Here is a 107,790-nt window from a genome sequence, read left to right on the forward strand (position 1 = left end):
GCAGAGGGATGGGGGTGTGGGGGTGCAGGGCAGAAGGCTGGTGTGTGTGGGGGTTCAGGGGTCAGGGCAGAGGGCTGGGATGTGTGGGAGGGTGTAGGGCAGAAGGCTGGGTGTGTGTGGGGGTTCAGGGGTCAGGGCAGAGGGCTGGGGTGTGTGGGGGGGGTGTAGGGCAGAAGGCTGGGTGTGTGTGGGGGCTCAGGGCAGAGGGCTGGAGGGTGTGGGGAGGTTCAGAGGTCAGTGCAGAGGGCTGGAGGTGTGGGGGGTACAGGGCAGAAGGCTGGGTGTGTGTGGGGGTTCAGGGGTCAGGGAAGAGGGCTGGGTCGCTCAGCTCGTGGGGTGCTCATAGCAGGGTGCTGGAAGGGATATGCCTTGTTCCACCCCCTTCCCCAAGGCCCCGTCCCGACCTCTTCTCTGCCTCCTCTATGGAGCTGTGCACACGTTGCCACTTATCCCCCTCCCACTCGCAAGGGCCATCAGCTGATCGGCGCAGGGAAGGAGAGCAGGAGGGGCAGGAAAGCACCACGCTGGGGGAAGAAGCGGGGGAGGGGGAAGCTTGGCTGCCGCAGGACCAAGCTTCTGCCTCCTGCCCCCACAGGGGAGAGCGGTGGGCCGGGGGGCTAAGTGGGGCTGGGGGCCGGGACCGCGGCAGGCGGCAGGCAGCAGCGTGCCACTCAAAATCGGCTTGCGTGCTGTGTTTGGCACGCGTGCCGTAGGTTGCCGACCCCTGGTCTATATGTACCCTTTCATGCAATGTAACATAATCCACAGGTGCACCTGGCCAGCTCTGTTGGCCATTCTTAGAGTGGGCTAGGTTATAACTTCTTCGGGGCATGGATGGAGCAATCCTGCCTGCCTGTTTTGCAGCAGTGCCAGATATGGAATTTCTTGCCTCCTCTCCCATTTTTGTGTCCCTATAGAGCAGTTAGGCACAATCTCACCCTTCCACAGAGAAAGGGGAGTTAGAGAAGGACAGTGAAGCTGGTAAAGGGATCATAGGGAATGACCTATAAGGAGAGGTCAAAAGAACAAATTACATGTAGCAAGGTAAAAACCTAAGGGACATATTCCCTCCTGCATTCTCCATGCATGAATTGGAGGAGAAAATATCCCTAGGAGAGGATATCGCCATCTAAACCTGTTTGAATGGAGCTGACATCAAGGAAGTGGAAGACATTTTTCATCTGGTAAAGGGGGGAGGAATAATGACTTATGCCAGACCTCAGGAAATGCCTTGTAACAATGACCCAAATCCTGGCACTGAGCATGTTTCTCCACTTAACTTCAATAGATGTTACAGGTTCTCAGCACCTTTCAAGACTAGGCCTAGAAAGTTCAATTAGGTTACCAAGTTAGGGCTATGGTCTCTAGTCTGTTACAAGCCCTTTGTTCTTCTCTGGCTGTTAGGGCCAACCCTGAGGCTATTCTAAATGACAGCATTTGTGAGACACAAAGGTAGTGAAAATCCATCTTTGCCCTCTGACCTCAGATACTGTGCAGGACAAAGCTCAACCAGGCCCATGAACCATTGGTCTTGCAGTGGCTGATGCTCCATCACTGGTGTATCTGGGATCAAGTCTCTTTCATACATCTTCTCCATCCCTATCCTATAGTTCATGTATAAAAACAAGAAAACTGAAGAATGCAGGATTTAGAGTTAGAAACTAAGAGTTAAAAAACCCCAGGAAATTGCTGTGTAATTTTTGTTCCTATTAACAGAGATGTTGGATACAGCATCACATGGGCTATAATGAGACATAGCAAGCAAATTCCAGGCTGGGGAAGGTTTTCTAAGGGTTTATTCTCAGTTACGACTACAGATTAAAAATAACTTTCTCAAGCAATAAATTGGGTGCGACAGAAACAGGACCAAAATCAGAGTGAAATCTAGTAATGAAATATTAATGCTACCACATTAAGCTGGGAAAATCATAAAAATTCATTTTGCACAGCTCTGTAGATCACATTACTAATGTCCTCAGCTGGCTACATTTTAATGTACAGTATTTTCTACCAGTGTCCTCTTCCTATATACATTTCTTACTAACAGAAAGGATGACCAAATTCCTAAGTCATGTAACTGCTTTCGAAAGGAGGGGGAAAGACCCAAACACATTGGCATACATGGTAATAGCTTTATAGAGTTAGGATGCATGTTGAGACAGCTACAAAAAGAACTGTCGAGCACCTAGCGCTTTGCTTTATTACTCCGCTAAACTGGCATTGTGCAGCTATGGTAGATGTATGGGGAAATTTTATTTCTAGGGCAACATTATTTTGCTTGAAACTGAAATGAGATAAAAAATAGAACTAAGGGTATGTTTGACTTTCAGTTAGTGCTTGATCTTTGCGAGCCAAAAGGACCTCCCTCAGATACTCTGTCAGCCTTCAGGCTTTATTTCAGGTACTGGCACCTGCAGTTTTCAGAAGTCAGGGCAATTTAAATGGTGTAGATTTTGCTGCTTTATATAACCCATTTGAATTCTGTGTGCTTAAAACCTGCCAGGTAAATTGCTAAATTCTGCATATTTCAGCCTTACAGATTTAGGCTATAGGTTTAATGCAGTACACAATTAAACTAAGAGGAGACAAAAAGGCCAAAAAATGTCTAGCCACTCGTGGTCATTAAAGATGCACTGGCACTCTCCGCAAGCAAAAGGGGTGACAGCCTCAGTGTCCAACTGAGATAACTACATTTTGCCTACCTGACTCCTCCTGCAGTTCCATACTGGTACAGTATTCATCACTTCCAGTTGTAAAACACGAGAGCGGCTGTGTGCACGGTTAGCAGCCGCCATGCTTCACCTAAAGGTGGCTGCATTTCCACTGACAGATGAAATGAGTCCTGCATATACTGGTGTTTGTACAGAAGCTTGGAAGAAGCTTTAGGATCCTCTAGGTAAAATGGGCGTCCTACCACCATGATAACTGGGCGTGCAAAGGACCAATCGAGTCTGGGGCGACTGGGCCTGGTGATAAAGGACTGCACTTGATCTGCAGGCAGGTGGTGAGGAGCTGCTGGGTGGGGGAGAAATCGTATAAATAAGAAACTGTCCCTCTAATAGCCCTGCACAAATCCTGCTCCTCTCTCCCCACCCTCCCCTCTGCTGGAGCCTGGGCAGTTATGGAGTCTCCAGCTTTTGCTGTGCAGGCGAAGGGGCTGAGCGGACACTCCATAGTTCCTCTGCACTTTGAGCATGGATGTGTGCTCTGGAGCAGGCCTAGGCACTCAGATCCAGCGCTCAGGGGGCAGTGTCTGTGCAACGTGTGTCCCCTGCTGCGACTCCACAACCTCCCCAGCATGGATTACGTTTGCTACTGGCAGGATTAGTCTGCAAAGGTGAACAGTGCAGGGGATCTTTGGGGGTGTTTGTGCAGGAATACAGCTTGGAATACAGGCAAAAGCAGGATTATTGCCCTTTTGGGGGAAAACTTGCAGAGAGCCAGAACTTGGCTCTTTGTTATTTTCTCGGGTGGGGGGTGCAGTATCTAAGTCACAATAGAGTTATAACGAGACAAATACTTAGGTAAGGGGGATCAGATCTGTAACGCAAGAAACACAAGACAAAAAGTACAGAAGCCCAAATCAGGAGTAAAAGGCCTGTTGACAAGAGGTCCATTCCAGGTGCATTCCACAGGAAGAGTGTGTCCTGAAACCTTGTGAAATAAATAAAACAAGTGTCTGAAGGACACACAAATGGAGCTTGCCTCCTCCCACCCGAAAGTGCCTGGCACTTTCAGAAAATGCTTGTTCAGTGTTTGCCTTTGAATAATGAAACAAAATCTAACGGTCAGCAAAGCTAAGCCATTAAGAATAAATCAGCTCCGTTTCCATCAAAAAAGAAGCCTAATGTTACACTTTACAGTACACCATTGCAGCCGTCTGTAGTTCCCACATCGATTTTCTTCTCCGCGGCACTGAACATACAAAATCAGCAGGCTTCTTTGTGCACTCAGCCACGTTAAAAAAAAAAAAAAAAGTCTCTGGGCTCTCAGTATGTATACGTGCAACTTCACCTGCATGACACCTGGCTGTGCCCAGCGCAGACACATGCGCAAGCAAACCAGGAAGGCTGCTGATTCTGCATGTTCGTTCTGGGGTAGGAAATACCAGCAGGGAGCAGTGACCTGTGTCCTTTCTGCAATGCACCACTGTGCAGAATCCCAACAGGAGTAGGTGTTTTGAGCCCAACACTTTTGAGACGGAGAGGACTGTACCGAGTTCTTTGAAATTAAAAGCAACCTCCCCTTTTTTTATATGCTGTTCTAGGAGAAACATTCATTTTCTGATCCACTGCAAAATGCTACCTTCGCTTTTCAGACAGCTACATTTTGTGTCTTCGCTAGAGGAAATATCTGTTTAAATTCTGCCGAGTGCATGTCAGCTTCTTCATTGTGCCTAATGTTTCATTGCATCTAATTCTGCAGTGACCCAATGGTGGCAATGATTCTGGTTGCATCTGAGATTTCTGATAGACATAATCCATTATGTTTGCATCTGCTGGAAAAGAGACTCCATTTTGTAAACCAGGCAGAGCGGTTTAACAGCAAAAGGCAATTCCTCCGCCGGTCCTTTAATTAGATACTCCAAAAAGTGAGAATGGCATTCATGACTGTGAGGTCCAACCATTAATAACTGAGCATGTAGCTGTATATTTAGATGCTTCTTTTTAAAAACAAACATAAACCAAAAAAAACCCAGCACCCTGAATTTAAGGTCAAAAACAAAAGGAAGCTTTTAAGCTCTTTAGTTCATTTCAACTCCCAAGTTCTGGAAAGACTTTGCAGTCCCCCTAACTAATACTTTGTGCTAGCCTTAGTGTACAATCAACAATGATGGATGAGACCAGTCCTCAGCCCCCGAATCAGACCGTTAACATGAACATGGCTGCTGGGTCCCTGAGGTGGCTACACTATTCAACATCTCTGTCTCAGAGGAAGGCTAGGGCGTATGTGAGGCATTCAGGACTCCCGCACTGAGGCCTGGCTGAGACCAGGTAGCTTCTGAAGCAGGCAGGGAGCCCTGCAGAGTATATGACAGGTCTGCAGACATTAGAACGGCGAAGAGCAGCCTTGTTCTTTCCTTGCTGATTTGCTGCTTTGAATAGCAGTGGGGAGGAAGCCCGCCATAGTTGCTGGCTCAGAGCCCAACCACTGTGACTATCTAACAGAGCTGCAGACCCCAGTGTCCCGCGAAAAGCCACAAATGCCAATGGAAGATGATGAAGTAAGAATTCAAAGGTTAGTCTATTTTTTCCCTTAGGCTCTAAAGGAGGGAATTACTATCTTCTGAGATGGATAACATCATTAATCAGACCCGGAGAGGTTTTTTTTCCCTTGTACAATGCCAAATCATCTGGACTTTTATCTTTACAGCACTGCAGAGGAGACAAAAACAGGCCAGCTATTGTATGGGAGGAGAAATTATCAGAGGGGAAAATTTTTGAAGCATAAACAAAATTCCTGCAAAAGGTTGCTCCTGCCATGCCATGATTATAAATGAGATTATCAGCCCCAAAGAACATTATTTTTTGTAGCCTTAGCAGAATGATGTGTCTGTTCTAACACTAGACATAAAAGGAAGGGGTCTTTAAAAATTTCAGATATTTTAATGAATGCCCATAGTATTCAAATATTACGCCTTGAGACACATATGAAAAGTCTTATATTTATTAAATTTCCCAGATCTGATATAATTAGAATTCTTAACATTCGTGATCTCTCCAGCACCAGTTTCCAAAATTAATGGTCTGAGTAATTTCTTACAGCACACTAACTCGGCTTCAAAATACATGCACTGCAGCAGTAAACATCAGCCTCTTGCAAAGGCAGGTTGGACCACTCGAAGATAACCTTCCAAGTGAAATCACTGAGCAGTCTTCAGGTAATTACACACAAAAAATGACATTAAAAGAACATTATTAAGGTTGCAAATTCACATAATAAAAAGTTAAGAAATACCACTATTAAGGCTGCCCTTGCAACCTTAATTTGGGCCTCTGGTGCAGATCCATTATGATACAGTCTTTAATTACATGATCACATACTGTTTATTTCCCTCCCCCGTCTGGGGTTCCAGAGCATGGGCTCCAGCTGACCCCAAACCTCTACAGCACAATTAAAACGCTCCATGGCCCAAGCCCCGCAAGCCCAAGTCAGCTGACACAGGCCAGCTGCGGGTGTTTAATTGCAGGGTACACATACCCTTTGAGTCTATTTTCTAAGGCGCTTTCTCTAATCCTTTAATTTTTCTCATGGCTCTTCCCTGAACCTTCTCCAACTTATCAACATCCTTCTTGAATTGTCAGATCCGGAACTGGACACTGTATTCCAGCAGCGGTCACACCAGTGCCAAATGCAGAGGTAAAATAACTTCTGTGCTCCTACTTGAGATTCCCCTGATTATGCATCCCAGGATCACATTAGCTCTTTTGGCCACAGCATCACACTGGGAGCCCATGGTCAGTTAATTATGTGCCACAACCCCCAAATCTTATTTAGAGTCACTGCTTCCCGGGATAGAGTCACCCATCCTGTACGTATAACTTCCATTCTTTGTTCCTAGATGCATATTTACTTTTAGCCATATTAAAACACATATTGTTTGCTTGCACCCAGTTTGCCAAGTGAGCCAGATCACTTGGAATCAGTGACTTGTCCTCTTCATTATTTACCCACTCCCCCCATGTTTGTGTCATTTGCAAACTTTATCAGTGATTATTTTGTTTTCTTCCAGGTCATTGATAAAAATGTTAAGCAGCCTGGGGCCAAGAATCTATCCCTTTGGGAACCCACTGGAAACATACCTGCTCAGTGAAGATTCCCTGTTTACAGTTGCATTTTGAGACCTATCAGCTAGCCAGTTTTTAATTCATTTAATGTCTGTCATGTGAATGTTATATCATTCTAGTTTTTTAATCGAAATATTGTGCAGTACCAAATCAAACACATTACGAAAGTCTAAGTATGTGACATCAACACAATTACCTTTAACAACCAAATTTGGAATCTCATCAAAAAAAGATATCACGTTAGTTTGACAAGATCTATTTTCCATAAACCCATGCTGATTGGCATTAATTACATTACCCTCCTTTAATTCTTTATTAATTGAGTCATATATCAGCTGCTTCATTATCTTGCCTGGGATCGATGTCAGGCTGACAGGCTTATAATTACCCAGCGTCCTCCCATTTACCCTTTTTAAAAATTGGTAAACATTAGCTTTCTTCCAGTCTTCTGGCACTTCCCCAGTGCTCCAAAATCTATTGAAAATCAACATTAATGGTCCAGCAAGCTCCTCAACCAGCTCTTTTAAAACTCTTGGATGCAAGTTATTTAGCTCTGCTGATTTAAAGATGTCCAACTTTAAAAGAGTCTGTTGAACACTTCTGCCATTTCTGCATTATTATTGATAATGTTACCATTTCCATCTAGTAATGGACTAATATCATTTTCAGGATTCTGTTTGTTCCAAATAGATTTTAAAAATTCCTTTTTGTCCTCAACTCTGCTGGCCATAGAGTTCGCCTTTCGTCCTTTGGCTTCCCTTATCAATTTTCTACAATTACTAACTTCCGATTTATAGTCATTACTATCAACTTTCTGTTTCTTCCATTTGTTATAAATATCTTTTTATTTTTTACAGTTGCCTTCACTTCCCCTCTAAACCAGGTAATTTTTTTAACCAGCACAGCCTTCTTCCTTGATTGGGGGATTGTTGCTTTTGGGACATCTAACAACATGTTCTTAAATTATTCCCAATTATTATGCATATTTTTCTGATTAAATTCTTCCTCCCATCTCATTTGGCTCATAATTGTTTTCAGCTTTTTGGAATTGGCCCTACTAAATCACCAAGCATATATATTACTGTGATGCACTTTATTCTGGTTGCACATTATAAATGTGATGAAGTCATGATTACTTGAACCTGAACTACCATAATTTTTAGTTATGTGATCAGTTCCTCTATCTGTTAAGACAAGATCTAATAAAGAATTCTCCCATGGTGGTGCAACACTTTTTGAGTTAGGAAATTGTCATCTATTATGTTGATAAATTCCAAGGATATTTTAGTATGGGCAGTATGAGTCCTCCAGTATATGTCACTAAGTCCCGCCATGATCACGCAGCTTTTCCCCCCCTACACATTGCAGATAGGTGTGTACAGAGGTAGTCATGCTGTTCCCTAGTGTGATTTGGCAGTCTGTAGCAGACACCAACTAATACCCCATCTTGTGCTTTGACTGTTAGGACATTGATCCATAAGCATTCAAGATCATTTTTCTCCCAGTTATCAGTGACTCAGAAACAGGTAGGAGTGTCAACCCCTCCCCTTTTGCCCACTCAATCCTTCCTAAATAGGTTAAAACCATTGATTTTTAGCAGTCCAATTCTGTGAATCATCCTACCAGGTTTCAGTCATACTAATTAGATTGAATTTATACTTGTAAGGGATCTCACTAAATTGGGTGGCTGAACAACAAAATGGCAGATGAAATTCTAGTGATGAAAAATGCAAAGTAATGCACACTGAAAAAAATAATCCCAACTCTATATACAAAATGATGGGGTCTAAGTTAGCTGTTACCACTCAAGAAAAAGATTTTGGTGTCCCTTCTGGCTAGTTCGCTGAAAACACCCACTCAACATGCAGCAGCAGTCAAAAAAGCTAACAGTGTTAGAACCAATTAGGAAAGGGATAGATAATAAAACAGAAAATATCATAATGCCACTATATAAGCCCCTGGTATGCCCACATGTTGACTACTGCATGTAGTTCTGGTCATCCCATGTCAAAAAAGCTATATTAAGGTTGGAAAAAGTACAGAGTTGAGCAACAAAAATGATTAGGGGTATCGGCTTCCATATGAGGAGAGATTAAACAGACTGAGACCGTTCAGCTTGGAAAAGAGATGAGTAAGGGGAGATACGATAAAGGTGTATAAAATCAAGAATGTTGTGGAGGAAAAGTGTTATTTACCTCCTCACATAACACAAGAACAAGGGATCACCCAATGAAACTAATAGGCATCAGGTTTAAACAAACTTAAAGAAGTACTTCTTCATAAAACACAGTCAATCTGTGGAACTCTTTGCCAGAGGATGTTGTGAAGGCCAAAAAATAATTAGATAAGTTCCTGGAGGATAGGTCCATCAATGGCTTTTAGCAAAGATAGTCTACCGCCATGCTCTGGGTATCCCTGAACCTCTGACTGCCAGAAGCACGGACTGGACAACACTGGGTGGATTACTCAATAATTGCCCTGTTCTGTTCATTCCCTCTGAAGCATCTGGCACTGTCCACTGTCAGAAGACAGTATTACTGGGCTAGATGGAGGATTGATTTCACCTAGAGTGGCCATTCTTATGTTACATTATGTTCCTTTCCTTGAGGGACAGAAAAGATCACAGAGAAGATGTCTTGGTCATTCTTCTTCTTCAGCATATTTCCGAGTTCTCTGAAGTCAGCTACTATCTGAGAGATATCCCGCAACGCAGTGTCATTTGTGCTGATATGAACTATCATCAATGGATCCTTGCCAGGTGACTTCAAAAGCTTATCTGAGCAGGGTTGTGTAGTAAAGGAGGTTGCTGTCTGTAGAACCTCTGCCTTATTTGCTGCAGAAGTTGGAAAGTGTGTTCCTATTGTGGAACTAGGGGGATGGTGGGCCTTTTCAAGGCATGTAGTGAAAGAGGCAAGGGACTGCAGAAAGTGAAAGGATGGTGTTATGGTTAAGACAGTTGAATGGTGTCACAGAGTGATGCTGTGGAAGTTATTAAACCAGACTTTTTACAGGGGGGCATTAGTTGTGTGTTCCTCATTTTACAGGTGCCCTGTAATGATACCCTGGGTCTGATTTCCAGAAATGCTGAGGACTCACATCTGTAACTAAAGTGAGGGGGAGCCATATGATGAACACACAAAGTGCTGTATAATGCTAAATACTCTGAAAAGTCAGGTCCCAGGCATGTCTAATTGGGCACCAATGGGTTTCACAGGGATTTGTTACAGCAGAAGAATAGTGAGACTCAGGAATCTTGGGTTCTGTTCCAGGCTCTGGAGGGGTGTGTACTCTAGTGGTGACAGACCCTTCTGCCCCACGCTTGACCCTTTCTGCCTCATCCATTCCAATATGTCTCTGTCCCAATCATGTGTCTTCCTCCCCTAGCCAGTCCCAGAATCCACTGTTCAGGCTTCCCATCCCAGCCTGTCTCTTTGCACAGCAGTCATTGTCCTTCCCTGCAGGCTCCCTGTCTGAGTCCCAGGCTCCCCTGCCCCACCTGCCGATTCTCTCTCCCCCCAGTCTGTATCCTTGCTCAATGAATCCCAGCCTCCCCTCCACCCCAGCTTGGCTCTCAGTCCCATTGCCCTTGGCCAACTAGTCCTAGTCTTCTCCCACGTTCCCAGCCTCCAACTGCTGTCAGTCACAGTTTCCCTCCCTCCTCTCCAGTTGCAGTTTCCCAGCTCCTTGTCCCCTCTGTATTGGAGTTAGGTGGCTTCCTTCTCCGTGCTGCCTGAGTGCCACTATAGGGGGTCATTGAGAGCACATAGGCTCTTTCCTTTCATTTTTGGTGCCTGCCCAGAGTAGGTGGGAGGTGCAGGGATGGTCCAGCTTAGTCCACGTATCCCTGGGCTGGAGCATGCTCAGTCACTGTGGGGATGCTCACATGAAGTCCAGTGACAATTAGAAGTTCTGTGAAGGTAGAGCATGCCCATTGAGGATGGACTCAAGATATTTTAGAGGCTAAAATCTAAGAAGTCACTACCGAGCATGTGCAAACTAAGATTTTCAAAGCCTCATAACTTGGCTACATTGGACAAATTTTCACAGGCACAGCGAACAGCCCGGACAAATTCCAAGGCCCTGCTCCAAAGCATATGGACATGGGAGCTTCTCAAAGAAAAGGAAGCCAGCATTTTTTTAATACAGGCAAAACAAGGTATTTTCCCCTTGTTCTCAGAAATGACTGAAATGTTTTGGCAGACTCTTTCCAGGAACAATCAAGCTGAGGCAGCCACCCACCCTGGAAAATTTCAGCCCAAATGGTTAAAATTTGCCAACGTTAGAAGCAACTGAAAATAGAGTCTTATAATGGGAAGTGTTGGGCAACCTTAATAATAAATAGTGTTAGAGGTGGGGCTGTTAATAAACCTTCCCTTACAATGTTTGGGAGGACTGTTCAGGATGACCACACCCACTTAGGGACAGTCTCATGCAGTGAGCGGGGAGGGGTTAAAATAAATAAACAAAAGGAACAATAACGGGTTTTGTCAACTAAAAACCGTCTAAGAAGCCTGGCATGAGCAACACTTCTCCTGCCTCTGGTGTCACCCTGACTTCAGCTTCTGTTTGCCCACAGAATAGGTACAAACACTGCAGGCTTACACACACTGTCCTGCCAATACCTCCCACCTGGAGGGACTACTCTAAGCTATGCATTCCTTAGTTTACTTGCTGAGACTGCTAACGGGATTGGCCCTGACTCAGCAATCTATCCCTGTTGAGCAAAGCACTAAAGCACATGCTTGAGAGCTTTACTCAACAGGGATGGACGTAAGCATGTGCTGGAGTAGGAGCAGGAGATTTTCAAAGGCACAAATGAGGTAAAAGAGACTCCAGAAACCTGGATAAATGTAAATAGGGGAGCAAAGGTCCAATCAGCTCCCATCTCTCCTGGGCTGGCCAATAGAAGGCAGAGAACCTCTGGAGGAGGAGGGGCCAGTCCCTGCACCCCTGGGCATGTGCTCCCCTCCTATTCTGAGTCTGCCTTCCAATCAAGTTTCCCTGCTGTTGAAATGGACACTTTCCATTAGATGCCCCTTAGTGACTATCTGTGAGCATCACTGAAGCTCTCCCCACCTGCAGTATTAGGTGCTGACATGGGATAATCTTAGAGAGGGCCAGAAGGAACTAGACTGAATCCTCCCTTCATTTTCTTTTACAGAAATGCTCTCCATCTAAATTCATTTTTGAGTCCCAGATAACTGATGCACCCAACAATAACTGATTTGCTTTGAGCCACTATCAGATTGCAGTCAGATTTATTTATTCCGACATTTTATTTTCTTTGGGAAAAATTGCAGAATACTCCCACTCTCTGTTTGCACTTCAGTAGTCCACAGATGGTCACCACTTTCCTTTTAGAAACATCCCATGGGGACAAATTCACTCTCCCAAGTGCAGGGATAACCATCCAGCTCTGTAGTCACTGCAGTTTCATTAAGTTTTATATTTAACTTTCTCCAAACACCTGGGACCAGAAGAAGTAGATTAGCGTCACAGAACTGGAACACTACATTGAATTACCTTGTTGGTTTATCTGGTCCTAACAGCAAGAGAAATCCCGGTGCGATAGTTAAGGGTCTGTCAGCTTTTCCATTATAAACCCCTTATTCTCAAGTGCTTATAATTTAGCTGTAAAAATTTGTTCCACTGCCCAAAACTCAGTTTATAACATAGCACAGAACTATATTTCATATTTTGATATTGAAAACAGAGAGAATTTGGTCATTTAAAACTATATAAATACAAAAGTAGTTAAAGATTTCCCAGCTGTAGACACTGAACCACCAGTTTTTGGTGTTTTGGTTTTTTTTAAACTCGTAGCTGATAAGATCTCATTACTTTTGGCATTTAATAGGTACCATAGTGTAATTTGAAAATCCAACTCTGCCAGCACATGGTATTTTCTAATATACATAAATATGACCGCTTCTAATGCAGCCTTGCAAATTGTTGTGAAAACGTACCAGGCAAGGCACAAAATCTGTTTGCCTGCCTTTTAATATGATTCTTGCTGATAACAAAAACAACTAAGGAAATTTTACTCACTCATTCAAAACAAAAACCCCAGCTCTGCCCAGGTGATTGTACAAGAAGCAATTTGCAAGGCTTTCATAATGGATTCCTCCTTTATGGTCCATTAGTCAAATACTAAAAGATAAATTAGCCTGGTCCCATGGGAGTATTGGAGGATCTGGTCTGTTGTGAATAGAGCAAGAAGGGTGAATGTGATGTGTATGGTAAGGAGGGAATATCACTAGGCAGAGCCACGTATTGAGCAACTCTCCACCTGCTAGTGATTATCAGGCAATGGTTAAAACTCAGTGTACCAGGCATGTGCCTCTCAGGGACAAAGGGCTCCCATGAGGAAGGAAGTACCAAACAATTCTCCAAATAAGAGTCAGCTAACCAATTCACTCATAAATCTAACCTAAGCTAGATTGAAGACAGCAAGAGGCACAAGTTGTGAATGCGGGGACAAGCCGAGGTGGTTGAGAAGGAACTGAGGGCCCGATACAACCTCATTGTGGGACACAAGGTTGTCTAGGACGCCTGTGTGGGCTGAATGGACACTGCTAATGAAAATCTCCACTCGAAGGCATGTGGGGCATGCGTGCACCTGAAGTGGAGCACCCATTGGGACACTACTCAAAGAACCACCCTTGTTATTCCAGACCTATACCTCCTGACAGAACTCCATCAGCGCATCTCAGTCCAGACCGGCACCTGTCATAGCAATCCCGCTCGGAGACTCCACACACAGCTTAGCTCTGCCAGGGCAGCACCCGTTGTCATTCCAGCCAAGGTCCAGGGAACCGGCAAAGATGGTCCAAGACATACTCAGGTTGGGGGAAGGAGAAGATGACTGGAGCTGCTGACTGTTGAGACAGACCGAAGAAGGCAGGGCTGAGTAGCTGGGAGAGAAGATGACAGTAGTCCAAGCAAGGGGGAATTCCTGGGGTTTGGCAAAGGGGACAGAGAGGAAGGGGCCATTTGAGAAATGCTTGGATGGGAGAAGCAACAAGATTTGGCAAGAGGCTGGATGAGGGGAAAGGTGGGAAGGGAACTGACACACCCTGGCACCCCCTTATTCACCACTGTCATATAATTAGGGTATGTTTTGCACAAAGTATGCCTTGTGAGGTATCATTCTAAAAGTATCTCGTTGGATTGTATGTGCTATCATCATATGTATGTGTTACTGAAACATGTTGTGAAGTTGAAAACACCCACAAGCAGCCTTTCAGGTACAACGGTAAAAAGGCCAATGTTAATGGCTTATTGAGGACAAGGACGACCCCAGAAACTGTGTACAAGAGAAACCTCTCAGAGAGAGCACAACACAATGGGAACTGTTTGACCCAGGCCACAGCAAAAGAGCTTTCCAGCCAGTGGGAAGAAGATATAAAAGGGGGAAATGACATCATGATGGTACCTCATTCTCCTTACAACACACCTGGAAACATCTGAGGAAGAAAGACTGAACTGGGGGAAGTGATGATCCCAGGTTAAAAGGATTTCTAGCCTGTGTATGAAAACCTGGGAAACCCAAGCTGCAACACAAAGGCCGCTTGTGCCTTAAGAATCTGTCAACCTGTTTATCACTCAGGGTTAGAATTTGCTAATTCATATCCTACCTATCTCGTATGTTACGCTCAGTTTGTGGTTTTGTTTATTTAGTAGGTAATCTGCTTTGATCTGTTTGCTATCACTTATAATCATTTAAAATCTACCCTTTTGTCATTAATAAACTTATTTTATGTTTTAATCCAAACCAGTGTGCATTTGACTGAGGTGTCTGGGAAAATCTCAGCTTGGTTTCTACAAGTGCGTATGGTCCTCTTCACATAGAGGGTATATTAAACCCATATACTGGCCAGATTTGACCAGGGCAGGACGGTACTGCTCTGGGGTCCCAGACTGGGAGTTAGAGAACCTGCATATAACTGCAGCTGGGTGTGTCCTTATCTGTGTGAATGCTGATGAAAGTGCAGGCTTGGAGGGCTGTGTAGCTTGTCACAGCAGTACAGTGTGAGAGGGGGCCCAGGCTGGTGGTTCAGGAGGCTCAGTGGTACCCCAGTTCCAGGTGGCACCCCAGGGGGAACCCATCACAGGAACATTCAGAGAGAACCCCTCCCGCATTGAGAGTCTGAGTGGCAGGGAGGGTAGCAGCCGTGAGGGAGAGGGGAGAAGTTCAGTGTTTCCTGTGTTTAGTTTATAGAAACAGAAGAAGAACTCATCGGTCAACCAGGCCCCAAGCCAGTTACCTGACAGGAAAGGGAAGGGGGTGAGAAATTATCCTGTTCCTCACAGCTCTTTGCACAAAGGGAAAGGAGCACCAGTTAGAACAAGCCTCCTTCAGGGACAGCATTACTGATTGAACCAGACACTCTCATGACCCTCCTTTTCTTAACAGGTTGCAAGACAGTGTGATGTGGACTTTAAAGGGCAGAAGGGGTGACAGCACCCACTGGAGCTAGATCTTTTAGTCCTTATTGGCACTATGCCTACTATTGGGTTGGTTTCCCCCCCCCCCCACTGAACTCCTCTGTATTTCTTGGCATGAAAACAAAATATTGGGCCCAATCCCCTGCAGCTACACATCACCATGGCAGTGTTGCCTCCAGTGGATTTATAGCAATTTACACCAGCTGAGTGTCTGGGCCCAATGACTTTGAGGCACTTAAAAATACAAAAAAGGGAAAAACAACAACAAAAAAGCAGCCTCTAAGCAAGCAGCCTCTAAGCACGAAGCACCTGCAGCTCTTTTACACACAGCCTACGGGTGTGCTCCCTTAGGAAGGATTACTGCAGGACTTCATGAACTCCAAAGGTATTTTTCTTGCAGACTCAGAATGGATGCAGGAGGTGAGTGCAGCTGCACTGAATGAGAGACCCCTTGTGTGAAGAGGAAGAGGCTGCGGAACTAATTAACCATGACCTTCCATGCCATGAGCTTTCTGAAGCTAAGTGCCGTCTCAACCAAAAAACGTTTCCCTTGAAAACTCTGTTCTCTAAACAAATTGTTCCTTGTACATTCAGGGAAAGGCTTCTTCTGGCACCTCTGACTTCAGAGAACATGCCGCCTGTTGGTTCACGCTGCCTACTAATCCCACAGCCCATCGCTTCTCTCTTGTGCCGCAATGACATACTAGAGTAATGTTGAGAAATGCAAATTCGTACTGCACAGGTAAGATACTCAAGGGTCTGCCCAGCTTCTGCAAGTCGGTCCACTGTCTGCTCCTCGCCTTCCGGCTACCTTCATTCAGATCAGCCAAGCCCTCTGGTTTCTCCCCATTCCTGTCCCGGCAATACTGCTGGACTTGGGCATGTGTTCACAGGAGACTGGATCGCTCTAGCCTTCAGCTGCTTGGCATCTATAGCTGTCTTCGCTTGAAATAGGATCCAATTGGATGTGGGACTTACTTTCTCAGAGGCTGCAGAGCTTTTCTTGGGGGATGAGGTCACCTTGGCCAGCCAAACCTTTCGGAGGCATGATTTCATAGGTAACCAACCAATTCCCTCTGGTACTGTCAGACTTGGCTTCCCCTTACCCCGGTACTATTCCATCACCATGGTAGGACTCAATTCTCACTTTCCTTGCAATGATGCTGGCAAGAGAAAAAGCCCAGAGGTATGAAAGAGCCCGTGGCCCAACTGCTAGAGTTTCATCTGTATTCCATACGCCCTCTTTTGGCAGGCTTCCCACCAACTGCTCAGGCCTACTCAGTAATGGCTGGAAGCAGGTGACTCAGCAACTTCAACATCAGATCTTGTCCAATCAGCTAATGCCTGCAAACCTGCCTGGTGCAGCGGTGATAGCTTGTTACCCACACACATCATAATAGCATTGATGCTTGGGCTCAGGAGCGAGGCCTTCTTAGGTCTATAGTAGTTTTTTTTGTTTGTTTTTTAATTCCTATTTTTGTCTTCGATGGTCAGAATTTAATAGGCTTGCAGGCATTCATTCGATTCCATTCGTTCTATGAATTCACAGACAAGCAGTAATACTGATGCTGCATTTCTCAAATGCGAACATAATTTGCCAGAGTAAGGTGTGTAACAGGGGCTTTAACATGTAAGTTACACAAAAAGAGTATGCTCTGAAGAAACCTTTTCAGGTACATGAAAGGATAGAGATACGTTAAAGAGAATGTGGCTCCTTAAAAAAAGGGTGTGGGGAGTAGACCCTATGATGATGATGGATGCACATACACAATTCCAGCTAGTAATGGCCTTGACGATAATATTACATACATAGGTTTTGTGATCAGTCACATTACACCTAGGTGTATATAGGTTTTGAATCAGTGCACATCATCAGAATGAAATAGTAACCATTGAGAATGCTGGTACATTTTCCTGAGGCTCCATTTCTATGATTTTTAAAGGCTTTTACATTTCAGTGACACTTCACTGACGTAGTTACAATTTTCAGAATGCTGCAAATTGCAACTTGTAGGAGAGGCATGCATCTTGTGTGTGTTTACGGGGATCAGATTAGGGGTTCATTTCGTGGGAACTAGGAGTGCCAAGCACATTATAGGATCAGGTGTGTAGGGTAGTTGTTTTCTGAGAGATTCAAACCTCTCATGTGCACCGAGACATTTTACTGGCATATATCCGAAAGGACAAGAGAACAGCTCTCAGGACAATGAGATATATTGACAAAAATTGAGTCAGGATATGCACCTAAGTTCAAGAGATCAGAATAGGCCCTTCAATACCACATCTAGTTCCTTTACACATACAATTATGAGCTCAGCTTAAAAAAAATCAGTATCTAGAACAATGAAGCCTCCAGTGTAAAAGAAGTAAGAATAAAAAGAGAACTAAGCTGCATTAGTGTCAAAATGGCAAAGAGAGTTTTGTCCATGGATAGAATTTCTAATCAAGGCAACAGTAGCTGCTGTTTATTTTTCACTTCTGTGCAGAACAGTGTTTGTTAATAAAATAATCCCCAAACAATTGCCCTATTTGACAAATTCTCAAAATTGTTGTTAAAGTTAACAACAAAAAAGTGTTTCATGTGATTGCACTAAAAACCTCAGAACACCTGGTCCAAAGCACTGGAGCCTTCAAAGTACTAAAATTAATGATTTTGTTCTGTTCAAATGGAAGAAATATGAAACATATCAGACAATCTGCATTGTGAGATGCAAGTGTTATTGCAAATGCACCACAATAAAAAAACTGCTAAAACTGGCTCACAGATGGACAAAGTTGTTATTGTTTTCATGATCTTTTACAATGTGTTTGCAGGTTTCCACAGCCTTGTTTAAATTCAAGCAAGGACCTTTTTGCACCAAGTTTGCAGGATTTCATTTGTGAGTTGCACATTTAATCCTCCATGGCAGATGGTGATGAGTGGGAGTACCGCTGTATATTTGCAACAGATTCCTTATCATGCAAAATTAATTAAGTGCTTCTTGTGCTGCCTTCAAAATCAGAATTGTATTGTTTGTAAAAAGCTAATTCTTGCATATAGTTTTGTTAGAACCTATGCAATTTAAACGAAATATAAAGATGGTGACATGAGTACTACTTTAATGCAAATAGATAGTAGTAACTAAATTCAGTCCTTTCACACTGTAAAGCGAATGATCCTGTACATTTAAAATTCACTTGAAAATTTAAAAAAGTCATACTTTGGACTTCAGTGTTAGTTTCCCCAGATGCTGCTATGAACAAGGATAGTAAAGCAGTTAATCAGTGTCATTCAGACTTGTCGCTTTTTTCTTTAGCAGATTTCTTTTATCGAGAACTCATTTTTTTTTAAATTCACTTTTGTTTGGGGGTAGGGGAATTTTACCTTTGATTCTTACTAATTCAATCAGTCTTGTGCCCATGTGAATGCTCCTGGAAATTCTCCCTACATACTAATGACCACTTACAACTGATATTTCTTCCACACACCCTGTACTTGTTTCATTGGAGAAGAACAAACTTGGAACAATTATGTGCACTTCGAACAAGTTGCAAATCTTTAAGCCACCTCCTCCAATTCCCAAGGTGGGGGAAAACATATTCTCTGTAGAAATGTTAACATGAAGGTCTCTTGGCATGACAACAGAACACGTACATGATGTGGTAAAGCGTTTACTGTGACAAATATCAATTGCACAATATTTTGAAAAAATGACCAAACAAGCAAAATGACTCTATGTAGCTAGTCTTGTGCGAGCATAATGTTCTGTAAGCCAAATTTAAGTCAGTCAAGCACACTACGTGACCTAGCTGGAGACAGAGCACTTGAACTCTACAGGCAGAGATACGCACAGTGAAGTGGGTTATCCTCAATTTTCAGGAAGACTCATGATGATTTATCTAACCTGGCCCTCAAAAATATGATGACAGGCATCTTTTTAGCGAACTCCTCACTATGCTATCTAGGTGCCAAATAGAAGAATTAAAAATCTGTGTTGTCGATCCAGGTACAAGCTATCTTCTGTGCTCCTCCTCCAATGAAGATGGTGTTTCACTGGTTTTCATGGGGGTGGGGAGGAAAGGGGAAGGCAGGTGGCTGGTTTGTTTACTGCTGCCTTTGTTGGGGAGGAAGCTTTTGCAAAGAGGTGTATCTTGCATTGTGTTCTGAAGGAGGCAAGATATGAAACCCATCCAATGGCAGAGAATTTCGGTTGATGGCCATACATCAAGAACACCATATTCCCATCTCTGGAGAGATTTATAATAGCTGTCATTGTCCTTGTTGACTTTGGTATGACGCACAGGCAGAGATGCCCCCTCAGGTAGTCAGGCCCAATTCACGAAAGGTCTTGAGGATGAGCACTAGACCTTCACTGGGTATGGTATTGAACAGGATGTCAGGGCAATGCATGGAGGACCAAAAGGGATATGTTGCATCGGTCTCTTCTGCTCAAGAGAGGGGACGCTGGGTTGATCAGGCAGTGAGTAAAGGGTAATCAGAAATGAAATTTTGGATGTTTGGGCCATCTCTTCCACATAATGCACTCAATACAAAGGGAGCGCTGCACTCAGTCTGCGCCCAGTGTGAAGAGCGGAGAGGACTGTCCAGTTGTTAAAGCGCAGGACTGGAGTCAAGGGTCCTAAATTCTATCCCTGTTTCTACCACTGATCACTGTGTGATCTTGGAGAAGTCTAACCTATCTGTGCCTCATTGTTCTCATCTCCAATGTGAGATGAATACCTAGCTAGCTTCACAGAAATGTTAGGAAGCTTAGTCAGTCAGCTGTAAAATGCTTTGAGAGCCTCAGGTTAAAGGTACTACAGAGGGGTGCAAAGCATTATTTTTAAAACAGAAGGGTGGAGCTTTGTCCAATATGGCACATGAATCCAATTTTACTGGGGAGAGCTAGTGCGAAGCACGGATTAATTTATTTTAAGCTAGTGCCACCCCTTAGCTCTAAACTCAAAGTGCCTTGCCATACACATTTGGGAAAACAAAAACAAAACACCTTTCGCTGCATTTCTCCATGGGTAAGTAGCAGTAGATCAGTCAAGATGCGTAATAACACGCCAGTATTTTGAGATGAGAATGGGGTTCTTAGAATGAATGGTGAGTTTGGTTTTGCAAGTGATTCCCACCTTCTTTTGGGGGGAGGGATAGCTCAGTGGTTTGAGCATTGGCCTGCTAAACCCAGGGTTGTGAGTTCAATCCTTGAGGGGGCCACTTAGGGATCTAGGGCAAAATCAGTACTTGGTCCTGCTAGTGAAGGCAGGGGGCTGGACTCAATGACCTTTCAAGGTCCCTTCCAGTTCTAGGAGATGGGATATCTCCATTTATTTATTTATTTATTATTTTTTCCGGACAATATCTACCAGCATCCAATATGAGCAGTATTTCTTTTCTTTTCTTTTTTAAAGAAAGCTTTTAGTTGCTACCAAGAAGGAAGAGCTAATTCACAGTCTATAATATTTAAAGGGGGAAAACAGAGTGAAACAGACTAAGAGTGAAATCCTGGCCCCATTGAAGTCGATGGCAAAACTCCCATTGACTTCGATAGAGCTAGGATTTCATCTTAAAGCTGACGGTATAATATAAACACACAAAGCAGAGAGCACATAAGGTTTGGGAGCAGGGGGGAGGAGAGGTCATGAAAAGCACTAGTTACGATGCTACAAAAGTACTTTATTACTAACACTATTACCTGTGCATTTTTTTAAACTGAAATTTCAATTTTAGTTCAAATGGAAAAGGTCTGTACCCCTGTAGTATTAAAAATTCTTCCTAACTTTTTAAGAACTTCAGTTTCAAAATAAAATGGCAGCATTATAAAATGCTGTAGGAACGTGTTACTTTGGATTATATATTAGGATACGTGACATCCTAGAGTATTTAAACTTTTTTGATGCTGTGAAGCTGTTAGAGGTTTTTTAGCAACTAACCTTTAAACAGAGCAAAACAATAACGTTTACATTCTACTATATAATGCTCAGGTTAATTTAAGGATGAATCATGCAGGCTGTATATTTAAAAACAAACTCATTCCATGGCCTGAAATTAATTATTCTAACCAACATAGTAATTCAATCATAAAAACATGAGTTTATTAGTAGTGAAGCAGCTGAAGAACTGCATAGTCCACCGGTTGATACATTTTTTTCTATACTCGGTTATGAAATGCAGTGTTGCAATTTTACAAGGTACATATTTTCAATTAGCAAGAGAATGTTACAGAACACAAACATGGAGTGAATATTTGTATTTAATGGAATTTAAACCAATAAGTCAACTGAAAGAGAGATCACCTCTGGCTATAAAATGTGGTGAAAAAAAATCAAATTTTGAATGAATGTGGCAATATATAAATTTTAGAGCCATACAGCAGATATGTATCCTTCATACTGTATGACATTCATTGCATATCCATGTCAAAAAGAAAAGTCTAACTGATGGCTTAAAATTTGTATAATAATTAAAGCATTTAATATTTTTGCTTAATTTTGATATTGACTGAGTTAATACTTTCATTGTGTAAAAACATTGTGTACATTAAAAAAAAAATCACACAAACCAATTTAAAAAATATTTAAGTACAATTACTCTGCTGCAGTTAATGTTAGTGAAACCAACTCCATTTGGCTACGCTAAGGTTTTGGAAGAAAAACATATGAACAATGAATATGCTTCAACTGTTTTGTTTAGTACCTTAGGATCTCCCTTAAAGAACTTTCTACTGCAATTAGACTATAATATCTCCCTGCTTTATTGTGTGGCTGTGGTTACTAAAACATCTGAACACATTTAAAAATCTGGAAAATCCATAGCCATTCTACACACTTTCATTTATTGTCCGGACAATTAAAGTACAAATAATTCAAACACAACAAGGTTATTAAAAAAACATTTACAATACTTTCCCTCAGAAATGATCTAAACTAGCAAGGTTAACATGAAGTCATTCATTATAACTAAAGTATACAACTGCCTGGTTCTAAGAAAGTTTTTTTCCTTTAAATTATTATTCAGCTAGTAAAACACATTGTAGAGAAAAGATTCTGACATGCCTTCCCCACTAATGCTTAGCAAATGCATCAAAACTTTCCCAGCGAACTGCGCTCATTCATAGCAGATGATGTATAAAGGTTTCCCTGAACATTGAATGAGTGTTCTTTAGAACTAAAATATTTAAAAAATAAAAAAAACTAATAAAATTATGATGCTTTTGTTTTATCTGTCTACTACAAAAGTTTGCCTCTTCAGTGTGGAAAAAAAAACAATACTTAATCTACGTGCAGTTAGTGGGTATAGCATGGAAAAAATGCACAAAATAAGCACAAGTTATAAATAACCATAACGTTTTATTACCATTAAGACTAAACTTGTATTGAAAAGATTTTATATAACAAGACAAGAAAAGCAATAGCAAATTTAACTATCAACTAGATTATGCATAGCGAGTAACTGTTTCTAGTACTCAGGGAAGAGCATGACCCTTTTTTGTTTTAAATATATAACCGTACAAAGCACAAACATACTAAAATGATCAGTGCACTGGACATGGGAGAGCACCCCCTCAGTCATTTTGTTCCCTTAGCTCTGTTTTCCCCAATCTGAATTACATTAAAATAAAGACCCAGTTGTTTTCTTTTCTACTGTGCAGTAAGAAAAAATATTCACAACAAACATGACAATATATCAAACAATATTTCTACACAAGTTACCTTGATACCTCTGTCACTTAAGTATCATAAGAAAACATTTTAAGACATATACAAACAAAACTAGCAAAGTGTTACAACTTATAATAAATTAACAAAAAGAAAAAATAACTTTATATATATATATTTATATTATATATACACATACACACACAACAAAATGACACAATAATATGCTTCTTCCCATAGTTTAAGTAAACAAATAAGTAGACTAGCCAAACTAGCTATATTTGATTTTGGCCATATGCATCACATCGGCAATTAAATAAATAAGTGTTTCAAGCAACATAAACAGTGTTCCAAATGTGCCAACACAGCCCAATTTATATCAGCATGGGCTATAAAGTGAATTTGAAAATTCTTAACAAATTTTAAGCAAATTATTTTTTCTAAACACATTACATTTAACTATGATACTAAGATATGTAAATAATTCTGTAGCACCTACTGCTCAAACCAAGGAAGTTTTTGATCAAAACAATTATTTTTTTTTAAACTTTTGTTCTGCTGATATCCCATACTGATGACTTAAAGAAAAACTGTCTTGCAACTCATCTCCTTGCTTTTGGGTTTTGACTGTGGGTAACTGTGTGCCTGGGAAGAACACTCTCCCGTACTGTATTTAATATTTTTATTACATGCTATGAAAAGATACGAAGATCATCTGTTTGTAGCCCATCCTTCAAAAAACAATCTACTAATCCAGTTTAAAACACACGTCTTGATCTCTAAAAAGTTACCAGTGCAGTATGAACATGACAAAGTTGTCAATTTCCCCTAAATTAGCCAGTCAAAATATTTTTTCTCAAATCCAGATTCTCTTGTAAAAATTCTTTATATTTTATAAAAATAGATTTTTCTTGAAACCCATTTTCAGCAAAGAGACCACCTCTTTGGCAACATTGTTAATGTTATTTAAATTGTTCTGTCATCAGGTATCCCCCTTTTACCCCATTCCCTAACAGAAGACTGTTTAGTTCACATGATATAAAAGAAAAAAGGAAAAATAAAAAAGGTTGCAAAAGTATGTGTTTTTTTGTTGGTTTTTTTTTTGCAATTTTTATTGTTCCTCTTTAATTTATAGGGGGGGTTTACCAATCTGATTGGATCAAAATTTGAAAAAAAAAAAAAAGAAAAATATTTTTTTTTTCTTTCTTTTAATCCCATTAGTTTGTAAAAATTGTTTTTGTTTTTTATTTTTTTTCAAATGAGCGAATGGTCGTCTTAAAAAGAGCCACCTTCAAGAAAGGTAGTAAAACTAACTGGCTGGGTAAAAATCCCTGCACATTGTTATCGATGTATATTATATTCAACAACGACAGCTATGAAAGAACATTCAATGCATCAAAGGTTTTTTTTGTTTTTGTTTTTTTTTCTAAGCATTATAAAATCCTTTCCTGTTCATCACAGGATATCCAATGTTTTAATACTTAGGCAACACTGGCTTATAAAGTCCATGGTTGAATATAAGCCTTGCAGAGTTTTCGTTTGTTCGTATATATATTTATATATATATATATATGTTTTAGTAAGTAAGGATATGAAATTCAGGATTTGTGGGTTTTGTTGGTTTTAAAGGAAACTTGCAATACTCTGTCTCCTAAACGGTATCCATTAAGGCTGGCAATTGCCATGGCAGCTTCGTCATAGTTGGTCATAGTGACAAAGCCAAATCCCTTGCACTTGTTGGTGTTGAAATCGCGGATCACCTTGACGTTATTAACTGCTCCGAAGGGGCCAAAGAGCTGCCACAGCACACTTTCATCTGAGTCGGGAGACAAATTGTAGACAAAGATACACCATCCAGTCCCAGTGTGGCCAGGAATATTCATTCCAACAAGGCTCGTCATCCCATCAATTGTGATCGGGGAAAACCTACCAAATAAAAAGAGGGGGCTATTCTAGACATAGCGCTTAGCACAAATTACACGGAACTGAGACTTAAAATAAAGCTCATTACGGTTTCATGATCCAGTCCTTGGGATGTAAACTATATGTCCATCTTTGCTCTCAGTTACACAGGTGCCACTAACACCTACTGAAATGAATGGTAGCTGGGAACAATGTAACAGACGAGAACTGGGCACAATGACGTTTCCCTTCCACAATAAGTTCTAGTTTGCTGTGTCTGAGGTCTAATAAAGGGAATTCTTAAGGAACATCTAAATAAGCATGGGCCAAATCTTGCAGTGCTAATTAGGAATTTCACTGAATGAGTAAGAAATGCAGCATTTGGCCTGACATTTCTATCAATAAAACAACTCAGCTAAAGGACTGTGCACAGAACTGCAAAGTTACCAACGATTTAACACGTTACATCCCCTACCAGACCCTCATGGAAAAATGGATCTCTTAGGGCTTGGTTTTAACATTGTCAAATTTCAGCAATATCTCTGTATTGAGCCTTTTTATATATCCTAAAAGCATTTGAGAGATTTTTAGATAGAAAACAAGAAGTTTTGTCTGTTTCTAGTATACAGACTTTTATTCAAATATATTTTTTAAAAATTAATTGTTGGTAACGTTATCTTAAAAATGTCTGTGCATATCAATGAGCATATGTGTAGTAATTGTAAAGTAGGAAAACCAGTGCATGAAGACAACTTGCTTGGTTAAATCACCTCCTTTAGCAGTTGATAAAACACCATCATTTTTGAGGCCATTATCAATGGGTTACATTTAAAGTAACTGTTACATGTAAGAAAAGTCTTGCTAAAAATCGTATTTCCACACTGAATTTTAAAGCAGGCATCCTCAATGAATTTTAATTCCTATACTGAATAATTCTTACCTTTGTTTTGCAATGCAGATGTGCAGACTGCAAGCTCTCTATTAGAAAACTTGTAATAATATTTATAATATTTTTAGTTACATTTAGTGAATAGAACTCCTTAACATTACTCTACTGCAAGTGGAAGTGAACAGACAATACAAGGAATTTTAGTGTGTTGATTGCTTATCTTCTATGTGGAATTACACTTAAAGTCTTGACTGCCCTTTGACGTACATCCAGAACACTTCTGGATATTGCACCTAAATAGAGAAATATCACTCAATTTTTTCTACAGCCTGCAAACACTTATGCAAATCAGCAACTTTATTCACACACATAACAGCTTGGAGGACTGGGCCCTCTGACTCATATGCAGGCTTGCAAAAGTGTTCAGGGTTGCAGTAACTCTACTCTTATTGAAGTCACTGCAAACAATTCCTACTGAATTCCACTTTAGAAAAATCCCACCCAGAATATCTGTAATGCTTTTTTTTTCATTTTTGTATACTTAAACTAATTATCATACTGGCACAGCACCGTTTTGCTAGTGTAGACTTCTTTGTGCATTTCCTCAGCTGGTGCAAACAGACAGCTAAAGCTGTGCGAATAACTGATTTTTAAGTTTGCGAATAGTTGAGTCTGGATTGAACTAAACCTTCAGTTCAAACCAAAACAAAATATTTAGTTTCTGATTTTTACATTTTTAATTTTTTTGTATTCTAAAATTAAAATAAATTTCTAAATGAAAAGTTGTTTTGAATCAAAAAATCAAAATGTTTTGCTTCAAAAATGTCTAAATGAATCATTCTGATTTTTTGGGGAAACCTTTTAGGGCTTTAAAAAAAAAAAAACACAACACTGAAGCAATTCAGCAAAATCAATACACCTCTACCCCGATATAACGCTGTCCTCAGGAGCCAAAAAATCTTACCGCGTTATAGGTGAAACCGCGTTATATCGAACTTGCTTTGATCCACCGGAGTGCGCAGCCCCGCCCCCCCCGGAGCGCTGCTTTACCGCGTTATATCCGAATTCGTGTTATATCGGGTCGCGTTATATCGGGGTAGAGGTGTACAAATATGCCAAATGTTTCTGTCAAAACAAATCCACCGTTTTCAATGAAAAAAAACATTTTGTCTGAAAAACGTTATCCAGCTCTAGACAAAGCTGGAGCTATGTCTTTTTATACCAGCTGAGAACCTGGCCCATTAGATAGTAAGTTCTCTTCTCTACAAGGAATACATTTCAACAAATTGAGGGTACAGCTAATTACTGAACAAATTCCTTTCAGCCAGCAGAACAGGCTTCTTTGAGTACAAATCAGAAAATGGGGTCTTGAAGTTTGCAAACTTTAACAGCCTACATAAAGGCCAGCAAATACTATTTATGCTGTTATACTTTATACGGAGTGTGTTTGTGTAAGAATATTTGACTGTGTACTTCCATACAAATCATGTTAACAGACTGATTATATGGTGCACACACAGTTGTGCAGTACAACAGTATGCTAGTTTTTTGGATCTAAGGTTGCCAAATGCACAAGAAATACGATTATATAATTAAAGACTTGCGATGCACATGCACCATGAGTCAAAGTTTCATATTCAACCTTAACATTATCATTTTTTCCAGATGTTTGAGAATTCAACTGTGCAAACTTAATCTTCCCTTAATATAATTTTTAATAGAATTTTCTATGTTTATTTTTAAACTAAAATAGAGCTATTTAGCTATACATCACCAGAATGCCTTCTAGCACTTTCAGAGGTTCACAAGAGAGAGCCTCTCTCCTCCAAACCTCAGGAGCTGTGCAGCTTTTACCTGCTCATGAAACCTTAACTACAGCAACTGCTTCATCTCTCACTATAATATAGGCTGATGTGGTATAAAAGTTTACTGACATGAGTTTGGGATGGCGTATTATTCACTAGTGGCAAAGCTGTGAATTATAGAAGTCAACCCCAATGAATCTTTCATTCCATGCCAAATCATCCTGTATTTTGTATAGGATACACATTTTATAGCAAAATTTATCTGGGGATGTTTTAGAGACGGTTTCAGAAGTTTTTATTTATACATCCAAATAACACAGAGTTTTCTAGGAGGGTAAGTACAATTCTTCAGGACTTGCAGGAAGAAGAAAATAACTAACAATTTTAAGAAACTTCAATAAACACTGAAAAAAAAGCTGTTGTGATGTTTAATGCCTGATGTCTCATGATCTATCAGTGCCAGAAACAAAAGCCTTAGAACAGCGGAAAGGAGATACCTGGCTCTCTAACGATATTAGTCTGCTTTTCCTTGCCTTGATGAGTCACATGAAATCAGAAATTAAACCTTCCGCAGTCTAGGACAGAACATGGTTTGTCCTGTACCACAGGTCAGTGTAATTCTGGGTAGGAAATTAAATATTTGGGAGAAAAAAAAATTCTCAAACAGTTATTTGTAAGTGGCAGCTGTTTGAAGCTGCTAAGAGTTTTGGAACGTTACTAGCAGGACTGAAAGATGGATTAGTGGGCAGACTGCAGGTGAGGCAGTGAAAGGGGCATAATGAATTGCAGAACCATGCAGCAAATTTTGATTCACGTGCTGATCATGGGACACATGATTTGGGTTTTTTGGATAGATGTAAAACATGTAATTTGAAAGTTACTTTGGCGTACAAGTAATCTTATGGTGTACATGGCATTACGTTGCTCAATTGCCATTACTGTAGTAGTTAAGACTTACTCTACTGTCCACTTCTGAACAGTTTAAAGATATACTTACCATGCCATGTTTGGGATGAGCTTTATAAAAGAGCACCTAGTTTTCATGAATGTGCACGGCTGACCATTCCTGTAGACTAAGGTGCTTCCTCAGCTCATAGTGCAGGGCTATAGGTGCACAGCTCTGCATAATGTCAGGAATGAGACTATGCCCCTATAGTTCTGAAAGGTTCCCCAGTGTCGATGTGTGTCGTTAACAAAGAGGAAACACTAACATATATCAACTTCTTTTTTCCGATTGAACATGGAACACACTCATTATGGAACATGAATGTTTCAAAATCAACTGAGCTTTAATTCCAATCTGAACACACAAACCTGTGTAAATTAAAACAAACACACAAAGAAACAAACCACAAGCACTAAGAAATATTGGCAACAATTGTTAAACCTGTAACAAAAGAAACTTAGGGCTGATTAAGGTGCATACAGTTACACTTTTAAAGATAACTTTGTGGTAGGACACAGCTAGAGGAAAGGATGAGGCTATTTAATTCTATTTTCCTCTGACAATTTTCACAGTATCAGATCAGAGATTAGCAAAAACTTCAGTTTAATAGTTTTGATTCAGGAAAACATGCCATTTAGCAGCACTATTGGTGTTAGAATACTTATAGCTGTTGCACCTAAACCATCTGAGAAGCCCACCTGTAAATAAAAGAAAAGGTGAAAAAAACCCACACACAACTTTTGAGTGTGGCCTTAAAGTAACAAAACCAACTGAAGTCCAAACTTAAAAAAAGAATTTGACATGCTGGTGGAAGAAAAGAAGGAATTAAAAAAAAAATAAAGTTAGTGATTTAAAAAATAAATTGTAGCACCAATCTGTGCCAACATGGACATCTGGCAATCTGTGGAATTCTAATTACCTCTTTACGCCATAGGCCATATTAAGCAAATTGTCCAGCCTGAAAAGAGAAGGAGGGTCTTTGGGTTAATGTCTCACAGATGGCAAGATCGCTCAATGGAACTATTATTAATAATGTTCCATTTTCAAAGAAGAAATGTTCAACAAGTTTCTCACACATCTAAGGAGTTTAGGAAACAGGAACTCTCTTGAGTTTCAAACTGCATTCAGATTTCAATCACAATATTTAATGCCATTTTAACATGCTTTGAGATTTCAGAAAGGTGAACTCTCACTAAATAGCTATATCTCAAGATTTGACTGGGTGTTAAAAATTCCCCTTTGATTTTTCATTTGTAGATTATATTAGTATGAAATCATAACAAGTACAATACTTCAACAGTTCACCTTTCATTGCAATAAAACTTGTGAATAAAATGTTACAATCCAAAATTAGAGGAATAGAAACATACTGGTTATAAGCAACTCTTGCTTCCCAGTTTCACAAAACTGTTTAGATTTTTTCTTTTGTTTAGAAACATATTTAGTAATAACGATCTCCAAAAGCTGCCAATGTAAATTACCATTGAATTTGGGAAATTAAATTTAATCTACTTTATGTTTAATACACAATATGAAAAATCCTTTATCTACATAAGGAGTCAGTGGTAGCCTCAGTGGCTTTTATACCCTTACCAAAGATGTTTTAAATATACACTTGTTTTCATATAAACCAGGCAGGTGACTGACCTTTTCTGTGTTCTTCTTTAATTCATTTCAGATTTTAAAATTTGCAAATTTCACAGTAAAATAAATTTAATAGCTAATATTTATCTTAACCACGCAAGTAAGTCCAAGCATTCCTATTTAATATTTTTTAAAGAAAGACCTTTTGCTAAAAATGCTAGGTTGCCTAAATATTATACATAATCAAAATAACACAGAGAGAACCCAGTACTGCTAATACTGTGTTACATATGAGATACAAGCAGTACTTTCAAAATGTAAATCATAAAACATCACACAGCATCTCAGCACTCATATCAAAGACTACACAAGGTCTCTTTATACCTTGAGCAGACATCTGAAGCTAATAATGTCATAAAACTACTGCTGAATAGAATAAACACGCAACTTTTTGCCAGCCACCAGCCCTACACTCAATGTTAAATTGAAAGTTGCATGAAAACCACAATAATACTGCAGAAAAAGTTGATAACAAAACAAAAACAAAAAAAAAAAAACAGAAAAGTCACTTTCCATTTCAGTATCAATATAACCTTTTATTCTGTCATCCTTTACCTAAGGCCTCATGAGATCTGATTGTATAGTTGAGATGTTTTAGTCAATATGGAATGACTATGGCTGTGAGCAGATTTTCCTGTTCACTCACTTGGAAATAATGTTTTATTTTACAAAGAAATTGAAGTCAATCTACAATTCCAAAATACATTTTTAACACAACCCCTACCCCAAGTCATCATAGCTGGTAGAGCTCCAGTTCTTTTGCAGATCGATAGTTACCTGAATCTCTGAGCCTGGTGGTGTAGTGGTCCAGGGTAGCGTCTGTTGGGAGACTGGTACAGCTGCGAAAGGAGTGCCTGGCTTGTCTTCTGGCTGGGGTTATTGGCGAACTTCACAGTAATTGGTTCTGTAGCACCACTAGGTTTCTGGCCATTTAGTCCCTTTATGGCTTCTTCTGCTTCTATTCTCTTATCGAAACGGATAAATCCCACACCTCGAGAGACACCTGGGAATAAAGAAAAGACCTTGTTAAATAAAGGTTAAAAAAAAGTAAGAACAGCTTCAGGAGTCTTTCACATATCTAAGGAAACAAAACAACATGTTCATTTTGATCTGAGTTCAGAACACACTACTTTGTGATATAAAAATTATTTTCCCCATCAAGGGGAAAAAACCCTGCTCTCTTAAGATCATTTACTGAACCTTCCCTCCTACGTTATATTGTGATAATTGTAGCAGATGACAGACATACAAGTAGTAAATTGCTTGATACATTCCCCTTAAATATGGATTACCAGTAATTTTTAAAAGATTCTGCATTTAAAAAACACCCAGTGCATTTACTTCCCCTTAAAGTTACATATATAAAGAACTGTGTATGTACAGTAACATCTATCTCTATACGATTACATTTTACATCCAAAGTCATGGCTTCTTACTGTACATCTGTACAGTTTGCTGCTTCACTATAACCATTCTGCTTCAAAAGCATTTAAGTTTGCCATTTTCTGAAAATACTTAAAGTTTTAAAAAAGTTTTTTTAACCTGTGACTTGATCAACCAGAATTCGTGAGGTGATGATGCGCCCATATTGTGAAAATAACTGTTCTAGTTCTTTCTGGGTCATCGTTTTTGGAAGGCCGCTAACATACAAGTTAGCATCTCTGATTGATGCTGAACTTGGACGGGCGTATGACACCTAGGGGATTAAAAATAAAGAATTAATACACTTTCCATGAATGCATTTACCTCATACATTTAAATCAACAGATTATTTATTGTCTTTACAATCCATAGCATTGGTTTAAATAACCCTGCAATTCAGATTTTAGCTGTTCTTTTACAAGCAACAAGGACTAGGAAAATGTGAGGGAAAACAAAAGGAAAGCAGGAGATAACTTGAACAAATGTAAGGATAAGGCCTCTCTAAGTGAAAGCACAAAATAGCTACTGTACAGCGGTAGATTAACGCACAACTTCCCACGCACAGCTTTGTAAATTTACCCCATAGTCTGTGGATGCACAGATAATTTACTGTATTCAACACATAACAATCTTTGAATATACCAAGCTTTCTGAGGTTCCAGTGTGTTTTGTTTCAAGCACTTGAAACAGATCAGGTTAGTTGCAAAGAGATCTTTTACGCTATATCCCTTTGTATTTTCATTCTAAGCTGGCAACATCTTCCCTTGCTGAATTATAATGTACTAGTGTATCAGGCTAAATCAACATCTACGTCAGGAACCATAAATACAGTGTATCTGCCATTTTATTTCAAAAAGTCCCTTGCAATGTAAGCCTGAAACCAGACTGTAAAAATACTATGCCCAAATAAGCAAAAATCCAGTTGATGCATTACGTATGTATTGTGAAAAAATTATTACACCAGATTTCTGTTAAGGGCTTAACGTTTTTCTACCAAAACGCAAACACAACCCAAATAGAATTTCAAATGGGTTTACATCTGTACCACACTCATAAGCAAAACTTAACACTTACTGTATTCAGAATTCTTTTTTTATTTTAAAAGAAAAACACACTCTTAAAAACAATCTACATCTTAGATTAATAAAAGCACTCCCTGATAAAGGTGTTTCTTGCATGGCTAGTATGAAATAAAGATTGTGAAGAGATTTATTTTACAGCACATTTGAAACACTGTTCGCTCTAACTTTCTGAACAATTTGAATTTCATCTAATGCAATGTATTTAAATCTACACATCTATAAATTCCCACTGTCTACACATACGGTATACGCAGGTAGGCAGGGGAGGGAAGGTCCAGTCACGAATATGATGCATTAAGCAAGCCTGTCTCCCTCTCCCCAACACAATGATAGATGTCTTTATGTGCTCCACACCTAAAAATAGATGTTGACTCAACACAGAAAAGTACGTGAATGACTAATATTTGCTTCCACAGCCTTTTGCATGTAACAGGAGACAAACTCTCTACTGATTTTACATTGTAAAGTTTTTGGTGACTTTTTTTTTTTTAAATAACTCACGTGTTTGTACATAACTTTTGTTAAAACTCATGTTAAACAATAAGACTAAAGGGAAATGGATGAAAAGTAAGGAAAATGCTGAAAAAGAGTGTAGCTAAAACATTTACACCCAAGATGGCAGGCACAGACAATGCTATACCATGGCACTGGCACAAGTAACCAGTCTCACAGTTTTCCAATATCAATGGATGAGTATCAAAGCAGTAAAGAACATTGTAGGTGGGATTTCAGTAAGTGCCCCCATGACTTCAGAGCTTGAGTCCCATGGACTTTCAATGGGTCAAGTGCTCCTAAGTCACTTACAGGCCTTGTAAAACCCCACCCTGGGTGTTTAGTGTGGCGCTGAGAGTACAGTCCATGTAGCTCAGCGCTCCTTCATGTAATTCCTACATGATGCCTGATGGTTTGGTGGAGAGGTCCAAGGGTTTCATAGACTGGCCTTTCATCTGTGGAGAACACAGTTAAAATCTTGTCTTAGATCATACATGAGTTTGGTGGTTTCTTATTCTCAGTTTATGTATAATCACAAAACCGCCACGTATTTTGGAGCAAGTTATGGGATAACTGGCAGGCACTGCTTAAGGCGGATCCAGAATTAAAATAGCTGGGGTGGGGGGGTCACATGCTAACTCTGGAGTACACTTGCAGGGCAACATCTGGGAGATTTCACAGCACTTGTTCACTCTACGCCAGGCTTCAGATGCTATGATTAACCTCTGTTTTCAAGAGAAATAAACTACGTCTTGGCGTAAAATCCTGGCTCCACTGAAGTCATAGAGAGTTTTGCCACTGACTTCAATGGGGCCAGGATTTCACCCTGAATTTTCAGAAAGAATCTACTACCTCAAAATAATTTTCTATAAACAGCCTATCTTAATAAGGGCACACAGTCAAGGTTCACACCTCTAGAATTCAACCTACTTTAGGGGGAAAAAAACACTTTAAACCTACCCTTTGGAAAAATCTATCTGCTCCTAAAAACTGAGAACTGCAAGACACACAAAATTCTTTGGCAAACTGCCAAATCCAGGTCCTGGGTTTCTTCACATTAGCACATTCAGCAACCCAGTGCCTTATTCTACCCTGAGCAGAAAAGGTATATGGATAGAGGAAAATACCACTTTTGGGGGCACTGAAAGACTGGGATTCTTGTATATTTTAATACTCTGCTCTGTTCTTGTGAGCCATGCAGACAGGCAAAGTGGGTGGAGAGAGAGAGAGAGAGATTGTGCAAAGTTCACTCTCACACAAACACATCCACCCACACCGCATGTAAACCACATCATTAACTGAGATCTAATTTTAGTTCCACCTGCCTTAAAACAGTCAGGTTGCAGGGGATTCTGGGCAAGGAGCTGCCAAAGGTTAGTCAGCGATCCTCAATCTCCAAGACATAGGGTTCGGAGTGTGAGATGGACACAAGGCTAGTGAAGGCTATTTCTTCTCCTCAGTCTTTTCCCGACTTCCCTCCCAGGTCAATCAAGTACAAATCCATTGGTTAGACAGACCCATCCTCTTAAGTTATTGTTCAATTAGTAGTGTGCACCCACATGTTTTTATAAGGGGTTACAGGAAAAAATCCCAACACTTCACCATGCTGCGAAGGGGTCAGAACAGTTATTATGGAGATGTGCCAAAACAGGCTCCCGTTTTGTTACTGAAAATTGTAGAACACTCCGAAAATGTGTCGCACGAATTCTTTATGTTTACACTTATCTCCCATTAGGAACCTTAGTTTGCTTTTACCAGCATGAGGGATCTGAAATACAAAAGACTAGTTAAAAAAGAAAAAAAAATCCTTACAACTGCAAGTTCATATTAATGATTGCGAACAGGACAACTGCAAGAGAAAGGTTGGTCCTGGCACTTTATAGCTTGGAAGTGGAGGGCTGTTCCACTCCATCAGATCATTTTCAAGCTGCTTGGGTCAAATTGCCAAGGGAGACAATGTGATATTGTTGGGTTTGTTTTATGGCTCACCAGTTTCCAATGTTAATTTGCATACATATATACACAAAATAATTATGGAGAAAATATTTTTGCTAGACTACTACCAATCCTACAAGAAATAAAATGAAACTTGTTCAAAGGACTGTCTCTTCATTAGACAACCTTTCGTTCTTAAGAGACTGCCCTAAACCCTCTCTAAGAATTATAGGACAGATGCTAGCTCCATCCCCTTTGTGCTGCTCAGTGCTTTGTGACTCTATTTGTCAAATGACACCACTGTACTCGGTGCTGGATCAATATACTTCTCTACTCAAGCCACTCAGGAATGGAGTAATTTGCTGCAGCCTCCCTTTGGCAAGTGTGCAGTACAAACATCATGCCTCAGAGTTATGTGTGTTCCAGAATTTCATGTCCTCCATGGATGAAATTACGTAATATTTTCAGTCCACTGGCCCAGAAAAATCTTCAGGTTCAACAGGAAGACAAATTCCTCCTATTTCCTCATAGCCCTCAAGAACATAAACTGATACAGTCTAGTCTTCCTATTACACAGACCCTAACAAAAGCAGTAAAGGAGGTGTGAACTTGTCCCATTCCTCTCAACAAGGCCAGAACTCTGACGCTTAAGAGCAACAATTTAAATGCTGACAACCATTTCGCTGCTGATACGCTCAGCTAATGTGTTTATCCAGTTATTGGACATACTCAAAATATGATAGACTTATTTGTTCATCTGAAATAAGACTAGACAGTTTAAGTTAACAAAATTACAGAATAGCCTCAGACTTCTTTTCCCCATTTGGTCCTTTAGAGGAACTTGTTCCTCTTGCACTGCAATGATGTTCCTTGTCATAACACAGTGGTTTGGAGTACATCAGCTCATCTCTATCTGGCTGCAAAAGCTGCTTTATGTGACATAAGGTGCTCACTTCTTGTCAAGAAATTAGTGCACTGACTCTTGCACTGCTCCCAGTCAATGTCAGCTTGGAGCTCATGAGACTAGTGTTGAGCATTTAACCTGTGAATGTTGCATGCACAAATGCCCTAAGACCACGGGAACAACTCTTATAGCACTATTATTCAAATAGCTGAGACATAGCTACAATCTTTGTAAGTTAAGGTACAAGCAATGTTTGCTGTGCTGCCAGTGCAGCCCTGGGATTTTGTAGACTGTCTGTGAAATGTGGTCGAGTGACAAAGACAGTTCACTCTATAATGACCTTATTAACAATTCTGAAAGAGTCTACTTGTCCCTTAGATGGACCTAGGGAGGAAGGATGGTCTTCTGTTCAAATCATTAGACTGGGATTCCAAAAATCTGGGTTCAATTTTTGGCTCTGCCACAGATTTTCTGTGTGGCCCTGGGAAAGTCACTTAACCTTTTTTGTCCCTCCGCTCTCCAGCATTTACTTCCCCTTGCCCAACCACTGTCTTATGTATTAGATTGTAAGCACTCTGATCGTAATTGTCCTTTATTAGGCATATGTCCAGCACAACAGGGTCTGATTGAGGTCTCAACCTGCTACTGCAATACTACACCATGCCCACTCTCCCTAAAAATCCCGCTGATTTATATTCATTACTATCCACTTCCCCGTATTTCCATTCGTTACAATATTTTTTTTATAGCTGCCTTCACTTCTCCTCTAAATCACATTTTTTTTTTAACCATTATGGCCTTCTTGTTGATTATGGGATTTTGGGCATCTCCTAAGGTGTTCTTAAATGATTGCCAATTATCATTCAATATAATTTCTTCATCCCAGCTGATTTGGCTCATAATTGTTTTTCACTTTGTGAAATTGGCCCTATTAAAGTACCAACTATAAATACTGTTGTTCTGGACTTTATTCTGGTTGAATATTATAAATGTGATGAAGTCAGGATCACTTGAACCTAAGCTAACATTAGTTTTAGTTCTGTGATCAGTTCCTCTTTATCTACCTTTAAAGAATTTCCCCATGTTGGCCACAACACTTTTTGAGTTAGGAAATTGTCATATATAATGTTTAGAAATTCCAAGAAACAGAACCCTTGCCTCCACATTTCCAATTGCATGCTCTAACTCCTGCAAAAATCCAGATTTGTGAAAATACCCTGCAGAAAAAAACCCTACTGATTTGGCCAAATTCCTTGCATATTTGTGTCATTCCTGTCTAAGAGCCAGAGCATCATCATCCCATAAGACTACTCTTTTTTCCTTGGGGTCGTGAGTTGTTTTACACTTGGCATTTCAATGCAGCTTTATTGAGATTAATTATGATTATAGATAAGAAAGAAGGGTCTGTCCCATTTCTTCAGGGAGGCTATCCATAGATAATGACCAGGCAGCACTCTGGGAAACATCAAGAGTAGTGCTAAGAGAAATAATTGCTCATGATGCGTCGAATGGAAAGGACTCCTTGGCAAAAGTGAAGCAGTTAGAAAGTAAGAGATCTCAATTAGAGCAGATGCACAAAACTGAGAGATAAAGACTCTCTGGTGCACGCTGAATGCAGCAAAGCCAAATTAGAATCTTCACGAACGTAAGCACTGAAAAGGTCCCCTTCGTTATAGCGACAGTGCTATTATGGGCAGAAGGGTGAAAGAGAATGTTAATGAGCATCACGAAGTCCAGAAGGTTAGACAGACAGAGCCGCCTCTTAAAGACCAAAAAACCAGGAAGCAAGTTAGTAAGTTTTCTGAGCTCTGCGGTACCGTTAAAGCTTTTTGTCTGAGATTTTATCACCATGGCTTTACAATCACAGCAGAAAGTCTCTCTGTTATGACTAATACTCATCTGCTACACAGTGGAAAAAAATACACTTAATTTTAAAAGGAACAGGCGGGGAAAAGCTATCTGCCAAGTTTGCAACCCATAATCTGTATTTTCATAAAGAGAAAGCAACAAATGCCCATTTGTTCCCTTCCCCCTCCCAATACTTATAAAGCTTTCCTGGGGCTGGGGAGGAAGAAGCAGGGTGCCTGAGTGCAGCTAAACGTACTCGACAGATCGGTTAAATGCACCTTAGGTGCGGTCACCCTATTTCAGAATGAAACGCCATTATTCCAAGAGAGCATCAATTGGTATGTTCAGCCACCCCTTTCCAAGGGAGCACCCTGCTGCAATTATCCATGCTTTTGTCACCTGGAGGTTAGATTACTGCCATGTGCTCTACATGGGGATTATATACTGAGACCATGTGGAAACTGGAGCTAGTGCAAAATGGAAGCACCCACTTATTTAGCAAAGCATCATGCGGAAGGCACACATCGTCAGCACTCTGTAATTAGCATCACCAAGCTGCCAATACATTTCTGGCTGGAGTTCGCTATGTTGGTTTTAACCCACCAAGCTCTAAATGGTTTGGGACCTGGTAACATACTGCTGCAGCTATGACCAGAAGCCCACCCTCAATCTGAAGGGGATTGGGTGCTGCTGGCAGAGCATTTGTGGCTTTGGAAATCCTTGGTCTGCCTGAGGCGTCATTTGTTAACATTTGGGCATGCTTCACAGCCAATTTTTTCTTTTCAGCATGACTGGGTGTGAGGGGGACTGGGGACTATTATTTGCTTGCCTTGCAGTAAGGTACAGGCAGGTCTGAGTGTGCAAATGATTTTAAAATCTGGCATGGTGAAAAAAACTAAAACAAATACATTAACATTTTAAAGTAATGCTGCCACATTCTGCTGTAGAGAAACACAACAGTAAAGTAGCTAATCAATCTTTCTGGTCTTAGCCAACATTTTATCCGATGTGTTTTAAATTATCATCATCACCAACACCCCCAGTCCCGGGGACCTACACAAAACAGAGTTTAGCAACAGCAAACATTTCTAACTAACACTAGAAAGTATTAAATATCAGCACTTATATATTGCACTATTAACTTCATTTTCAAAAAGCGTGACATTGTAGTAACTTGAGATGCACAGAAAGCCTTTGATCACACTGAATGGTCTTGGGTGTTGAATCTGTCTCTAAGCACAGAAGTTTAAAACACTGGATTATACTAGCAGGAATCAGGAATTTAAGCCAGGTTGGTTCTTTATGCTAGCCCAAATTTTGCCTGATAAGATGCTATTTGTCAGGACCTCCCCCTGTACCTCTTCTGTTTGTTCTCATGAGATAGCACACTGCTTACTTCTGCCAGGGAGGGAGGAAATCTATTTCTCTCAAGGTAGGGCAAGGGAAAGTGAATAGGACTGTGCTTTCGGCAGACAATACTATTCTTTTGATTTCAAACCTCCCTTCAAAGTTCTATATCCCCTCCTTGTTCTAACGCCCTTAAACATAATGCTCAGATCTTCTGAATCATTTGAGAACATTATGAAACACTTCCTCCACATCCTCTTAAATTTTATTCAGTGCTCAGGAGCAGAGTTTAAGCAATCTGTAGGTTATGCAGAGTACATCTTGCTTCCTTTCTGATATTTCATTCAACTTCTAGCCAATCTTCAGCATTAGCAGTGACCTTTACAAGTAGGCTGCCATAGCACTTTCTTGGATGGACATAATTAATCTTTTTAAAATGGATACCAGCTCCAGCAGATGGATTTGTTTCAAACATGAGACATATCTTCATTCACCCAAAAGTGTTTTGTGGAACTACATAAAAGTTTTCACTGCAACTATAAATAGTGTCCCCTCCCTCACAAAAAGATGACAATAATATACAATAGCTTTGTTGAAATATGCAATATGATTAGCGGAATATGATTACCGCTCATATAATCATCTACACCTAAATACACGAATATACACGCACATCCATTATCTGGACTCTTCCCCCGGAATAGATATTCTGCTAAACAATCTCCTCTCAGCTCTAATTATAAAGGACATTGAACAAAACACTTAAATATGAATATTTTAGCTCTTATTGATAAAAGGGATTATTTATTATAATACCAAGAGATTAAAGACAAAAATCGAATTCTTCAATTAATATATTCTGTACGTTTGACAGCAGATTGTGCATAGTCAGTTTTGTTGATTCCCCTGCAGTCAAAAACTTCTCTTGTTTACATGGGTCTCTCATAAGTGAGAGAAGAACATTAAAAATAAACAAAATTCTACTGTAAATCCATAAACATGAGAAGACTGGGATGTAGAGACAGGTGTAGTACCTGAACTAATTTTAATTCTTTTTTTAAAGGACTAAATTTCAATTTGTTAGTACTTTATTAAACACAAGATTTAAAGCCAAAAATTTGAAAAACAAATTAAAAGAAAAACAACACCCCTATTCCCCATCCCAGAGCCTGAGGTCCACCTGGAATTCTGTGCAGATGGCTGAATCTGGAACTTTTCTTGTGTGCACAATATTTTTGCACATGGACTTCTACCTTTGCTTTTAAAAATGTGTCCCGGTTCAGGGTCAGATTGCTTCCCAGCCTTACACAGCTATGCAGGGGCAAGAGAATGGGTGAAAACATTATTCAGCCACATATTCCCAGACAGCCTCCCCAGACCTTGGTTCTGGGTGTAGGAGCACAGGAGGCTGCACAAGGACAAAATCTGTGTTCAGTAAAGAGGAAGAGATAATAAAGGAAGCTTCTTCCCCGGGGACGTATCCAGCTACATACCACACCTTACATTGCCACTGACCAAAGGCTCAATCTGGCCCTAAATAGGTCAGATTACATGATAATGACCCCCTCTTGGCCTTAAAAAAATACAATCAAATCTATGACGTAATCCGAGAAAGTAATCAATACTTTTGTTTTAAATTTTATGCTACAATTTAATTGAATCAAATTCGTTTTCCAGTCTGCAAAACAACTGCGTATTAAAAATGTAATTTTTAAGTACCGATTGCATTATTAAAGATCTGCAAATGGCACTGACAGCATTAGGTAGGTGCGCTTATATTTTTGTGCATTAATCCAATACATAAATAAAAAGAATGAATATAATAAAACCAAACAAAAGTGATCCTGTCTTAAGCAGTGGCACAATGTGAAATGGGGAGTGCGATGGGAGGGACAAAGTAAAGTGGTCTAAAACTTTATTGAATATGATTTGCTGCTGCTTTGCAAGAGTATTTGGACTCTAAGATGGAATTCAGAGGTAGTTTCCTCCAATATATTTAACTGGCATGGGAGTTGGAGAGGATACTAAAAATATATTCTTCACACCTCAACAACTTCAACTTTGTAAAGCCTCCAAACTGCGCTACACTTGGCAGAAAGGGCCTATTTTAAGAGAATTAATAAATACAGTAATAGGATAGGTTTACCGTGGCTTTAAAAGGGTTTGTGGGGATGGGGCAGGAAGTTTAATAAAAGGCCATTTTGCTACTTCAAACACTTTTTGGGTGCATTTTATTTGCAATAGATGCAATTCCAAGCTGTATTCAAACTGCCCAAAAAGTATGCATACCTTATTGTGTGTTATTGTTTATATGATGTTGTTACAGTCAACAAAGCCTGGAGATTCAAAAGTAAGGCTCCTTCAGATTAATTTGGGTGACTTTGTTAATACCTATTTAAAATGTGTATTTTGAAGACTGTGTATGTTCTACTAATCCTTGTAAAACGTATACAACTCCTATGCATATAAAACAGACTTGTTTCCTTGTTTACTATTAAATTTTAAATGCCTTCAAAATTCCAACAGAATTTCACTTGTGAAATCAAAGTAATCAATAACGTGTTTATAAGCATAAAATAAACCAGGGGTCAGCAACCTTTCAGAAGTGGTGTGCCGAGTCTTCATTTATTCACTCTATTTTACGGTTTCGCATGCCAGTAATACATTTTAACGTTTTTAGAAGGTCTGTTTCTATAAGTCTATAATATATAACGAAACTATTGTTGTATGTAAAGTGAATAAGGTTTTTAAAATGTTTAAGAAGCTTCATTTAAAATTAAATTAAAATGCAGAGTCCCCTGGACCGGTGGCCAGGACCCGGGTAGTGTGAGTGCCACTGAAAATCAGCTCGCGTGCCGCCTTCGGCACGCGTGCCATAGGTTGCCTACCCCTGAAATAAACCAAAAACCAGTAAACTGTTTCCATACAATTTAAAAAAAACTTATATTAAAAAAACACTTCCAGAAATGTGCGGTGTACCAAGTTCCTCCCTAAACCAAAACTTTTACTGCAGAAGTTATAACTCCTTTAAAGGACACATGAATAAAATAATTGTGAATTTAAACTATTTAAGAAAAGTTACAAAAGCATAATAACTTAAGTAGTTTCATGAAACACAGAAAGATTTAAAATGTTCTTTTGCAGTTGACATTCCCCAGCAGCACAGGAAACTCAAATACAACAGCACAGTTCTTCCTCAGGAGAACCAGAAAGTGAAAGCGATTAAAAATAGAAATGGAATTAAAAAAAAAAGAGTTCAGTCAGATTGGACAAAGTGTCTAATATGCAAGTAGTAAATGCACAGCATTAAAAGTAGGAAGTGAACTAGATGTTTATTTGAGTTTTAAATCTAAGGCATTTAGAAAACAGGTAAGAACCTGTTTTTTAAAACTATGATATTTATCTGGTCAGTGTCCCTTTAAGATAAATGTGGAGAGTAACCTGCAGCTCAACTTTATAAGTGGAATGAATAAATTGCTGAGTCTCAGCATTAAATTTCAATCTGCCGCAGTTGATAAGAATAGTTTATTTTATTGCTTTACTTTACACATTTGGATAAATTAAATAAATACAAACCTTAACTGCATAAAAACCTGTTGCAAGGATTTTGGTACATGGTATAAATACATGCATGTGTGACGGTCTTGCTCCTGCAAGATGAATTTTGGAAAGAATATTTTATATATAATCTCAATGATTAGTCTCTTGTTCTCTTAAAGCTCAACACTTTTGCTACTGATTGATTAACTGAGCAGATCCAGAGGCTATTTGTCTGAAATCAGAGATGCAGTAAGAAATTCTACAGTGCAGAAATTTGCTTGGACCACTGAGGAAACCAGGGAGAAACTAATGGCATGTTTGCATAACAAACTGGGTGGCTTCTACTTGATCTCTAGTCCCTTTGGGGGAAAGTGAATCAAACAAAGAACAGTGAAACTGGAAGAATAACCCTTGAAAGAGAGTACTGTGGTCTTTGAAAATGGCACCTAACTGGGAAGAAGTGTATCTTGATTAGAGGATGCCTTTTATGAACTGAATGTTTGATAATCACATGCCAAATTAATTGTAATTAACACGTGTGTTGTGGTCATTTATGAATGATACAACTGTATATTTCACCTTTGTTCTATGGGTAATGTTCTCTCAATGGCTGTTTTATCCTAACTTCAAATCCCATTACAACGCTATAGAATACTCGACGAGGGTTCTCCCCCCCCCAATAAATAAAAATAGTAGCAGTTTGAAAGAAAAAAGATTCCATCTGCCATACATCCTTTGTTTTAAGGAACAGCTAGTTAGCTGTGCCCTTTACATTGTCAGATTAAAATACTGATGAGATTTCCAAAAACTGTCTTAACTACTTACTGCTCTTCCTAAATTTAGCAAAAGGCTCTTTGTATTCTCTTACCTTTATGGTTTTGGTCTGGAGTCTGAGTCCATTTAAAGTGTTAATGGCTTTCTCTGCATCCTTTGGATCAATATAGTTAACAAATCCATACCCTAAACTCTGCCCTGTTGAAACATAAGAAACAAAACAAAACAAAAAAGGACTCAGTATCTTTTCAGCACATGAATGACTTCCAAATGTGGAATCAAAATTCTCTTCTACTGTTTGTTTTCACCACACTTCCACCTAGACTCTCTACATACAGCAGGGTGTCAATTTTTCACCATTCAACTCTGTGGAAGCTAACAGAAAATTTTTAATTAGCCACTATAATGTACATACCTAAAAGAAAAAAGCAAGCTAAAAAAAAAATGCTTTTCTACAAGTTATCTGAAAAGCATGTAACGTGTTGATATCAATGGAATTAGATAAACACAATTAATAGCTTTGTGTTGAGTTTGTAACAAACTAGAGGATCAGCTGTACAAGCAACATGGTTCCCATTTAAAATGAAATAAAAATAAATGCTCCTCATGCCATTGTTTATAGAGTCTGTCTGGTTTTCATAATGTGAAAGTTCAGAAGCCTCATATTTTACCAGACCCCTCCAAAACACATTGCTCAGTTGGTTGTAAAATCAACTTAAACTTTCTATATTGTCTTATTGACTTGTGAGTGGCAATGCAGAACTGAAAAGAAAGGACAGACTATCCCATGCCAGGATAAGCTCTTACATTATGTTTTCTTTAGTATGTTGGTGATGCCGGCAAAGACAATACGGTACAACTGCTGCTGCATCCGGATGGCAGGAGCCCATTTTAGCAGCCAAATCATTTCAACAGCTTCTGTTTTACTGGTAATGTCTGTGTTTATGTTTGTAGTAGAAGGAGGAGACCTGGTTTAACAACTCAGTTTAGTAACATGGAGCTAGTGATGTACTATTATTAACGCTATACATATACACACACAGCAAGGACAACTAGGTGTCTGCAATGGAGTAGGATAAGGATAACATAACCAAAAGCTACACCAAAAAATATTAGACCTTTCTCCCAATGATTTTACAATATGAATGTTAACGGAACACGAAAGACAACAGCAACACACAGGCAGATTTTGCACTCAGGCTTTCAAATTCCTCTGTCTTATGTGCCATATTTAAATTATTTTGGGTATCTGGAAAATGCAATCATTTGTTGTATTTTTTTTTAAACCTCAGACACTTACTGGGCATGCAGAAGTGAGTACAGATAACCAGGCTTAAAAAAAAAAATTCTCAGGAGGCAGGCACTTTCTTGGATCTCACCCATTGTTACACACTTTTTAAATGAATTTTGAAAATGCTAGGTCCAAATCCTACCTGCACATGGGGTCAATGTGCAGAGGAATCATCCTGATTCTGCTCAAGAGGGGTAAGAGGAAGAAAGGTTGTGAAAAGCCCACACAGGGAGAGAGATAACAGGCTGTGAAAACTGTACTCCATAGAGGCTCTAACTGCAATAATGCAGAAGTAACTACCCAGCTCCTTCTCACACTCCTGCATGGGGGAAGCAGAGGTCACAAAGCATCCTGCACATGAGGAGCTATGCCCTAGTCTGGTGGAGGGATTCCATCTCTGCTACATAAAACCTTGTTACTTTGTCTTTGTGCAGAGAGAGAGAGAGAGAGAGAGAGTGCATTTGGCCTACTGAATTTGGGAAAAAACAACATCACCTAGAAATGTTGTGTTGCATAATCCATATATAATAGGAGTGTCTCACTCTTCTAAAAATCAGATCAAGGTGCTCAATTTTTAAGGTTTAAACGCATATTGCAGAACTCCTTTAAAAACCCACAGAAATGCTTTATTTCACTGCTACGACCACATGCAGCGTTACAGACAGGAAAGTGCTATTTTAAATTACATACATCAAGGGAGCACTTCCATTCACTAGGTCTAGAAGTACAAGCATAAAACACACCCATTCTTCCTGAATGGCTAAATTCATCTCAACAAATATATTCCAACCCCAGTTCGCTGGCATTAACAAAAAGTTAAACTGAGCAAAGAACCAGGAGCATAAATAGCGTAACAAATACTTCTGATGTCAGCCCTCCCCACTCTTTTCTGTCTACCTAAGGCAGCAGTTCTCCAAAGTGGGTCATGACCCCATTTTAATGGGGTCGCCAGGGTCAGCATTAGACCCAGGGCTGAAGCCCAAGCTCTCCCTCTGCCCACCCCCAGGCCGCAGCTCCCTCTTCCCCCACCCAGGGCGGCGGAGCTCAGGCTGCGGCCACTCATGTAGTAACTTTGTTGTCAGAAGAGGGTTGTGGTGCAATGAAGTTTGAGAATCCCTGACCTAAGGTATTTATATGGACCCCATTGCAGCTGTAGGTGGGCCCCTCCCAATCTTGAATATGTTTACCCTCAATACCTCTGGCAAGTGCGGTATGCACTGTGGGGCAGGGACAGTCTTTGCGTTGTGTGTTTGTATAGTGCCTAGCTCCATAGGGTCCTGTTCCAGGACTGGGGCTCGTAAGTGCTATCACAATACAAATAAATACAATAATAATAATAATAATAATAAATAACTCACTCTTATACAGCACTTTTCATTAGTAGAGCTCAATAAAATAATTAGTATTTCACACATGGGGAACTGTCTGATGCAGAGAGAGAATAAGGCCCAGATTTTCAAAGGTATTAAGGTGTTGCTCTGCTCAGCACTGTGAGGCCTAAGTGACTTAGATGGCTAAGTCCCATTCTGAAAAGAGACAAGCTTTTAGACCCAGATTCTCAAAGGGTATTTAGGCACCTAAGTCTAATTCAAGTCAATGGGATATAGGCTCCTAGGTGCTTAAGTCACTTTTGAAAATGGAACTTAGCTGTCTAAGTCACTTAAGTGTTGCAACATACCTCATATAACATATCTAGATATCAATAGATACCTTTAAGAATCTGGCCCTGAATTACTTGCCCAGAGTCACACAGGGCATAAGAACGGCCAGACCGAATCAGACCAAAGGTCCATCTGGCCCAGAATCTTGTCTTCTGACAGTGGCTAAAGCCAGGTGCTTCAGAGGGAATAAAGAGAACAGATCATCATAAAGTGGACCATCTCATTGCCCATTCCCAGCTTCTGGCAAACAGAGGCTAGGGACATTTCAAAGAATGGTTTTGTATCCCTGCCCATCCTGGCTAATAGCCATTAATGGACCTATCCTCCATTAACTTACCTAATTCTTTTTTGAACCCTATTATTGTCTTGGCATTCACACCATCCTCTGGCAAAGAATTCCACAGGTTCACTGTGTGTGGTGTGAAAAAATACTTCCTTTTGTTTTAACTTCATTTGGTGACCCCTAGTTCTTGTATTATGAGAAAGAGTAAATAACTCTTCCTTATTTACTTTCTCCACACCAGTCATGATTTTATAGGTCTCGATCGTAGCCCCTCTTAGTCATCTCTTTTCCAAGATGAAAAATCCCAGTCTTATTAATCTCTCCTCATACGGAAGCTGTTCCATACGCCTAATCATTTTTGTTGCCTTTTTCTGTACCTTTTCCAATTCCAAGATATCTTTTTAGAGTTGGGGTGACCAGCTCTGCATGCAGTATTCAAGATGTGGGTGTACCATGGATTTATATAGAGGCAATATGATATTTTCTGCCTTATTATCTATCCCTTTCCTAATGATTCCCAACCCGAAGAGTTCTGTGTGGCTCAAAAGCTCGTCTCTCTCACCAACAGAAGTTGGATCAATAAAAACATATTCGCTCACCCACCTTGTTTCTCTCATTTCTCAAAGACATTTGCATAAATACCTTTTTAAGGAAGAGAATATAGATAAAAGTAACCTAAAAGGAACTTTGGGGAGGGGAGAGAGTGACATGAGACAGCTGATACAAGAGGAGAACAACACTGACCTGGAGACAAAGCTTCTCATGTCCCCCCATTCCTTTCTCTGGAGTTCCTTAGTTACATCATTAAGGTTACTTTGCACTGGCCATCTGCCATCCTCCACACAAGAAGATATCTACATGGATGTTTCCTCTAAAGTGGAAGGAGGCAATTCACATGAGCAAAGTTACTCCTTTGCATGTTTGCATAATCTGGTTCAAAGAACAAAATTCCTCAAAAGAAGTGATTGATAATGCATGTATAAAAGCTATTCATAAACTTCTATTCCTAAGCTACCGATTGTGTTTTTATCACATGTATGCTAATTCCTACATCAGCGATGTTATATTGTATAAAATTTCTTGTGGAAAGAAAAATCTAAATTGACCTATTCAACATTCTAAACACTTAATTTCAGGGAGTCCAAAAAAGGAAAAATACTGCTTTACTATGATATGAACCATTAAAGCTCAACCCACAAGAATCTTGATGCAGTTGGTTCAATTACTAAATTTTTGTTGCTGCATTCTGTCATATGATTTAGCAGTCTATACTTTATATCAATGATGCTGAAGGAAAAAAAATTCTACCTCAGTCAACAGAATGCCGGCCAACAGAGCCAAAAGGAAAAATCCACAGAAAAATAATTTTGTGAAAACCTATGCTTGGTTAGCATATGAGATGGCTAGCAGACACTGTAAATTTTTAGTGTACTAAAACATTCACAGCCAAGAAACAAAAAAAATGGAACAAATCATGCTAAATATAAATTATTTTCAAACTATTCTCAATAGCAATAAATCTCATGACAATAAAAACAGACTCTAGATTCATGTGCACTGCAAATGGATACTGGAGGAGGGGAAGAGGATTTGTTCTAAACCATGGCCAAGAAATATGAGCTTTCATTTATTTGATCGTATCTTTTTATTGCATGTTCTGAAAAAGGAAACCATTTCTTAGGCCCTGATCCGGCAACATATAGCATGCAGTTGGGCGTCTCAATGGGGTTCTGCATAGGCACAGCAGTCCATTCACACGTCACATCACAGCACCAGGTTAAATTGTGAGTCTCGTTTTCTGTACTTGGGAATCCACTAGTTCATTAGACACCACGATTAGGTGGGGCTAACATGTTATATTTCTAGATCTTCGCACTGCTACTATTCCAGCTTGTTGTTCTCTCTCCCCAGCCCTACCTCCCCTCCCAGTTTCTAGTGCAGCCACTCCCCAAAGCAAAACAAAAAAGACAACATCATCCTCTGAGCCAAGCTGAGCTTTTTCAGGTTGGCGTCCCACACATTGGATGCTCTTTTGAAACCCACATGTGAAGAAATCAGACTCTCTTTGGTCTTGAGACCCATCAACGTGTGAGCAGCATTAAGCCAAAACCAAAAATTTAGGGGCCCCTCCTGCCTTTTTTTTTTTTTTTTTTAAATAAAGGGAATTTCATCACATTCACAAACAGTGCTAGGTTGTCTGCACTGGACGCTGGAACCCTCTAGTTATTCACAAGACCAGGTATAATATGGATACCAGTAATGCCAGGTTCCCTACACCACATCTTCCCTGTACCTCACCCAATCTAGAGGTGAGACACTAACTGAAATCTTTGGCTGCTCTCCCGAAATCGTCAATGTGAATGCCAGCTGGTGTCCATTACTTCAATGCTCTTCTTGCAATGCAATATCTCCCCTTCAGTAACTGGACCACAACTACTAACCCATTTTACATCAGTCATCAGATGGTAACCACATTCAGTCACATGTCACCTGGGGATTTAAAGAGACCCCTACAGATGAAATGTTGTACATCACACATTGCTCGGTTCCTTAAATCCAATCATTGCCCCCGCATCTGTACTTAATCCTGTGATATTTAGTGAAGGATTTCTTGCCAAATTGAAGTTCAACTTGCTTCCCTATTAGGCCAGCTGAGATGATGCCAATTAACCAGCCTCCACTGGTCACTGTTACATTTTCAAACAAACAACTTCATGCTTTCTCCCGAGCTACCCCTTATGCTTTGGAGGAACTCCCCATAAACATCTGCAAAGCTCATTAGCCTCCTTCAAACACTCCTATGCCAGGATACCTACAAAAAACTTGACAGCGGTTAGGTTTCTGGTATTCTGATAAAACTGTGTCATGCTGACCAATGTTGTCTCATGGTTTCATTCTACTACCCTATCTGTCTCCATTTGTTGTCTTTTGCCTTATATTTAAAGTGCAAACTTTTTGGGGTAGGGACCCATCTTTTTGTTTTGGGTTTGTACAGCACCCAGCACAATGGGGTTCTGGTCCATGGTTAAGGCCCTTAGATATTATTGCAATTAGACAATCTGAACAAGAACAATGGATCTTTCCATTTTACAAGCTTTCCAAACACAGGTGCAAATCATTAATACAGTCCACAGCAGTATCTTTCAAACTCAGGTCTGCTCTCCCAATGGAAGCAGCAAACTCACCCAGGAAATGCAGAGGCAAGTTTGGGGGGGGGGGGGGGGGGGAAAGTATTCCTCTCCTCCATACCATTTTTGATTAATAGTTTTCACTTACAAATCAGCAAAGGCATTGTCTACAGACTGTTCTGCTTTTTACCATATCCTAATGAAAGCCAGCAAGCAAACAAGAAAAATTATCAAATGGCTTCTTGACATGTTTAAAAGAAGCTTGCAAAATGCCATATTTCTTTTTCTTAACAAAAATTAAAGAGTAGCTGGGGGAGTCTCCCCCTTTAAAACACTAGCAATACAAGAGACCTAATTATATTTAGGGTTCCCATCCTGGATGTCCAGTGCTTGAGAAACCCAACATATTTCTAGAGGATTTTAAACACATTCCTGTTTTTTCTAATTATTCTTTTAAAAAGATCAGCTTACTTTAGGGGGATGTGGAAAGAAGAGGGAGGCACAGGGAAAAATTAGGAATGGCAAAAATGATCTTATCTCATTAGAAAACGTATTTTGAGGGAGACGACGCAGCATTCACAGAAGGTTACATGGATACTACAGAGATGGACACATTCAAAATGCACAGAGACAGATGTGCTGCCAAGTTCTTCATTTCAGTTGCCATGACAGTTCCCCAAAAGAGAAACTGACTGCAATCACCTAAAAAGGGGAGGGAAGCCGTGGAGAGGCGATTCAGACCAAGGGAAAGTAAGAACTAAGCATAGGTCTTAATTTAGGCAACCACCAAGAAGAAGCAAATTTGAAGAGTAGAGGCCCTCCAAATGTAAGTTTAATGAATGGAACTTCTTTTAAGTTTCAACTAGTCAATAGTGGGGCTTCTAACAAGCTCTGGCCTAGGCCTCATCCCAGATTTTTCACAAGGAAATCCTGCATACCGAACTTTTTCACTCTAAAGTCTCATGCATCCCCCTTGGCCCCCCAAAAAAGGCTAGGGGGGGGACGACAATCTACCCTGAGGAAGATAGCACTGAGTTCTGCAGGGTTCTGGTCCTGATGGTCAATTAAGTAGCATCAGCCTTTACTTTGGTATCAGCTGATGGAAGAACACCTCAGTAGGCATTTCATCGTGTGCAAGATCTTACATTAAACCATCCCTCACCAAACTTTCGTACAAGTATTTACTTATGGTTTATTGATTAGATGGCCTCCATGAGCAGTTATACCTACAGAAAGAGGAGGAAGCCTTTTGACTCTCTGATAATCTTAAGTGTCCCCTTCCTGCCAGACACTGTCTACAAAGAGCTGACCATATTCTTATTAGGAATAATCTTTGGAAGTGAGAACACTTCCTGTTCAGTCCACTTGTCCTCTGTATTCTTGCTCCTAAAGTGTGCCCATTTTCATAGTAACTTGATACGTCATCTGTCTTTACATCCCTTTCACAGAAGGGCAGAGGAAGCTGCTGTCATCCAAGGAATCTGTACTGAAAGAAGGGTATGGTAACACAATACACAATGCTATCAAGATCAGAAAATTAAGGTAAGCCCCTCACTGCCATAAGCCAATATAATCGGAGTGTGAAGGTCACTACTTGTCTTGTACCAGGTGTAGCTTTCTAACACAGTGTCTAATTACCCTACAGGCTATTTAAAATAGACGTGAACTGCTTCAGAGTAAACAGAACTTTGTTTAGGGAAGCTGCTGCTTGTCCAAGAATGGAGAGAAAGCCTGTTTCTACTACAGTCTAGCTGTCACATCTGCTAGAAATTTAGCAAGCATTTTCAGGGTCATTCTCAAAAGGGGGAGAGAGATAAACTGTGAATGGTTTGGTCCTTGACAAAGAAACAAAGGTATTTTTGATGGGCGCAGAATGGTATCTCCTGAAAGAATACAGGTCATAGGAAATAGTCCAGTACTACTGATGCAATAACTATGCTCCACTTTGAAAGTGACTTATAAGTGTTCACGTATCTCAGATGTTACAGAAGGCAGGCTGGGCCCAAGCAGAGTAAATCCCAGCCAACCTTCTCTGAAATAGAGAACTCTTATGGTTTATAGAGAGACAATGCCAGAGCCACCTCTTAATATGCAGGTTCTTACAAGATGCAGTAGTGCTCTAAACCACGGGAACAGCCAGTTGTTGCTAAATAAGTTGCAAGGACCCTTCCAGTGTCCAAAGAAATGCTGAACCCTCTCTCCTGCAGGCTGTGGTACAGCTACAATTTGAGAGCGCTGCTTATTGCTGCTTAAAATGGAGATGCCAGTAACAAAAATCTTAAGCTAGAAAGGGGGGGGGGGGTCTTATAGGTCAGGGATACCTGGGATTCCCAAGTAAAACAAGGATGCTGTTCCCCACTCTCCCCTCCCCCAAAAGTCACTAATTGTCTGGGAACATAATAAAATCAGGAAAACCAAACTTAAGAGGAAACTCATAAGTTTCATGGTTTAAGACTGCATCTAGCTGGAAGCTTCAGTAAGGCACCAATGTTTGAAACACAAACACACTGACATAAAATACTGCTCAAAGGATGGTATCCCTCAGAAAATTCTTCCCTAAAGGCATTGAAGTCCTGCAATCAGAATGGCAAAGGTTGCACTCTCCCGTAGGAAATCTCACAGAAAGTGAATTTCTAGACTACCTAAACTCTAGTAATGCCAGAGGGAATCCGATAAAAGCTCATCTGTGCAGGAGAAGCAGCTGGGTGGGGGAGACTGGTTCAAAATTGTGAAACGAACTCTCACAGGAACTAAGGACTATCACAAACCTCAAGACCTCGCCTTCCAAGTGCAAGGTACGCTCCTTCTCTAATATCATGCACAAATTGCTGTGTGTTTAAAAACAAAACCCTACCAAACAAAAGACACTACACGTCCCAACTGTCCCCCCACAGTACATATTTTATTCCAATTGTTTAATGCACTGCTGAAAAGTGCTCAGATAGTATGACGATGAGGGAGGTACAAGAAGCTGTACAAAAATAGATAGAAAAAGAAAGACAGACCAGACAGTAAAAAGACTTGTTCAAAAACTCAAAAGATATCCTATAATCCTACGTGAAACAAATGTTTAAGACTCACCAGGTCAAAACCACCTCATGAGTTTTAGAGCCTCTAGTCTGCAGGGAATAACTAGGCCTCGAATATGGTGGCCCTAGACGAAGAGCTAAAAGAGAAAGACCATCCATTCAGAGCTGCACTAGGCTATAAAACCCGGCTTTCACAAACTACAGCAGGGAGATTACAATAACATTTGCTTTGTCCGCCTTCATATTTTTGACACAATGTTTTAATGTATGATAATAGCTTTTAGCGGCTTGAATGGCAGAGATGTTGGGCCCTGGAAGCGCCCAGTGAATTCAAATGGAAGTTGATTATGCTCCGTGCCTCTGAAACTCAGGCCATAGCTTTATACTGCACAAGGCTTTTCATCCTGAAGTATCAAAGAACACCTATGAAATGAAGCAAACTAACATACAAAATGGGCCTGACATTCAAAAACACTCACTGCTGACCAGTTTTGGAAATCTCACCCAGTACGTATAGGGAGCATACAACTGAAACAGGGGCACCGGAATGGGGGTGGGTGGAGAGTAGCAAGGGGGGGCGGGGTCTCGGGGGGAAGATGTTGTGTGGGAGCAGGGCCTCAGGGAGAAGGGGCAGCGCTGGAGGCGGGGTCACAGTTCGGGCACCGGTGGCCCCCCCACTTTTAGGGACTTTCTGCAGCTCCTGAACTGAAAAACAAACAACTTCGAGAATGAAGTGCACAGTGACCAAGACACAGCACAACCATTCAAAAGAGGAAATGAAGACCAGGGTGTCCAAATGGAAGTGCAAGGGAAGATTACTCCAGTTGGACTTTGACCAGGACACCAATTACAACATCCCTACTTTTGCAGAAAGCGTCCCATGATCTTTTAATGACCTCAAGTATTTGGGATTTCTATTTTACATCTCATCTGAAGTAAGTATGGCGCTGTAAGAACGGAGGTGACTGTGTGTGATCACTGCACCAGTTAAGACTTGGAATATTCTGAATGCAGAGCTCAGAGAAGAGACATGTCGGTTGGAAGCAGTTGCAGCCATGTTGGTTGGAGACTGAATCTATCTATTTCTAGGATACGTATAGGCTCCCACTATCTTAGTGCTGCACAATTTTTGGTGCATTAATCCTCAGAAACACGCCTGTGAGATAGAGAAGTACTATAATCCCCATTTCACAGATGGAGAACTGAGCCCTGGTCTACCCTGGGAGGTGGTGGTGGGGAATCGATCTAAGTTACGCAACTTCAGCTACGTGAATAACGTAGCTGAAGTCGACGTACTTAGATCGACTTACCATGGTGTCTTCACCACGGTGGGTCGACTGCTGTCGGTCCCCCGTCGACTCTGCTTGCGCCTTTCGCGGCGCTGGAGTACAGGAGTCGACGGGAGAGGGCTCGGGTGTTGATTTATCACGTCTAGACTAGACATGATAAATCGAGCCCCGCTGGATCAATCACTGCCCGCTGATCCAGCAGGTAGTGTAGACATGCCCCAAAGACAAAGAGATTCTGTGACTTGCCCGAAGTCTGGGAACTGAACTCACATCTTTCAAGTGTCAGGCCAACACCCAAACCATTGGACCAACGCTCCTCTGCTTGAGAATGAAGTTGGGTTAATTCAGTTAAGCTATTTTGGTTTTCAATTTTTCACTGACAAGTTGACGTTTTCAATAGGGAAAAAAACATCTTTTTCTGACTAGTTGTAATCTGAGGTCGGTGTGTTTGATTTACACTACTGCCTCCTTACATCTCACTGGCAGGTAAAAGGACTTTAAAAGTGGGTGTAAAATTTCCCTTTTACCCTGCCACAGCAGTATAAATGAGCATCTAGCCCAGTGTAGTTAAATTAAAAGACACAACTGACAGATTGAATTTTGGAAGTCTTAACCTTTAAATTCCTTCTCATAACAATGCCCCCGAATCTGGAGACAGAACTACTGTACTGTGAAAGAAATTAACACAAACAAAAACAGGATACACCCAATTTAAGATTTGTGCTCCCCACAGTGATTTAAAAAGTTTTATTTTGGTGATTTTTTTCTCTCTCTCTCCCCCCCCGCCCCACACACACAGTGAGTCCCAATGATCTGAGTCAATAATTAAAATCTATGATACATTAAAAAACCCTCATATGAGGTGGTTATATATGGGCTACAAAAGGACTATACTTATGAGAGAATTTGGAGTCCATTTCTTGAGCAAATATATGGATTCCCCCCTCCCTGTGCACTTTGTATTTAGTTCTCTCTACCTCCCCTCACTTTCTTTTCCTCCCTATCTCCCTGTAAGAAGTATGGAGTCCTGTGGACTGGTGGATTTTGTGTTCTGGAAAGAACAGTTTTTCCAAGAACAGAATTGAGCTACAGCTGTCCACAAAAATCCAATGACCTGGAGTAATGCACAATTGGGACAGAAATCCCCATGAGTTATTACTTCTGTCCACAGCAGTGAATCCGACACAGAAGAAAAGCCAAAGACAAAGAGTCACAAATTAGTAATGTAGGTAGAAATAAAATAAGATTCAGCATGGAAAGATGAAAACTAATACATTGGGGAAAAATACTCATTCTCTCTCTCTCTCTCTCTCTCTCACACACACACACACACACACACACACACACGAGGAGATAAAATGGGAAGCAATGATGCTAAGAGAGACCTATAATGTGGGCAAAGCACAAATCAAATTATACGTGTTTGCAACATGAAGTAGCTGCCCTCCTACTCTCCACCTCAAAGGGGGCTGCATAAACAAATGCATCACATCCTAGAGGAAGGAGGTGACAGCTCCCTCTCTCTACAGCTTTGGCCCAGCTAGACTTAGAATAGTGCACTAATTTTGGGACATGAGAAAAATACTGATAAACTGGAGGCAGATTTCAGAAAACAGCAATGGATCTGACCGGGGACTTGAGAATGGCTTATGAGGCAAGACAAAAAGCTAAATATTTAAGTATTAAAATACGCTGTAGCTGTGCTAAGCGATGACTAAAAGGAGGCATAACAGCCTGCAAATATTTGAAGTGTGTAAAACCAAGGAGGGAGAGGAATCATTAGTGAGATATCTGTAGCTGTAACTGCAGGAAACGGGATGAAATTAAGAAAGGCAAAAAAAATAATAGGCTAAATTTCAAGAGAAAAACTTCCAGACAGCAATAACTGTTAGGCTATGGAACAGTCTCCCAAGGGAAGTGGTGCAAGCTTCATCACGGGGGACACTGCCTCCTCCGGATTCCTAAAACTCAACACTGAATGTGGAATTCATCAAACAACTTTAGCTTGTTAAGGTGAAACGCAACTGAATCCTCAATTGTGAACACATCACTGTACCAATCAAGATGGAATGAAAACTGGAGGCAGCACACAGAAGCAGATTTGATTCTGAACTTTCATCAGCCATATCTTGCTCAAGTAACTAATAAGATTAATGTATATAATTTACAGATGCATGGACTGCACTGTTCATAGGGTAAATTTTTTCAAAGTCTTCTACAACAAGAAGGGACTTAGAGCACTTGGGAGCCCAAATCCCATTTGCTAATGGGACTTAGGGCTTGTCTACGTGGTGGGGTAATGCTTACTATGGGGGTGTGATTTCTAAAGAGCACTAACAGGTTCCTCATTAATTGGTCTGCGTGGACTCTGCAGGTGCACACTGCATATTCCCTACTGCGCTTTTAATACAGTGCTGTTGAAACAGTACTACATTAAAGCGCACTAGGGAACCTTTAGTGTGCATCAGCAGGGTCTACATGGGCCGATCAATGCACAACGTGTTTATGCTCTTCAGAAATCACTCCCCCCACAATGGTAAGCATTATCACCATGTTGATAAGACTTTAGACTCCTAAGTCACGTCAGGCTTTCTTGACAATTTTATCCAGAGTCAACGTTTACAAAAACCCAACTACTCTAGTGATTAAATTATATGTGCACTATTTTATTCAAGAGAAAAGGCGGCATAGGGGTAACTAAACCAGGTGAGTGATACAAGTTCAATCATTGCAGATGTCCCTAATGACTGATCAAGGAATTGTATTGGCAGGGCTCAGCAGAAACATTGTCTTGATAAAACATTCTGCCTGGTCTACAGAAGAGGTATTTTTGCTGGAAGGCCAGGAATGCATTCTGTCATGCAAGGAGAACAGGTAAGAAGAAGAATCACCAGAAGAGAGGTAGCCAACTCAGAGCAGGAGGTATTTTATGTTGTCGTGGTGGCAGTGACACTTGCATTCAGAAGCACATAAAAGTATTGGAAAAAGAAGAAAATACTCTTTTACAAAGACAGGATTGGCATACAGTATATAACAAAATATTCTAGTAACCATGTCTAAAATCTGCTTGGCTGCTAATTAAAAAACCTAGTGCTTCTGTCATTAAATTATTGCATTCAGCTACATTTATGCAATGCTCCCTGTACCCAAACATCCTGCGTCAAACAACAACGGAAACGAGAAAAAGAAAAACAATCCAACACTGAGAAATTTCAGAGTAATTCTGAGCAATGACTCAGAATACCTATTCTGTTTCACAAACAGCCCACTAATTAAACTCTCTTATGAGCTCTATTAACCAGTTTTTCCAATGAACAGAGGAAAAATAATTTATTACAGACCGGAATACAAAATTTAATATTAACAACACGATCTGTATCTGCAGTATTTTAATCTGATCAACCTAAACATAAATACAAGCTGTAAACTGACATCTAAGAAGGTTCATGTGTAGTAGCTAGATTTATGTAGATTACTTTACACAGCATCTGGCAAGACACTGAAAGGTGATGCCGACTTTATCATATGTGCATATTCCAAAATAAGTTTATCTATAAAATCTCACCATCCATAAAAGGGTAGACTACAATGAGCCTTAATTTACAAATACAGTGTCCTGTCTAAGCTTTAAAAACAGCAGTACTTTTACAATCTTCATGAACTGTGAAAGAAAAGGGACTACTGTGGTGCTTCAGGTATTTATAATACTCTTTAATACACGGGTTCTCAGGACAAATTTTTTGGTGGCCTCAGAGTGCGGCCACCAACTCTTGCTGGTGGCTCCTCTCACACTTTTTCCTAAAAGACTTAATTCGCTTTAGGAAAAACAAATAAATACGCACATATGCCTGTTTAAATCATTGTAATTTATTTATTGGTAGCTGATAAGTCTGTTGTGAAAAGTGATATTAATAAGCATACAAATATGCTTTTCACAGCAGACTTACTCAGCCCTGTCAAGCATGGGGACATATTAAGCTGTGGATGGGGGGGAGGGAGGGAAAGAGAGGGTCGGGGGAGGCAGCGGGGGCTAGGGACAATGGGGTAGGAGGGGGGCTGGAGCCCGAAGCCCTGTGGCCAGAGCCTGCCGCCCCGCTGTCCTGTCACCTCAGGGCTGCTGAAGCCCAAAGCCTGAACTCCACCACCCCCGGGAAGGTGGGGAACTCACCAGCTGCCTGGTCCTCCAACATTGTGCCCGCCCCAGGTGTCTCCAAAGGGGGAGCAGGCCCAAACCACTGCTGGTGGTCCCAGCAACCAACACCAAGGCGGCGCATCCAGGAGTAACAGGAAGGGGCCGCTACTTTGCCTGCCCTCCCCCCCCAATAACAGCCCAGGAGGCCGTGGCTGCATGTGGCCATGGTGGCCGCGTTTGAGAAACACTGCAACATACTGTGTAATGGAAGAAGAAGGAAACATGCTAAAGCAGGGAAACGTTGCCAGCTCATTGTCCACATGTACTAAAACTAACTAGGTCTATCACTGAAATTTATGGATAATTTCAGTGGAAAGTCAACCACTTCTCATTAATTCTACCTCTGTCTAACATGCAGGATTCAAAGTGATACTTTCAGCAAGTTTATTAAAAACCTCTTCAAAGAAGAAACTCTACTTAAGAACAGCAGCAACAACAAAATTCCCATCTCATTCTCCTTAGACTCAGAATGACAGATTTGTTACCTTCAACTGTGCTCATTTGCTACAGGTTCCACATTTGGGTATTCAATTGAAGACACCCAATGGCCAGCACTGTTCCCTTTCACAAGGTTAACTTAAAAAAAGTTATCCTGTTTAATTTGTGTTTTATTTTCCTACTTTGGGCCCCAATTCAGCAAGGTACTTACACAGCATTATGATTCCAATCGACGAGGAAGCAAAAAGGCAAACGATCTGTGAGTCAAGCCCTATATAGAAAGCTTCCAGTCTGCCCAATTCCTTTTAGAAAGAGAGGATGCAGGAATAGAAAGAAGTTTAAAAAGGTAGAAATATGGGGAAAAGCGACACAAGGATAAACAGAAGTGAGGAGGCAGGTGCATGTAGAATTGGAGAAGAAAGGGCTATGAATAAAAGAATTACCAGGGAATAATTTTCCCTTGGCCTATGTCCCTCTTCTTCCATTGTGGCCATAGGGACAGTGAGGATAGCCAAAAGATGCAACAAATAGTACCCTGAGGAGGAGGGCTTGCTTTGCTTACAACCCCAGGATATCGTCAGCTCCAGCTGATGGCACTTTATACATGTGTGGAGACAACAGAGACACTTTCTATGCCTGGGAAGTAGGTGCATCAGCCCTCTCAACCTAGGAAACTGTGACCCCTCCAGTAGAGTGACAACTGACCAGCTGGGGTTCTGGCGCTTGGTTTGCTTGTAGGAGAGTAGAATGCAGCCCTTCAGCCATCCGTTTTCGTGGCAGCCTCAAAACAGACAAACTGGCAAACTTTTCCAAACTCTTGTGACCACACACGTTTGAATGCCTGTAATAATGAGAGCACTCAATTCTATCTCCCCATCTGGTGGATGTTTCATGGCTGAAACAGCCACCTGAGGAGACAGTAGTTTGAAAGGAACTTCCAGGGGGTCAAATGGGAGACGCAGGAGCATTAACAAAAAATAAATAAATCAGTGACTGATCCCAGTAAAGGTGAAGTCTTTTTCAGTACTTGTTCAGACCAGGATGCACTTGTGAAGGAGCAGGGATACCCATGTCTGACTAAGAAGATGGTCTGAAACGTGAGTACGATAATGCGCTCTCTCTCTCTGATCCTGTGACGATAAAGTCTCCTGGGCTGAAATGGATCCCAAGAGACTGGCATCTGTGGCTAGAGAAACCGGGAAATGATGGGGAAGTAAAGAGACACCCACTGTGATGGGGCTAAGTGGGAGCACTAGGTAATCGGGGGGGGACAGGCTGTTAGTGAGAGAGAAAGATCCACACAGGTAACATATATGGTGGTATCTGGGCAAAAGGGAGGCACATTGGGGCTTAAGGTGGAGAGAGGTTCAGAGAATCAGATCCACAATGGCTGCGAAGTAGCCTAAAAGATCAATCATCTCTGTCTGGCGCGAAGGAGGGAGCCAGGACTTGAGACAGAATCCAATAGAGACTGAAGCCTGTTCTGAGAGGAGGGCTGCGGCTATTCGGGAATCCAAGCTTATTTAAAGGTGCAGAAGAGTCTGAGAGAGAAGTGGATTGGACTTGTCCTGAATGATTATGAAACCATGGGATGCCAGGTATCGCAGTACCCTATTCCGTGATCATTCTACCACGGGAGCACAGAGCACCTGAATCAGGATGTCACTGAGATAGGGATGCAGGTGCTTCCATCAGAGCAACCAAGATCTTCAGGTGGTGATCACAGAGGGTGAAGCAGAGAAAGCGCCAGTGCACTGGGTGGTTGGAATCATAGAAGGTAGGCATGACAAAATTCAAATGAGCAAAGGAAGTGAAGAAAATGGACCCAGGTGGTTAGAGATGTGCAGGTTCAGGAGATGGAGGTAAGAGACGGGGCAGAAGTTCCTCCTCTTCACAGGCTCGTACACAAGGAAATAACAGGATTAAAATCTAACCCTTCTTTATCTAGACAGAGAGAGAGGGCAAATGCTCCCCTTGTCCAGAAAGTCCAGAGTTTCACAGGTCGGGGCTTAGGCTTCTGACATTTCCCAGCACCAAAGGGTTGGAAGAAAGCATTTAGACCTGGGAAGATGTCAATGCAGTGACAGTGGAACTGTCTCTTGCGTAGGCATCCTGAGAGGAACCTTGTCAAAGTGCTGAAGCCAGTCTCTCTTTGTAGGAGAAGATGGAAATTGGGCTGGCTTGATCTGGTCAGGCTCAAACAGAGTAATGCTGTCATTCTTGAAGAGGAGAAAATTTGAGGGATGGGGGCATCAGGGAGCCCATTCTGAAGAGACAGGCTATTTTCAGGCGCTGGGGCTGCCAAGAAATCTGTGGGGCACAGAGAGGAGAACTGGGGATATATATACTACCACAGGCAACAGATCCCAGCTCCCTGACGGTCTCTCAAGCTGGTAACTCCCAGAGGCCCAGACAGAAGAAAGTCTGGTAGTGCTTCCCATGACTGTAGAGAAAGTGTGTCAGCGCTTCAGGGAGATGTGTGGAGGAGAGGCGGCTGTGGTGTTGGCAGGAAGGAAAATTGCGTGGGAAGTGGGAGCATTTCAGTATCAGCCATGCTGATTTTGCGCCGCTGGTTGTGCAAGCTGCTTGAGATAAGCACCAGGGACAGAGGCAGGGGTGCAGTTAAGCTGAGCCAGTTGCTGGGATGGATGGAGGATAGGAGGTCTCTAGCATGGCAGACAGTGCCCCCACTGCAGCAAGGGGAGGATGAATGCTGGGCAATGTAGCCTTGGAGCCTCCAAAGGTGGCAGATTTCTTGGTGCGCTGTCTATTGCTGCCCCTCCCGCATGAACCCAAGTCTCATTTGGAAGCAGGGGACTCAAGAGAGAGACTGGAGCTCCACTGCTTTTCTGGGAATCTTTTCTGTCCCTTTCCCTCTCTCTGGCCTTATCTTTCTATCCTCAGCTCTGGGCCTAGAAGGGAAGAAAAGAAGAAGGGTTAGGGAGAGGAAAAAATTAGGCATGGAAGGCCATGCAAAGGAAAAAAACACAGGAAAGAAGATGGCAGACTGGGGTCATGATAGATTCTTTGCCTTCTTGTTTCCGGATAGGTGGAGCCACATAATTCTGCATGTCCTATTTGTAGGATGAAAAAGCCGGCCATAAGACACAGATTTATTTCATTCAGTAGATACAACGGAAAACCCCTTAAAAGTAACATTAGACCTGGGAAGCATGATTTCAGAGGCACAGGTCTGTACTTAGTTGTTGACCTACACTATTATTGCCAGTCTTTACTAATTAGAGATGATGGGCAGGTGGGGTTATTTACTCAAAACAAACAGTTATTACATAAAGAATAAGGTACACAACCATTATAGGTATTTAAAACACTTCAAAACAATCTCAGTTTGAACCTGGCAAAGTTAATTAGGAAGGTCTTTCACAGCACAAGTGTCAGGCTTTCCTATTTCCCCCCCCCCCACTTGCCCCACATCTCTTTTCAAATTTAAAGCCATGGCTTTTTTCCTACAGTCAACAAATCAAAATTCTTTTGTTCGCCTGTGTAGAATATGCATAAGACTACTGCAGTGAGGCGATAAAGAAAATGACGGATGCAAATGTGACCGTTTTTCCTCTGCATTCAGAAGAGACATCAAGCCATACCAAATACGTTTTAGAAATTCAGCACTATGATGCTGATTGCTATTTTCCCCCCTCAAAGCTAATGAATACACTTCAGATACTTAACACAAATGTTTATTTAGATAATCAATATTTGGAGATTTTCTTGGATAGGCAGCAGTGAGACTAGGTTTATCTATGCTCAAGGACAGAATGCACTTGGGGAAATACAGATATAAAAGGGAAATAAATAGGGCACCAAATTAAGAACAACATATCTGAAAAATAAGGTTGCTAGTATCATTCAGTATCACATATTCAGAGGTTTAAAAAATAAGGCTGTTTTTAGATATAATGGATAATCCAAATTGTATCTCCACTATTAATATGTTAAATATTTTTTGTCACATTTTAATATTTTGACATACTACTACAGCATTTCTGACTCAGGCATTACTCCCAGAACCAAGATGTTTTAGAACAAAAATCAGAGCATATTCTGTACTCCATTTGATCCACTGTAATAATTTTCCTTGTTCAGTCCTAACAAATAATATTTTATACTTCAAACCTAGCCTTTTGTCCATCTGGGCACATCTGAGTTTTAGCTGAAGTGTGCCTGCACTCTTTTTCATCACTGTTTCATTCACTGCATTTCGACTACAGACACAAAAACATAAAACTAACATTTAGAGAAATAGCCATAGCGACAAGACTAACCTACCAGTCACCTCATCAAAATTGAGCTAATTCACTTAATTCAGGATTTGTTTCCGGATAAACGGACTCTGGCAGAGTAGTCACTCTCCTGTCCACAATAATGATGTTCTTCTATTTCAACAAATATTAATCAACCCAGAGTCCTGTGTTTTCAACAAAGCCACATACAGAAAAATTAAATGTTACATTTTTCAACAGAATTGTAATCTGGCCTATTTGGGAGGAACTAAATCTGACCTTTAAAAAACAAAAACAAAAAACCCAACCAAACCATCATTCTAGGATTGTTAGCTAATTATGTAATCTCTTCCCTGGTGGTGACACAAAGTTTCTTCTCTTCTGAAAGACCACTAGGTTTTAGAGATATTGTAATTTATACTGAGGCGCATTGGAACATAGCCATTGCCATATTGAATCAGATTAGTGGTCTGTCCAATCCAGTATCCTGTCTCTAAATAGTGGCCAGAATTGGGCGGCTCCAGGCACCAGCGCAGCAAGCACGTGCCTGGGGCAGCAAGCCGCGGGGGGCGGCCTGCCGGTTGCCATAAGGGCGGCAGTCAGGCAGCCTTTGGCAGCGTTTCTGCGGGAGGTCCGCCGGTCCTGCGGCTTCGGCGGTGGGTACGCCGAAGGCGTGGGACCAGCGGACCTCCAGCAGGCATGCCGCCGAATCCACGTTACCGGTGGACCTCCCGCAGGTGCGCTGCCGAAAGCCGCCTGACTGCCGTGCTTGGGGTGGCAAAATACATAGAGCCGCCCCTGGCCAGAATCAGATGCTTCCGAAAAAGGTGGGAAAAAAACCAAACCCAAACCCATAATGGATGAAAATGGAATAACCTTAATGGAGTTTCCTTCGTAAATCCTGTCAGTAGCTGGCTTATGCCATGAAGCACGAGAGTTTATATCCTTTCTAAACAATTTTTAAAATCTCATCTAACGTAATCCCTACGTAACATAATCCCGCTTACCTAATGTACTTAAAATAGGTCATATACTGCTGGAACTGGTAATCTCAAAAGGGAAGACATTTTTTTAAATGTAACCACTGTTTTAGCGATACAAAGTCTGGAAAAATAGTTTATATGCAAATTAGGGTTTCAGTTGTTTCAGATCAGATAAATGTAACTGATTGTGAAGCACAGTACTGAATTATCTGCATTTAGCTCATGTATCTTTTTTCTTCCAGGATTAAACATTTGAGACAGTCTTTTTTCCAAGTGTTCTAGAGAAAATTTAAATAAAGGGCCCAAGACTACAAGCTCTGTGCTTGCATAACTTTTAGTCAATGTTACTCCTGGGAGAATTCTGTGCCAAAAAATTAAAAATTCTGCATATTTTGTCAAAGTAACACAAAATATGCTGGTTTCAATTATTTTGGTAAGTTTTTTCAAAATACCTCTCAGCAAGTATGTCTAACGGTACAGGCAACAAAAGAGATTCCCCCAGGAGTAAAATTAAAGAAACCCTTATGACAACCCAGTTCCTTTTCTGTTATGCTTTTATCAGGCACCTCAGTCTGGGTGTGTCACAAATACCAGCTGGGCACATCTTGGGGGAAAAGTCTGCCTCTCCGGTCTTTTAGTCAATTCTTGTGTTTTCACACCGCACCCCATAGGGTTACCATATTTCAAGTTCCCAAATAGAGGACACTGCTGGGGGAAGGGAAAGTATAAGTATTTTTTTGGGGGGGGGGGCGTGTACTAGAGGGGTATGTTTGCACTGGGAGGAGGTATTTGGGGGATGCTTGAGGGGGCTCCCATGGCTCAAACACCTGCAACCCCTGCCCTGCAGAGCCCCGACGCAGGCTTCTCTCTGCGAAGCTTTGTTACTGTAACACCGGGCAGAGACCACCAGTATCTGCTGATAGTGTGTGTGTGGGGGGGGGGGGAGAGGGGTTTGGTGGTCACAATTTAAAGGTTCATCTGCCCCCAGAAAAGTTCATGTCATGCCCTCCACTGCCCCAAGTCTTCCCTCCCGGAAAGCAATGGCCCCTCCTTGCAGCTCACAGCTGTTGCTCCTGCCTCTCCCCACAGGGCATAGCTCACCAGCTCCAGTAGCTGCTGCACACAGAGGAGATCTGGCCACACCATGTAACCGAGCAGGGCTGGCAAACCCGGGAACTGCAGGTGCACTTCGAGCTGGGGAGTCAGGCTCTGCAGCATCCGTTCTGCAGGAAAAAAATGTAATTCTGCGCAGAACATTAATTCTACGCAAATTCTGTATTGTGCAGTAGCGCAGAATTCTTCCAGGAGTAAAGTATTCCACCGGCAGCTCCTGGAATCAGACCCCAAATAAACAGGGGCAGGAGGAAACACACCAGATTCAGATATCAATAATTGTACAATCTCTTTCCCCGTGAATAAAGAGAAATATCTTTCGCCACGATAAAGAAGCATATTTTTACCTTTCTATATAAATATGTCTAAATAACTTAACTGAGTGTTTTTGCCACAAAAATCAAGGCTTCAGTATAAAAATACTGAATTTTCCATTAATAAAACAAAAAGTTCCCATTACCTCTTTCTAGCAATATTATTCTAAGTACAGGATTCACCATGGTATCGTTTTCTATCTGCATGCACTCTATTACCTAAAAGATCTTTCCTGTCATAACTTTAAATACCATTTTTGGTACTGCTTTATAGGCTTTACATTTTGGGGTGTGATGTTTTGTTACCTTCTTCAGAAAGTTCCCTGTTCTCCAGATGCATATTGTGACCACTTGCCGACCTACTCTACCATTCACCAAACCCTCCAAGTAAGTTACTTAAAGTTTGAACATCCCCAACTACAGGTGGGCAGGGTGAAACTAGAAGAAGAATGTTTACTAGGAAATGACCTAGTGGAGTCTCCTTATTATCACCTGCTTGTTATAGCTCAGAAACTTCTCCCCTGCAGAAGAATCACCATTATGTAACACTTCTATATCTAGTTTTCCTCCTTTCTACTTCCCAGACTCTCTGTTGCAATTTAACGCCAGCTAAAGGCTTCTGCTCGTGTGGCATCAGGACTCCTGATGAAGACCCCAGCTAGGGCTTTCAGAAGTGTTGAGTGATTCTGGGTGCTCAACCTGAAAAACTCTGAAGGGGCCCAAATTTCGGAAAGTGTCAAACAGCCCATCTATTAAAAAACAGGCCTTATTAAGACATCACCAGTTGAACACCAAAAAATTGAAGCATCCAAAACTACTAGTCAATAAATAAAATCTAAACCCGCCACTTCAACCACACACTATGTTCCTCTTGTGTTTGCTGGTGAGTCACTAGCAAAACAGATGGCCAGGAAAAAGCAATAGTCACACCTGCTTGTCTATGGAGTGATCACCTCAATAGCGCCAGCCTCCTCTTCCCCTTGCCTTAAAAGCTTTTTAATGCATGCTTTGTTATCAGGTTACTCACTGTTTTAGTGTAGGGGTTCTCAAACTGGGGGCCAGGACCCTTCAGGGGATTGCGAGGTTATTACATGGGGGGGTCGTGAGCTGTCAGCCTCCACCCCAAACCCCGCTTTGCATCCAGCATTTATAATGGTATTAAATATATTAAAAAGTGTTTTTAATTTATAAGGGGGGGGGTCACACTCAGAGGCTTGCTATGTGAAAGGGGTCACCAGTACAAAAGTGTGAGAACTACTGTTTTAGTGCCTATGGGAAAAGACCTGGAAGGCAGCAGCATTGCTTGCAACAAAGCTTACTCCTGCACCCTACAATGACACAGTACACACAATGCACAATTGGAAATTGCTTCCAATTTCCTCATGTAGATAAACTTTGGGGCAATTTGATCAGAGCCTTTTGCTTCTTTCCTCCCCTCCGTGTTGTGGAAGGCGAGACAAGGAGAGGGGAGATTTTAAGGCCCATAATTTCTAGCTAGAATAGTAGAAGATACACCCAATAACCAGACTCTAACCATATGCAGATTAGAGCCTACTTCAGTGCTTTCACTCAATGGCTGGCACATTCTTTCTTTTCACTTGAACCATCAAGAGGTTAGTGGTTGAGACTCTTCCTGAACTGAAATCTTACAGCAACACTAGACAGATCCCAGTCTCTACCTCTGGTGCATATTAATAATCTGACATCAAATGACATGTGGCAACCTTTATACTTCGTTCACAGAGTTGGGTACAAATTTTAAAAATTGGCAGCGGAGTGGGGTGGGGATGAACTTCCCGTACTGGAATATTCCTGATTGGACATCTGATTTCAAGATATAAACCAGGACTATTAAAACTCTGTCATATGCTGCATGTTTTACACACAGCAATCCTGTGACACACATTTACTCCGTAATATGTCTGGATCATTATGAGATTTTACCAAAACAAAACCTACACCTTGAAAATCACTTTTGATATTTCTCTACAGATTAACAACAAATAAATCTATAAACACCAGAAATATAGTTTATCAAAAAAAGAAAAGAAAAAAAAAGAAAGAAACTGCCTTGGCCCAAAATTTAGCTTCAGATTTGGCATTGCAGGGGAAAGCCTATTGTACATGTATAGAAGATTCTAAACAGGTGTTTGGGTTTTTTCCCCCCTTAAATAACAAGCATTATGTGAGTCACCAGTAATAACCAATTTGGGTTGCCTCAGATTTTTCTTAGGGATGCTACATTGTTTGAAGAAAGGTCCAGTCTATGTTAGTATCTGGACCCATACTGGTTAACGCTGACCCTTCAAAATCCCCTTTCAAATTCAGGGCCTGCTCCTGTTCCATTTAAGTCAATGAGAGCTTTGCCACTGACTTCATTTGGAGACAGATCAAATAAAAATATGAACCTACAATTTGATGCAATTTAGCCTAATTTTTAAGCACTGAGTTCCAAAGTCATTTAAAGCAGTACCTTTCCCCTGAAAGGCCATCTCCTTTCATATACTTGTCTCTCTCTTTTCCCTTCTTTCTTTATCCTCCCGCACCCTAAGGTGCATGCATATGGCATCCACGAGTTTCCATAGTTTATTTTGGTCTGATGCTCGTTTGGTACAGGCTTCTGAGTGTCATGTTGATAGATTTAGCTTCTTTCTCTATTGTGCTACATAACATTTCTGTAGGTCACCCTCATTTTCTCTTTCCAGTTGGTGTTCATTTTCTCTTTCATGGAAGTCACATTGATGGCATCCTTCTACTGTGTCCTAAATATGTTTATCATTGTCTTTTTTCTGTGTTTGATGGTTTAAACTGGTGTGCTCCACTTAGTTTTTCTGATGTTGCAATAAACTGTTTCCAACAGACTGAAAATCTTCTGCTGACATTCAAAGTGGAATGAGTTGATTTTTATCAATTGCTGTTGTGTATTTCCATGAGTCTGCTCTACAAAGCAGGACAGTCACGATGCCTGCGTTAAATGTTCGTACTTTTGTATCAGTGCAGATCATGCTATTTTTCCAAATCTTTTCAAGTTTATGAAAGTTGTTTGCTGCTTTTGATATTTGTTGCTTACCATCTAGTATGGTGTCACTATCATAGCACATCTTGGTCCCTAGATGAGTACAATGACTTACTTCTTCCAGTGTTTCTCCATCTACCCCGATGGTTGCTTTTGGAACGTTGATAGCCATATAGTTCGTCCTTCCCCTCTTGATGAACAAACTAATTTGTTTTGCTATGTCTGTCGAAAGCTGGGTCTTTTCTTCCATTAAGCAATGTGTTGAACTGAGCAGAATAATGTCATCAGCAAAAACAAGGTAATCCAATTTCCCGTTATCATATGTCCATAAAATTCCTTTGTTGCCTTCTGTGGTTATTTTCCTCATGATGCAGTCAATGACCAGTGCAAACAACAGTGGAGACATAATACACCCTTGCTTTACCCCAGTTGTCACTGCAAATCATTGGCTGATGTTATCTCTGACCGCACATTCAGCATCATAGAAGTCTTTGAGGATTCTAGTTATTTTTGTTGGTATTCCATAATATACCCTTATTTTCCATAGACTGTCTCATGTACACTAGCCTTCTGGAAAGCTATACCATTTATTAAAAGAGTTGTTTGCCACTCTGCACACTGTTCTATTTATAACAGCAACAGTATTGGCTACACAATCTGAATGGTCTAAAATCTGCTTGTGTTCCCCTCTAAGTTGGCAATCTATTTCATATATTGCTGTTCCAAAATGTTTGTGCTATTTAGTTTCCTCACTTAAGTCCCTTCTTTTTCATTTTTGGAGAGCAGCTGATTAAACCTGAACAACTGGATTGTTGGACGAAATATGCTGTAGCTATGAAATGGTTCAGCAGGGACCAGTTTCACTGTTAATTTAAAATGCTAGAATTAATTAGGTAGTGCAAATGAAGAATTTAATAAGCACACTTTATAACCACAAGTTCTGCTTTTATTAAAACTCCCTGCCAAATGATGGCAAATATCTTTGGTCTTTCTGTTTTTCCTTGTCTCGTTTCCTTACATTCTCTGCAACTAAAATACATTTTTCAGTTGAACTTCTCCCCCATAATTAAAATGTATGCCTGAGTTTTATCTCCACTTTCAAATCATTAGCATCTTTTTAAAAAGCTACTGTATATCCTGCCTGTTCAGAAAAGCACCAAACAAAACTGAAGTTCACAATTTTGGTTTTGAATACCAAATTAAAGGCTGTCTTGGAACTTGTCATTCCTGTTCAATTGAGTTCAGCATACTACCAAATTAGCATTTTTTCCCAGTAATAAAGGCGTATGCTTGTTTAAACATGTGTCTTTCCTAAGCAAGTGGTAACATCATGAATTAGTTTTCTTAAAAATCTTACAACTGATCCAGAAGACCTGTATGAAGACTGTGAACAGATTACGATTATTATTGTTGTTCATATACAGTAAATTTAATCCCTATTAAAATAATGGCGTAACAGTCTTGAATATAAATTCTCTCAAGGGGATCTTGTATGTTTAACAGACTTTGTTTAGCTCTGAACTCCTTGTAAAAATATTTTGGGAGTCTAAATATTATCTTATTAAAGTCTGTGCATTTCCTTAACAAGGTGGGGAACACTAGATTTTTTGCCCAGTTAAATGGTCACCCTCCTATTTGAGATTTTTCTAATATGATTTTGCCAGTCTAACAATTTTAGATCACATTTGAAATATGCCCTTTTATTCTTCTGAATGCACTTGTTTAAAAATCCCTTAACCGCAACTTTAATTCAAATTTTGCTTTTACTTTATAATCGACGTTTTATTTTATCAGCAAGGAGAAAGCGATTTATTGTACGGTATATGAAAGAGGTCCATATTCTTCACAGAAACTGTGCCAGTTTTTGTTAAAATGACTCACTTATCAGTCCCTACTTTCTATAGTACACCTTGTATATATTTTTATGTTATTCATTCGCTGACAAAACAAAGAACTATCCACCACAAAAGATGGATTTTCTGAACAAAAATATGCAAAAATCCACAAGCAGATTGAACATAAACTGTTTCAGAGCTTTGCTTAAGTCCACAAGCATGTCAAGAGAATTTACTGTGTACTGTAGTTAATTTTATTCTGCAGTATATCTTCAAAAAATTATGCTGCCTGATGTTAATAATAAAATAAAGCAGATAATCATTGAAAAGGCAGACATTCTGACAAGCTCTCACTCCTACAAAGAACACTCACAGAACAAACTTGAAAGATATTTCAGCCTTGACTTTTATTCACTCGCATTTCACTACTCAATACATGGGCCAAGGGTTGATCAAACTTGTTAACTGGGTCTGTAGTATGAGTCTGGTCTTGTCTTTTTATTTGTTTATGCTCATCTTGATGAAAATGACAACTGTGTGTGTTGGTGAGCCTCTTGGGGGGGGACACGCTTCTTATCTAGCGCTGTGTACCATGACCAGAGGCCAACACCCATAGTTTAAACATAGTTTGAGGAGTCTTATTTTTGCATTTATTTAACATTCTAATCCCTGGTACTCCCCAGGCTTCAAGGTTAAGGGGCCTGGAAAAAATGTGACTGAAGTAGGTGGAGGGAAAGAGTGGACTGGTCTTCCAGTCTTCTAGCTGGACACAGGGAGAGAAGACCAGTAGCTAAAACTGCATGTCAGGTCCCCCACCATTCTATTTGCTCTGAGGACTTTCTGATGTAGGGGAACCAGGTTTTGATGTGGTGGCAGTTGTTTCCATTGCATGGTGAATTCAAGATGAAGGGAAAATAAAAACTCAGAAGAAACCATCATGGTTTTCTATCAGCATAATCAAAGTGAACAAGGTAATTCTGAAAATAATTGAGTCTCAAAGAACCAAGTCCATTCCCCAAACTTCAAATCACTGGGACTCTGGAATGGAGAGAAATTATCTGGTGTAAAGATTTGAAAGGTGCCTAAGTTATCTGAGATCCTAAGTTCCATTTTCACACTTAGAAGCCTACTGAATTCCATGAGGCTTTGGCACCTAAGTGCATAAATCAGTCTGGAGAATGGGACGGAGGCAGTAAATCACTTAGGCGCTTTTGAAAATTTTACTCCAATCTAATTTTTGGAAAACTGGTTGCCCACAAATCCTTTCACAAAGAATGATCCAATTTGTATTGAAAGAAAATTTCTAGGGGGACAACCACCCAGAAACATATCCAAAGCTAGTACACGCACGCTCTTACAGCATCTACTATTGAGACAGAATCCTTGAGGCAGCATGAAACCAAGAGGAAACAGTACACACAGGAAAGAAAGTAAAGACTAAGACAACATCCAGGGTTCTCATCCCACCAAAGAAATAACAGATGGCATTTTTCTATCCATCTAAACTCAGGATTACATTTAGGGAAAAACCTCACTAATTTTGAGATGTGTAGAAAGCTAAAAATATGCTGGTAGCTACTGAAAAATAGGATTTTTCATGATCAAAATCCAGACTGGAAGCACGAGTCTCTAGTGGCACTTGATTTAAAAGTTATACTTGTTTGTCTACTCACATCTAACACACTTGAAGTTACTTGTAATTTTAGTTCCTTAGATGAGAAAGAAAAAACACAATAGTTTTGTAACTAATTGACAGCTGTGCTAGCAAATATCCAGGGAAATATATTCTAGTAGTGTTAGGTTGCTGTACCTTGCACGCAGCTCTGCTCTTAAGAAAAACACTTGGAATATTCCACAATCTAAATAAAGCCCAAGCAAAGGCAACTCACTGCCCTTTTTTTAATCCTCTTCCTCGCACTCATGAAGCTGTCTCCCAATCAGGACGTACTGAGGTAGATACATAATGACCAATGTGCAAGAGAGAGCTCTGATTAACTATATTTTTGAGAATGCAATTTGCTCCAGGGCTACTGCCATTTATTATGTGCCGCAGTGTTAAATTTGAGCTTTGTTATACAGCAAAAAGGAAATAAAAGGAATCATTTCACATTTAAAAGCACTAAGTGGATCGCACTAACACTGTTAGGGCAAAGGCTATGTGAGTGCTAGAGCAAAACTATTTGTCTATATCCTCATTCTCAAGATAATTCTCTCTTCTCAAAATGAATACTCTGGTTTTACATCCCACTTTCTACCCACAGCCCTCTATGTGTATGTTCTAGGGGGGAAAAAACCCATCTCTTTTGGGAACCCTTCCTTTTCCAAGACTGTCAAACCCTTTGCTATAGTTAAGGAAATGTGGTAAGAGCATCTGTAGTTTCTTAGGGGCAGATCCTGCGCTGGTTTACTTAGAACATGTATAGGTGTGGAGCTAGCTCATGCCTGGCTGCAGTACGCAACACAGCAGAAATGGAGTTCAGAAACTTGCAAATGGCTGAATATCACTCACACAGATCCTTGCATAACCAATACCCTGCTATGAGCAGGGCATGAGGGAACAGGATGTTCCAGTATAGTACAGAGTCTGGCAGGGACTGCAATCTCCACATATGTATGCTACATCATGAACTATGATACTGGTGATGCACCAAACAGCAGCAGAAACATCAGCCTCTCCCCCTTTAGAGTGGGAGTAATAAGGCCACATAGCCTTCACAAGCAGCCATAAAAGCTGATGTTCATCCCACTGCTTTTTTTAATATAGGATGTGTTCCACTGTATGACTATGGCTGCAATTCTGCAGCAAAGATGGAGAACAGAGCAGGTATTTCCTTACCTGTTCATGCCTCCCCTATGGGTGGACATGCACATTTCTTTTCTCTCTGATACAGATCTAGACTATAATGAGGGGTTTATTTCTGAAACTTCTGCAGATAATCCTATCAACAGATTTTACTCCATGAGAAAAAGGGCTATGACAGGGTAAGAGTATCGGAGAACAAAGCTATAAACAAGACCCAATAATCAAAAAACACAGCACAAGATTTAGACTACCCTTTTTAAAGTTAGGGAAAAATAAATAAAGATGAAGGAGGACTGGGGAAGTAAATGGCATCAAATGAGCTGTGAACCTGTACAAAAGGCGCCTCCCAATTATGTTTTATAAATACATTATGAATTTTTCAGAAATCCTAGTTATTCTTTTTCTAGCTCTTTATGTGGCTTGGAACACAATTGGCTTCTCCTGCAATTTGTATATATACACAGTAGAGACCACTGAAGATTTACCACCTGCAGGAAGTTTACTGGGGTATTGGCAATATTTCCCATCTGGGAATATGCAGTAAAGGTAATTATTGTGGCGTCCACTGTATGCACTTAGGCACAACTCAACAGATCTATGACTATTTTAAAGACACCAAAGTTGTGTTGCCCAAAGGATTACGTAAAGTAGAAGTGCGTATCTAAGCCAACATCAAAAATATTTAAGAGCATACCTGTAATTTTGTCTCTCACAAGTTTGCAGGATTCTATTTCACCAATGCTCCCAAAGAGACTCCTGAATTCCTCCTGTGTCATATTCTGGGGTAAATAGTTGACTATGAGGTTCGTTTTGCTGTCATCTGTGGCAGCCCCTGTCTGCATGGGGGAAGGACAGTTTCTACTGTTGCTGGAGGGTCCATTGGTCGTATTGGATGTAGGGCCATTCGACACCTGAGGCTCCATGGTGCTAATTATCTAAATAAAAATAAATAAAAAAAACTGCCTGAAGTTTCACATACAATTGCTATTTTTAAAGATACTTACACATCAATGAGTAGGCAGCTTTCATGGCCAATTCAGACACTTTAACAAACAAACAAAAAAAAAAAACAAAACAAAACAAAAAAAAAGACATGGGCTTGATTCCTCTGTTATTGTTGTAAAGTAGGTCATGCTAGTCTTTGGCTGTGAGCATATACTAAGAAGCAGTGGAAAAAAACCTCCCTTTTTTGGTTAATGCAAAGCTAATTTCTGTTTTCATCACACAACCATTTTCATAAATGTATATTTAAGCATGAATTTAATTATAATTTAAGGTAATAATCATGATTAAAATTACAGTTCAATTAAAGCAGAAGAGGTAAATATAGAGGTCTATACTGAAAAAGTAAAATATATTGCCTATTTAATAACTGTATCACAAAGTGCAATGACATCAAATTAAGTGGGAGCATTTAATCTGCAAATAGTTGTTGTTTGGATCACCTTCGAGTAATAACCCTGCGATCACACAAGACACACTTTTTATTGGCTCCAATGATTACTTGTATTCTCCGGTAATATTTTTCATTAGTGGACTAACTCCTCTTTACAGCATCAGGCCCTGAACTTGCAAACTTCATGGATGTGAGTACTCTAGTGTTTGCTGTAATGGCAAAGGGCCTTTTGGATTCTACCAGAGCCATTACTTTCAAATGGCTCACAGGGTAGGAATACAGATAAAAATCAAAACACCTCTCCATCTTGAAATTTAAGGCCACAAAAACAGATTCAAATGGTCTTTTTTTAGTTACAAAGTAAGAGTCCAGTCTTGCAAACACTGATGCATCTGAGCTGCCAGCGGGACTAAACACACAACTGAAGTGTATGTATACATTTGCAGGATCAAGGTCTAATAATGCAAGAGCTTTTCATCTGGAAGCTCCATTAACTTCAGTATAATTGTACCAGTGCAATCCCGGGTATTGATGAGGAAAGCCAAGATTTGCACTGGTGGACACTACCTTAATCGGGATAAAATCTATCAGTGCAAACTGTGCCTTTCTCTGTGTACTCAAGGGGTTGCACTGGTGCAGCTAAGCAGATGGCAGTAATCGTGGAAAATCTCCAGTGTAGGCAAGGTCTCTGTTTCTGAAGGCATCAGATATTCAGTGATATAAAGTACTATCAAGCAGGAGAGACTCCCACTAACACAGGGCAAGGAAATGTAAAGATAAAGGAAAAATCCAAGAGAGACTTAGAGTAATGAGATACCATACAGTTTGAACCCTGTGTCGATCTGATCCTATAATTACAATAATTACCTAAGACTTAATTTTGGTTTCTTTCTTTAAAGTCAGGAAAGTACATATTGTGACAAGATAGATTTAATAATTCCCTACAAAACTTTGGAGGGGAAAAAAAAAGTATTCTAAACTAGACTGATACCAGGCGAATTAATGTTTTCTACTTGATTTAAATTAAGGAAGCACTAGAAATAACCAAACCAAAATGATTGTGAATTTATGTGTTTCAGTATTGCTTCCGATATCTCACCTATGAAATATCCCCTTTGTTTATAATTGGACATAAACAGTTTTGAATGGCTATTTTTAAAGTATTTGGCACAACAAGTAACAGCAACTTTGTTTAACAGTTTTCAACGAATGAAGACCTTTCACCATGGCTAACAAAAAAGCACGGCAAAAATATGAAATAGAACTATTTGGAAAGTAAAATCAGAGCACGTAGGTAGGTGATGGCTTCATAACAATGGCAACTTCTTAAAAACATCAACAGATTTCAGTCAGAACCGCCACTGCCAAATCAAGTGACCGGAAACTGCCTAAATCTTTAGCTAACCACACTGAACATTCCCCCATCCCTTGTTCTGGACATTTACCAACAATCAAGTATGTTCCCTACTTCAATCTAGATGATATCTATTTCAGATGCATATTCACCTATACATGCTATTAAAGGATTTAGAGTAAAGAGACTATGCTGTACTCTGTTCCATTTCTGTACCTCTCTAACCTTAAATCCAATACTTATTCCAGTCCCAGTAAGCTTTGCTGGTAGTCTACTGTAGAAGTGGTTATCTCTCGCTCTGGTGAACAAATGTATTCTGGGAGTTACAGCTCAATTGAGCATAATTCTTTCATCTATGTTGTATGAACATAACTGCATCAAATTGATTTAAAAAACACAATCTTGGTTCGTACTTTCTACTGAGGTCCTGAGCTCTGCAGCATCAGGTCCAATGTTAGCATTTTAACTCAGTTTTAAACATCCACAAATATTAGTGAAGTAGTCATCCTCTTCTGATAAAATATGTCTATTTTACATACCCGTTTTAGTGAACGGCTATCATTTCTGCATTTTCACTGGTTAATTTCTACACTGTGCATTCTAATAGGGGTTATAATAGATCTGTGCTGTTACAAAAGTTTATACCAACCACAAAATTCAAAACCCAATATTTTACCCAATGAATAATTTAGAGACTGGAAATTCTGAGTAGGTATGGTTAACTAAAGCACTTTATGGATATATAAACCACTGCAATGGATTTAATTAAAAAAATAGGCTGAAATGTCAGATAAATTGTTTTAAGGCTTGATCCTGCACTACTGAAGTTAAAGGGAATCCTACCATTGATCTGAATGAGAACAGGATCATGCTCTCAGAGCAGTGCATTGAGAAGTAAAGGCTGACATTCTATTATTAGTAACAGAAGCAGGAGGCATGCTAGTTACCCTTGTTTAACATGTACCCCTTGATCTTTGATTTTAAAATCCATAAAGGATGATAAAATTCAATGCTAGCTATTCTAGTGGTTACAAATAATGCAAAGTGTTATATCCTTTAAAATTTTATCTTCAACACCAAGCAAAATGTATAGCTCACCTTTAAGATTTTTAAAATTACAATATACGACGTTTTCCTCACTGCTAGTATCTCAGCATTCATTACTGTGGCATCTTAGGGCTGGATTCCCTTCTCACTTACTCTGGTTCAACTCCATTAACCTTCAAAGAAATGTCTCCTCATTTTCACCAATGTAAAGGAAAATCAGGCCCAAGATTTGCTTTCTACTGAATTACTGTGTGAGTTTCTAAAAGTAACTTCATCTTCTTATTCTCTACATGAGAGAACAAGAAGAAAAAAAACCTGATGGGAACTCAAAATATATTACCAGAAACATTCATAACAAACATCTGAGGCACTGATTTTTCATTAAATAATTTAAGACTTTCCTTCGTGTAGAAGAGATTTCTGAGGATTTATGTATAAAAGCAGTTATGTATCAGAGAAAGCACTCCAAGTTCTTATCAGCATGAAGGGATAATGTTTACTTAGGCTATATTCTCTGACAAACCACTTTTAAAAATTTAAATTATTTATGACAACAAAAATAACAGTCCTAATACTCCTTTTCAGACATACCCCCACTTAGCACTTCTAAACTCAGACGTTCTGTAGGTTAGTTCTGTGTAGTACAGCTTACTATCTCTTCAATATCAAAATGTTGTTGGAACCTATTGTGTATTACTTAATAAATACATTATTTATTTAAAAAAATGCTCGTCATCAACCCACTTCTTTCCTCTCCCTACACTAACTTATTATTGATGAATCCTGGTTGGGTTTTTGTTTTGTTTTGTTTTTTTCAACTGTGAAATGACCCTATATCCTTGGTCTCTAAATTATTCAACAAGGGCACTTTGTGTTGTAGTCTTCTGGTATAGAAACAATACTAGAGATATAGAATTATAATAATTCTATATGTGCATAATATCCTAGAAAAAAGGAGTTATATTATAGATACTGTATACATTTATAATTTAGAAACCAACATTAATTTGATTATCTATGTAAGCACAAGCAAAAGTTAATTTGATTTATACTAATCTTCCATGGGATCAAAACAGAATTTCAAGTTTGATCGTTATTTTATGTCTATCAATCTATTTCAAATAAAGGCAAGTCTTGTCCTCAATTCAGGATGTGTTTCATCAGACCCCCCAGTTTCTAAAAGTATTTCTTGGTGTACTACTTTTCTCAGTATGGTGATATATCAGCAAAGTACAGGGTATTTTAATTTGACAGGTTGCACAAAGAAATACTTTGTTGCTTGGGAAGACTGCATAAGCTTTGCCAGTGTTTTGCAAAGCACAGCTAATCACAAAGCGCGGTATAAAAATCCCAAAGAACGTCAACAACAAAAAAATCGACCAGAGCAGATCCTACATTCTAAAAAATATTTAAGAAATATTCTTATGAATCTTCATATAAATATTTCTAATGAATACAGTGGATTTAATCTTCCTGCTAAAATATTAGTTTCACCAATAATGCAAAGAATACCTGCATGTATAATGTAAATAAAACTATTATAATGCTTAAACAAGCTACTGGTAACTGACATTAATCTTTAGTTGTTAGTACAGTAAATATGTTACATCCATCTACCATTACAAAGAACAGTTAATGAATCATTTAGAAAACTACCCACAAACCAATTAGGACAGCCTTATCTTCCTATTGCATGCATAAACAATAGCCAATGGCTCAATAAATGTAAATATACATTTTACATTTACAAAATTTGTTCTCAAAAAGAGTCCATGTGTTGAACTGAGAAGAGTGTTGAAAACACTGAAAACTCTTTATAATAAACAAAACATTTCCTTAAAAAGTCACTCTGATCTGAATTACGTGTGTGTACACACTTTTTATAGGTAATAACCTGGGAATCTGCTATACACAGCAAATGATACAATAATAATTAGAGTTTCCAAAACTAAATATTGGTTTATAAAAGCCAAAGGGCAGTGTTTTGCAAAGATTCCACAAACGGACTTTTCCTAAGAAAGCAAAATCTGAGAAAAATTCTAAGAACTATGGAAATTACAGAGTTCATATGAACAGATTATTTCTAGCACTCAGAAGTCAAAAATATTATAAATTGTTCACAGCACCTAAATGCCAGGAAAAATGATCATGGTAAATTATACCTCATGAAGAATTCATGAGGTCTAATTTTATATTATTTCTAAGTGTTCATTAATGAACAAACTCAGAACACTCACCCATAAAAGAGAATTTAGATAAATAATGCAAAACTCTTAGATAAAATAAGAGAGCGCTTTAATTAGCATTGCAAGTTGTTTGCTTTACATGTGAAAACAAATGGTGCTACGGTGGAGGTCCCATAGCCATATTTAAATAAAATGTTAGTAGACATTTACAAGGAAAACTGTTTGACACGGGATTACATCAATGTGAGCTAAGCACCTTTTTGTTCACTCCAGTGGGTCTATATGGGGCAATTAGAGTGCAACACTCTACAGCACTCTGCAATTCACAACCCCATAGTCCAGACTGCGGCGCCATGTACACAAGTCCTTAGTGAAAAACAATTTTTTTTTAATAATTCCCAGTATACCAACAGTGTTGACAGCAAGGATTTTTGCACTGTACAAACCATGATCCTTCAAGAAGCTTTCCCCAAGTGCAAGGGACCCAACGGGGTTTAGCTGATTTCAGGACTGGAGTCTTATGCCCCAAACCAACAAACACATACATGCTTAACTTTACACATGAGTATTCCCACTGAAGCCAAACGGGCTACTCACAAGTGTAAAGTTAAGCATACATAATAAGTATGTGCAGGATCGGGGCCAAAGGCACTTACACACATGCTTAACTACACTGCTGTAAGTAGCTCCGTGGATTTCAATGGGACTATTCATGGTAGTAAAAGCAAGCAGGTATATTAAGTGTTTGCAGGAATGAATCCTTAGATTATAAACTCTTCTGGGCCAGGACTGTGCCTGCCTATATCTTTATACAGCACATGGCACAAAATCCTTTGGGCACAACCACGATAATAAACAGTAATTAAAACTATTTGTTTTTTCTAAAGAACAGACTGGCAAAAGTCAGAATTAAGGGCCAAATGCTCCCCCTTGGATGTACATGCACACTTCCCTCACAGCTAATCTTAAGAGAAGCAAGGAAAACGTCTTTGTGGATCTTGAACATACACATTTTCCTCTCCGTAACACAACTGTCAAATTTCACCGTCAATTACCTTTTTACTAAAGCTTATGTACTACACAGCTAGACTTGTTATTATTTACTTAATAAATACATCATGAACATGAAATAAAAGAGGAAAACTAAGCTACAGAGCAATTCTGCCTCAAGGGATCTCCAGTATCCCAGAAATGAATAATTATCTAATCTTCTGTATTTTGACATACCCTCCCCCCTCACAATTTTTACATGCTTTATCTTCCCCCTCTTCCTGTAAAAGATATATTTAATATTTACACACTCATGTATAGGAAAGGATTAGCCAGGAAAATAAAATGCATTAAATTGGAAGTTCTTGTTACCGCCATTTTATTTCACATGACAAAACCTTAGTTTCATTATAAAATTTTGTTTTCAGAGTACAGTGCAGTAGTTTTAAAACAGTGTTCGAATATTTTCAGTGAGTTCACGATTACTGGGTGCCATAATTTTACTGCGCACGAAAATCACGCTAACTGACAAAAAGTCAAATTCATTAATTTTAAAAGGAAAAGCTTCATTTTAATAAAATAGTTTTCTTCTTTCTAAATGGCTAAACTTGTTTAGGACAAAAATGTTTGTAACATTAAAATGATACACAGAGGTGTCGAGGGGTTTTTTGTTTATTTTTACATTCCCATCATCTGTGATGCACCTACCAGTGCAAAGAAAATAAAAATTATTAGTAATACTATTTATATTACAGTAGTACCTGAGGATCTGAGATCAGAGTGTTCTCATACCAGGCACTGTACAAACAGAGAGAGACTATCCTGCCCTGAACATACTATTAGTAGTGTGGGAGTGAAATAAAAAGTATATTATCTTCCCCCCGCCCCATTTTGCAGAAGGGGAAACCAAAGCAGAAAGGAATTATTAAATGACCTGTCCAAGGTCATAGAGAGAGTCTGTGTCAGAGGTAGGATTTGAATCCAGATCTCCCTAGTTCCAGTCCAGTGTCTTAATCACAAGAGCATCTTTCCTCCAAGCTCTTTTCCAACAATGGAACCAATGGGCCAAAAAAAGAAAAAAAAAAAAAAACCCCCCCCCCAACAATGGGCCAAATCTGGCTCTTTATCTTCAACATTTGTTCCTACTATACATTTCATTGCGTCTCGTTCCCAAAGGATACTGGCCTCTACAGATACTCTGCCTGTTTGAATAGGATGGAAAGTCTAAGACTCTCATAACTACCTTGTCATTAGTCAACATATTGCACAACAGATAAACTAGTCAAAGAAGCCATTCTCAAAGGATAGGATACATGTCCTTCCACTATGTAGAAGAGACTAAATAGGTACATCACACATTCCATATGGCTTCTACCTCTCTCCACAGAGATTTTGGGGATGGCCAAGAAGTACAAGACCCTGCACCTGCTATACAATTCCACACAAGTCAGAACCCCAAGTGCTATCAGCAGCCCAACTGCCAGAGATGGGGTAAAACCACTAGCCTAGCTTTCCAACCACGTGCTACATGTGCTCTGTCATGTCTGCAGCGATTTCTGAAGACATGCAGGAACCTACTGTTAAATTACAGCCTTGCCTATGTCTGAGAATGAAGCCTTTGTTTTCTTCCAAAGCAGGATGTGACTTCTGTTGTTGTGTGCCATTTAAACCTCGCAGAATCTCTTTTCTTGTCCTTACGTGCCTCCATTATGCAGGATATTAATACCCATTTGCAACTTCTTCACTTCTTGATGAGGCCACAAAGAGTAAGTCCCAATTCTATGTGGTTCTATTTTTAGTACTTTGCAAATGTCAAGTTTGGACTCGAGCATGAAACAACTTTCTGAGGTTTTGTACATTATACAGGAAGGAATGGCTGAGGAGTTATAATGGGTGTCCTACCTGCATTTTAACCATAGTTAGTCACTCTTTTCACCAAGGCAATCTACTTCCTTGGTGGAAAGCAGAGTCTGAATTACCTTTTCTATTTGGACTGGTTTCACTGAAATTTGCCTTCCATCTTTTATGCCACTAAGGTCAGAGATGGAGAATACAGCCCTGAATTTACTGGAATTGAGGTTTAGAAGAGATGCCACAGCTAAGTACACAGCATGGCAAAAAAGGAGCCACCCAGACTGCGATAACGGTGACACAATAACTCAGGTTTAAATCCTCTACTCTGATCATAACAAAATGCCACAGACCATAACAAAGCTGACCTGGTTCTGTGTCAGGACACTTGTAACATTGGCTACTCTGCCCTAGAATCTAACCACTTAGTTCTCCCAGAAGGTCATGGGGCTACACACACTAAAAGTTCCCTACATTCTATCAATTAGAACAAAGGAATCCAAGGTCGGGCTCCACTGCCCCTAAAGCAAACCTCATTCTTCTTCAATTACCCTTTCTTTCATTTTGCTAAGCTTGCATGCTGAAGTCAGGTTACGCTCTACCTAAGAGTTTTATCAGCTTTTTGATCATACCATATTGCACCTCATTTCCCTCCGTTTTTTTGTGTTTAATATACTACTTGTTCTTTCAAGTTGCATCTGAAGGACAAGAGAGCTCTGAAGAAAAAAAAAAAAAAAGTCTCATAACCAGCAAGCCAATTTTTCCTTGATCAGGTGCTCCAAGCCACACTGTATCCTGGGATTTCCCCCCCTCTTCCCCAAAAGATTATACCTGTGTTAGGCAGTGAATGCTACAAAGGGAAAAGAGGTCTCCTATTGACTATACTATTCCTTTTGATCTATCCATGAACTCTTAAAAGGCTACATTAACCAGCAGTGTATTTCCACTCTGTGCTTGCTAGCAAGGTGGTAACCTCAGGTACAAAACACACCACAATAATGGCTGCGCTAGACATGAACTTAGGCAGACATAACAGTTTACCTAGCTAGACAAATAAATACAAGATTGTGCTAAAGCAGGGATGGGCAAACTACGGCCCGGGAGCTGCATCCGGCCCTTCAGATATTTTAATCCGGCCCTTGAGCTCCTGCCGAGGAGCGGGGGGCTTGCCCCGCTCTAGCGGAGGACCGGGGGCTTGCCCCGCTCTGTGCATGCCGTGGCGCCACGTAGCTCCCGGAAGCAGCATCATGTCCCCACTCCAGGTCCTATGTGGAGGGCTAGCCAGGGGCTCCGCATGCTGCCCGTGCCCCAAGCGCTGCCCTCGCAGCTCCCATTGGTCGGCGACTGCAGCCAAGGGGAGTGCAGGGACAGCGCCTGCGGACAGGGCAGCGTGCAGAGCCGCCTGCTCACACCTCCGTGTAGGAGCCGGAGGAGGGACATGCCGCTGCTCCCGGGAGCTCCTTGAGGTAAGCGCCCCCGGAGCCTGCACCTCGACCCCCTCCCACGCCCCAACCCCCTGCCCCATCCCTGATGCCTGTCCCGCCCTCCGAATCCCTTGGTACTAATCCAAAGCACCCTCCTGCACCCCAGAGCCCCCACCCCCCAGCCGGAGCCTGCGCCCCCCACCAGGACCCCAACCCCCTGCCCCATCCGGCATCCTGAACTCCTCATTTCTGGCCCCACTCCAGAGCCCTCACCCCTAGACGGAGCCTTCACCCACTCCCTCACCCCAACCCCCAATTTCATGAGCATTCATGGCCCGACATACAATTTCCATACCCAGATGTGGCCCTCGGGCCAAAACGTTTGCCTACCCCTGTGCTAGAGACAGAGACATAAGACAGGTCTCTACCCTGAAGTGCTTACAAACTAAATATATACAAAAGCACAGGCAAAGAAGCAGGACTATTTCATCCTTTTTTGTTTTCTTTTAGTTTTTTGATACTAAGCTGTTATGCATTTGATTCTTAATCTCTACCCATTAGTTCAGTTTCCTGTTAGTTTTTAATTAAGTTACCAACTTTTCATATTTGTTTTGTGTGTGCGTGCATGTTGCACAAGTATAATGGGCCAGGTCCCCAGCTGGCAAAGACTGACATAGCACCACTGTGGCCCCAAGTTTTTAATCGCTTTTTTCCTTTTAAGAATCATCTACTCTAAACTCTTTCCCAACCCACAAGTTTAGACAGAGAACCCCATATTATATAGCTATATAGTTTGGGTTTTAAAAGTTTGGAGAGATACATAGTAGCCGGAGGCCAATAAAGAACACAGGGCTCAGAAGAGAATCGTAGGACTGGAAGGAACCTCGAGAGGTCATCTAGTTCAGTCCCCTGCACTCACAGCAGGACTAAGTATTAAAAAGGCCAGGTAGAAACTGCTACCTAAGCACCAGTGAGATTTGAATGTGCAATCCTCCGTTTACTAAACCAATGCTCTAATCCCTGAGCTGTGGAAACAGGTCCCAGGAACCTGCTAGGTCCATGAACATCATCTTATTAAGAACCCCTGCTGCTGGAATTAATACCAAGGTGTACAAACAAAAGGTGAAATTTTCAATGGCTCTTTTGTGATTTAGGAGCCTAATTCTATTTCAGTGGGACATGGGCTTCTAAGTCACATAGGCATTTTTGAAAATGTTACCCTTATGTGTTTCATTTACATGAAGGCCTACGTTATGCAGAAATTGATGGCGTATCTACACATGCACTGCACCAGTTCTGTCCAACATAGTCTAAACTTTACTTTCAACAGAGCCTTAATGAAAACATAGCAGTAACTACATCTAGAGAACCTTAGTAGATGTGTGAACTTTTTTCCCTCTTGCAACAACAACTACTGCTTTCAGGTCTAAGAGGTGCGCAAAATAAGACATGATCTGATGCAATGCAAGTCACATCTCTTCCATCAGGAAAGTTAGCGTGTTCTGAATTGGCAGTACTCTTATTTGTTCAATATTAAGGAATCTAAACCTATTGGATTAGTTCTAGAGTAGGAATATACTTGCTTTTAACTTCCATTTATAACTCATCCATATTGCAAGGATCTCGTGTCATGCTGATGTTGCTTGTGAAACTGATGATATATTTTTATGGAGAATGATTCCTGCTTCTGTAGCGCACACAGGGTGCCCAAATTTTTAAATTTTGAATCCTGTAAATAAATATTGAAGCTATTACAAAGCAAAGGGTCACATACTGATAATCAAAAGCTGAATATCTGAGGACTATCTGGTGGCAAAAAAGCTAGAAATCCCCTACCATTACATATATCCCCTACATCTAAGTTCATTCTCACAATCTATATTATAGAATAAATATTTATAGTATACACTAAATGAGAAGCATTTCAAGCCACTGGACTGTGAAACACTTCAAGGAGAAGAATATTTTATTTATTTACATTTAAAAATCATACACACGAAAGAAATCCTATGCTGGGCTGTAAGCAACCTTAGCATCAGTTAAAGATATATTACACTATCATTAAGAGACAACACAATGGCATATACCTCCCTACCCCCTACAGTTCAGGCTAAATAATCATAATGATTCCTTCTGGCCTTAAAAATCTATGATTCTACATACAGTCACCAGACAGTGAAACATGACAAGCCATATCAAAACCTCCTCTCCCACAAATTTCCAAAGAAAATCCCACCCCCATCACCCTCTGCTCTCTCCAAATATCTCCTCAAAAAGGTGGGCTTGCAGTACACCGTGAAGTCAAAAAAGTCAAACTATGGGGAAGAGTAAAATTTCAAAGTTGAGCAAGCCTCAGGGAAACAAAAAAACAAAAAACCAAAACCTGCAGGGGGAGGCGTCTTTTCTTCTACACTAAAAGGCCTTCCCCAACACTTATGTTGATTTCAACTACGAGAAAGAGGCATAGCCTTAGAGAGACTGGGGTCCCAAGGCATTTAGTGATTCATAGGTCAAAGGCAACATGCAAGATCTTATGTGGAAGCCAACAGGCAACCAGTGCAGTTCATAGGACACCAGCCTCGTGTTCATGGTGGGATACTCTTTTGCAACATGTTGCTGTCTCCGAGCTAACTGCAGCTTCCAAATGGATTTATGGTTTAGCTGTATGTGAAGCACAAGTCAGAAGTCCAATCTAGAGGTGACAAAAGCATTAATCCAAGTGGCAAAGTCCACATCCAAGAGAAAGGGTGCAGCCAGATGCATATGGAAAAGAGCAGACTTTCACTGCTGCCACCTGATCATCTAGAAGCAATGGGGAATCTAATCAAATACATCCTATGTTCTGCCCACCTGCCTATCCACTCCCAACCAAAAGAAACCTTTGTGCCCCATAAATGCCTATAAATAAATTAATATGTTGTTGCCATTAGGTGGTATCATAACAGCCTAGGATATCACATCAGGAAGCAACCTACTGAACATCACAATGCCATTTATCTCCAGCAGATGGAGATGGAAAATATTTTTTAACAGCGACATATTTTTAACTTGATGTCATATAAGGCTCAAAACCACAAAGTCAGGTTCCTTTCCTTTGGTTAACAATGTCAGCAACAGTCAGCAAGACTCAAATGACCCTTTGGTCTCAGCCAGATGGACTATTTGAAGTTGTTTACAAAGCTTGGGCAATCAGGGTGTTTCACCCATGTGGGAAAAGGAAAACAAGTTAGGGCAATGTAGGTGGCACGGCATCACTTAAAAATATTTTCCATCTCTGTCTGCTGAGGGTAAACAGCATCATGCCAGCCTCTAAGCTGGTGCAAAAACATTGTAGAAAAATTTTGGTTCCTGCATGACTAAAATGGTTGTGCATTAATGCTCCAAATGATGTTTCAAATGTTGATAATCACAAACAAATAAACCATTATAAATTTGAATACAGCAAAGATGGGTTGATGGCAATTAACCCCAGTTTTTCCCCCTTTTCTTTTTTAAGTAAATGTCTTAACATATATATGAATATTTCCTTCAGTAGTTAGGTCATAACAAGTACTGACAATAAAAGATTCTAAAAATATACTTTTTTCGTGGATTAGTGTGTTTACAGTTAAATATAAACTGTGCTCTATAAATTATCAAACACAATGTCAAATTCTGAAGTGCACTCAGGAAATCTCTCACTGGGTATAAGAAACTGCAGAAAATATTAAGTTTGTCCTGCCCCAGTTATTCTAAAGAAGAATAAGTTACTCTGCAGATTAAAGAGTTAGTTTCCATCACTGATCATATTAAGAACTGCTGCAACCACTACAGTAACTCTGTATTGAATTTTCCAGGACTTTCCATATCAAGCAAAGAGATCATTTCCTGGAACAGCTGTTCTTACAGTAAGGAAATTAACAGCAATATTGCCACAGCATAGCTGGCACACGCACATTAGGAAGAGTTTCTAGCATTCATGAATTCTGCTAAAATGTATCTTCCCTACACACTACTGCCAGGATCTTCATTTGGAACAAAGACCTCTAAGAACAGTATTAAAACTGCATTTATTTATGAAGTATTTGTGTCTATACATTATTATTTCTACAGTGCCATAAGCGTGCATGATGCTTTACAAGACAGGTGCCCAAAGGTGCTTGCAGTCTATGTTGGACAAAGAAGAGCAAGGAAGTTACTGATTAGCAGTAGAAAGTCAAGGATTATCAATAGCAAAAGATGAATACAAAGACAGTAATAAAAAATTTCCCACTTACGAACAATTAATTCGGGTATCTGAAAACTGGAAATTATTTCCTATTCTGAGTGCATAATACTGTGTTAGCACTTCACCACAATATAGGAACTTGGTAAACATGGACTTCTTAAACTGTGACCATTGTGAACATTTTAGGACCTGATCCTGAATCGCAGATGTCAATGGGAGTTTTGACATTAACATAACAGAAACAGGAGTAGGCCGCTAGTTAGTATACAACTAAGTACTGCAATTCATTAGTATTTTGACCGTGCATTTTTTTGTTTTAAATCAGAACGACTGTAACCAGGTTGATTTCCAGCCTTATAAACGTAAATTAGATATGAAGGTTTAAAAATCAAACTGCCCACTGAACAAAAATGCCCATAAACAAGAATGGCTAAAGTTTAGTGATTCTTACATAAACCTAATGTATATATACTAAATAGAAGAGGAGTCACTTTTCACACACACACACACAAAAAAAAAAAAAAAATACAAGGGAAATCAGCTGTTGAGAAAGATTACTATAAAGACAATAATTCTGACAGTCACAAATTTCACTTTTGTTTTGGCATTACCGGAAAAATGGGGACTTCTGGGATTTGTACTGTCTGTATTATAATGCGGCGACACAGATAATTAATATTAAAGACTACAATTCCCAGAACTTTATATTCTGGTTGGGTGCATTACAACATGATATTACAGGATGAGTCAGTTATAGTTAAAATTATAAATTGTGGGAATTGTAGTCTTTTGCTGCTTAAAAGTACTGTAATAAAGAAAGATTCGATAGGAAAAAAAGAACAAACTTCCTTCATCCACCATCCAGCTTCAGAGGCTTTTAAATATCACTTGTTGCTGTAATTTACCATTATAGCTCTATTTCCTACTGCTAAGTCTTCAGAAAAAGACATCTTAAAAAGTTCAAGTCAGTCTGTTGTTTTTCATGTGCATCCTAGAAAAACACTTAGGGTCTTTGATTGGCTGCTTAGAAAAACAGACTGTTCTAAATGAGTATCAACATACTATAGGCCAACATGCAAAGCCCATGGCTGTTAAACAGTATGATTCAATTACCTGCTCTGCTAGCAAATTTCTAGGTCTCTACACAATGGGTGAGACAGGTCAACATTCTGATCAGCTGTTTCTGAGAGAGCTCACACTAGCGGAAGGTGTTTGAGTCTCCTTCCATCATTCTACAAATTCACCCACGATGCTGTGAAACGACTGGAATTATAGGACTTTTGCTATTGGAACGCCTCCAGAAGCATCACTGCCCACGTTCAGTATCACTTAGGTGAACAGGAAAGCTTTTTGCATAGAACTTTCTTGCACAGAACTTCAACATTCATTTACAGCTGTTCCAAAGCAAACATATGACATAGCACTTCCTTTATTATCAAGATTTATGGGTGCTGAAATGCCACTACACTGCTACCAAGTCTTTCATGATACAGTACTAGTACCAGTGCATGTCCCCAGACAGTGAAAAGTGCCAGCGGCATCCTATGAAATTTTTACTAGCAATATAAACCACTTAAAATAAAATTTAAAAAACTAAAAAAAAAAAAAAAAAAAGAAGTACTTCTCAGGCCAAGGACATATTTTTTTTCCCCAATCACAGCAGAATATCTGACACAACTGTGTGTGCCTTAGCAACAAAAGAGTACTACAGCATTTGATACATCACCACTCCAAATATTGTCAAAGCCAGCCTTGCATTTTACTGTGTAGCTGCAGAGAGTTTCCAGAAAGCACACACCCTCCCATTTAGCTGACCTTATTTCTTCAACATTCTCACTCTCTTTTCATCCAATTTAATTAAGGATTCCTTACTGGTTCTCAGCATTTCCTGGCTCTTATAGATTACCTTCTTCATTGGGGAGAAAGTCTTCGTGCAAGACACAATCAAGGGCAGAACAATGGGTAAGAATGCCTCTCCGCTTCTTCCTTGTTTTATGGGGCCCCAAAGAAAAGATATGCATAAAAGCTCTAAAATGGCTAGGGCAAACACAGATTGTCATTACAGAAAAATAAAAATAAACCTAACAGCAGTACCACAGAGCTAATTCTTAATGAACATATGCAAATATTGTAAATGTTACAGTGAGACGGTATCAAGTGGTTATGAAAATTAAAAAGCGTATTCTTATTATAATCCCAATTGAAACTACTTGATTTCTAACACTGATGTTCCAAAGCTATTGTGAACACTGTCTGAATACTTAATTACGTAAACAACAAACAAAAGGTCTCATCTCTGGTGCTCTAAGCTATCATCCAAAACTGGTTATAATTAAAGGTGTGAACAACAAAGTAAGTAACAAACCTGCAAAGTCAAGGTTCTGAGAAATTAATGGGCATCACCGCACTGCACTAGTTCAGATTCATCACTCATTATGTCTCAGACTAGCACTGTGCAGTTTCACATGTTTGTGCCTCATTCTCTTTCCTTCAAGCCTTTGCTTCCTTTTCTAGATGGCTAATTTTAGACAATTACTGTCTGTGACACACAGACTCTTCCTCCCCCCCTTTTCCCCTCCTTCTTCTAGTTGTAAAGCTAGTGACCTATAAAAGCCCCATGCACCTAAAATACTCCAGAATTTTAGAAAGTAAAGATGGATCATTTGAAAGAAGGGAACAAAAGAAAGCAAGAAGTATTTGAATACCCCTTTTCCCCATCACCTTCCCTTTGCATCATTTCAACGGTTAAAAACACTCAGATACAAAGGCTGGGTACACATACACAGTAAATACTAATTGTACTAGGACTAGACATACTGTACTTGTTGAATAGAAACAATGTTCTGATTTTGGGTTAATATTTTAGCAAGATAAAATATGCACCTCAGTAAAGCCTTTCAGGTAGTTTAGAAGTCAGAGGTTTATGTTAACTATGGACCTTTGCACCATATGAACGAAACGTACGACATTTGGAGAATGCCCTTTCCTTTCTCATAAAAACCCTGGTATTTTTTTACACTATGTTGTAAAAACAAGGTGTGACAATATACACATGCAAACACGCATGTATAAATACATGCACACTCATCTCACTTTCCATCTATCTTGGAAAGAGAGTGAGTAATAGGGGAGGAGTGACTTTCCTTTCTTACATGGATTAGCAAATTTCATGAAGTATGGCCTATCATCATCAAAGGTGCCAGGCTTTTTAACGTTGACCTGCTTACAGTAAGATTGCTTGCGCCCCTTCTCCCCAAAAACCCCAATGACATTGAAAAAAATACTGCATTGCAGTATTTGCCAGTGCATCGGAGTGTATCCAGTCAGCTGTCCCACAGACAAACAAATGTACATTTTAACACGTCCAGGCATGTAAATTAGTTGTCTGGTATTCACAGATTGCTGAAACAGACAAGTGGATTTGTCAAGATCTGTGCACCTCCACACACATATATATAATATTCTCTATCACTGTCCATTTCTTGCCTGGGGTGTTTGCTGAAATTTTCTGAAAGTGCAAATTACCAAGGATCACGACAAACCCCCCTATCAGAATATGGGAAGTACTAATAACTTATTTCATACACAATCTGGAACTATTGTCCACCACAAGGTAATGTTCAAGTGGTAGGACTATTATGTGCAGAAAATAACGTTCATTTAATGAACATTCCCAGCAGCGTACTAACTAGGGAAGACTTGAGAATGTAATGTAACCTAGAGGACATTCCTTTAAAAAATTCCTAAGTAAAGACTAAAAATATGCAAGATTTCTGCAACAACTAGATTTTCTCCAATAGGAATCAAATATTTAACAGGACCAAGTCTAGATGGTCAAGACTATTTCACACCCATTCAAATGGGATTGTCAAACGAACACTTTGCAGTTCATTTTTAACCTTCCTTTGTCAATAACAACTGGGGTTTTCTTCATCTGAGAAAGCTCAGAATGGTAAAATTAATAAAGATAAGGAAAGCAAAGGAGGTTATCAAGCCAGTCAACTGTGGAGGAGCATATCTGTATCTAACATGGAAACCTGATTAGTAAGGTGCATAGTAATAGAAAGAATTGTAAACTGGTAGCTGGTGTTTCTCTTCCATCAACATCTGAATGTAAAATCCCTTTTTTTTAGCAAGACTACAATTTCACAAAAATGACCATGTTTAAAAGATCGCTACATATTCTCCAATTTTTGTTTAAAAATAAAAGGTTTTATGTTCTATGGTTTTACTATTATATATCTGGCAATCTTACATGAAATTTCACTATTTAATAGCTATTTTCCTACTTCAGGGTCTACTATGTGATCTTTCATGTGAAAGAAGAGAAGACTGACACTATCTACATGCAGGCTGCGTTCATCAATATAATCTTAAGACAAAGAAAAGAGAAAGAACAGTGGCAGAAACACGTGCCAGGAAACGTACATAAAAATACCAAATTGAACAAAAATGTAACTGTATTAACTGTTGCCGACACTCAAAAAAATGCAGCTATGTATGATCAAAGCCATTCTAATTTATTCTCATAACCAAATTCAGCAGCTTTAGAATGTATCGTCAATGTTTTGGGTACAGAATTAAAATTTTAATCTCTCTCATACATATATTCTTGTATATACTATATTTATATGCATGCACTCACACACACACCACACACTTTATATATGTTACACACACTTATGATTTTTCTTCCCCTACAGCAAAAGCTGTGCAGTTTTCAGAGGGTCATTCAATTACTTCTCTACAGAACAGACTGCAGCAGAAGCATTACTGAAGAGAGCAAATTAAAAGGGTGATTTAATTTCTCATATATTCTTTTTAAACTTCCTAATATGAATATTCTCATTTGAATCAAATGTTCTAAGTAATCACGCATGGAAGACAGGACTAAACTAAAAATCTGAAATTTTTAAAGACAGAAGGGTGTGTTCTTTGCCCGTGGTACGCGTCTCTTGTGCCTCCTGATGTGTGACAGACGAACGCTTTCTGGGCAACCACATTTTTTTATACCTTTTACGCTACCTTCTATCACCTAGAAGTCTACTATGCTTTTTAAACACTTCCGGCACCCACAACCTTGTTTAAAGATGTACTTCTGCTATTCCACATTACGGTGTGCCCTATATCACGAGAGATCATAACTAGCAAAATATATAGGTTTTCTTTAAAATCTAAAGCCAACACACACAGCTTGAAATTGAAAGTGGTTATTGTTATAGCAGGTAGAGGTGAGGCTAGTGAAGAAGAGGAGTACAGCTTCATTATTTCAGGAAATTTCTGCTTAGCGCATAAACTGCAGGATATGATGAACTCCCTTGAACTGATTATTCTGCCATAGTACCATCTGACTACGTAAAAATACCAATATCACTTTAACACAAAATCACTGCTTAAGGTAAATTCATTCTACCTACTGTTCTCATAGGGACATTTGCTGGAAAATTCTAAGCAATGATTTGCAGAAGCAATCAGCTGTGGGACTTCACTATTATACCTCTGTCAACTTCATTCAATATAATTTACATTTTTCTAAAATACTGCCTCCCAGGATTCCTCACTATTTTTTTGCACGTACAATTTCACAGCAGAAAAAAAAAAAAAAAAGATAACCCTCTTTTAGAAAGAAGAAAGAACAGATGCTTAAAAATAGATTTCTAGAAATCACTGTAAGCCGGAGCCAGAAATGTAATTAACACCTATTTATAAAGAATAATTAAAGTTGTGACTGCCACAAAGAACAGCAAAGATAATCGAGGTAGCCCCTGCCTTTTCTTTTTCTTTTTTTTTTTTTAAAAAAACACTGTTTGCAGTATTCCCACATGATTGCCACCTGCTCCCCCACTCAGCTTCCCCTATGCTCGTTTCCCCGGCAACCTTTCATTGGCTTTTCCTCCCAGCTATCGCTTTCAGTTCGGCTGCTCAGTCTAATCTTATTTGTTTTACACCCATCAAAACAAGCAGCTAGACAAAAGACAATCCTATAAGAATGTGAAAAGACCGTAGCTTTGTATCCCAGTTATAATAAATATCCAAAGTGAAAGTCTGCGGAATGTTTAATTGAAACAAAACTAGCAAGAGTGATTTGAATTTTGAAGGTTTTTCTCCCACTGAATAGCAGTGCTCTGTAAAATTCAAAGTCTGTAATAGTTGTATTTGATCATGCCATTTTGCACAATCTGTAAGGAAAACATAAAGGAGGAATGAGTCGACTATTTCTGATTCCTGCCAAAAGAATACTCTAAAAATAGAAATACTATTTTTACATAAATGGATTGCTTTGACTTCCTTCAATATTTAAAAAAAAAAAAAAAACCCTCCAAAACACCATTCTGTTTCACGATAGTATTAGCTCGTAACAAACAAAATACCTAATTTTTACATGCAGTTATTAGATCTGGATTTAATTTAACACTCATGTAACACAAATGACGATGAAAAGGCATGAGCTGCTGCCTGAGCTGATGGTCATACAGTACAATGACACCGTGACTGTCAGCCGAGACCATCCTTGCTTGACTGAAATGTAATGTTCAATGGAATCAGCGTGCAGTGCCATCACACTCCGATACATTAAAGATAGATAGATAGATCCTAAAAAATAAACAACGACCTGTAATTTTATTTATGACTCACAATCTGCTATCCTGAACAAAAGAAATTCATGAGGCACATATAAGCAGTATGAAACCTATAAACAGTCTCTCAGCATTCACTTACCATTTTCAAGCCATTCCACTCCATCTGTGATCACAAAGATGGACCCTTGCAGCCCCTCACAGTGTCAAAAGCAAAAAGAACGTTATGTAAAAGCTGACATTCCTTCTTACAGTACTGCTGCCCAACGATGCAACAAAATCGACATATACTAGGCGCTGCAACACATACAAGCCTCCTCCTCTTTTTATGAGGTCATGACAGGAAACTCTTTGAAATACAATATGCAGCATTTACTGAAGCTCATATAAATCACTCTCAAAAATTACCATACCTGCTGCGCAGTCCACCAAAACAAAATTACCAGTCTTGAGGCTTTTTTCCCAAGGATTCTGCTCTGCATTTGTATTTCCAACATGTGAATGTGGAAATTAATTACCTCCCCACCCAGAACAACCCCCTCTTTTTCAGCATTTCAGTTAGCCCCACACAGCCTCACGTTAGAAATCAGCTCTTTCTTTATTCTGAGAGAAATCACAATGACCTTAAAAATGACAAAGTACATCCTTTATTAAAGGATATGCAGGCATTAAATAGGAGAGAGAGAGAAAGAAAAGGGGAGAGAGAGACGGAGATACATAATGTAGAAACAAACCAGTCATAGCAACTAAACTCATGTGAAAACAGACTGATAAAGATGCAGATTTGGGGAAATCTATGTTATAGATCTATCTATTTATATATAACTACTATAAACAGATTTTAAATCTACTAATACCTACCATAACCATTCTTAATGGCAAATATTGGGTCTTGAAAAGCTTCAACTCTTCTAAAGATTTGCTATGGTTTCAGGGATTTAATTTTTTTGTTTGTTTAAAAAAAAAAAAAAATCCACAAAGCACAGTGCAGACGTTTTGTGCAGCAAAAGAATAATAATAAAAAAAAGCACAGTGTGTTGAAGCCCCCGATTCTAGGATGTAGATAAGAACAACTGAACAGAGCCTTACTGAAATTGGCTTGCAGCTTCTCCTTTTTACATCCATTTATGGGACCATCTGTCAGCTGAAGCCAGGATCGGATTGGCTAGGGAAACTAAAGGAGGCGTTGCAACATCAGGTGCTATTGAAATTAGCTACTGCCAGATTGACAATGTTAATGATTTGGTGACCTCTACAACAACAGAGACCAGATTTCTGAACTGCTGCTTGTGTCTAGTAATTAAGGCCCAGTTGAAAAAACAACACATATACGTGTATTTTATCTCTCCCTACCCCAGAAGTACAGTAACAGTTACAGGCCATATCTACAGTTTATATACCTCCATCATGGAGGTGCCATACCTCAGCCATGCTTCAATGACTGCAACCTCTTACCTCTTGCATGCGTGGCTTTGAGGTCTGGAGTATTTTAACCACCTTATCTTTCTCGACAGTTGCTTTCCGGAAAAATGCATATTTAATGATCTGCCTCTAGGCTTAAAGATATGACAAAAGCACTTTAATGTGCATTTTAACTGCATTTATTCTCAGGTACTATTGATTTTAATAATCAAGCAATTTTTTTTCCTTTTGCAGTAAGAGACATTCAAATGTATATATAGTTTTAAAGGCAGGTTTGATATTACTTGCACTTGATTATATGTCTAAAATATAATATCTACTTACCAGCACATTTTACCAGAATAAAAGTAGTATTTTATAATTATCCAGGTATCTCACTTCATTACTTGCTTGCTTTACAAGGAAGTGCTAAATAAACCTGGGCATTGAAATGAAATTATTTTTCAACTGTAATAAGCAACATGCTTTAACTTTGTAAGAAACACACTCACTTATCCTTTGCTTGCTTCCACAGACAAAGCACCAAACCACCAATTATAAACAGCAATATTTCACAAACTTTCCACTACGGCAACTTTTTTTGAAAATTCTCTTAATTAGGAAACATTTATATTCCCCCCTTCTTCAAAAGGGAAATATTTTAGGGGTTTGTTGATTTTATACATGGTAGCCAAGATAACAAGGCATGGCATCCTGTTTTTACATCTAACCTGAGATTAACGTTTATCTAATCTAAAACTACCAATTTTTAACCTATGTAATATTGATATTTAAATCAGTTAGTTTTATCTTTGATGTGTACAGTAAAAAGAAAATATTTTTTAAAAATGTCCAATATAATTATTAATATTTCTATTTTGGAACAGATAGAAAGGTAAAAGCTGCGGAGAACGCTAGTATGGGCCATGATATATGCTCGTTTAGCTCTTCACTGCAGAAAATAAGAAATGGTTTTATGAAACACCACAAACCTTCCCCACGCCAATATATAATTAACATTTTGGGAAAAGTTTTTTTAAAGTACAAATATTAACTCAGAACTGTTAATCTCGTAAAGGGTACTCAGTACGTTTTAAAATTTCTTTAAAACATCCACATGCACAAAAAAACCCAGTCACAGCCTAAACAAATAGTATAATGTAGGAAATATATTAATTTTTTAAATAATGTAGATACAAATGGATCATAGAAGCAGAAAACACACATTAGAAAAAACATTTAAAATAAATGAACGCTTCCAACCACGGAGTGAACACCGAATTCAATTAACATCTATTATGGATAGTTTAAATGGCTGCAGAGGATTTCTCTTCTCACACAATAGTTTTAAAAACATTTGTAGCTTAGCAAAAACTAGCAAAGATTACACTGGGTTGTAGGATAGGTTTCCTAAATCAATCTATGCAACTCAAACTAAAATACTACAGTGAATTCACTAGCATCAAAATACTGTATAACTAGTACATCATCATATGTTCTGGTCCCAAAATACACTGAATATGAAAGTTTCATTTGTAATGAAGATTTTTACGTAAGGTCTCTTCAGGGGTTAACAAAATTGAACAAGGGATGGAGAAATCTTTTTTTCAGCCTTTTCAACCTCAGCACACTTTGTTAGCTATAAATTAATGTTATGCATATCAAAAGATTCAGCCATTTTTCTGAAACAACAATCTCACATTGCAGTCCTAAACAATCAGCTGTTTTGCAAAACTAAAATTTCATGTACTTTGTACACTGATCACTTTTCAAAAAACCAAAAACAAAAAACCAAAACAAACCCACACACCAAATCTTTCAGAGGAATACTAAAACAAACGCACAAATGTCCTCAGAGGCCTCTCTCTAAAGACAAAGGCAGAATCCTATTGTTGAAAAAGTCAACCTTATTATCGTGTTTCCAATAGTACCATTCATCTTTCAGGGTAAGTGGCTGACCACTGCATCAGAGTTGTGACACATTTGTAAAGCATCAAATTCTCAATATAGTCTCTCAGAATCAGCCAGTAAACCTCTGAGAAAAGCCTTATTTTTATGCAAGCCTCCATCCCCACAAAAAGAAACTTGTCTTAAACACCTAATCCAATATCAAAATGAAATCACAGGGCTGTTTGTCCCCCCCCCCTCCTTACCATAAATGAGCAGTTTCTTGACTCATTAATGACAGTTTCCCTTAAAAGAAGTGATCTCATATCACTGAGCCTCTCTACACCATGCATACATCCCAAAGGTTGCGGGTATCTTAGCATCAGTAGCCGCCAGCAAGCTCTCTCATACAGAGCCCAGATGGACTATACCAGAAGCCAATTCAGCGTTAATAACTACCTACTCTGTGCAGTTTAGAAGCCTTACGTGGCATAATGTCCTAGGCAACAGCAGCCGACTGAAACCGCAAATAAAGACAACCCAATTGTCCAAAAGCATCGAAAGGAAAAAAAAAATAAGTGAAGAATGATTTTTTTACCTCTTACTTTCATAAGAATAAACGGAATCCTTCATAAACATATTCAAAAAGGTGGAAAAAAAACAGATGCTGCCCAGAAAAGTGACAAAATATTACCTCATTATTTAACAAAGCAGCATTAAGCGTCCTGCTGATTTCAAACATCTTGCCACAGATTTTGGTTTCAGAGAAACAGAAAGAATCCTTTGCAAGCCCTCTGTCTGCAAAGGGTTCTTCAATTTTCTTGCGCACAACAGTATAGTCAATATGTTATTTCCCTAGAGTTCGCACATTAAAACATCTAGTCAGTGAGCTGAATTTTCCCCTTATCTCACACACAGTACACTCCTGTTATATGCACTGCTCTCTTTGCAAGATTAGCCTGCCCCAAACATGGCTGTTGTTTAAACTATTCTGTGAAGTAACAGTTCACTCTACAACCACCAGGTGGGCAGTGTGCACAGATTCAAATAACCATCTTAAAGATTTTTGTTGGAACAGTCTTTAGCTGTGGTATAGAACCCAAAAAGTGCCCATATTTTGCATTCTTTTGTCAATCATCTGCTCCCCATAAGACAAAGAACAAGTCAATGAACTTTCATTAGCAAATCATTTAAAAAAAAATCTTAAAAAGGAACCTAAACACAATTACACACAAACCTTTCATTTGGCAAAAATGAACTTAATGAAAAAACCCAATCAGCAGACAGGATGAAATGTACTTTACAGGGGAACACCACCAGTGGAAATGGTCTCTTGACAGAAGACAGCAAAAACGTTGAGCATAGGATGACAAACTGGTTCAAGTAAACATGAACACAACATTCATTTATAGTAAACTTGGGGCATGAGGGAAGTTGGAGAATAGACAGACTACAACTTCCCCAGGTAAAATACCAGATTACTTAACATAATATTGTGATGGTAAACAAAACTAAACCAAAAGTCAGAAAGCGCATGATAAACTATCAGAGCACAAGTCCAGACAAAAATACTAGACTGATCATTGTTTTCAACAGCAATTTAAGAAGACTTAAATATGCTTACTAAATTTTCCTCATCGCTATATTTCTATAAACGTAAGAATTTTCTTTTGTTTTACTTTAGATATGTTACAACAAGGAATGTTTCTACTATCATACAAAGTTATGAATTCACTCAATACTCTACAGCAGTGCCCAAAGACCTCAATCAGATGTGGGGCCCACTGTGTTAGATACTGTATAAACACGTAATAGAATCATTGGACTGCAAGGGAATTCAAAAGAGGTCTTCTAGTCCAGTCCCCTGTATTGAAGGGAGAACTAAGTATATCCAGACCATCCCTGACAGGCGTTCGTCTAACCTGCTCTTAAAAATCTCCAATGATGGAGATTCCACAACGCCCCTAGGTAATTTATTCCAGTGCTTTAACAACACTGACATTTAGGAAGTTTTTCCTAAATGTCCAACCTAAACCGCCCTTGCTGCTACTAAAGCCCATTGCTTCTCCTAGCCTGAGAGGTTAACAAGAACAATTTACCTTCCGTCCCCTTGTAACAAAATGTTATGTACTTGAAAACTGTTATGTCCCGTCTCCCCCCGTCTTCTCTTCTCCAGACTAAACAAATCCAATTTTTCGATCTTCCCTCATAGGTCATGTTTTCTAGACCTTCAATCATTTTTGTTGATCTTCTCTGGACTTTCTACAAATTGTCTACATCTTCCCCAAAATGTGGCACCTAGAAATGGACACAATACTCCAGTTCAGGCCTAATTGGTGCTTAGTACAGTGGAAGAATTACTTCGTGTGTCTTGCTTACAATACTCCTGATAATACATCCCAGAATGAGGTTCGCTTTTTTGAAACAGTGTCACACTGTTGACTCATATTTAGCTTGTGATCCACTATGACCCCCAGATCCCTTTCCGCAGTACTCCTTCCTACGCAGTCATTTCCCATTTTGAATGCGTACAACTGACTGTTCCTTCCTAAGTGGAGTACTTCACAGTTGTCCTGACTGAATGTCATCCTATTTACTTCAGACCATTTCTCTAGTTTGACCAGATCATTTTGAATTTTAATCCTATCCTCCAAAGCACTTGCAACCCCTCCCAGCTTTGTATTGTCCGCAAACTTTAAGTGTACTTTGTATGCCATTATCTAAATCATTGATGAAGATATTGAAGAGAACTGGGCCTAGAACTGATCCCTGAGGGATCCCACTCGATATGCCCTTCCAGCTTGACCGTGAACCACTAATAACTACTCTCTGGGAATGGTTTTCCAACCAGTTATGAACCTACCTTATCGTAGCAAAGACAGCCCCTGTCCTGAAGAGCTTACAATTCACATTTTAAAGTTTAAAGCACAAATCGGTGGTGTGGGGGAAGAATGAAAAACAAAAAGAAATCACACAAGAGTGTTATTTATTATGGGCCAGAACTGAATCCCACTGAAATCCCATTGCAACTGGCTTCAGTGGGAGCAGGACCTAATAAGGTTATTTACTGAAAGTAAAGGTCATGTTATTTTCCAAACGTTCTATTTTATTAAAATGTGACAAACCATATGAACATGTGATTTTGACTTGTCAAATACATAGTATTACCTACACTACTATATTCTTTCATACACGGATGTGTCTATGAATACTTTGCACTGGGTTAAGCTATATATATACATATATATATATATATACACATACACACACACACACGCGATATTCTGTTTTGTCTGTTAAATAATATTAAGTGATGCAGTTATGATTTAACCTTCTTGAATATATTAATTTTCCACCCCACTTTCTATATGGGGAAGAAAGGTTATTTCCATCCATTTCTGGATGTATGAAATGAGCTTATTTTCTCACTCACCGTATGTCTTGAATATTAATTAAAATGTCACTTCTTTTCTAACACTGAAACGTAATCATTTAGTAAATAAAATATTCTTGGCTTGCTGATCTTGGAGATAATAAATATATTTAAGGGTTTCAGGACTGTTATTTTTTACTTGCAGATAACTTCAGTATTTTGATTACCAGCCATTCCTCTGATTTAAACAGAAATATTTTATAAATGTATTTAAAAAAAAAAGAAAAGAAAAAACAAACAAAAAAAGGGACCTGAAGCACATTTTTAAGGACCTTTCCTCCTACTACCCTGAGGCAATTTCAACCAATCAATAAGAAACCATTGACATGCCACCATCTGCCAAGCTGCAGAGAAATGTGGCTAGAACAGACCTCTTATAGAGCAGCAGTAGTCTCATTTTCACTCTATTAGGAAAGCACCAGAGCTTTCATGTGCAAGGACACAAAAGTCCAACTCAGACTCTTTTCACACCAGTTTCTGAGTACATTGCTGCAGAACTCTAGCATTTATGCTGGGTGAGTTTTGAAGCTAATCATCAAAGCAAGAGGGAGGGGGGGAAAACAGTAACAGTCTATTCTAGTGCAGTGTAAAAATAAAGAATTCAGTGAATTCTATCCTAATATGATTATAGCAAGCCACTTAAATACTGCTATCTGTGAACTACAACCTGGCATTTTCAATGGACTCTTCCTTTTCCACTCTTCTACAGAGGACTAGGTAGGCAAGCTTAGAAGTATATGAATTGTTTTCTAGGATATTTCTATTATAACCATATAAAATCAAAGATTTATTTGGGATCTAAGGATATTAATTTGTTTCTTGGGGTGGAGTAGAGAGAGAAGGTTGAACCACAGTGTGATTCAACACCAAACAATGGACTTGGAAAAGGAGATACACAAAGCAAGCACTAAGATTTGCCCTATGCTGTCATTGGAGAATCTGTGTGGAAATGCAGTATCTATGGGAAAGATCTCACGTCTCAGCACTTCTTCCCCACCAGCCCCACTCCAAGAATTTAACTTGAAGAAAAGTGTTCAAGGGCCTGATCCTGGAAAGATTCTGAGCATTCGCAACTCTGAAGATTGTGAGGTACTCAGCAGTGCTCAGTGTCAGGCCCAAGATGAGCCAGAGACAACTCAAATGGATACATGCACTGACCCATGAAGGACACATCATCATAGATGACAAAATTTTAACAAAATCTGCACTACAGGATCAGAACAGGTACCCCATTCTCTTCCAAATATAAAAATACAAAATAAATATATTCAAAGGGGATGGAAACTTCTTATATATACATGCCTGCCTATTTTAAAAGTCATCTGCAAAGGTTTAAGAAAGCTTGAAAAAAACTGAGCAGGCAAACGACAAACGGTGAAAGCCATCACATTGAGTATAAAACCAAGAGCCTAAATGTCAATGGTATCTAACCCAAAATTTGATTCCAAAAAAAGTCAGTCTACATTAAGAACACAACACTGGAGAGCTTGTGGGGAAGGGGGAAATGTCTAAAAAAATCCATGTCTAAAAAGGACACTTACATATTTAACAGAACCATGAATAGCTAGAAGTTTAGCGCAACATCCAAAAGCTTTCAAAAAATTGTGAATTTGGAGGGAGAAATGAATAGTCAGGCAACAATTATAAAAATAACAAATAGGCTGAGTAAAAATCAAGCAACACATACAACAGTGAGATTTTTAAAAATTATGGTTAATTAAACCATTAATGTACAGTATAGAACTATAATAAGATAGTGTAATTTAACTACTGAATGATTTAAATAAATAACTGATTGCCCTCTGGAAACTAAGTAGAGACCTAGGTGATCATAGACAATGCACTAGACTAGGCAATGCTAAAATGGTTTTCAGGTAAACTGTTTTATAAGGTTAGGGAATTCACATGTATTTAAGGTAAAGTGAGGAATTCACACGTATTTAAGGAGGCTGAGAAATTTAGGACTGGTCTATGTATAACTACACCACGTATTAAAAAGAGGAGGTTTTGGAATCATCTAAAATAGGGTACATTGTAGGATTCTTGGCTTAAGGCAGAAGCAGCAGTAAGCAAAAGAAAGTAAGATTGTATTGGGAGTTTTGTTTATCCGCACACTCTGCTATGTAAGAAGCCATTATTGGCTCTCATTCTACCCCTAACTGTGGACCCTACAAAACAGCTGTGCAAGCTCGGATACTGATGGAATGTTACATCGGGTGCACTGTGATTTCTCAGAGAGAGAGAGAGAGAGAGAGAGAAATATCCTAGGACTCCCGCTGGAAATCCAGTTGCTTTTTAGCTGTGGATACAGAGCTACCTGATTCAGAAAGTTCTGAATGTAAGGATATTCAACCAAAAAACCACCCTAATCCTATATAAATACAACACTAAGTTAAGGATTTAGACACACAAAACCGAAGAGATTCACTTACAGTTCCCACAGAAACCACAACTCAGCTTCTTTGCACATATGTAGCATTTAGTGTTACGGTACTGGGTGTTCATTTTATTCAAGAGATGTATGTAATTCGGACCCTTTACAGTTGCTTCAGGTATGAGGGTGCAAGTATTTGAATATCTGTGTATGTGCAAGTCCCCCCGTGGGTAGTTATGTTTTAGTGCTAGTGGAAGATTGGAGCACACGAGATTTTCAGAGGAGACTGATGGGCACATCCAGACCATGTTCATGACAAAATGGAGATAATGCAAACAGGTGGGATGGGGGAGTGGTCTCAGGGATAAGTGTCAAAAATCAACTTTCAGAAATGCAAGATCGGCATCCAGACTTAGATGCACACATGCTTGTAGTGACTCAGGCATGCATCATCCAGAGACACCGGTAGAATTACCGGTAGAAGACACAGAAGACACCGGTAAAAGTACTTCCCAAATCACTCCTTTGGATGCTGTGTATGCTGCTTGGTTCCAAGAAGCAGCAGCACAACCCTCTCCACCCCTCAGCTCCCTAAACACATACATCTGAACAAGAGACAGGGAGAGAAGGAAATATTCAGGAGGAATGATGTTGCAGGAAAGAGACAGACATGGATTTAGGGGTCAGAGAAGGGAACAAGCCAGAGGAGATGCTGGGGAGGATGCAGCAAACAGGAGTCAGGGAGAGGAAGGTGAGGAATAAGCAGTGATGCTGAGCTCATATATTAGGAGAAGACTAAGGAAGTGCAAATTGCAGAAGAGGACACACCCTTATCCTTCACATAAGGTCTACCAGCCATACAAGAGCTTCCTGCAAATATCAGAGGTGCAAGCATTGCAGAGGTACAGGCTGAACAAGGTGATGGTCCACCAACTCTGCATTGAACTATAAGATGGTTGGAGAGCATGACCAAGCCCAGCTATTTCCTCCCAGTGCCAATTAAGATCAGCATGGTCCTTGGTACCCCATCTATAGGCTCATACACCTCTACCTCGATATAATGCTGTCCTCGGGAGCCAAAAATCTTACTGCGTTATATCGAACTTGCCCCCCCGGAGCACTGCTTTACCACGTTATATCCGAATTTGTGTTATATCAGGTCGCGTTATATCGGTGTAGAGGTGTATAAGCAGACTATTTGGGACACCACTGGTATCAGCCATTCTGCAGCAAACTTACATCTGTGGTATTTCCTTGCAATACTGCTCAGCAAGATCAGTAACCAATCAGCGTCCCCACGGACAAGCAAATACGGGAACAGGCCATGCAGAGCTATGCTGTTGTGGCCCCAGCGGATAGCACCGACATCCATGAGGCTGCCCAGATAGCATTGTGCCACCTACAAAAAAAAGGAAAATCAACATACTCCAAGACCATTGTCACCAAGGACAATTTCACTGCTGTGAAGTCCTGGTCTCCCAGACCCTGTCAACTCTCGTATTCCTTGGTACAAATGACTGTCACAGTACTTTGAGGGATCAGATCCAGCGAGGCTGGCTACTTGGCAAACCTCTCCCTCTCACACATCCTATTCAATGTCCTAATAAAGCAATAGGGTTAAACCCTTAACAGGGGCTTCCCCTCTGCTCCCATTACTTTTATAGTCCAACCCTAGATGAGAACTACCATGCTGTCTTAAAAAAAAGCCACTCTAACTTTCATAGATGGAACTTTGCCCATGCAGTATTCTCAGCTAATTTTCAACCAATCTAGAAACTCAAACAACATTTTGAAATCTCTATTTTCCTGCGGGTGCATAGAAAACTAAGGACATCATCTGCCAATTTAGATGCCTACATTTATCCATCTAAATATGTTGTCTTATTTTTAGAAGTGAAGATAATGGAAGCTGTACATATTCAACAAGGGGTGCATGTGATAAACATCTCTGGGGGGAAAAAAATCACACCGCTTATTTGGGTATCTAACCCAAGGCTTTTGAAAGTGCTGATCCAAACAGGAAAGATTTATGGATATTCTAAATTTCCTGTGTGACTTTTGGCACATCACTTAATCTACCCTGTGCTCAGTTCACCATCTGTAAAAAGTGGGTGCATTCATTTAATGTATTAATGATTGCAATGGGCTCAGATACTATGGTGATGTGGGCAAAGTGCTTATCTGTACAGACTGCCTATATGCAGCAGAGTATGTCAGAAAAGGGGTCTTTGAAAACATGGGTCCATACCCATAATCCTGATCAGTGTTTAGTAAATAATAATGCTAACTCAGGCCATGTCTACACTATGTTGACCTAAGTTACATCAGCACACAGCCACTGCAGTTTTTAAATTGCTTGTGTGTGCGCGCACACTTGGCTCCCTGTATCGGTAGTGCGCATCCTTACCAGGAGCACTTGTATCAATGCAGAATGCAGTGCACTGTGGGTAGGTATCCAACTGTGCACTCGCCACCTTCCAGTGCAGGGTCTTCTGGGAAGTTCTCGAAATGCCTGATGGGGTTGAAATGAGTTATGCAGGGGTGACTGGGAGCATGAGGTCAACTTCCCATAATACCGTGTTCTCCATCACATAATTTAATCCGGAGCCCATAATATTTCATGCCTTCTTTTTGAAGCCCCACAAACCCGTGCATCCCTCCTCGCTGTCTGCCAGCTGACAGAAGCATGGAGCCTGCAGAGCTCTTCACTATTGTCATGAGTGCTGCAAGCAACAGGTGCCTGATCCTGCAGTATTTGTAGAGCTGCAAGAGGAGCACTGGGGAACATGATGATTTTTTGGAGGCTGAATTGCTGTGGGACACAGAAAGAAACAATTCAAGGTTGTTGGCAGAGTCCACAGAACACCTGGAAATGGTGGAGCACCGGTTCTGGGCCCAAGAAACAAGCACTGACTTGTAGGAGTGCATTGCAGTGCAGGTTTGGGATGACTAGCAGTGACTGCAGAACTTACTGATGCACAAGGCTCACCACAGTCCCTGTCAGCGTAGGGACACCAAATTGAGAGCTCTACTGACAGCTGAGAAGCGAATGGTGATTACACGGTGGAAACTTGCACTGCCAGATTGCTACTGATCTGTCAGGAATCATTATGGAGTCAGGAAACCCACCTCAAGGGACACTGTTTACAAGCGCTGGTGGATCACCAGGGATGCTTTACCAACATCAGTGTGGGCTGATCAGGGAAGGTGCATGACACATGCATCTTTAAGAACATAAGATTGCTCAAAAACATGCAAGGAAGGACTTTCTTTCCTGACCAGCAGATTACCATTGGGAATATTGAACTGCCAACAGTGATCCTAGAAAACTCAGCCTACCCCCTCCCATGGCTCATGAAGCCGTACACCAGTCAACTTGACAGCACAAAGGAGCACTTCAACTATAGACTCAGCAGGTGCAGAATGTGCCTTTGGTCATTTGGTCACTGAACATAAGAATGGCCATACTGGGTCAGACCAAGATCCATCTTGCCCAGTAACCTGTCTTCTGACAGTGGCCAATGCCAGGTGCCCCAGAGGGAATGAACAGAACAGGGAATCATCAAGTGATCCATCTCATCGCCCATTCCCAGCTTCTGGCAAACAGAGGCTAGGGACACCATCCTTGAGCATCCTTGGTAATAGCCATTGATGGACCTATCCTCCATGAACTTATCTATTTCTTTCTTGAACCCTGTAATAGTCTTGGCCTTCACAACATCCTCTGGCAAAGAATTCCACAGGTTGAGTGTGCGTTGTGTGAAAAAAAGAAAAAAAAAACCACTTTATGTTTGTTTTAAATCTGCTATTAATTTCATTTGGTGACCCCTGGTTCTTGTGTTATGAGAAGGAGTAAATAACACTGGCATTGTTTATTTACAAGATTGGATCTCAGTGAGCAAAATAGCTCAATGGTTATAGCTGCCTGCTATGTCCTGCATGGTGGTGGTGATGATGATGTTCGTCCATCGTTATCGATGAAGACCTCAACCACTCATTCTTTCGATGACCGGGCTCTGTGCGTCCGAAGATGACTGATCAGTCCGATTCGGGCATGGAACGTCCTGTCACACGTCGGGCAGACATGTAATGGCACTGTCGATGATGTACGAGCAGCTCTGGACTTGCGCAGCTCACGCTTTTTTTCAGCCTCAGCAATACGCCTTGCCTCAGAGGTATTACTGCCTGTGTGAATGAGGCTGCGCCATGCTGGACGGTTCAGTGTGAAGGTTTCCCATGTGGCGGTGTTGATCTCGAAGGACTTCAAAGAGGTCTTCAGCGTGTCCTTGAACCGCTTCTTTTGTCCTCCATGGGAGCGCTTTCCCCGAGTGAGTTCTCCATAGAAGAGCTGTTTAGGAATGCGTTCGTCTGACATTCTCACGACATGTCCGGCCCACCTGGTCTGGGCTCTCATCAGCAATGTGTGAACTGACGGCAGACTGGCTCTAGTAAGGACATCAGTATCAGGCACTTTGTCCTGCCATCTGATTTTTAGAAGCTTTCGCAGACAGGAAATGTGGAAGTGATTGAGCCTTTGTGCATGACTCCGATAGACAGTCCACGTCTCGCAGGCATACAGCAGAGTTGGAAGACCTTCAGCTTCGTTGGTTGGCTGATCCCTCGACGTTCCCAAACG

The 107,790-nt window shown here is 39.9% G+C and overlaps 1 protein-coding gene across 7 annotated transcripts; it reads right to left on the reverse strand.

Moving 5' to 3' along the window:
* Positions 1–24,478: 24,478 nt before the first annotated feature.
* Positions 24,479–97,730, reverse strand: LOC113406566 (ELAV-like protein 4). 7 transcript variants are annotated; one of them, XM_026651883.2, is made up of 8 exons: positions 73,721–73,955; positions 43,505–43,608; positions 31,609–31,762; positions 30,844–31,069; positions 29,342–29,380; positions 27,987–27,995; positions 26,039–26,065; positions 24,479–24,827 (listed from the first exon to the last, which is right to left on the reverse strand). In XM_026651883.2, exons 1-8 carry the CDS (start codon positions 73,947–73,949, stop codon positions 24,479–24,481), a joined length of 1,137 nt encoding a protein of 378 aa, XP_026507668.1. In that variant the 5' UTR covers positions 73,950–73,955. The 7 variants fall into 7 exon arrangements, with proteins under 7 accessions (XP_026507668.1, XP_026507666.1, XP_026507669.1 ...); XM_026651881.2 differs by lacking the exons at positions 26,039–26,065; positions 27,987–27,995 and adding an exon at positions 97,614–97,730 and having other exon boundaries at positions 24,479–24,806; positions 73,721–73,961; XM_026651884.2 differs by lacking the exons at positions 26,039–26,065; positions 27,987–27,995 and adding an exon at positions 28,760–28,776 and having other exon boundaries at positions 24,479–24,806; positions 29,350–29,380.
* Positions 97,731–107,790: the final 10,060 nt, after the last annotated feature.

The sequence above is a fragment of the Terrapene carolina genome, unplaced genomic scaffold (genome assembly GCF_002925995.2).
Source record: "Terrapene carolina triunguis isolate 2854851 unplaced genomic scaffold, T_m_triunguis-2.0 Scaffold105, whole genome shotgun sequence".
In the NCBI taxonomy this organism is placed as follows: Eukaryota; Metazoa; Chordata; order Testudines; family Emydidae; genus Terrapene; species Terrapene triunguis.

Coding starts and splice junctions, on each gene's coding strand:
- LOC113406566 (XM_026651881.2), bottom strand. CDS start 97,730: ATGCTAAGATACCCGCAACCTTTGGGATGTATGCATGGTGTAGAGAGG. Junction 43,609..73,720: donor TGTGAGAGACAAAATTACAG/GTATGCTCTTAA, acceptor ATGTTTCAACAG/GGCAGAGTTTAGGGTATGGA. Junction 31,070..31,608: donor TCTGGTTGATCAAGTCACAG/GTTAAAAAAACT, acceptor CTTTATTCCCAG/GTGTCTCTCGAGGTGTGGGA.